The sequence below is a fragment of the Phalacrocorax carbo genome, chromosome 8 (assembly GCF_963921805.1).
Source record: "Phalacrocorax carbo chromosome 8, bPhaCar2.1, whole genome shotgun sequence".
Lineage (NCBI taxonomy): Eukaryota > Metazoa > Chordata > Aves > Suliformes > Phalacrocoracidae > Phalacrocorax > Phalacrocorax carbo.
Genome location: NC_087520.1, coordinates 43567377 through 43706794, shown reverse-complemented (window position 1 = coordinate 43706794; position 139418 = coordinate 43567377). Strand labels below are relative to the sequence as shown.

The 139418-nt window shown below is 49.3% G+C and overlaps 4 protein-coding genes and 1 non-coding gene across 14 annotated transcripts in view; 4 read left to right on the top strand and 1 right to left on the bottom strand.

Annotated features, from left to right (window-relative positions):
• ZCCHC14 (zinc finger CCHC-type containing 14) overlaps window positions 1–44651 on the top strand; it is a 53539-nt gene extending 8888 nt beyond the window's left edge. Inside the window, exons 2-13 of one of the 2 annotated variants that reach the window (XM_064459722.1) lie at window positions 5508–5631; window positions 29134–29207; window positions 31956–32027; window positions 32229–32338; window positions 34260–34354; window positions 34441–34495; window positions 35964–36237; window positions 37604–37695; window positions 39175–39302; window positions 39700–39840; window positions 39930–41399; window positions 42714–44651. In XM_064459722.1, the coding sequence (XP_064315792.1) occupies window positions 5508–5631; window positions 29134–29207; window positions 31956–32027; window positions 32229–32338; window positions 34260–34354; window positions 34441–34495; window positions 35964–36237; window positions 37604–37695; window positions 39175–39302; window positions 39700–39840; window positions 39930–41399; window positions 42714–42769 (2691 nt within the window). In that variant the 3' untranslated portion in view covers window positions 42770–44651. The remainder of the gene's footprint in view (window positions 1–5507; window positions 5632–29133; window positions 29208–31955; window positions 32028–32228; window positions 32339–34259; window positions 34355–34440; window positions 34496–35963; window positions 36238–37603; window positions 37696–39174; window positions 39303–39699; window positions 39841–39929; window positions 41400–42713) is intronic. The other variant, XM_064459724.1, reaches the window with a different exon arrangement.
• A 3047-nt stretch (window positions 44652–47698) lies between these two features.
• MAP1LC3B (microtubule associated protein 1 light chain 3 beta) lies at window positions 47699–57275 on the bottom strand. Its single transcript, XM_064459725.1, has 4 exons — window positions 57118–57275; window positions 54216–54271; window positions 51636–51742; window positions 47699–49601 (listed from the first exon to the last, which is right to left on the bottom strand). Exons 1-4 carry the CDS (start codon window positions 57155–57157, stop codon window positions 49427–49429), a joined length of 378 nt encoding a protein of 125 aa, XP_064315795.1. The 5' UTR covers window positions 57158–57275; the 3' UTR covers window positions 47699–49426.
• Window positions 57276–65612: 8337 nt separating this feature from the next.
• On the top strand, window positions 65613–65685 carry TRNAM-CAU (transfer RNA methionine (anticodon CAU)). Its single transcript has one exon. It is a non-coding gene; the product is annotated as a tRNA-Met (tRNA).
• A 297-nt stretch (window positions 65686–65982) lies between these two features.
• On the top strand, window positions 65983–94300 carry FBXO31 (F-box protein 31). 3 transcript variants are annotated; one of them, XM_064459721.1, is made up of 11 exons: window positions 71901–72033; window positions 72295–72661; window positions 74414–74485; window positions 76933–77019; window positions 81354–81430; window positions 82800–82967; window positions 83692–83766; window positions 85381–85490; window positions 86219–86372; window positions 87005–87369; window positions 88542–94300. In XM_064459721.1, the coding sequence occupies exons 4-11, from the start codon at window positions 76965–76967 to the stop codon at window positions 88762–88764; spliced, it is 1227 nt and encodes a 408-aa protein (XP_064315791.1). In that variant the 5' UTR covers window positions 71901–72033; window positions 72295–72661; window positions 74414–74485; window positions 76933–76964; the 3' UTR covers window positions 88765–94300. The 3 variants fall into 3 exon arrangements, with proteins under 3 accessions (XP_064315789.1, XP_064315790.1, XP_064315791.1); XM_064459719.1 differs by lacking the exons at window positions 71901–72033; window positions 72295–72661 and adding an exon at window positions 65983–66409; XM_064459720.1 differs by lacking the exons at window positions 71901–72033; window positions 72295–72661; window positions 76933–77019 and adding an exon at window positions 65983–66409.
• A 7785-nt stretch (window positions 94301–102085) lies between these two features.
• KIAA0513 (KIAA0513 ortholog) lies at window positions 102086–132208 on the top strand. 7 transcript variants are annotated; one of them, XM_064459712.1, is made up of 13 exons: window positions 102086–102248; window positions 120639–121121; window positions 121918–122017; window positions 122475–122548; window positions 122688–122758; window positions 123284–123491; window positions 123900–123940; window positions 124483–124561; window positions 124880–124957; window positions 126698–126727; window positions 129307–129387; window positions 129702–129796; window positions 129907–132208. In XM_064459712.1, the coding sequence occupies exons 2-13, from the start codon at window positions 120784–120786 to the stop codon at window positions 129954–129956; spliced, it is 1245 nt and encodes a 414-aa protein (XP_064315782.1). In that variant the 5' UTR covers window positions 102086–102248; window positions 120639–120783; the 3' UTR covers window positions 129957–132208. The 7 variants fall into 7 exon arrangements, with proteins under 7 accessions (XP_064315782.1, XP_064315786.1, XP_064315784.1 ...); XM_064459716.1 differs by lacking the exon at window positions 102086–102248 and adding an exon at window positions 104046–104213; XM_064459714.1 differs by lacking the exon at window positions 102086–102248 and adding an exon at window positions 104226–104424.
• Window positions 132209–139418: the final 7210 nt, after the last annotated feature.

Sequence of the window (139418 nt, the reverse complement as noted above, 5' to 3'; positions counted from 1 at the left end):
CTTCCAGTAGGAGAACAGTCAGGTATTTGCATATATAAGTAAATGCAGAACTGGTGCCTGAGGCTATGGTTTCACAAGCAGCTGGGCAGATTAATGGCTTCTTGCTACTAAGAGGAAGATGTTTGCTCGGTCTTGCTCCTCCTGGTTTTTGTAGTCTCAGAAGATTTGGAGTTTCAGGTCCTTGCATTGGTTGCTCTTTGTTCAGTAGCCAAAGTCTGAGCCAGAAACATCTCATGCAATGGTAGACTGACATCTGAGTGTTAGCAATGCAGGTTTTTTTTTTCAAATTGTTTGGGAACCAGAGTTAATGTCGCTGCGTTGGGAAATAGCAGCTTATCTGCCTAAGCGTGCAAGGGCTGTATCCTTGCCATCAAGCCTCTGCTAGAGCATTTTTGCAAACAGGATTGCACTGTGTTAAAGACCTTGGTGTTAACCTCAAAATAAGCTGCTGTTAATGCTCTCTAATATGAAACTGGCAGGAGTGAATGGAGTTGACTGGGTTTTTTTCTCCTGCCCAGACTTCAGTACTCTGGTTCCTGAGTACAACCTTGCATGTTATCTGCATCAGCCTCATGGTGCAGGTCGTGAAGGTCAGTTTACGATTATGAAAAACCTCTTTTAATGGCGACTTCCAAAGCAAATAGTGGCAGGAGCATTTATCTATGGGCCTTGCCCAGGATATCGCTGGCAGCTTTTGAAAAAACTGAACATGATGTGAAAAAGTTTTTCCCTGCGTGATCAGTGAGAGAAAGTGTTCATGTGGCTTTTAGCTGCAGCCCTAGTATCTCACTTGACTCATTGCTTTTATATTTTCTTCACATTTCCTGTGTAACACATGCCCTAAATTTCATACCTAACGAGGAATAGAAATCTGTATTTTATTCCCTCGGATCATTGTTTCCTTAAATTATAAGCCATGTTACACTTTAGGTAGTAAGCTATGTTGATTTGTTAGTATTGGCTCCACTTCAAACTAAGTCAGCAAATACTTCGCTATTAAACCATGAATTTTCTGCGTTCTGTTTAGTTATTTTTAAAAGGAACATATAATTGCTGTCTTGGTAAAATTCTTACCACATTAAGTTTGACTTCTATCAGTCCTGTTATTTATATGAAAGACTTTGCCATATTAAATGTTAGGCACTGTCCTTGGGGAGCAAAGCTGAGAGTTACTGAATCTGGCTGCACAGATTTACGGTTTTCCATATTGTCTTCCACCATCTTGGATAGCAGCAGAGCCACTTCAGGGAGCAATTGCTGAAAGAGAAACACCACATGCTCCCATTTTTTTCTTTCTGTGTGCTTTTTGTTGGATCAAGGGTTCTGGAGAGCCTTCTAGAAGTTTTTTCAGTGTCCCAAGATCATCTACGCCTGCTAGTACATATCTGATGCTGAGAAGAAAATCACTGCACTCTGCTGAGAAAAATGTTATTGTTTGCTGGCAGGTGATAAGGGAAAAATGTGATAATGGCTAAAATTCTAGCAATGCCTTCTGATACCGTGATACATTTGTCCTTGACCTCTGAGTCAAAGCAATTGTTTCTCTTTCTGGTTAACTCCTGGGTGTGGAGGGCTTCAGGGTGGCATTCTGTGATCCTTCTGTCTGGCCCTTGTTGGGAAGGATGTGCTCTTCAGTAGCTGATACCAGTTTTGATACTGTCTTTATTACTATGGAGAATGAGGCACAGAAGAGTTCAGGCTGAGCCTCAGTTATTCATTAAGTAGTGATGAATTTTCTGTATTATTTTCAGTTATGGGTACTAATTTAGCTTGAAATTCAAGAGACAAGCTAGGTTTTCATCTGGAAAATCAGAAGCACATCTGTGAGCAAGATGCTTTGCTACAGAGGGACTGGATGCAACATTATAGAATCATAGAATCGTTAAGGTTGGAAAAGACCTCTAGGGTCATCAAGTCCAACTGTCAGCCCAACACTACCAGGCTTCCTAAACCATGTCCCCAAGTGCCACATCTGCACAGTGTTTGAACCCCCCCAGGGACGGTGACTCCCCCACCTCTCTGGGCAGCCTGTGCCAGGGCCTGACCACTCTGGCAGTGAGGACATTTCTCCTTATATCCCATCCAAACCTCCCCTGATGCAGCTTGAGGCCATTTCCTCTCGTCCCATCACTAGTGACTTGGGAGGAGAGACCAACCTCCGCCCCCTCACTAAAGCACCTTTCAGGTAGTTGTAGAGAGGGTTGAGTAAAAATAATTTAAGAATCTCTTCTGCGCCCATTTGAGTGGTGATCTTCTAGAGTCATTGAATATGCCTACAGGCCACTGATGTGAAAACAATTTATGAATAATCTAATGAAACTTCGATAGGTGTAACAGAAGGCTTTCCTTCTCCCTGGCCCTCTACAAAATGCTGTGCATTAGGCATAGTGAAGAATATTCCTATTGCTTTAATTCTCTGTCATTGCTGTTGTATTTGATTTGTCTTCATGGACTGTTTCTGCTGATGTTCTCAAATAATTTAAGTCAAAAAACCCAAAGTTCAACTGTCTGATGCTGTGTCTTCTGAGACCTTGAATGATTTGTGAATTTTTCTGCATTTCTAACACGTCACTCCTGTGGTTTGTTATGATATATGACCTGAACGTTTCTGGTTTCCATGATGCCAGCTTATCCACCTTCACTATGGACCGTTGCTGCTTCAGAAAACAAGCCTTTAACAGTTCTTGAACAGCAGGTGCTTTTTCTTTAATGGCATCTTGCCTTTCTTCAGAGATGTTACAGATCCTTAAAGGTCCAAAGCAATTTGCTTACCACTTCTCAGGCTCTTTATCTCTCTGGAATGCCTTGTTCTTTATTCAGAATATAGTGACTACTTATTAGTAGTTGGTTGTGCTGAGCCTAAACAGAGGCTTGCAGTAGTGTTCAGACATGGTGAACATTCCTCCCAGAATTCACCTGACACTGAGTTTCTACAGCTGAATTTGGACAAGTCCTTCCTGGGCATCTACTTTTAAGCTTTTGCGAGTGTTCTTTCTAAACCCTCCCAGGACAGTATCTTCTGCAGCTCATAGCTGATGGGTTATTGTTTATCTGTGTTTTCCTTGGCCTCAAAAAAAAAGAAAAAAAAAAAGCTGTTACTATTTTGGAAATAAAACTTTGATTTGCAAAACATTTTTCATTATTTTACTTTTCCTAAACAAATCCAAACCTTTGCAATATTGGTATGTTTAAGTTGGTGGAAAAAATTATTTAAAATTTGGAATGAAAGCTTTAAGCAGTCAGATTCACTGGTTATAACACCATTCAGCTCACTAACAAAGTGCTCCATTTGGAACTAATCAGAGCTTTGTGATTTTTCTAGGCCAATTTGAAACTGCTTTGCTTTGATGTGCGACTGAATCAGATAGCATATGAGCTCAGTCAGCCAAGACATATGGGCTAAATTAATCTTTACCAAGTATATAAAAATTAAATCTTTATGGAAAGAATTGGAGGTTATGGATAAACAAAATGCAAATTTTAAACTGCACGCAATGCTTACTGTAAGGATAGTGGGGAGAAGGGAATACAAGAGAGGAGGCAATATATTGTAGCAAACTGCTTGTTTAGAGACTTCCCTGAAACCGTGTGGCTGTGTTCTTACTCAGTTCCAAGTACCGTAAGTGCTTATATTTGCAGATTGTTCTGAATATGTAGAACCTAGTTATTTAGGATAACATAGTCTAGCCTGAATCTGATTTTCTAGCTTGCTCTGTTACTGAGTTGCTCTCCTGAAATCTCCCATTGCCAAGAGGATGGTGGTGTCATTGCTCAGTCCGCTGGAACTTCCTCTCCGCAGCAATCCGCTGGAGGGAGAGTTTAATGAGCTCCAGGAGAGAGGCAGTGTGAGATAAGCTTTGGTAAAGACTGACTTTGGCAAGGAGATTTAAACTATTCCCCAGCCTCCCCCCAAGCTTCACGTTTAATGGCTAGTCATTCTAATGTGAAAGCTTGATATTAAGTCTTCGTTATTGGTGGAAAGCTGTGCTGACGAAGCACACAAGTAAACTTTATTTTTGGTCAAAAAGTAGACTAACGGTGCTGAAAAGGAAAGCAGGTGCTTGTAATCCTGCTTTTTCTGACACTCGTTGGTCTTCCTGGATTGATTTCTTTGCACATGTAAGCTTTTTTATGGATGTCAAGTATACCAAGTCTTTCGCTTGTGCCTTAAACTGCATATAAATCTGTAAATGTCAGTCTTAAAATGGAGCTTACAATAGGAAATCGTATATAGGTCGGCATGTGCTGCTTTTGACTTGCATTGTGTGTTCCAACAGATGTCAAGATGTAAGACTCATGGTAGGGTGAGCAAAGTATTGTTTTAAGTGTAAATTGTCCTAACTCATGGCAGTCTCTCAAGTAATCAGGATCTGAGTGAGCCTTTTTCCTTATGGGCACCTGCAGTTGCTGGTGTTAGTTACGGTGAATAAAGGATAGCTTCTTTTGTTATGTTGAGATTCACATTTTCTCCTGTGATTTGTGAAAGGCCAAAATCCGTGTTAAGTTCTAATTACAACTCCCCGTACCAGGATTTGAGGTGCATTCAAAATGTGGCAATTGAAATTCAGGTTATGCATTAGTTAGTGTGAGTGCTTTTGTTACTCTTAACTACCTCTTTAAAGCACACTTTCCTCTTAAATATCTTTAAACCCTAGTGTGCAGTACTGCTAATGTAACTGTTCATCCACTTCTGCTTCTCATTACCTGGAAAACAAGAGTAATTACCTTGCTTATGAGGCAGGCGCTGAACGTTGTATTACAAGTAATAGATGTTTTTGTGTTGCTGCATAATTGTGAATGTTCTTGTGGACAGCAGTTGAAGTGGGCAATGTTCAGTTCTGCTTTTTCTAATGACTTGTTTGACTCTGTAGTTCTAAGTAACGGTGAAAATATGTTTTCTTATGCTAAATGCAGTTTAGAAGGTATGTATTAGCCCATGAAGTCGGTTTTGATGATGCAGCCTTCTGCCTCGGCATCTTTAGTGTGCATTTCTTCATTGAAATGTGTTCATGATAGCAGGTTTTTAAATGGCAAAGACAAGAAAATTAGTTTTGCGAATTAGAAATTCATTCCATGTAATCTGTGTGGAAATACTTTGAAGCGCCTTGAGTCTGCATCCGTGTAGATAGGTGACATACAAATGGTATTTTCCAAGAGCCCTTTTCCCCTAGTTTTCTTGTTGAAAAGTTAAGAACTGCGGTGTGGAGAGGTTAAGGGTCTTGCAATGTCTCTACAATTGACTGCTGTGTGACTATTGTTTAAAAAAGAATTATACTTTAAGTAGCTTTATTAGATTAGCCAAGATAATCTAGATTTGTGAATAGCTGCTGACTAAAACAACTTCCCTGAACTGTTACTTGTGGAATATCAATAGTAATGCCCCTTGGTTTTAAAAGAAGCAAACATCTAACTGTCAACAAGGGGGTTCTGCTCACTCCGGAGGAAGGTGTGATATTTGTGCATTCCCTCAGTTTATTTTATTGGATTTTTGTGTTTTTTCTTTCCAGGTCAATCCAAGGTCAGAGACCCCCATCAACAGTGTCAGTAACAGTTTGGAAAATGTACTACATACATCAACACATTCCATTGAGGAGTCATTACCCAAGAGGCCTTCGGGGAAACACTCCAAAGGTGTGTCCTTCTCTGCATGTGTACTTCCAATGGGGGAACAAACTCATATCTCCTGATGGCGATTAGCATTATTTTAATTGCGATTGGAGACTGGAATCTTGCTTTATTACTTCTGGGTTTGTTTGAGCAAAGGAAGTCCTAGAAGGGTTTTCGTAGGAAGTGTTAGCACATCAGTGAAAAATGGTCGGCGAGAGACAAGTATGCTTATTCTGTTGGGAAATAAGTAAGAAAGTTCCTTATGAGTTGAAATACCAGCTTAGCTCTCATGAAGTATTATATTCCCGAAGAGTGACTATCTCTGACACTCCACCTCTCTTCCTTGCAGTAGCAGGTTATTTCTTGGATGAAGCATATGGTGGCGAGTGGTGCCTTACTGGGGAGAAGGCATTTCAAACAGCAGTTAGGCTTCCACTTCCGCCTTTCTCTTGGTTCCCAAGCATGTGTAAGTGAGAAACTGAGGGAAGAAGAGTGGAAGACAGGAGAGGGAGCTCACATTTCTCAGCACAAGTGTGCACCCTGAATGTTGTTACAAAATAAGTCTTACTTTTGTAATGCTATGTCACATGCTGTCCTAGCTAAAAACTGGGCTTAGCAAATTTGAATTAATAAATACATTCCATTTCCACACTTCAGGCTATGATTACAAGTATTAAAATGTCTAGGTTAAAATGTGACTAACAGTATTTTTGTTTGACACACACAAAAAGCACTGTTAAGTGAGGAAAGTCCTTGAACTATGAGCTGCTGTTTGTGTAGAACAGCTTTTATGAACTCTTTGTGGTATTAATAAAAATAGCTCTGTATGGCAGAACTAATGCAGGGGAAATATACCATCACATTAGCAGCACTAGTGTATTGCCTTCAAATGTCATTAAAAATATTGTCATGGACCACATAAATGACTATTTTTTTTTATTTGGAATTGGTCTCCAGAGTTCTGTTTCCTTTTCTGCCACTGGCTTGCTGCGTAACCTTGCAAATATAGTTCAATACCATGCAAATGGCGATCAGGAATTTCAAAACACCTCTTTGCTCAGAGGAATGACACAGGTTGGAAAGGGTTAAATGTCCCAAGGAAAGGTTCTTGCTTGCCTCCGCCAGACCTCCTTTTCTGTGACATGCTCAACTATAATTCCAGTAGCTGTAAGTAGCAATAATTTTTTTTACAGCAGAATAGTGCTGTAAGTAGCTATTTCTCCAGCTGTAAAAGCTATCAGGGTAGAAGAAAATGCAACACTAAGCAGAAGCATGGCTAGGTTTGTGGCTTTCATCTGATTAAAAATAGGACAGGGTTCAACGCTGTTTTCACTTTGTGATTGCTATTCCAGTACCATATATGCCAAGATTAGTCATGGTACACTGTGAAAATTAATTAGGTTTTCCTCTGATCTGTTTTTCCTCTTCTAAAATACCTGCTTAGTTTTCAGAGAATTTAGCTTTTTCATTTATAGATTGCCTTCGTGATAGTTGGGAAAAGGGGTTGTGGAACAAATACAGTTTCCTCACTGATACTCTGCTTTCTGGTTCACCAGCAGCAAAGGTTGTATTGAGTTCTCCTTGGCACATGATAATCTGTCTGGTCAGGAGTTCTGCCTCTTAAGGTTGGAGTACAAGTGAAGATTATTTGCCAGCCTGGAGCCACCATTGCTCGCTTACAGATTTCTAATTCTCATAGCAAATGGAGACATCTCTTAATTTAGCAGCACCCGCTAACTTTTTAACGTAGAGCACATGAAATTCAGTCATCAGAGTATGGGATGGACAGGTTGTCTGACTGGTTGTGTAATTCTTGTGTTGGTATTTTCTAGTGAGCCCACAAAGTTGCAGTATCCGTTGTGCTTAGTTGGATTAGAGACAGTTTGTATTAATCTGGTGAATGGTTTTAATCCCGATTTGTAGAAGTGTCAGTAATGTGACATACTCTGTATATAGTTGAACAGTGAATGGGTCTGTAGTAGGCTTGGACCTGAAAGCTATCAGTGGCTGTATTTTCCCTAATCCACACTTTGCTTTTAGCATAAAATATTTCAAGTTACTATATGGGAGAGAGGTAAGAGGTGAGTATATTGCTGAATACTCTTTAACAGGCTGTGGTGGAAGTCTGTATGCACTTGTGTTTGCATTAGGTGGTTAGCTGGAAACATCCATGCATCTTCGTGTAGAGGCTTGTCAAATATATAACTTCTGAACAATTTCGCCATCCTATCTTCATGGAATATTGCTGCCTTGGGAAATGAATTTATAAAACAACTGTCAGTCTGAAGTCCATAAACCTCTCCTCGTATCTCAGAGGCGTAGCTAACCGTGGGAGCACTGTTGGGCATTGGGGTACTGGATCTGTGCTGTAATGCCCAAGTTCTTGGGAGTGGTGACCAGCTGGGGGCAAAGCAATATTTTGATGTGCCTATCAATGTTTAGCAAAAGTCACCAATTCCTTTACGCTGGTCCTTCGGTCTCAGCTAAAGCCCCTTCTCCCTTCTGCACGTATCAGTGCTATAAAGCAGGGTCAACCAGGGGGACATTTCTGCAGAGTAAAGAGTTGTGACACTAGGAAGGAAGGTCCTGTATCTGTTGACGTAAGCATGATAGGTATCTGTGCTTTATCTGGACTTTTCGTCTGTAAAATAAAGTTCAAAGATTTGGCCTACGCAAGTTTAGAAAAAATGCAGATGGGTACTGATGTAAAGGATGTGGACCTCTTTGGAAGTCCAATAGCTGTAACATGCAGTATGAACTGCTTTTTGCTCATATTTTTTGATCGGTGATTTGGGATTGTTCAAACCTGTTTTCACAGATGTGGGTTATTTTAACTGGGGGTAACTTCAGGAAGTGGAGACTTTCCGTGTTCTCAGGGACTGGCTATTGTTGTGCTTGTAAGCTTCAGGCAGGCTTTTTTACAGGTTTTAAAATATTGACACATCTCACTGGTCAAGGAGAACAGAGGCAAATACAGATAGATTCTTGTGTTACATGTGATTGAAATTCCAGGAGGGGTGTGTTGCTAGATCTTTCTGTCTCTCTTCCACTGTTTCTAGAACGTAGTCAGGTTTTAACTGCAGTCTTAACACTGATTCGAACAAAACAATCACATTCCAATGAAGCTTGGGCAATTTTTGCATACTGGGAGAGCTTAGTGCCACCCTGTCTTCCTTGTGTTCCCCTGGGCGCTTTTCTGCAATATGACAAGAATTGAACTAGTGCAAATATAGCTGCAGAAGGTGTCAGTGTCAGAAATGTTGATTCCAGTTTCAAAGATGAGATTTCATGCTTCCAAATGCTTGCCTGGTTAGGCACGTACTTTAGCAGCAGTGCAGCTGTGTAGTGATGCCCCTCCTCTGAGCGGGTTTGTGTTTCCCAGCATAATGCCAACGAAGTCCGCAAACTTACTTGGAGGGATTCTGATAAAGGCGCTGGTTCTCTTAAATTTAGGATTCTACCGTACATTTTCTGGGGAGCCACCTCAGAACCTTTCAGTCACCCAGTCAGGAACTCAGCACCACGCAGCCACTCGCTCACTCCCCCCACCCCAGTGGGACAGGGGAGAGAATCGGAAGAGCAAAAGCAAGAAAACTCATGGGTTGAGATAAGAGCAGTTTAAGAATTAAAATAAAATAGTAATAGCAATAATGGTAAGAATAACAATAATGATGGCAATAAAAAGGAAAATAATGAGAGAAATTAAGCCCAGAAAAAGAGGGAGGGGAAAAAAACCCCACAAGTGATGCAACTGCTCATCACCTGCTGACCGACGCCGCCGGTCCTTGAGCCGTGATCGCTGCATCCCCCAGCCAGCTCCCCCCAGTTAGTATACTGGGCATGATGTCATATGATGTGGAATATCCCTTTGGCCAATTTGGACCAGCTCTCTCGGCTGTGCCCCCTCCCCTTCTGGCTTCTTGTGCACACAGTAGAGCATGGGAAGCCAGAAAAGTCCTTGACTAGTATAAGCACTACCCAGCAACCACTAAAACATCAGTGTGTTATTAACATTATTTTCATACTAAATCCAAAACACAGCACTATGCCAGCTACAGTGAAGAAAAATTAACTGTATCCCAGCTAAAACCATTACATGGTTAAAGGTCACTGGTTAAAAAGAGTATATTCATTAGCAACTTTTGTTTTGCTGGTAGCTAAGGGAAATTCAGTTGTTATCCCAAAGTCCAGAAGGAGCTATCTGACCTATGGGAAGTCCCATTCACAGAGCTCATTTGTAACAAGCCTATGGATGTAGAGTTGTTCCCACCTTGTGTGGCAATTCCCGAAAGAGAGTAGTCATGGTTATCAAAGCTGAATGAAAAATTCAGCTTGTTTTGTATTATTTTGTAGGAATTTCCTGTACACCAGAGATGTTATTAACTACTCTTACTGTAAGGTTCTAGGCAGAACGATTTGGCCATTAGGTGGATAGCACTCTAGGCAAGTACTACTCTGTGCATGTGACATATTTTAGCAATGTGTTAAACATGGTCAGCGACCGCAGCATATTTTCCAAAAGCACAGTGGAATAAAGTACATTAGACCAGATGTTGAAGTGCAGAACAAAAGAATCTTTATTATAAAGGCAATGTAAGTTGCAGAACATTACAGTATGAGGACTGTGCAGTCTTTGTACTGTAATTTCTCATAATACTGAGTAAAATTTTGATTTGTCACAGCCACTTCTTTTATATTTCTGCAGTGGAAGTTCTGTGTTGGTATTTATAAGATGTTCCTTACTGCTATGAGGCTTTGCAGGTGTCACTCACCACTGTTCCCCTCCATAAAGCAGTCTGGAAGATGGTTTCCTCGACTGAACAAGTCTCATTTTCTGCGAAGCGACAAAAATTCCCCTATTCTTGTGTTTCCTGTGTATTTATCTTGCCTTTCCGCTGTTGCCACACAAAACCTCAAAATTGTCTGCAAGCCAGTCTGGTTTTAAATGAAGCAACTGTTGAAATATGATCCTTATATAGTGAAGCTGAATCACAATTCCTGCAACACATGCGTCTAATGATAGGCACAAACTGCATTCTGTGGACAGAGGAGTAAAGCTTTTAGATCTCAGATGGGTACAGTAGGCTTTATTCTACAATCTGTACTCCATTTAGCGCTCTTGCTGAGCACAGTAAAACTTCTTGCTTAATTGAAGGTACTCTCTTAGTTCCCATACAGGGTCCTGCAAAGCCTTGACAGTGGCCCAGGCTAGAATAAATACAAGGAATAGCACAACTTACTGGACAAAAGGAGGTGCAGTCTGTGGACATGAGAAAAACAAACTTTAGAGAGAATGCATCTCAGTAATTTATTGATTTAATTTTGGATTAATATTATGGTGCAAAATATATCCTTGTTTGCAGTGATTCTGGTGACCTCAGGATGTGAATTGCAGGTAGGTTAAGGTGATTGTTATGTGCAGCAAGATTTGGTATCTAAATTGTTTCATTACAGTAGTCAGCAGGTGTGTGTGGTGTAAGCTATCCAGAACTTCTAACCACTATTTTTGCTACCCAGTTTTTTTTCCCTGGCAAAATGTATTTCTGTGGTCTTGCACCTTTTTTGTGTCCCGCTTCCTTGATTCATTCTTCTTCCACAAGAAACTAGACTGCAGGAGCTCTTAGTTAATGGCAATCAACAGTCTCTTCCTCCTGAAACATTTGACACCAGTTGTTCAGCCTATTGAAGCAGGGAAAAAATACAAGGCGAGGGAAAAAAAGCTCTGAAATCCTTTTGGTTCAGAGTCCAGACGTTATAGTGCCTTGTTCTGCACCAGTTGTATAGCTGGATTATTCTATTTTTAAGTAAATACATCATCTCCAACAATATTGGGTCAACTACTGTTAGGGTAGGGCTTAAAGAAATATTTAGGCTATGATAATCCTTCAGGAAAAATCTCCCTTTACCAACTGTATATAATTTTTCAGCTGTTTCTATATGTCTGTGTTCATTTTGTTTCTGAAGTAGAATTCTGCTTCTAAACTTCAGCAGCGTAGGTTGGTAAGATCACACACGAGGCGTAGCATTCCCGACTTACTGTCTCTAATATACTAGTTGTTTTATTAGTATCAAGCATTTAGAGTTAATTCTAGCAATCAAATCCAAGGATTAGTGTACTTAAAGTTTTCATATTGCATATTTTCCCCTGTGCTAGAAGATTATTGCATGTTAGGAAATATCTTGAAGCCTGCATGTTGCATAAACTGTGCAGTTTGAACTTGAGTAGGTGGAGTTCAATTAAGGTTGGAGGTTTAATATTGCAATAAAGACAACACTCATGAGTTTTTCTTTTAAATCAGAAACATTGTGTTTTATCTCAAGTTTTTACTGATGGTGTGGTTTTACTCTGCTTATGTAGGCAGGCATGGAAGGCCATTTTATGTCCCCAAAGCCAGAGGTCAGGTGGGGTAGCTCAGCCTTGGGCTGTGTCAGAGGTGGGAGTAGAGTTCCACACTCCTGGGGCTGCACTTGGACTCTGGCAAATTTATGTTGTTAACTGTTAATAAGTTAACTCTTGTACTGTCTAGAGGTCAGAGTTAGTATTTCTTTGTCACCCTCGTTTCTTCCCTTTCCACATAACAAGACATGTTAGGAGCGATCTGGGATTGCTATCACAGACAGAAAGGGAGGGGAGAGCAGCATAGGAACTTTTCTAACTGAATGAAAAGTAGGCTTCTGATCTGCCTACTCATGCAATAATGGTCATGACCTTTTTGTGCAAATACTTAAAGGTGCTTCTTACTCCAGTTTGTAATTCATGGCCTGGATTCCTTCGGGAGGGCAGCCCTTTGTGGTGCACAGGCACTTTACATTAAGACTAAAAGGTCTGCCGCTTGGCCAAGAGCTGCAGCGAGTTGGCTTTGATGGAAACTCATGCTGTATATATTTACCCATGGCTCTTCCTTGAGTTCGTATGACAGGAGACTCTCTAACGCAAATTTCCTGTAAGCAGTTTTAATTGTGTATACACCATATGCCTTGTTCACATATTCACCTAAAATAATGCTGTTATCAAGTATATACCTAAGGGCATGATCTTGAATCTGCTGAGTGGTTCTTTTTCTTCAGTCTTGTTTGGGCTTCTTGCTGGTCTTTCCTCAGTAAAGGTGATGCAATCACTCTGCTCGGGCAGCTCTGTCAGTCCCTATCTTATTAACTGTTGAGTCTGTTGATTAAATTAATTGAAATTTGAGGGAGGTATTTGGAGTTTTTATTTACAGTAGAGTCTGGATAGAAGAGACTCATTCATGCTTCCAGAGAGGAGAGGCAAGAACAGTTCAGCCCTTATCCTGTTTTGTCTGCCCAGCCGTGCATTGTGTTTGTTTTTTCTGGACTAGAGGCAATGTGTGCTGATCATTGCCCAGTTGGCAGCTCAAAAGCCCTGCGCGCATCGCTGTAGGGGATGCGAGACTGAACTGGCGTCCTGCAGAAGTAAATGGGTGTGCAAGAGAGGCAGGTGTCTTGCAATCATAAGTGTGCCTGGGGAAGGAAGGTAGCTAGTTACAGGTGCACATTTAGAGAATATGTGGAAAACGTGGGAAAATTTAAGGTAGATGTGATAGATCTGGAAAGTAGCGTTGTTGTAGGTCTGTCGTGGGGGGTATGGGGCTGGAGACTCCACAGAAGAGAGGAGACATACAGCATGGGTCCATGGGGAAAAAGGCTTCCTTTTGCTCCTTACTAATTAATCTTGCTTTTATTCTTACGTTATATAAAGATGTGTTCTGAATTTGTGTACTGGGCAATATAATGTTCTTATTAAACATTGGAAAATGACGAGCTTTCTGTTAAAGTAAGGTTTGACAATGAAAGACTTGATTTTGAGTACTCTGAAGCCTGTTCTGTTTGGTTTTAGTGGGAGTTGGATGATACTTCTGTTTACAATGAATTAGAACAAAGCTAGTCTGAAAAATACAAATTCTAAGCATAGTGTGTTGGTAAATTCAGCTGTGCCAGGAGTTGACCTCACTGTAATGCATTCCTCAGGCAGATTCCTGATCTTGGATAATGTCAATATCTAATGTGAGACAATTCTTATTTAATGCTATTTGCCTTTGTCCATGGCTCTTCAGAAGGGCAGGAGGCAACAACACTTAGCCATGTGCACTTCTAGGACTCCCTCGCATTGACAGTTCATGACTGAATTCCTGGAGGGCCCTGCTATGGCACATTAGTTGTTAATGCAGGTGAAATTAATAGCCGTTACCTCAACAGCTATGGAACCAATAGTGTGACCTTCTGTCAGTGATGGAAACAACATAAGGAATGTGGGCTTTTAAATAAAATGGCGTTAAATGAGCAAAACCCGTTTTTCCCAAACCTTTAGGTAATGGCTTAATGCAGCGCATCTTCTTAAAAGATGTAGCAGAGCAAAATGAGTTGTGAAAACTTTACCTGGTGTATGCCTTGGTGGAACTACTGCTTAAACCTGCGCTTGTACTGAAAAGCCTTTCTAAAGGCAGGCGGTGGAGGGAGAGGACATTTGAAATTCAAAAGCTTATAGAAAGATAGAAAACATGTCATGGAGGACTTAGAGAGGAAAAAATGAAGGTGAACATTAACTGCTGATTCTGGTCTCCTGGCAATTCCTGCTGCAACCTGATGGCAAATAGTTCACTAGGAGCAGACATTTCTGTGTCTGCTCCTTGAAGATTAAGGGATGTGTGAAATGTTCAGAAATGCTCAGCTGTTCATTGCATCTCTTTAGAACTTAACACCCTTTAACATCTGGAAGTGTCTGTTTTGAAATAACCCTTTTTGCTGCCATGTTAAACAGAGGGATACAAGAACTTAAAATAAACGGTTTGCTTATCCTACCTAGTCTTACATTTCCTCTAAACTAAATTGAATGGGGGAAAAAAGATCACTTGAAAAAAGAAAATAGGAGTGATTCACCTGTATTCCTAGAAAACCATAATGTCCTTGCCCATTTTTTTTACATACTGTCACAAGTGTACTTACAACTAAACGGTCATTTTCTTGTGTATGGCATGCTTAAGAAGCTTTTCTAGCTAGTTAGTTGCTAGCTGGTAGATGTTCTTCCCCCTCCTTTATCAGTTTATTGTTTAATCCCCTATTTTCCAAAGCACATTTTTTATTTTCATATACCTTTACATTTAGATTACTTTCTTCTCCGAACAGTGGCTCCCTGAGGGCAATAGGCCTAAAGTACAATAATTTTATCCATAGGTAGCTGGAGTTTTTACAGGCAGTTGCATATACAGTTAGAAATATTGTCATAATGAAAATTCATGAGAACTTCAAGTAAATCTTGGGTTTCTTGCTTGACTTTTGATGTCAGCATTAGGATTCTCATGCTGGGGCTTTTCTCTACAGATGTGGGAGGTGGGTAATTTGTGAAAGAATCAGACTATGGTAGGGAAAAGATACCAGATATTGTAGGACTTGAGATAACATTAGGGAAACTGGTGATATTGGGGAATGAAAACAATAAATCCTGGTTTCAAGTAGGGCAGTAAGTCACAGGAGGAGAAGCGTTATCCTTAGTGCTGAGCACTGCCATGACATGTTGGTCTGGCTTGAAAATGAGGAGGTGGGTGGAGAGGAAAGATGAGAACATGTCACAGAAAAAAGTTGTTTACTTTGCCAGCAATTTTCTTTGCTGCTTCTACTACTAGAGCAAATATTTCTTTACTCTGCTTCCCTTCTTTCTAATCTGGAAGTGACCTTATTTAGTAAATGACAGCACTTTATTTCCGTGGAAGTGATCATGATTTCTCACATTCAGTATCTGGCACAAGGGAACAGATGGACTGCAAAGCAGAAACAACGAATGTAATAATACGCTAGTGAGAGACCTTTTGCAAATGGTAGCTCACAAGTCTGACTGCAGGATCTGTGCAGTTCGAGGCAGGGAAACTGGTCGTGTTTTTTACAGTGTTCTGCTGCACTTTGACTGCCAGCTGATGCCAGCCTCGAGTCACAGTTCAGAAGGCAGTGGGTGATTTTATTTCATTTTTGGACTGCAGAATCAAAGTCAGAAGGAATCGGTGCCTCATGTCCTTGGAGGATCACTGTGCAAGAGTTATAGATTCTTGTATTCTAGATATGGCTTTGCCTGGGATTTACTGTAGTCTTGTTTATATATCCATCAAGCTAGGGTAGTTCTTGCTTCGCATCAGGGCTGGCTTAATGTTTGTATAGCTGTCTGAGGGAAAAAACCCTCACGTTTATGGCAAAATGCTTGGGATTTTTCTAACTGATGGCCAGAAAGACTCTTTGGACACTCTTTGTAGACAGAAGTGAGTTCCTCCCCTTTCTTTTGCTTAAATAGTTAGATGTTATTTCTTAAATTATATGTGCCTTCACTAACTTACACCTCGTTCTGCTAATAAGCAAACGAGAAAATGGTGCTTTTAACATTGGGTTCATCATAAATAGGATCAAAATGAAGAATGAATGAAGCTGAGAACAGTCAAAGCAGTGAAATTCTGTGTATTGATTCAATTTGATTTGGAGTTGTTTAAAGGAAGTTGGGTTCTTCTGTTTAATGCAGGCTTAATGTAGTTTTCATAAACTGCATCTGTTGAAAAATGCCTGAGCAGAGCCGGATATTGAGATGTGGATTATGAGATCTGACAGCTGTATGGGTAATGAAAGCATCTAGAGTTGTTCATGGGTTGATGCTAAGAAGTAAGTTGAGAATTAAAAATCTCATTTGGGGATTGCAGATAGTGGAAGTGGGGGGAAGTTGAAGGGGTCATACTGCCCAAACCTGCGTATAGGCAGGTATCTCGCGCTTTCTTTAAGCGTTTGATGGTAGTGCTGTCAGACGCGTTCCTGCAATAGAGGAACTGTGGCTCTGATCCGTATGGTGTATCTGGTACTGTGTGCCACACAAGTAGAGGATGAGACAAATAGTCAGCTTTAGCATTGCTGAGGCGCTTTGTCAGATTTCATTTCTAATTGCATTTTCTCTTGCTCTTTTATGCTGGAAAGCCATAGGCTGTAATTATGCAAAACAATGGTTTTGATTAAAGAAAATCTTATTTCTCAGGTGCCTGGAAACACTAAGCTAAAAGGTTAATATTTGATTTGCATTCTGACTTGTTCTTTCATCTCCCTGGAAAAAAAGGCAGTGGACTTGCTGCATTACTTCACTGCCTGGAGTGGATGCGTTTCATCAGCGTATGGTGCGGCTGCTATTTTTAACGGTAACTCAAAGGGGTAGCCCTGCTATAATTACATCATTAATATACGCAGCTGAAAGGAAATGGCATAAAACACAACAGTACCTTAGAAGATTATCTCTGTTGTGTTTTCCACTTCTGTGGATGAATTATTCAATGCGCATCTTCCAAGCAGAGATACAGTTGGACCATCATATTTGCAAAGCATTCAGACCTTATTTTTCTTGTAAACAGCCCTTTGGAAGAGTGCAGTAAGTGAACTTTGTCCGCAAAACCAGTAGGTGTGAAATAGGTATTAATGGCTTGGGGATCTCAAAGCTTGTGTTCCTTCCTGTTCCTGTTGTTAAATAGTTCAGGGATTTGCTAGATATCCCACTACTGCAGAAGTGTTTTGCTTCATTCTGTACTGCATACTGAAGAATCCAGTGGCAAGTGTGGAGAGAGTCAAAGCTTCAAGGCTTTGAGGTTTTTAGTGGATGGGGTTTGGGTTTTGTTTCTGTTCTTTTCACTCGAGTTCCTGGGCGCTCTCACTGCCTTGGCAAATACTGGTAAAATCTACTTTAGTCTTCTCTTCCCTTTTGTATTTGCTTCATAGATGTGTTACAGAAACAGTTGTCTTGTAGTTGTACAGTATCTCAAAATAAGCTTAAATGCTGGATTAGAACTTTTTTGTCTCTTTGAATTACTGGTCAAATCTTGTCTGGGATCCAGAATGAAGGAACAATGACTTACACAAAGTATGAAAGGGAACAAGAATATTAAAGCCTGAGACCAGAGACCTGAAAATGTACGAGGACATAACTGCCAACAAAAGGAGAACCTCACAGAAATGGCTGTGCAGAGGGATATTTGTTTCTCACTGAACTAAGCACTTGAATGCATTTGTGGCTCTTGGCAAGACTGTATGTACTCAAGATTTTGCCTATTCTAGATTAGTCCCTTAGTCTGGTGTTTTTACATAGTATGCTAACAGAATATTTTTTCACTGTTAACAAGGCTTTCATGCTATAATTCTTTAGGGGAAAAAAATTGAAGTGATATAAAATTACTTTGTCCTTGCTGCTCATGCTTGCTTGTTATTGCAGCCTTAGTCATGAGTTTCAAGATGCTGATACTGCTCTCAAAAATGCAGAAAACAGCACGTGCTTATTTACATGAGCATTAAACTATGCTGGTCTGGAGAAGCTGTCTTTCAAGTCGGACTAGCTGCATGCGTTCGTGTGCCTTTGAGTTTGAAATGCACATTTCTGCTGTATTTTTGCTTCAGAGTTGGAAACTCTTAACTCTCTTAGGTAGCTGAAGAAATCCTTCGGCCAAGGTTGGAGCAGCCGGCCATCTGATCTCAGCGCTCTGGTGTTTTATCACCAGATTGCCCTTCAAGCCAGGGCATGCTGGCTGAGCAGCTGCTGCCTTATAATCTCACTGACGGGTCCTTCTATGCCGATATATGGTTACATGCTGCAGCCCACAATCTGTACTTGTGCTGTGGAAAAAAGTATAAACATGTTTATATAATATGTATAATTAATATATGTAACGTTCTGGTCCTGACTTGGTGGCTTTTAAGCTTAAAGTGTTGCTGGGCAAATCTTCATTGGATGCAACTGTGATTGATTACAACTGTAATTGGTTTTATGCAGTGGGGACTGGGTCTTTTTAAGAATAACAGTGGATTATAATTGTCTGAGTGGAACCTAGAAGGCTTAAATGAGTAAAATATTGTGTGATGAAGGAAAGCTAATGGGTAGTAGGCAACCTTAACTCAGTTCCCATTTTCCTCATCCCTCAAAAGGAGGCTTGTTGTTAGTTCAAACTGCACTCAAAGGTGGCATCTTGCATTATTTTACTGGTGGGTCTGTGTGTTGGTGTGAGACTCGATTTGTCCATCTGTATTTAGGACATTGCTCAAAACTTCAAAGCAAATGCCAGCTCAGATTCCCAGCTGTGGTGACTACCTGATGTGTCATGCTTTCCCCATCTGGTTTCCTTTCAGGGTGCATCGGCGAGGCTTGTGTTCCCTATCTAAGCTCAGGGTAAGCGTCTGTTCCATGCAGACACTTCAGAGGCTTCAGCTGCATTGCGTTTGTTTCCTCCGGTGATGTTTGGGATTTAGTGAAGCCTGGGGTTTGGTACACTTTAGCACAAAACCTGTGGTTAGGGAAGGGGCCTACACTACCAAGAGTGTTTTCCATGGCAAACTGACTTTGCATTTTTAGTTTTGTAGGCAAATACAGCATTCGGATTAGAACTAATCATCTGGCTCGCCTTGGGTTTGCGGGGGTTCAGTGAGTTATGTGCCAGAGAAAATCCTTTCTAGGGAAGCATAAGACTCATCTAGGATGAGCTAACCTTCCCTTAAAAATAGGATACAAAGCCAAGATTTTGTTTAAAAGTGATCTAAGAACAGTAAATAAAATAATCACTTGATCAGATAAAACTAGATTAAATATACAACTGCATGTTACTTATCCAGTAAGTAAAAGTATTTATATACAAAGTTGAACATCCGTCTTGATGGCAGAGATATTTTTACTAGCCTGGGCTGCGTAATTAGATATGGGCAGCCTGCTTATTTTAATTGCCTGTACAAGAATGTATGTTAGTGGTTACTGAAGCTGCCTTCAAACCGAGCGTTTGGGCTTACAGTCACTTTTTTGCAGAAGTACTTCTCAAAATGAGCTGCGCGTTCCTCCAAGAAGTCTACTGTTGTTAAATAGAAGAAGGAAGATGAGTCATTGGGCCGGATTTCTAAGCAAATGAAGTACACAGCTGCATTTGTAACTTAGATATGCTTTTCTCAGTTAATATCGAAAGAAAATACTTTATTAGCTGCAGTTACGTGTAGCATTAGCCAGCTTGGGGAATCAGGCAGTAAATATATTTTACAACTTAAATTCCAAAGTCCTTTAAAAAACAAGCAGCCCCCGGCCCCCAAGCAGCCAAACCTGAGCACATGCTTAATCTCAAGCACTGTGATTAGTGTCTCTGAATTTGTTGTAGGATACCTTTAAGCCTTCAGTGTTGAGAGTGTTTACCTAAAATCATGCTTGAAAATGCCACAGTGTTTCTGTGGTATTAAAAACATAGTTAAGGATTCCTTTTCAGCTGTGTTGTGCCTGACATTACAAAGAGCTACATCTTCGCTTGATTAGAGCTACTTGAATTAAGGAGTTTTACCTGTTGCTCAGTTGTCCCTAACTAATGTCAAACCCTTGCAGCCTTTCTTGGCACTGTATCATAGGTCTCTTTCTGCCCAGAGCATTATTATATATATTTCAACAGCATATCCTTGGTGAGTATATGTTTCAAGGCACAGCACCTGTTTAGTGACATGTGTTGGTGCTCAGATTTAGTAAGGCGGTGGAGCTGTTACACAAATATGTCCAATACAGCAGCCCTTTCGGGATAATTTATTCCGTAAAAGCTTTTTCTGGCATTAGAAAAGAAAAAATGCAGCTTGTAAGGCAGTTGTCTGTTCAGTGGCAATGGCAGGCAGTTCAGCAGCAGTAATGCAGGAGTTAGTACTCTTGGCCTGAAGTATTTGGTAAGAAAAACCTTCAAATTAGCGTTTGAAGCTGTATCTTGATTTTTTTGAAAGCAGCTGACTGATTCTTCTGGGTTTTACATCTTCCTGTCCAGATGGGAGTCTTCTCCAGCCTTCAGTGCAGACAGCTTTTTGTTTTATTTAAGCTTTTGAATCCAGTGAAGTTGCGAAACCATTCTTTAGGTTGATTGGATTTGTGGTCTGCTGAAGTGCTGACAGTATCATTCAGTATTACTCAAAACAGTGTATGCATTCAATTAAAATCTTGAAAGCTAAGATATACAGATATTTTTTTAATATCTGCCTTTTTTTAGAGAAACATAAAAAGGTCACTTAGTTGGCAAGTTAAATAAGCCAAACTGAGGAAATAGCAGGAACATGAAAACTACTAGTTTGGGGGTGAGCGATATAATCCCAGTGTATTATTGCTTCTTTTATGCTGCCAGAAGTAAGCTAATATTCTTGATTTTTAAAAACAAAAAAGCAGTGTAATTATTTCCAATGGAATATTGCAGTTCATAGTCTTCAGTCTTGCTTTTAAAGTAGCATTAACTTGTCACTTAAGCTCATGTTGTAAGTATGTGTTGGGTTTGATCTTAAATATTCTCTAAATTGGAAGAACCCTTATTTCTTAAAGAAAAATGGCAGTTCTGACAGCGTTTCTCCCACTAATGTTGCTGCTAACAGAAATTTTATGTCCATGAAGCTTTAATTTCCAGTGTCTTCCTGTGTGTTTTTGTAGAGGCAGCAGCCAGCCAGAACGCTTTCTTGCTAACTAGTAAAACTGTTCTGTTTGGTTATGAGTTTTTTCCTAGCGGTAGCTTCCTTTTTAAGCAAACACCATGGAAAAGCTGCTGTCTGCTCTTCTACTTTGCATCTGAAGAGTCACTAGCAGAAAAACCAGACAGTGGGCCCTATTATGAGGCTGAACTGGGTCCGAACAAGTCTTTAAACTGAGTTCTGTTTTCTCCCTTTTCTCGCCACAAAATCAGCTCTCTTATGAAAAGACCAACTTAGCATTGACTTTTTAAGGAACCACAAACTTAATCTTGAAGTAAAGGCCAGAAAGTAGAAATGCAGGGAGCAGCAGCGATGTGATGTGCTCAGTAACCGCTGGCCAGTAGTTCTTGGGTCGTGGACTATGACAGACCCTGCTTCACCAGCTTCAGTTGGCAGGGATGGGGAAAAGTAGAGGCCCCTTTTCTGCTAAATTTTCCCTCCTTTGTTTTTCTAAATGAAAGGCGTGATGGTAATTAGTCCTGTCTCCTGAATTTGTGTTAGCCAGGCAGAATTAGTTCCTGCAGGATACTTGGTTTAAAGAATTTGCGAATCAGAAAGTGACTGCTCCATTTGGAGTCTCAAGTGAATGTGTGACTTCTTTTCAAGAGTGTTTCAATGATTTTTTCATTGCTGTGGCCATTGCTAAGTTTCAAAGATACTGTAAATGCAGTAGTCTTCTCCCTGGAACACAGTTTTTGATTTCCTTGATGGGTCAGGCTTCGTGGAATATTTGAAGACCTTGTGCAGGAAGAAAAAGCAAAGATCTTACTGTGTTTTCATACCAACCAAAATTTCTTCTGCCCTCTTTTGGAGGGGGGATGTAAGTTCTACATAACTTTGGTTCAGTTTAAATGTTTCTTAGCAAGCAGCAGCTTTACTTGCATAAGGGTTTGGGATCACGTTAAGTGTTTCAATTACACCTTCACATGTTTTCTCAATCCATAACCACTGTATTATGTGAAAACAGGTTAAGATAATAAGTTACTCTGCTGTGCCTGGAGAGCTCTGAGAATGAGATGCCATTTTTCTTCACTACTAATATAATAATGAAAGGTCATTCTTACCTGACAAAATGTAGTGAACTGTAGAAAGAATCACTCCATCCTTTCCCATATTTGACTTTTTCTAGAAGGAGTAGAATAAGTGGTTTCGAAAGTGATGTTACTTCCTTACATGTCTTCCCTCACTTTTAAGGAAATACTCTGAACAGTTCTTGATGCTCTCGAGTGGAAGCAATTTTTCCATCTGGCATAGCTATAGATAGACAAGCTGGTAGCTGCGCTATGTGGGTTTGTCACTTAAACTTACCTCTTACACTTTAATCGCTTGATACTCTTGCATATTAAGACTATTATATGACCTGCCTTTTCATGTTCTTTCACTCCCCAGAAGCACGGTTTCTGCTAAGTACGAACATTACATACCACCGAGCATCTCTTGTTATTCCATTATTTGGACCCTGGCCCATCAATATTTTGATGCAGATTGGATATCTCTTACCTAAAAGGAATAGTTTGAGTTAATGTGTCGTGAAACAGTCCAAGGTGTGTGTATTGGGTGTTGAATAGAGCAGTGTTCAAGCTGAATGGTTTCAGTGTCATCTTCTTCGTAGTATTTAGTGATTCAGAGGCTATTAGGGCCAAGTTCATGTAAGCTTTTTACGAAGTGAGGCCCTGGGGACGCTCTTCCACTGAAACCTGCCTCTGAAGAACAGATCAACAGTGCCGGTTCTTTTTTGGCTTTAATGACAAAGCTATTACAAGCTAATATTGTTGTGGTCTGATTTGTTGAAACGAATTGTAGTAAATAAACATGAGATTTACCTGATTTGAGATCCTGGGACTTAACATTAACATGAAGCTCTCAGCAACCTGAAAGATACTGATCAATACCCGAGTTATTTAGGTCTCAATTTGCACTGACTGCAGCTTGCTGTTAATCTTGCAGGCTCCGGCCAACCATTTCTGTATGTGCTTTGAAAAACTAATATTTGATTGTGCAAGTTTTCTTCAGGCCTCCAGTATTCCAGTTAATGAAAAAAATTAAGTTTTGAGGCGTATGAGGCTAGGGAAAAAAGTAACTTAGTTGATTAGAAAACTTGGTCTTGTATGTTTGTGGCAGAAGAGGATCAATGTATTTGTTGGTAAGAAGAGTATCTCTTAGGGTTTTTTTTAAATCCTCCATCATAGCCTAGATAAAAAGCTTTAAAGAGATCAGAAACGTGGAAGCAGGAAGCTTGCTGAAAAACAGGCAAAGAACCCTCCTAAGCCGATACTTTATAAGCAGTTTCTTAGCTTCAGTTCACTTGATCCATTAATCTTTTTGTTTAAAAAAACCAAAGACCAAACCTGGTAATTTCATGTGCTTTGTTGCCATAAATATGCTTTGAAACTAGCAAATAAACTTTTTCCTGTTTTTTTTTCCTCACTTTTGCCTGTATGTTTGGGAATGTAAATACTGGTGGGTTTGAGGGTTGAGCGGGGAGGCGGTGGGGTTTTGTGCAGTCACTTGGGATTACCTTCTGATGTCTAATGGGCAACAGTAATTGAGTAATGCTGCTTTTGAAGTATTAAAAAAAAAACAAACAACAAAAAACAAGAGGAGATGGCATGTGAAAGTCTTGGTGTTGCATTTTTTGGTTACCACTTCTGTGTAAACAAGGATGTGGAAAGTATTTTATTAGTTCCTTTTTGTTAGGTAGACCTTTTCTGCAAAAAGTCAGTTGCTGTATTTGTGCCCAAGTGCTTATTTCCATGAAGGTACAACTTCATAAATGAAAATTAGTAAGTCTTTAAATCCAGAAGCATCAATTTATAGAGGAGGCCCAAGTACATAATCGTAACACAAACTAAAGAATTTTACTTGCGTTTTTTCCCCTGCTTAAAAATAATTTGTAGCGTTTCTGGTTTGTTTTTTTTTTTGCCAAGTACCATGTCACAGGAGCTGCACAGGTTCAACCCAGTCTCATGACACTCACATTTTGCCACCTGAATGCTGGAGAACAGGGTTTCTGTGCTACAGGCCATGTAAACTGAACCTACAGGCAGTGATTTAATGAAAAGGAGAATGACTAGCTAGCTGTGGAGTAGAAATTACACTTTCAGCCTGGGTGGTAAATTCTTCCTGGTCGTTTCAATGTCATTCACTTTAACCCAGTTGCTCGGCTCTCGTGATGTGCTCCTGGCTTGCAGTCTTGTCTGTAGTTTTATCTAGTTTTGTGCGAAAAAACACCCCACCCTCTAGATGCTCATGCATGTTTTCTTTTGGTAAAGAGAATTGCTAAAAAAAAAAAGGTGCTGTGTAAAGCTATTTGTGAAATTTAAAGGTAAAACATACTGGTACAGATTATACTGATGTGCACAGTACAACTGGTTAAAGACGGAATGGGTGTTTGATTTAATTACAGAGTTCTGGTGTTAGTGCTCAAGTATTAGATATCATGAAAAAGGGCTAGCCTTCAACCAACGCTTGTGATTGTCTTGAAATTTTTACCTTTTTGGGAGGAACACAAATTCTGTGTGGCTTGAGGCATTGATCTCTGTAGTCCTTTTACTGGTGAACAGTGACTTGATCCAGAAGTTGAAAAAAGGGAGTTAAACCCCACCACAACCTACAGTGGGATATTATGGTGGCTTCCAAAAATGTCTTTACTGCTCTTGCCCACATCCACTGCATGTTTTACCCTGACCTTGACTGGCCAGGAGTGGTTAATCCTAAAGTGTTTGAATTGGTCTTTCACTTCATGTAGCTGCTGACATTTTAGGAGGAGGAGAAGGTCCAGGATCCTGCTCTTTCAGAGGGAGAGGCTGGGCAATGGCTGGCATCAAGAAAGCCAGAGGGTATAATAACTGGTCGTGAGAAGAGGGAAGGAGTTGACTGCGCCTTCAGAGAAACCTTCACTGATCAGATGACAAATGCACTAATATCAGCCAAATGGGTAAGAATCCCAGGCTGGAGTAGGAAAACACGACTGAATAAAGTGTCTTCAAAGTCACTGGCTCTGTTTTACCTGGGTGTTTTGGAACAGTGCAGGGGCGGAAGCACTATTTGGAAAGGAGAAGAGATGACTTGGAAATCACCCGTCAGAGGAACTGACTGCCTCTGCTGCAGTATTTCAGACGTAAGCTTCCATACTTGATACAATTCTGTGTACAATTGAAAACTACATGAAGAATGTGGCAAATAATTTTTTATTACTTTAAGAAATTTGATTACAGACAATCTCTGCAAGTGAATAAAGATGTGTTTGTGCTTTATGTTGCTCTTTCAAAGTAGAGTTCAGCAAAAGACAAAGGTTCAGCTACTTAAATCTGATTCCTAGTAACTACGTGTGCATGCTTAGGGCTGTGTGGTGATGCCCCAGTACTCTGCCCTTTTCTGAATGGTGCCACAGGACACTTGTAACGCGGGGGTGCCACAGCCTTGATGGGAGCCTCTCCTACAGCACTGAAGTTCCACAAACCTCCTCCATATTTCTGTACACCGTTCACATGTCAATTGTGATCTCATCCTGCTGTTTCACTTACCTGCCTTAATTTCCCAGATAATTATGGATAAATCTCCACAATGCAAAGCCTTCTGTGCCTCTGCCAGTGCAGCTTAGCCTGGCAGCGAGGGAGGCATGTACACGTACACATACAAGCACTTCTCTTGGATCTGGGAGAGGGGAGCAGACGGAAGGGTACATCTCTGAGGTCTTGTATCATGGCTAATGCCCTGCTAAGCTGCTGTGCTCCCTTCCTGTCCCGTGCACAACAACAAAGCCTAATGTGGAGAGCAGAGCTTGGACTGCTTGTGGATGAGTTCCCATTGATTAGTTCCAGACCTAAAGTTCAGATTTAAGGTCGTGCAAATATACTTGCTCTGGCTATCTTCTGAATTAGAAACGTTAACTTTTTTCTTTTTATCCCCTGGGTTGGGAAGCTTGAGTTTTGCTGAATTCAGCATCCTGAAAAGACACAGTATCATGTGTCCTTAATTTCGTACAAAGTTTTTTCTGGTTGTGGAATTGTTGATAGCAATATTGGGTAGAGGCAGCTCTTTGAGCAATTTCCCATGTGCTTGAGAGTAAATACAGTAAAAAAAAAATAAATTCTTGTTTTTACTTTACAATTTGTTAGACAGCACATTTAATATCCACTCACTCCTGCCTGGTAGGTGGCACGTTTTTCTTCCTGAATTTTGTATGATTGCTCTGAATAGAGTAAAGCTTCGTAAGTTTAGGAAGGCTATTTTAATAAAATCAACCACAAGCTAAATAACACAAAGAGTATGTGAGAGACCACATAACAAAAACATACAACTTGATGAATTAAACAAGAACTCTAGAATTTTTTTGGCAGATGGTATTTTTCACAGTATTGGGAGAAAGTTACTGGAGCACTTTGTATGACATTAGAAGTGTCCCAGCCAGTTGTCCCTAGAAGCATATTGCTGCTGCATGAACTATATTTTATGCTCTAGATCAGACCTAATCTTACAAGGTTCGGTTCAGGATCACTGCAGAAATACCTACCTAAGGGTTCACTTTGCTAATTGCAGTCGTTTTCCAGAGGATAATATAATCTGCTGCAGTGAATTTAACTGGACACATTCAGACCAGCACTTTAGCATGAAAAGGTCACGTAACTGTCAGCACAACAAAATCTACGAGGTGAGTTAAAGTTTGTTATTAACACATAGTAAAACAGAAATAGCTTTATTTTATACTGATAGTAATCCTATTTTGCTTGACTTACTGTGGAGGAAGAAAGAATAGATGGAAGAGGTGGTATCTGAATACTGTAGAAATGCCCATGATAACAGTTTTGGTAAAGCGACACTGGATTTGCTATCGATGACAAATGTTAAGTAACACTTGCTATGTCTTTCTGGCTTCCTTTGTCCTACTCCAAAACCAGACGCTGCAGCAGTTGACGCGAGGCTTTCTACAAGTTATTTGCACATTCCTCAGCTGTTTCACCAGCAGTGTGGTGACACCCCCTCTCAATATCCCCTCTGCAAGTTCTTTCCGATTATAATTCTGAAGTACATGCAATTCTGATCAATATTCAGTGTATTTTAACTGTGATCACAGTTAAGGGTGCCCTCAATTCCCTTAAATAAGCGTACCAAGGTAGATTTTTCTTCAAATGGCAAGAAAACCTCTGAACCATGTGCATATTTAAATCTTCATGCCACTACATACTGTCTAGATAGTTCATCAATTATTTGGCACACAGAAGATTTATTCCCGTGGTGCTCAGCATGCAATGTGACAGCGCGGTAGTACTGTAAAATCATTTCAGAAGCATGAGAGGAATCCAGTGAAAACTTTAAGCGGAGCAAGTCTCTACAAAAAGCATAATATGCAGGAGAAAGTAGTAAGTGATGAACTGACATTATTCATAAACTCAGGGATTTATGTTATTGTAACTAGGAATTACAGGGAGAAGGAATGGTTGAGATGATTGTAAAAGGGATGTTAATTCTGTAATTTAAAGACAGGCACAAATCGCAGAATCCCAGAATCCCATGTGGGAAGGGACCTCAGGGATCATCTAGCCCAACCTTTCTGGGAAGAGCCCAGCCTAGACACGATGGCCCAGCACCCTGTCCAGGCGACTCCTGAAGGTGCCCAACGTGGCCGAGCCAACCCCTTCCCTGGGGAGATGATTCCAGTGGTGACTGTCCTCACTGTGAAAAATGTCCCTCTGGTGTCCAATCGGAATCTCCCCAAGATATATCTGTAGATCTATTTAAAACTTGCCAGCTCTAAAAATTTTGACTGCAAATAACTAAGGCTCAAAGAGGAGATCTTTAAAGCAGCCAAGACCTAGGTTGTAACACTTTTTGAATGAGGGCACAACAAAAATTGTTCAGTCTCCACGGTGAAGACTTCAGGTCACGATTGTTTCCAGGTCGAGGCAAATCAAGCTGCAGACTGGCGATAGGGTGGCTTTGGCTGAAGTCCCACCGTGGGGAACAGCGATCAAACAGGTTGCCTGTTGTGATGTTGTTGCTGTGACGTTTGCGCTGCAACTGTGGTCGTGCAGTTACATTACAAGGAAAATATGTGATAAATACACATTTGAGTCTTACAGGTAATGTAGCATATAAATAGTCTTGAAAACAGGTAAACATCTGGTAAATAGTGATTCCCCAGAAACAAAATGGCAGGGCTCTGGGTTTTGCTCGTTAGGACCGCTAAGTGAAACACAATATACACAGCACGCATCCCTTCACGCACCTGTCACTCGGAGGTGAAATTCTAGTGACTTCTAGTATAATTGCTTTTGAATTTTTAAGCTAATGTAAATTGGCTTTTTGTGTGAAAAAAATCTGTGCGTGTATCCCTATGTGTGCAGTCAAAAGGCAGGAGAAATTTGCAAGAGAAATAGAAAGTCAGTAAAATAATCTTAAATTTTAGCATGGTGGAATTTCTGATCTGTGCGTATTGGGGAGTGAGAGTCTCCAAGAATTTAGCATATCAAATATGGGACGCCTGAGATCATGTAGAGATGGAAGCCGTGACCTGTACTGTTGTTCAACCCTTTCCACAGTAAGATCCTGGTTTTGCTTACAACTTACTCCAATTGCAGTAATTGAGGCTGAAATTTTCCATGAAACACTAAACTCCTTGCAAAACCAGCCCCTGAAAACATGGAGACTTTTGCCCATGTTTGTTTCTCTGTGTGCCAGTTTCCCTCAGAGGGATGGTACTTGCCTATGATGTTAGTAACATAGATCCACGCACGTTTGCGTAGCAGTCTGTTATTACGCCGATTAGTGCCGTGATAAGGCCATGAGGAAATAAAAAACTTGGCGTTTAATCTGTTGTTTGGGTGCTGTTTGAAACGAAGCCTTGCTGAGGCTAGAATGGAAAGCATCACGGAGCAGCGGTATCGACCTTCCTATCTGCCGAGCGAGGCAAGCCTGAGCTGTGCACCCGTGGCACTGCCGCGGGTCGCCCGATGCTCTCCGAGCAGGTCCCAGCACTACCAAAGAGCCAGCCCTTTTGCATGCATTTAAGATTATCTTCCTCATTCTTCTTATCTCTTTGTTTTTTCATAGTGAGTGTTGAAAAAGTGGAGCTAAAGGGACTGACACACAAGAAGAATGAAAGAAATGTTGAATATTCCTTTGAGGTAAGTTTCTGTGATTGGGTTTTTTGTTCCCACTATGAAAGAAGGGAGGATAATGCTTAAGGAGGAGTTAAATTTTCAAACCTTATTTTTAGATCCCAGAAACCAGTCTAGCGGAGCTCGTTGGGGATAGATGCTAGTCATATTTTATAATCAGTGATTTGGAAGTAGTTGTAAATTGTTGTTGATGACTATTTGGGGATGAGGCAGAGTGGGACACAGGCAAAGTAACAATACTCTAATGCAGCAGGTTGTGGCAAAATATACGTTTAGGGGAAAACTATCATGCTGTGCTTACAGAATGGGTATCTGTGTGCAGGGATGGAAGAATTTAAATCTTCATCTGGGCAAAGAGAATGTAGACTCCTGGGTCAGTGCTGCACGTACGGGAGAAGGGGTAGGATGGTCATTTATCTTCGTGCTCGGTATTGAAGGGAGTGTGAGGCTGTGACATAGGGTTCAGGTGTTACTGGCTTTCAAAGGGCTGTTGAATACAGAACATAGCTATGGAAATGATTCAAGGCTTGAGGAAAATGCCATGTAGTGAGAGAGTTAAAGAACTTGACTGAAAGATGACTTGGGTATCATATAAAAGCGTTTTCAAAGGGAAGAAAATATTTTATGGTAAAAGGGACGTTAATCTAGCAGAAAAAGGCACGACGGGAACCGTTGTCTGCAAATTGGAGCCAGACTAATTCAAAGTGGAAGTGAGAATAGTTTCTCTGGAATGAGAGTGGTTAGCCACAAGCTGCTAGGAGAAGTGGCTTCCTCCTCCCTGTTTTTACACAGCTTTTGGAGGTTCGGTCATTGCTTACAATTTCTGTGGAGGGATGACTTCATTCTGTGAAACGTTGTGCTAATAGCAGAGACTGGATTCTGGGTGCTGGCGCGAAAGAATGACAAACTGCTGTTCTCCCATCTAGTTGGAACAACGTCTTCCAAAATTCAGAATGCAGAGCCCAGAAAATGTCTTTGCTTTGCTTAATGAGGCAACAGAGCCAAACCGTTGGTGAGAAAAGGAGAACCCAAAGGAAAATGGACAGTAGAATTTCAATTTTCTACAACTTTAAAAAAAAAGGTGCTCCTTCAAACTACCACCCAAGACAGAGCATCAGTTCAGCATTTTCTTGTGACGTTGACAGCATTAACCTCTGCATGACTTGATTCATGGATAATGTTCTGAATTTTCTAAATCCCATGATTGTTCCAAATGTCATTAATAATAGAAAGGACTTTTTCAAGGGGTTTTGAAAATCTTTGTGAAGCATGCAGTTGTCTAGGCTCCAGTTACATATTACTATCTTGTGGAATATCTTTTTCTATAAATACCTGAAATTACTTTTACCAGTATTTCACTTGACAGCTTGTAAGCTGAAAGAACAGTACATAGCGTAGCTGAGCTAATAAATTGCTGTTTGCTGGGTTAGAAACCCAACTATTAAATGTTTTGTTTAGTAGCTTGGGAATAGAAGGTCAATAGATGGAGCAGTTTAGTGTTTTCAGCATTGCTTGGCAATGCTATTGTTCCTGCATTTACAGTTCACATTATTGTTTTATAAGTATTGAAATTTATAACAAGTTAGCAAAACATAAGCTGTAACAAATGCCGGGTTATTACAAAATTAGAAAGAAGTAGTTTGTCCTGTATTTTCTGAAATGTCTCATTAATTTAAAGACGTATTAGTTTATCACAAACTTCAAAAAAAAAAACAAAACAAAAACCCCACAGGATTTGTAAAACCAGAAACTGCTTAAGTTTTCTTTCTTCTTCCCTCCCCCCCTTTACTTTTTGTGTAACAGCTCTGCAGAGAGGAAATTCCTCCATTATGTAATATATTTTGAAATACTCTCCTCTCACCAGTCTCTTTGGCAGCATTCTGATGGCTGGAAAAACTTTGTGTATGTTTTCAGTTGTCATTGAAACTAGTGTCATGTGAGAAGATGGCCTCCTGATTCTTAAACGCACAAACCCAGCTTCTTCCCCTATAGAACTGCTGAAGGTCCATATGGCTTCCAAACGCTTTTAATAGATACCTTAAGTCTGCGGGGACTTGTCATTGGCCAGTCTCACACTGATATTCTTCGTGCCGAGAAATCCTGACTTTTGGCTCAGTTAAACTAATCATCCAACAACCAATAAATGCCTCTGTATCTAAGAATGTAATGACTTCATGCAGAAAGCGTATGGGAAGAGATACTGAACTATTTCCTTTTTCTAGGGCGTATACAAGATGGTGTCTAAAGAGCGTAGCTAGAGCAGTCACTGCAGCTTTCACTTCTAAGGTTTTGCCTTTTTTTTTTGCAGTTGGGGTGATTTGCTGCCGTCTTCAGCTTTGTGTGGCATATGGAGTCGATTAATCATAAATAGGCACTGTTGTGCTGTGGCGAGTTGTTTGTATTGTACATCGGATTCTACAAACCAGCTGTTTCCTTTAACAATAATAAGGAAAAATTTCCATTACCTAGTAGTCTGTTCCTTAATACTGGACGTGTACAGCGGCTGCGTCAACTATGAAGTGCTTTTTTAAGCATTCAGAATAGTTAAGTATAATAACAGTGAGGACTGGGCAGCGAGGGGGGACCGAATAATAGTTACTTGTGCACAAAAAAAGTTTTTCCTTCTTGATGTCACACCTTAAAAGCTTTCTTGCAGGCTCTGGGGGACACTTGATACCTACTATTGATCTTTTTGGAACCAAACTGAAATCCCTGACTACTAGTTACTAAACTGAATGCTTTTTACTTCTTAAGGTCCTGTGGTCTGATTCTTCAGTGACGTCGGTAACCAAATCTTCCACTGAAGTGACTGAATTTATTTCAAAGGTAAAGGCGATATGCAAATAGCTTGAAAACGGAGAGATGTTTTGTCCCTCTATGTAATTTTGTTCAGTGACACTTTTCAAAATGTACTGGGATAATACACAGATGGAATTTCATAAAATGTTTGACTTACAAATTGCTGTGCCTTGAATCTCATATGAGTAACGAGTCTTCATTTCACTTGTTTGTAATATCTGCCTCTAGCTATCTCAGCTGTATCCTGAAGAAAACTTGGAGAAATTCATTCCTTGCCTAGCTGGTCCAGATTCATTTTACCTAGAACGGAACCACATGGACCTGGAATCGGACCTTAGGTATGCTCGGTTTTTTTGTTGTGGTTTTTTTTTTTTTTCAATCTGGACGCTTGGCTTTTTTCACCAAGTGGAAGAAAGAAACAGGCAAAAAAACATTATATTAATATTCTAAATTACTTTCAAGAGCGAGCTGGATCCGAAGCAGTATTTCATGATGTTCTACTAATTCCAGTGCATAAGAATTTTTCAGGAATTCTTGCTTCAGAAATACATATGGTAATAATATTCTGTATTAAGCTTCCTGGAGAAATTGTATTTCCTCATTCCTTGTTGAAAACAAATAGTGGATCATTGGCTTTGCAGAAGCTTGGTTTGGGCTCAAAAAAATAGCCAAAACTGCTTTTAAAAAAACTCCCAAAACTCAGGAAGAAACAGTTGCCTGAAAAGTCATCCTTCTGAATTGAGGGATGGGTTGTGGGGATTTTTTTCCCCCCAACCCTTTCGCAGAGTTTTTTATTATCTCAGTTGTTTTAGGTTGTTGTGGTGTTTATTTTACTTTAATTTAAAAAAATGTAGGTAGGTATTATAGCCATTAAGTTTTTGGAAGCCATTAACAGCTGAAAATGTTTTGAAGCCTTCGATAGTACCTGCTGACGTTATCACAGATCACCTGGCCATTATCTAATCTAAACCACAATTTTAAAAATCATCATCTGTGGCAGGTCGCATCAGTTCTTTCTTCCTAAATACTGAAGTAGTTTTGCTTGGGAAATTGGAGGGACTGAAAGGATTTTCAGCTACTACTGCCTTTATCTATGCGAAGTATTAAATGACATTTTAAAATAGTAATTAACTTCTACTAGAGCTTCTGCTAAGCATCTTTTCCCTAAGTCAGGGCGGACTTTTGTCCACCGTTGGCAGAGCCACAGTGGGTATTGTTTTTCCATAGCCTGAGCCAGCAGGTGCATGCCTCAATTATTTTTCACAGCAAACAGCGTTAACACTTCAAACGGTCCCTTCTGTGCTTTGAGGATCACAGCCGATTGATGCGAATTAGGTGGGGTAAGAGCGAACGCATGGCGCTGCCGTCGCTGTTTAGCAACAGTCGCTACAAATCTGGGTTAATAGAACAGCAATCTGCGTTTACACAGCAACGGTTGTATCTTTGGAGCAGAGGAAGAAGCTGGCTTGTTATGTTAAGTGCTACATGTCTGAAAAATTCAGAAATGAACTGTGATTTTTTTCAAGGTGGAAAGCAGGCTGGAGTGTGTGTGTATAGTTGGATTGTTTTTTACTCAAAAGGTTTTTTTAAAAAAAAAAACAAGTACAAAGATACAGTCAAAAATGCTCTTTCTTTATCAACTTTTTATACCTTTTCAAAGCTATAGAAGATTTGGCAAAAGGCAGTCCGGTTTGCGTAACAACAAGAAGTCTAGTCATGTTGATAGAATACGCTTCATACACTGCAAAGTTTTAGGAGATTGCCTTTTTTCTCCCCAAGAGGCACAGCGATCCCAGGGAAAATGTGACATAAGTTTTACAGCCTTTTTCCCTGCGCTGCCAGACTCTGCATCTGCTGTTTATCTCGAAGAGGAGAAAATTAAATAAGCTATATCTATATTTTATGGTCGTCAGATTCATGAATTTGAAAGGAAATTTTCAAGTTTATATTTGAACGTTATCTGCTTTACAAGCGTTCAGCGTTCCCAAACTAAGCATCTTTACTGAAACACTCATCAGTGAACGCAACACAATGGTAAGGTGTTTAAGGAGTATTAAGGATAACAATATCCATGCGTTTCAAGCCTATTTTGCACTGGATTTGCATGGTGTTATTAATTTGAAAGGGTTTTTATGTTTTTGCTTGAAAATTTCAAATGTAATTTCAAAATTTCCTGCGCAGTCTGCAATCAGATTGCAAAGGCAGCTGCAAATCAAACGTAACGGAACTGAGGGGGGCTGTTTGCTTTTGAACATGCAGGTATTTGGCACCGTTACCTTCCCATGTGGTGAAAAATGACCACGTTAGGAAGTTCTTCAGCACTTCATCTCCTTCACAGCAACTTCAGAGTTCAAGTAAGTTTACTAAAAAATCATTCTTAAACTTTATTTACTGATGTACGTTTCATAAACTGATGTAACTTCTGTTCCCTGTTTTTTAGATCCCGGCAACCCCTCCCTTTACAAAGTAGGAACTACGCTGGGAACATCTGGAAGGTAAAATATTTCTCTTGTTTACGTTTGTTCTGGTTAGTTGTACAACCCCATTACGTAGGTAATCATGTGTCTCCTCTTGGGGATTTATTGACGTCTACGCTTCCATATGCATCTGTAGAAGATTTTAAGAAATTCTAGCCTTAGCGTGTGGTCTGCCCAAAACAGGCAAACGGTGAGAATATTGGTGTAAGGCAGTAGCATTCCTAGCGTTGGCATTTGTTTGTTCCTTAAATGCCTTAAGAAAATGTGCCTTGTCATAACAACTGCAAGAGCTCAGTGTGGGTAATAGCCTGAAGAGAAGTTTTGCAGTGAGTTGATGGCAAAGAGAGCAAAACTTAGGTACCAGGCAATCTGCAAGTCAAAATATAACATGGTATAATACTGGAAATGGAGGATAGAATTCAACTTTGGCTTCAAAATTAAAGCATATAAAATGTAGTTACCATTGGACCAGTCTTTCTAGGGTTGTGACAGAATCTCCGTCGTTGGCGGCTGTGAAATCAGCAGTGGCTCTCTGGTCCTAAGAAATGCGTATGTTCAGGGGAGAATTTAGGGAAACCTTTTGACCAGCGTTACGTGGGAGGTGAGATCAGACAACTGCAGTGTTCCTGCTGGCACTAAAACCTAGGCACGCCCGTTCTAAGCAGCGTTTCTCAAAACGTTTGAAGCTGTAACTACTATCTGGCATCAACGCTTCAATGTTGAGCCGCGGTGGTGGATGATTTCTTTGTGATCCGCTGCTTACTGCGCGAGTCGTAATGATCTCAGTCACATACTTAAAGGAATTAATCCAAGTTGTAGGCACAGATCTGGTCATCGCTCGTATAAGTCTTTGTGGGCAAAGGGAGACTAGAGCATCCATGAAAGGTTTTTTTCTCTCTGCAGCATATTTGCGTGTTCCCTTGTACAGCAGGGGTTTTCCTTTCAGAGGGAGGAAGGAAATGTCGTCTAAGAGAGGTAGAAGTCAGCCTTGGGGAAAAGAAGGCAAGAAACTCTTGCCTTCTGTTAGGATTTAGCAACCTCGGAGCTCATTCTCTGAACAGGCAATTTTCATTTACTCTAACAAGACCCTCCAAGGAGCCAATATTGTGGGTTATTTTGCCACTTCGATATGTAAAAAAAAAAAATTCCACGGGGTTAATTTGGGCTTCTTTTTGATAATGCAAAGCGGAACCACGGCCATTCTCTCTAAACCTTTTTTAAATCACAGAGAAGTAGTAGAACATACATTGTCGGTGATTCTAGGAGTCCTCTGCTTAAGCTGAAGATAAGGCTCGCTATTTGCCATAAACGGCACCGTCTGTATTGCGCTATTGAACAGCACAGGTACAAATCTCTAACTTGGATCAAACAGCACAGGTTTTACCAGAAATCCTGGAAAGTGGTAGGCTTGTATGGCCGTAGGAGCTGAGCTCTGGGTGGCAGATATTCTCAGTGTGCTAAATCGAATTACATTGCTATTTTGCAGACCTATATGTGGAGTGGCTGGCATTCAGTCTTCTCAGAATCATGTTCAGCACTCGGCTGCTGCTCCCGTTGCACTACCCCACTGTTCCCATGCAGGAGGCACTGGCTCATCGCTGGCCTATCGCACCCAGATGGACACCTCTTCTTCACCCATGTTAATGTCTTCCAGTCCACAGACCCCTCAGACACAGGAGCAAAACGGGATCTTAGACTGGCTCAGGAAACTGCGGTTGCACAAATACTATCCTGTCTTCAAACAGCTCACGATGGAGAAGGTAGGGCAGCGGATTAAGAAAAGGGAGCCAGCTTTTAAATTATCCCTGTGTTTTCTAGTGCGGAGAGAGAGGCTGCAAACATCTGCACTGAGACTTGCAGAAGTTACTGGCAAATGCTGCGAAGGTTTGCGCTCTCTTGAAGCAGTAATGTTTTGATGAAAACCTTCTTTCTGGTTTTGATCTGTGTTGCGTCCGGGCTGTTCAACAGCTGCCGCCTGTTCCAGCGTTCTTCACCGAATGCTTGAATGCCGTCCTAAGGGCTCTGCTTTGGCTCCCTGTTCATCCCTTTGATGTGCAGTAGATAACTAAAACTTGTTGATTTTTTAAAAAATTTCTGCTTCTTGATTGATTTTTCTCCCAAAATCTTTGGTTATCCTTACTTTTAAAAAATAAATTCAGAGAGACTGCTGACATGAACGTTAGCGTGCACACGGACCTGCAAGTGAATGTGAGGGTTTTGTTTTCTGCAAAAAATTCTTGCGGAAAAATAATCCCTTATGTATTTGCATAGTAAGAGTCACCAATGATACTGATGTGTGCTGGATTTTATCTAAATAGAATACTTTTACAGCATTTACCCAGCTCCATCTGTAAAATTCGTGTCCTCTTACTGTCTTTGAGCCTTGCACGCCCTCCAGTGGACTAAGAACTTAGGTTGAGCCAGGTCTAAATGAGGATGGCTTTGTGCTGGCTGTAGCATGTTGTGTGTATTTAATTAGAATCTGTTACCAGAGTAGTCTGATTTTATTTTCTTTATGTGAAGGGAAACATACGGTGTTCTTTTCTTTAATAAAGCAGCAAAACTGTGCATAGTCTAGTGTGTTTTAAGAAAAAAAAGTATTATTATGCATACTTTGGCTTTAATTCTCATAACATTATGTTATGAACGTATCTTTTACTTTCATATTCTATGTCTATATTTTATTATCAAATTTAATTTTGGAGTATAGTTTCCAGTTAAACTGATGAGGGGACTGCCATTGAGTTCTGTGTCAAATGGCACAACTAGGAAAACTGGAGTGATTTTTTTTAAGAGAACTAGATCCTTAAACTCATTTGTAGCACAAAGTTCTATTTTAATATGTACACGGATTACTTCAGCTTTATTGTGAATGAATAGTTAATATAAGCACACACCTAATTAAATTTAATCTATGGATGTTCTTTCTTTCATTCCAGTCCCCCACGCTTCTATTCTACGCTGATTCTATAATCTAAAACTGGAGTAGAGAGTTTTCCTTAAATTAACATATGTTTAAAAAAAAAAAAGGCTTTAAAGTTGCCTTTCAGAATGGATCTTTCCTGAAAATGTAAATAAGAATATTTCAGGCTGTAAAACTAAGCACACATTTTTTTTCTTTACAAGTTTCTGAGTCTTACTGAGGAAGATCTGAATAAGTTTGAATCCCTCACCATGGGAGCAAAGAAGAAGCTCAAGACCCAGCTAGAGTTGGAGAAGTAAGTGCTGGGGAAAAACCGTCATTTTAAGGTCATAAGGTATTTATTGTGAGTTTTACAACGGTCTTTGCTTTCCAGACCATAAACCTCTCAGGATTCCCATCTGTGAGTGTGGATAATGCTTATCTCCCTTCCTCTTCAGTTGTCGGTTCCTTTGAAAAGCTCTTGAAACGGAGGTTTATTAGATCATGTTTAGTACTTACTGGTTTATTGTTGCCTGTTAGGGCTGTGATAAAGATAACTGCGTGCAAAGGATTTGTGAACTCTGTTTTAAAGGGATATGGCGACCCAGTCGTAACGTAAATGCCCGTCTTCACCTGTCACGTCGACAGCTCTTCAAAGGAGGGGGGCATTTTTTAAAATCATTTACAAAAGATATGTACTTTTCCCGAGGGCTTTTAAAAAACTTGTATAATAGATATCATAAAGCAGGTGTGCAAAGCCCGTTTAGATGTTGGGCTTACCCCCACCTGAGATTGATGGGGTAGGAGGGAATCGGGCAAGCCAGGCACTGAGCTGTAGGGTTTGCAAGCTCAGGTGATGCACACAGAAAGCCAGGATGCCCAGCAGGACGGCTTCTTCGTAAGACCCGACAATTTTTGTTGGCTTCCAGTCAGTGTGGATGGAGCACAGCTACTTGGAGAGCCTCCTCGGTGTCCTGCGGTGACCCACGCCAGCTGTGGCAGCTGCGGCCGCTCAGGCCCCTGCTGACTGCCGGAGCTGGCGTGCGAGGTTGCCAGATGACGCCCGTACAACGTCTGGACTTCTAACATTGTATGGGGACAAACCACTGACAGTCAGGGCTGTTGCAGGTAACCCTGGTCTCAGGAAGATCACAGCTTTATGTGGTGAAGGTGATACAAAGAAGGCCAGCGCTCTGTGCAATATTAATAGCCCTCTGGGGAAACCGATGCAACAGATTGTCCTATTTTTTTTGTCTCTCTACTTAGAGAGAAATGTTTATTCCAAAGCTACTGCAGTTACTTAAAAAGCAATTAAAAAAATCCAAATCCACGCCCATTTATCAAAGCTCCTTGACAGTGTTTTTCATCAGTCTTAGTTTTCCCAGAGTGTGTTTAGAAAATGAACACTTTGGACTGCATTTGGCTTTTCTTTGGCTTTGGGGTGCCTGGCTAGGTTTGGGACGCGCTTACGTAATGTGTGATAGAATTTAGTCACCGTCTGATGTTTTCACCTTGTACAAATAAGAGCATTAGTATTGTAATCAGGTGGCAAATAGTCCAAATGTAACTGCTGGCAAGAAGCTATGGTCGAGATTGATGTCATTTCCAAATGTTTCCATTTGAAATTAGCATAATATTTTACTGGATGATTACTCATCCTGCCTGAAACAAAACTCAAGGTGGATGAAAGTGGAATTAGTGGGTTTTGTCTGCCTCAGGTTCATTCAGAAATTGATTTATCTATTGTGCTTTAGCCAGTTTTTGTTTCTTCATCCCTTTCTCCATCACCCTATAGAGAGAAATCAGAGAAGCGGTGCCTAAACCCCACAACACCCTCTTCAGTTACCAGCAGCGGTGTGGCAAGGGTTCCCCCTACTACGCACGTAGGGCCCATCCAGAGTATTCGTGGCAACCATGCTGCAGGTAAGAAAGAGGAGCAGAGGACACTGCTGTGCTCTTGGGGCTGAATATGCCCTTGCACAAGAGCAAGCTCCTTCTTACACTGCTTTTTCAACAACCTGTCATAAGCTTTATCTTCCAAAATGCCATCGGCTTAATAGGGAGCCACCAAAATGTCCGGTTCCTGTGTACATGGAGTGCAATAAAAAATAGCTGCCCCTGTACGGTTGCTGTGCCAATGGTTAGCCGCACTAGTCAGCCACCCTTACGCATCCTGCTGCTTAGCTGATGCCTATCTGTAAATCTTGAGCATGGCCGTATGTTAGATGGTGTCGTGAAACAGTTGTAATTAGGACCTGTCAAGTAGGTGTTGCCCCTCCTGCTCGCGTTCCCTGATTGCTCGCGCACCCTGTATCCGCAGAGCTGCGAGTGGATGTGGATCAGCCGGCCCACCCGCTGCCCCGGGAGGGCAGCTCTTCCGAGTACTCCAGCTCTTCTTCCAGCCCCATGGGGATCCAGACACGGGAAGAGAGCTCAGACAGCGCCGAGGAGAACGAGAGACGTAAGCAGAAACGACCATAGAGGGTGCCTGTGTGCCGCCTGGCTTTGTCTAGTATTTATATGTATTTATAGATGTTTTCTGTCCCATAGGTTTAGAGATTCACTTAGACGGTTCAGAAAAGGAGAAGCCAGTGATGTTACTGAATCATTTCACTTCGAGCTCTGCCAGACCCACGGCTCAGGTCTTACCAGTGCAAAACGATGCAGGCTCCAATCCGTCCGGCCACCACGCTCTGCCGATGCAAATGATGTCAGCGGCCTCTACTCACATCACCCCCATCCGGATGCTAAATTCGGTGCATAAATCAGACCGTGGCAATGCAGACATGAAGTTACTTTCATCGTCTATGCATTCGCTTTTATCTTTAGAAGAAAGAAATAAAGTTTCTCCTGGTCCTAGGGGCAGCATAAAAATGGAGAAGAGCTTTGGAAACACGGTGGTGGATGTAATGTCTGCGTCTTCTCCCCACCAGCCCTTACAAGTGCTGTCGGGGGCTGCTGAGAACAGCTCGCCCACATCTACTATTAACTTTGGTCCTCGAACCAAAGTTGTACATGCTTCGGCTCTGGACAGAGTGATAAAAACAGCTCAGCAGCCAGGATTAATAGTAGAAACTAGTACTGCTGCCACCGTAACATCCAGCACGGTCTTCCACGTGGCTCGTCCGCCCATCAAACTCCTGGTGTCTTCGTCTCTTCCTACTGATTCTGCCATTGCCGGACAGACTTCCTGCTCCAGTAATATGCAAATAACGGTGTCCCCTGCAATAATAAATCCTCGGACTGCTCTGTACACAGCCAACACCAAAGTTGCCTTTTCCGCAATGAGCAGCGTGCCAGTGGCGCCAATGCAAGGCAGCTTCTGCGCAAACAGTAACGCAGCCTCCTCCAGCAGCCACCCCTCCACGTCGTTTGCGACCATGGCGAATTTGCCCAGCTGCCCCGCACCCAGCTCCAGCCCCACGCTCTCATCTGTTGCCGAGAACAACTTCTACAGCAGCAGCAGCAGCAGCAGTAGCAGCAGCAGCAGCAGCAGCGGATCCGCAGGGAGCATCCCGGTACCAAACCAGAACCATCACCACCACCACCACCAGCAGCAGCAGCCGCAGCCGCCCGGGTGCATGGTGTGCAGCTCCTGCGGGTGTAGCGGGAACTGTGGCTCGAGTGGTATGACCGTCAGCTACGCCAACTATTTCCAACACCCGTTTTCAGGACCTTCAATGTTTACTTTTCCATTTCTGCCCTTCAGCCCTTTGTGTAGTAACGGCTACATCAACACGCAGCAGTACAACAGCAGCACGACTTTCCCGGTGGTCCACACCGCCTACAACAGCGGTATCGCACCGGACTCCGTAATGACTGGGCAGTCGACGTTTGCCGTACCGCCAATGCAGAACTTTATGGCAGGGACAGCGGGGGTGTATCAGGCACAGGGAATGATGGGAAACAGCAATGGTTCGAGTCACAAAAAAAATGGGAATCTCTCCTGTTACAACTGTGGGGCCAGTGGTCACAGAGCTCAGGACTGCAAACAGCCTCCCATGGATTTCAATCGACAAGGTAAAAGCCGGCGGAGGGGCTGACGCGGGACGTGGCTTACACGGAGCGTCGCGTTTAGCCGAGGGGGAACGGCCGCGTACCCCGAGGGCGGAGGGAGGCGATCCAAGGGCCGCCTCTTCATTCCTGACTTGCATTAAAAAAAAAAAGCTCACCCTCTTCTTGGAAGGCGGTGGGTTTGAGCTGTGTCTACAAAAGTTGAAACTTATTTTTGTGGAGACCCAAGGCGAGGGCAGGGCCCAAGTAAGGCCCTGGGTCGGACCCAGGTGCTCTGCGGGGGGTGCGTTGGGTTCTGGGAAGGGGAGAACCACGCACGGAGGGAGGGAGGGAGCTACTGCGGACAGATTGCAGAAGAATTGTTGTTGCTGCTTACCCCTTGTCATCAGGGTCATCTTTTGTAATTGCAAGTTCCCCAGGAAGTTTAAAACTGAACATCTCTCTTCCCCCTTTCCCTTCCTACCCAAAATAATAACGTAAATGACGAACTGCTGTTCAATCGCTCTCGGAGGTCCCATGTTTGCCGCTATACTTACTTTGCAGGGCCTGTTGCTTACTCGGTTACAGCACAGGCTTCTCCAGGAGAGAGCTGAAATCCTTATTTCCAGGCAGGGGAAATAGCTACAAGAGAAAGATTACTTTACCGAGAGCGCTTTCGAGTCCTGTTTTTCTTTTTTCTTTCGATTGCCATATTGTGTCGAGATAATTTGCACAGGCTTAAAAAAATTAAAGTCAAACTTTTGCCTGGAGCGAGGAGCGCTGAGGTCTTGTATTCTGCATTGGGTCTTGTCTGTGGTGTCTGTCTGGTTTTGTAGGGCGCAGACGAGGTCTTAAGTGTTTGACCACTCTAAATTGACAAGCGCCTGGTTTTGAGGCAGCAATTTACAGCAGTGCTAAAATGTAACTAATTAGTGGGGGGTTTGTGGCTAATTTTTTTGATAGTGGGGAAGAAGTGAGGCTGCCCTGTCAGTCCTAATCCGGAGAACTTCAGGAATATCGCCTGCTGTCTCTTTAAGCTGAATTTCATTTCATTTAATTAAATTTGCACGTAAACTCTCCCAAACGAATTTTTGCCGGCCCTAAAACTACATCGAAGCCGGTCACTTCTACTGCGTAAAGCTATGCTTTGATTTTCATTTCCGCCAGCTGCAGACACCCTTGTCAGCCTCTTCTGCAGCTTCTCGGCGGCGCGGCAAGCTGGCGGGACGCTGTAACGCTGCGTTAGGTGTCTAAAAAGCAGCAGGATTTTTTTTGGAAAGGTCTGAGATGTGATGAATGCGAGAAGGTTGGTGCTTAATTCTTCTGTTTCCTCTCCCCCAGGTACGTTTAGGCTGAAGTACGCTCCTCCCTCTGAAAGTCTTGACTCCACAGACTGATATTTTATCATCTGGCAAGAAAATACTGTAAGCCATGGAGGTATAAGGAGATTGAAATACAAAACTGAGACGTCCAGTTGCTGTTAAGCTTAATGTATTTTTTAATCCAAAGGTGCTTTACTTTATTAGATTAGGTAGAAAATCTAGCTTAGGGGGTGCATCAAACCCATTTTTGATTGCCAAATTCAAGCTTGGATCTTGTTGGAACTTCTGACCGCGTGTCGTAGGACCGATGCGGACTGGATGGACAGTGGAGCTGGCCAGCTGCGTTCTCTCTTGCAATTACAACATCCATTGTACTTTTTTTGCTGGAGAATGTTGCCGTATGTGGACTTTCCTAAGGTGAAACATCTTAACTACAGGGCAGCTACGTTCTGAAGTGGAGGCTGAAGGTAGGAGCGGCCGTTCGCCAGAAGGACTTTGGCACCCCTGGGCTAGGTAAAACGTCTACTTTTTTTCAAAAGTGATCAGGCACTAATCTCTGGGATTTTTAAGGATTGCACTACAGAAGAATGTAAAACTCTTCAAGCTTTCTGCACTTTGAGCAGACAGTGTCACTCTGAGACCAGTGCAAGAGGCAAAGAAGTTCCAATTTTTAAAAATTGGCACCAGCAGGCTATGTGACTTAACTACACAATAAAAATCTGAAGTAAGTCTCTCCTTTCCCTTCCAAAAGAACACACACGGCAGTTTCGGTTCCTTCTGGAAACAAACTTGTGCTTCATTGTCTCACTTATTACTAGATAGTGCTGGGTTCCCAGCAGCAGAATAAACTTAGTTTCCAAGGGTCCAAGTCCCAGAGACTCCAGAGTCATAAAGGCTTCAAGGATATTTTCTTGTAATACACAAAACAACCTTTACGTCCTGTTACTGTATATAGGTCTCTTTCACAGAAACCTTATTATTCTGCTTTTGTAAATGAATTTTAAACCATCCTGAAAAAAAAAAACAAACCACAACTCTGGCAGCAGAGTTTGTAAACTTTTGCTTTACTTTATATATAAAAAAAACAAAACAAAAAAACAAAAACAAGAAACCTTTGACTCCTACCCCAAGGCTTTTGCTACAGGATTCAGAAGTGGTAGAAGTCAAACATGTAAAAGGTAGTAAACTTCATTATTATCAAGACTTTGAAGGATTTATTGTCAGCCTCCTTCGTTGCAATAGATTGTAGATGACTAGCTTTGGTGTTAACTACTTAGCGTACATAATTTGTGGGTGACAAATCTAAATTAGGACTTGAGAGGAAGCCAAACAAACCTTGAACTGCTCATTTGAAACAGTTTGGTCCTGTCTGGTTGAAAGAAGATACTAATCCTCATGGCTCACCCGAGGAATCTGACAGCATTACATGGGTGAGGCCTTCTCTAAAATGTCTGACATAGAGGTATATTTGCATACTGTAATTTGGAAGACACCTTTAAAGTCTGAAGCCTTGTTTACACTTGGAGGTATTTCTTACACCAATTTAAACCACACCAGGATGGATCGTATTTGTAGTGGCGCGGCTGACTTTCGCTCGGAAGGGAGGGAAGCCCTATCCGAGGAGGAGGTTTTGAAGCGGAGCAGAGCCGCCCCGAGGAGGTCGGGCCTTAGCAATGCAACGTCAGTGAGAGGGGGGAACGCAGTAGCTTGACAGTCGAGACCTTCCTGGACCGCGTTGGTAGGAAAGAAACGCTCTGGGCCGTCCTTCAGTCCCGCTTTCTCAGCGGGCGGTCGCCAGCCTGGCTGGGGAGGCACGCAGGATACGGGAGCATCACCGGAGAGGCGCGGTAACGTGAGATGGCCAGAAACCAAACTCAGCCCGGGTAGCAACCTGCAGCTCGTAGTGGATTTGGCTTCGTGGAAACCAAAATCTAAATTTGCGTAATGTTTGGGGTTTTTTTAAAAAAAAAAAAAAAAAGAATTTTTATTCCTATGCAATGAAAAAAAATGACCAGATTTGTGTATTCTCAGCCCCGCTCGCGCGCCCCGCGGTGCGGCGCACACTGAAACGCTTGCGTTCGCTCTGCCTGCGTTGGAGGAGGTTACCTGTGTCCTAAGGAACAACTGTCAGACCTACAACACTAAAGCGGTGAAAACTGACAATGCAATTTACTTTGCCTTAATGAGCTCGAGACAATGGTAGGAACAATCTGTCATCACGCTGAAGGAAACGTGCAGTTTTCGGTGACGATGTTTACTATTTACAGCTTTGAGGGTCTCTCCAGTGGCCTGGAACATGTGCTGAAAGCCAAACCTTAACGTTTAGTTTTTTTCCACTTTTTTAAAACAGTATTTTAAAACTGAATGGTATTTAAATAAACTGTATTTCAACACACATGCAAGTGTTAAAAACCCTCTCAAAACAGGAAAAATCAACAGCAAAAACAGTATCTGTGCCGGTTGTGTTTTGGTGTAGTGCCCGCGGCTGGGCGCCCAGTCTTGTCTAAAATTCATCACAGAGTCGAAACCGGTAACAAAAGGACTGTAAACCTGAACTTCTGTCCGGCAAACTGTTTCCTTCCTTTCTTCAGAGCTTGCTTTGGGATTGTTTCCTTTGTGTAAAGTTAAGGCTGATGTTTCTTAAAGCGGTTTCTGTGTATTTTTAGGTAACGTTTTTAAATGGTGAAGTCTGGTTTTAGAGTTAGTTCCAATTCAGAAGTCTTGAGTACCTTAAAGCAACTCAAGTCTAAGAGAGAAATGCTCGAGCCAGCAGCAATTGCAGAGCCTTGCCCTAAATCAGAGCGAGCTGCGGCTTCAGATCTGCTAGTGAACGCTGTCCACTCTGTACCAAGAACAACCAAAGTTGGTAAGTCCCAACAGAGCACTTTAGTTCCGTAAAATAATCCTTAATCTGTTTTTAAAAGGCACAAACCCACCTTTTTCCACCCCCATCACCCCCAAAAAAGGAAGGCAGCTTGTTTTAAAATAGTTGTTCCAGCTTCACCGGCTGAAAGAACCAGTTCTTAAAACCTATTTTTATACATTGAAAGATGGAGATTTCCAAGAACGCTATTTATTCCTATCTTTGTCCTAAAAGTATCAGAAGAATTAGCCCTCAAAATGGATCTCACGGCGGAATAGAAAGGATTTTTAAATGAGAGACGGAAGGGAATCCCAAGTCCTCTCCCTGCAGGGGCATGGAGGAGTTAGCGACGAGTCTCCCCTCGGGGGAGCGAGCGACGTGCGGTGCAGTTTCGGACGCGTTTTCCAGTTGGGAGCGTTGGTGATGGACGCACTCGAAACAGGATGGGATTTCCAGCGAGCTCCTCCTCGCACCGGCCGTCTGCACCTCAAGCGTTAATAAATGGGCCAGGCTCGATGCTCAGCAGCAGGAGGGCGAAGAGGGAAGCCTTGTTTTAGCGAGCGAGGTGTTGATCAGAGCGTTGCACAATACTTCTCCTTTAAAATAACACGTCTTGCTCCACTTTCTTGTGAAATTTTTTCATGCCATGGTCATTAAATCTTGGCAAATTAAGCGCCAGGCTTCTGAAAGCAAAGATTTAACACTAGTCCTTTCCCGTTACCCCAGATTCTGTTTCATGTTCTCTCTCGCTGGCAAGCTTCAGGGCGAAGGTACTCAGAAACTAACGGCGGTCTGCGGTATTCGGCAGAGCGACACTCCTCCCCAAAACAGAAATGCCATCGTCGGGGAACCCCTGCCTCCGGGCTAGCTGCCTGCGTATCGGCGGCCACGGGCACTCGGAGCGGTGGGTTCGGGGTAGCGTAGGACACCCGCTGAAGGATGGATGTGGGCAAATCTGGACAGAAATCCATGAAACGGAGCTCTCGCAAGAGTCGGGCGAACACTTCTGGTGGTCGTGGCCGCGGTAGCCCGGCCCGCCGCCGTCTCTTGCGATAAACCCTTGGAACTACCCGTTTGCTCTCTGAAATTTTTCTTACATAAGCAAGAAACGTGTCGGTACTGAAGCAGAAAGCAAATCCTGTGTGTTTTCAAGTGCAGATTAACAGCTTCTCTTGGACATAACTTTTCCGCTAGGAATGAAGGAAACTCCTGCTCCCATTTGAGCCATTTCTTTTACTTCGGTCAATTCTAGTATTACGAATTGTGCATGTAACTTTATAAATATTTTAAATAGTTTTGTAAATATTTAATATTCAGCTAATTTGATTTTGAATTGTAAATGTCAAGTATTCTGGTATTGGGATTTTTATGTTTTATTATACTTTGTTAAAAGTAAAATTGTACATTTTTAGAATGTTTTTATCGAGTAAATTTAATGTATGGAAAATAAAGACTTAAACAGAACTTCTTTTTTTTTTTTTTTTTATTTAAAGGGGCTTCATCTGTTTGGGGGCTTCTCCAGCTTGGCTGATTCCAGGGGCTTTTTTAAATTCCCGTTATTACTCTTACTGTCTCTCCACCCCCAGACATCTGCTCGCGCATCGCAGATCTACGACAGCGCTTGCGAGGGCTCCGAAAGGGCTGGCGCTTGCCCTTCGTTACCGAGAGCCGGGCTCCAGCTGCCAACGCACGCCCGAAGCGGGCTTCGCAGGGCAGGCGGCGCCGGGGGGGAGGCTGAGCGGGGAAAGCTCCGCGCCCTGCTCCGCAGGACCGCCTGCGGGCTCCGCTCCGCCAGCTCGGCTCAGCCCTCGCGCGGGGCACGTCTGCAGCGGGTTCTGAAGCTGCGAGGGCGGGTGAGCGCGATTTGGGAACCCACCCGCGGGCAGGCGCGCCCCGGGTGGGCCCGGCTCCAGAGCAGAACCCTTTAACAGGGTGATTCCACCCGAAATCCCTCCTGGAGGGCGGCAGCTCCCGCTCCGAGCTGGGAACGCCGAGCCACAGGTTCCCGTAGAAGTCGCTGTCAGCAGGACCTTGTTCGCCTCCTTGAGCGTCCTGAGGCAGGTGGAACGGACCTCTCTGTGCCCTGCCTTATAGAGATTCGACTTTAAAAAGCTGCCTAGAAATAACCACGCAAGCCATAATTAAGTTGGGATGTAATCCATCCATATCAGCACTGTATTAATTTTAAAAAAGCAACATTTGTACAGGAATATCAGTCAATCACGTCGTAATTACAAGTCTGGTTGTCAGTTATGAGTTAAACAATTTCTTACACGAACAAAACTAAACATAGAACAAGCTGCATTTAAAAGTTTACGTTGGAGTAAAAACACAAAGAACAATAAAAAAAAATCAGAAGTAAGCGTTGTGAACGAGATGCATGCAAAGAGGTGTAGGTGGGTACAAATTGTACACCTTTTTTGAGCTAGAGTGCCAAGACGCAGTAGTATTGCTTCTTTCCCCCCCCCCCCCGTTATAGTAAGTTTAGCTTCCAGTAACAGATGTAGTTAGTTCACAGACACATAATATACAAGAGTAATCTCATCCTGCTACACGTCACTTGACAACAACTCTAGAGGAAAAAAAATAACAGGTCCTATGAGATTGCTTTCCTCTGCACAGGCTGCCTCCCTGCTCAGGCCAGTACTGACACCGAGATTTTCCAAACCCCGCGCAAAGTGGCAGGAGCCTTCAGCGATGGAATTGAGAAAAGGAAACAAAAAAGTAATACAATTTGTTCGCCAACTCGCGACAGCAACTCCTGGCCGTGAGCTGCTCCCGCCAGCGGTTCCCCCTGACCGCCCCCGCCTCGGTGGCAACAGGCAAAACGAGCGACAGACTGGTCGGGCGGCGTGGGTCGGCAATTCCTGCGGCACGTCCCAGTCCCAGCCGGAACGGAGGCGCATAAAACAAAAGCCGTTTGCCTCGGAGGGCTTCAACCTACCCGCCGTGCCGAGCGGACGGAGACGGCGAGGACAGGAGGGAGGGATCCTCCCAGCGGGCTCTCTGCCGGGTGAGGGAGCGGCAAACCTCCGGGCGAGGGAGGGGTGACCTTCTGGAAGCGAGCTCATATGAACAACAGTGTTTCACTGAACACACAGGGATTGGAAAGTCGTAACAGACTGGAGTTTATTTCAGTGTCGCCTGTCCAGGTGTGCATTTTACAGTTAAACACTTCCTAAATCTACAATAAAGCTGTGGTGTTTGGTATGAGTTTGTTTTTTTTTAATTATTATTTTTTATTTTTTATTTTTCCAGAAACTGGCACCACTCCTAAGTTTGCGGTGCCATAAAAACAAAAAAACGGACACACAAAAAAAAAAAGAGTTGTCCTCCCCCGGCTCAGCCCAAGCGCGTGCCTTAACTCACCGCAGCTCATCGGGCTGCAGAAGACAAAGCTTCGCTTTGGAACATTAAAACGTATTTGCTCTCATGAAAAGCCTTCCCATTCGAAAAAAAAAAAAAAAAGAAATAATCTTTAAGGAATCATAGGGAGGTTTTTCCAGAAAACTGTCACACGAAACCCTTTAGCTCCTCCCTGGTGCCTGTTTGTTCATTAATAAGTCAATCGGGTTTCCCTTTGTTCGCAATCGTCACGTGCACAATTGGGTTCCATTCATAAAGTCCAGAAAGGTAAATGTGCCTGTGTGGAATATTACAGCAGGTTTCAAAGCTGGAGGTGCTCGTCTGTACTGTTTAATAGTCACAAACAAGGCAAGGTAAGATGAGACACCTGCTAAAGCAAGACTACGCTAAGGTACTGAGAGCGGAGGTGACATCCGTTTCTTTCCCTGGGGTGTGTGTGGGGAAGAGTGGGGGTGATGGCCAAGGGTAAACCGAAATCCTAGGCTAGAAGCCGCTTGCGCGTCTTAGGCAGAAGATTGCACTCCGAAAGTCTCCTGAGAGGCGTACACCATGTACAGGAACCCATCCTCGTCCTTCTCGCTCTCGTACACCTCGGAAATGGGCGTGGAAACGCTCACCATGCTGTGTCCGTTCACCAGGAGGAAGAACGCCTGGTTGGAGTTGAGCTGCAGGCGTCGCCTGTTGGGGGGAGCGGAGGGAGGAGGGAGTTTCACTGGGGTGACCGTGTGTTTCCACTCGCGCTAACAAAGGCTTTAGGACAGAGGGCACAACCAAGGCCTCCCCCGCCGACAGCAGGAGGCTGTCCCCACCCGAAGCAGCCCCGCCACTGGAGAAGGCATTTGCTTCCCACCTCAAAGCTGTATTAATTTCACTTACTAAGTCCCATCAAATACACCGACAGAAGCCCCGATTTCGCTGGAAAAGCCACGCTCCAGAAGGGCATTAACCTGGAGCGAAAAGGAGGAGGTGCTCCCTGCCAGGACGGTGCCTGCACACCCAGCAAACGCGCGGCTCACGGCTTAGCTCACCGGCATCTCACTGGGAACGCAAACTCGGGCTGACCCTGAGGGATCCGAGTGAAGACAGGGAGGGAGGACGGGCAGAGCTTCTGTGAGAAGGCCCTGGACCTTTTAAACTCGCTCTGTCACCAGCTCTGTAACCTCTGGAGCACCTCACCCTGTCTTCTCCACCTCCCAGGAGAAGCATCGCGGGAGGGCAGAGCGCGACAGGCTTCACAAGACTGCGCGGCGCAGTGAACACCCAGCTTCGGGGTTTCCCTTGGATCGTTCACTCCGGTTGGGGAGAAATAGGTATTTCTGCTAAACTGCCTGCTGGAAAGCAGGTCTGCAGAGAGGAGCTCTCCTACTGCTTCACAAAGAGGAACTTGGATGCGTGAAGGTGCAATCAAAGAAAGAACAGATGAGAAGAGCTCCCTGCCGCTTCTGCTGGCTGCTGAGGGGCAGCAGCGGCTGGAAACAAGGATTTATTTAGCTGCCCAGCCACAGCTCTGGAAAAGGACCCTCCCAAGACCAAGCTCTGATCGCTCCCGAGACAGCAGGCTGGGAGAAGGCAGCGGCTCTCTGAGGGCTGGGAAGGACAGGCTTTGCTATGCACAAGAGGAGCTGGCTGAGGACCAAGTCCAGCTGGTACCAAGTCACCTATTAACAACGAAGCCAAAGGAAAAAAGGTGGGGAAAATCCTGCAGCTGGCTGTTAACCTTTTTGCCCAGGGCCTTTAATGTTCATGAGAAATTCTGGAAGACTTGAGCAATCTGGTTCCTGCTTCCAAAACCCTATCTCACTTTCTTACTCATGTAAGAGCTGGGATTTGCTTGCGATAGAGTTTTTGTACAAGCCTCGGAGGCAGGGGACTGTTTGGACACGTGGGACAACTCTCAGTTATTACAGCCTGTGGCCTCCAAGAACCAGCTTCCTGCTATACCGCGACCAACAAAACGCCAACTCTGGTTTGCTACTAACTTCCACGTTTACTGCTTGAGAACTCTTACTAATCAAATATTCCTTCTTGACATTAAGCCAGGAGGAACGCACTTTCAGCAGAACTTCTGACCAATTTTAGGCCGCACGACTTCCCCTCCGTGGCTACTTCCCCTTTGCCTTTTCTTCTACACAAAGCTCCAAGCACCAGAGCGGAGCGCTACTCAAGCCACAGTCTGCGCGAAACAGCTGGGAGAAGATGACACTGGTCAGAGCGTGGGTTTTTCAGGCCTCAACACTGTCACTGAGGGAAACCTCATTTCACCATCAAAGGATGCGACAGCTCAGAGCTCTGGCTATGAGCCCAAGCTCCCCCTGCAGCGGGTGGGAAGAGGCAGGCACTCCGGAGAGGGACTCCCAGGCAGAACACCAAGAAGGCATCCTAAAATAGGCAAGCAGGAAGCGCTGGGACCCTGGGCCAGATGCACCCACGTTAGACAGGCATTCACGGCCCCAGACTCCCTCCTACCCCCCTGGGAACCAGTTATTTCTCTCGAAAACAGACTAACAGCTCAGCTCTTTTCCAAGTTTTTTTGCAGCAAAGCCAAAGGAAGAGCACCTTCTCAGGAATCTGTCCTAGCGATGATACCAAGCGCTCGTTAGATTAACTCTCCATTTAAAGAGCTCTCAGATGCATAGGCCAGGTGGGGAATTAACAAAGGATCATAGTCTGAGGTTGATGCAGCTCACACTGAAATCTTACACAGCATACTACCTGATGATTTTGATTAGCTCACTCATGTTGACATGATCTGGCACCAGGAACTTGGTCTTATCCAAAACTGGAAGCTGCTTCTCTCCCTTGTACCTTTCAATGATGACCTAAAAAGAAGCACAAAAAGAAAGGAGCGGAAGGTGTGAAAGGCAGGAGCGGTGCCTGGTGCCCTTACCTCCCCCTTCCACGTTACACACAGCAAAGTACAAGCGTTTTTGCTAAACTCCATTTCCCTTCATCTGTGAACGCAGTATCTCGAAATGGAAAAGGAACAATTATATTTATCTTCTCCTGCCCCTCTGGTTCTGTTTGCAGGAGCCACTGCATGAAGAGGTGAAAAACAGGGATTTAACAGCAAACGTCCGTGGCTTCAGTGCAGTTTTAGAAAAATTTGTTACCTGGAATCACTTAATCTAGCACCGAACTACCCAGCAACAAGGAAACCCAAGGAAAGATAAAGCCCGCTTCCCTCTAACACATTGCAGTGGCTGACTGGGGGCTTGGGCTGCTACAAAGTCTGCAAACTGAACCAGTTTTCACTAGAATTTCTCCAGTTTCAGGCCATCTCTTTCTAAGAACTACAGCTCCAGATCAGTACGCTCTTCCATTCACCTTCCATGGTTACTCTAATGCATGAAAGAAGGCTACTTTGGGGTATAAAGCCTCAAAGGAGAGAAATTCTTCCTCCTTAATTGCAAGACAGCACGCTTAGGAACCAGTAATTCTGTCAAGATTGTTATGTAGTAACTACTCGATTCATGAGGAAATTGCAGATTTGCCAATATAAGGAGCACCCTGCCCAGCAACTGTATATAGTTCCTGCTTTTCAGAAATGATCTCAGAATTTGTGCGCTCCCGTTTCCACAGCCATGTGGGCTTTGTCAGTTTTGCATCAACGGTAGCTACGTGACACCATCCACTTGGATCATTTCCACACTCACGGGGTCTGGCTGTGTTGATATTCAGAAGTTGCACAGGTGAAGAGATATTGAGCCAATTTAATTATATTAGAGAAATACTTCCTTACACCCATTTAAAGAAATGCTGGCTCATTCTGGAAAAAAAAAAAACCAACACCATTTTTTAAAAGGTAGACCATAACCAATAGATAATATTTCCAACAGCAAACTGAAGGATGTTGGCAGCACGGGAGGGATTTACCATCTAGCGTGACATTGCCATCTTATCTCATCCAGAACTGCTAATGATAATAACGAGGCAATGACTCAAGCTAGGGCATGGACAGGCAACCGCAGCAAGCCTCCAGGGATCCCAGCAGGCCTCTGCCCGAGTTGTGAGTTTGCATCTTTGGCAAATTGCTTAGGTACCTCTCAATTTTTGCTAGTAATAAGGCCGCGGCTGACTTCAAATGAGAGCTTTGCTATAAATCAATGGTTTTCCATCTGTGGTCACAGACTTGGGGACTACAGCTAAGTGATCTGCGAAAGGTGGGTGAAAAAACAATCTTCTGTCAGGACACAGATTTGTTAGGAAAGGGCCTTTTGCGAAAGCTGCACATTCCAGGAAAGTCAGAAAATCTCTGCTATAAAATATTACTTCCTCCCATATCCAACATCACAGGCAAACAGCAGCAGCAGCTTCGAGGCGATGTACGTTAAAGCTAAAGGGAAACTGAAAACCTTTCGGTTTCTATTTGACGTGGAGGCAACAACTCCTTCTGTTAATGAACTTGCACTGGAACTGCAGAGAGCTTGTTCACAGAAGAATTTCCACTCAGCTCTCGTGACTGCAAACCAAAGGCCAAGGCGCCCGATTAAGTTCTCTCTTCTGTCCCCCAAAATCTCCTGACGCTTCCCCTGTTCCACCAAATGGCCATAAGGACGGCTGCACTTATTGCTTACTGCGGGGACGGACATCGCACAAAAGCCCACCAGCTGCGAAAAACTCATCAGCAATAGCTCATGATCCGTGCCTTTTGCTTCCTAGGATCCTTTGTTTTGCACTTGTAACCTTGGGGATGCCATAAATAAAAGAAAATAAAAACTCAGGCAGCATTTAGAGCTGACCAGCTAAAGAAGAGCGGCAAGGTGAGGGCTGATCCCCTCTCTGAGGTGGCCCAGCACTAGGTGGAGGGGGTTTGAGAGCCAAGCAGCATATCTGGAGACCTCAAGCAAAGGCCTGTTTCCTGGAAGGCAGGCGTTTCTGGCATTTGCAGCACAAATTGGTGACAAAAGCCGTGTCTGCCTCTACGTTACTGTGTATTCTTCTTGGTTAGCCTTTGCAGCCTCTTCTTTTCGAGAAGAAAAACACGGAGATGAGAAGAGCTGAACACTCAGGAGAATCTCAGAGCTCAGCCGGGGCATGGTTCTCTTTCAAGTTACAACACGCAACTTCAGTACACAGGAAACGCCGTTTCCTCCAGTCCCCAGCTAGCACCTTGCTCTAGCACACTGACTGCCAGTTGCTCGTTTGAGAATGTTTCTGAAATCCAGACTTAATGATGCCAAACGGCCAACTATTAATTTGGTCTCATCAGGACAGCTCTTTTACAGGTTTCTAACTACTAAAAGGAACATGAGACTGGAAATTGAAGTGAAAAATGAAAAGAACCAGACTTACCGGTATTTTAGTCGGATGCTGATCTCGAATCAGTCGGACATCTTCCACTCTCTGCTCTGCAAGAGATTAAAAACAAGTCTTTTCAAGCATCCACACTGAATGCTGTTATTACTTTATTTCTCCACCGCTGGAGGGAGGGACTGCATCTTAGTAAAAGCCACAAAAGCAAATCCAAGTAGTTTTCAAATGGGACAGCACTGTCACAAGTAAAACCTCTCCTTTGACAGATGGTACTTTGCTCTTTAAGCCAAGGTGACAAGTACTGCCTGCACACTGCCTGGGACTCCTAGAAAGTGTTAAAGGAGATGGACCCCCCCACCCCCATTTTCTACCCACTGAAGCAGATATTTAAACTCATAAAATTATGGCATCAAATTACACCACCCAAGTCAATGACTAAATATCCTGTACTATTTCTGCGAGATCCCAGAAGAGGAAGTTGTCAACAATTACTTGAGACCTAAGACTAGCCGAAGCCTGGCAGCATCAGCTTACGCCGTGCGTTCTAGCGTTACCGAATTACAGTTTTCTATTTTGATTACGCCGCACCCATTGTTGCGGAAGCTGTTGGTAGGTTCTCGTCTACCTAGACAGTTCAGTGCTCTCTGTGCCAGTTTTCAGGATAAAGTTCACCTCTCCTCAGACCTAAATATTAATAGCACAGATATTATAAACCAGGCTAAAGTACAAGCCTGAGCCAAAGTAAACAGACAGGGTTGCTTTTAGAGGCACTTGCATCTGCTTATACCCTGCCTACTTTCAGATTCGGTGAACTTGATTTTAACCTCTCCAGCTCTTTTCAGCGGGCCACGGCTTTCCAGGCCACGTCCATCTTATAAACACCTCTCAGAGAGAAGATTTACTGTTGCATCACAGCTTTACGAACACCTATCTAGGGAGAGGGGCTGCTTACGGGAGAGGAAGAGCTTAGACCAGCACCCGCCCGCCCAGCTCCTTGCTGGTGTGCTAATGCGCAGGACACGCTGCCTGCCCCGTCACTCAGCAATAACATCACTCAGCTCTCCATTAGCCCATACTAAGTCTGTGTGCATGAAATACATCCATGAGCCTTTTTACTCGCCCAGTAAGGAAATGCAACTCACGTGAATCACGGTTTTAAGCTGGAGGTGAATCAGGCAGAACTAAGGCAAGGAGTATGCAAAGCCTTCACCTGACTGCGAGAGCGAGAACCCGAAAGCCATCCTGCTTCACATCGCACGGCACAAGCTGCGCTCTTACAGACCAGCATTAACACTTCAAGGGCAGAGATTACCAGCTAATTAAAATACTTTTTAAGATTAACCAGAAACACAAGAGATATGGGGAGTGGATGAGACCAGCCATCAACCTAGCAAGCACAGAGAAGTATAACTTTTCGACTGAGACAGGTTTGTTCACGGCAGCATTATTCAGCAGAACTCCCTGGAGTAGAAGGAACATAAACCGGACAAATTATTGAGATTATTGTACATGGTGTGTTCAAAATCAGGCTTCAGTCAGCTACAGATAAACACTGTTCTCTGACGACATTAGTTGCAGTGGCAACTGCTTGGCTGCCATCCTAGCTGAACTTAATACCTGCAACAGAGGCTGCCGACAGGCGATGGGGTCAAAAACAGTTTTGGAAGACTCGAAGAAAAGAGGCAGCTTAGGCACAGACTCTGTTAGATCAAAATTCTGCCCGCTTCAATGCGGAGAAGAGCTTATGTCTAACGGAACAGCAAAGGCATGGGTGGGCACAGCAGAAAGCTCTCTTAAGCAGCTTGACTCGAACCCAAAGGCAGAAGGAAAAGAAAATCTGGATCAATTACTTCCACCAATTCCATTTTACGTACGGGATTTTATAGTTCACGCAGAAATAGGTTACGCTGCCAGTTGTTGTTACCCTCGGAGCATTTCAGCCTACCTCACCGACACACACGAACAGATACTGAGCTCTCTGATTGCTTTGGTCCCATCCTAAGCACTGAAAGAGGTGTTGGCACCGCTCTATCAAGGCTGTTCCTTCTAGAAAGAGGCTAATCTCATTTCCCCAGCCATCATTACACAGCTCTTTTCGATGCCTTGCTAGTTTCCAATAACTAAACGGAGTCGGGAGGCAAACATCCCAGCCCACTCGCAACTCCCCGAGCAGAGAATTCCTCACGCCGTGCCAAGTACCAAACTGCAAGTGGAGCTTAATTCTCCTGTCAATAGCGCGGACGAAGGTGGACGCTGAGCAGACACGTCGGGAGGGACGGGCAGGCCCAGCTCCTGGCACACGACGCAAAGGGATGTTTCCAGGCTCCTGGGAATTTTGCGGTCGATAATGGACGATGCGGAGAGGCCATCTCCCCACCCCGAGCCCCTCTCCCAAGGCAGCGCGGAGCTCACCTCGGCGCCGCGCTCCCACCCACCTCCACACCTCGCTCACCGCCCCCGGGACACCCAAAAAAGACCCCTGACCCAAACTTCCAGGCTCTCGCCCCTCAACGCAGACCCTCGCCGGGGCGGAACAAGCCCCACGGCCGTGTCCGCAGCGGACGCCGGGCCGGGGTCTGTTTCCATTTCAGCCCCGAGCAGGCGGCGATTCCCTTGGGGCCCCGGCAGCCGGGGACCCCCGCGCAGCCCTCGGCGGAGCGGCACGGCCACGCCGGTGACCTGGGGAGGGCCGCCGGGCCCGCTCCGCCCGCGGACACCCGCTGTCAGCGGGAGCCGGCCCCGGCCCGGGGGTCCCCGCGGCTCCTCAGGAGATCAGCCCGCTCCCCGCTCCGCCGATTCCCGCCCCTCCGCCGCCCCGCAGCGAGCGCAGCCCCCGCCGGCCGCCCCCGCGGCCCGCCCGCCGAGCGACGCGGCCCGGAGGGAGCCGGGGGGAGCCCTGTCAGCGACCCCTCCCCGCTGCCTCCCTCCCCGGGGAGCTCACCGAAGGTGCGGCGCTGCTTGAAGCTCTTCTCCGAGGGCATGGCGGCGGCGGCTCGGCCTGAGGCCCGGCGGCGGCTCTGCGCGGCGGAGGCGGACGACTCCGAGTGCCGGCGCCCGCCCCCCGCCGCCACCACCGGCGGCTCCGCCGTCAGCTGACGCCGCGCGTCACGGCGGGGCGGGGCGAGCACGGCCGCGGCGACGCCGACATCTTGAGTGTGGCGGGGCGGACCGGCCGCCGCCCCCGGCTGGCTGCAGTACCCCGGCGCTCGTCCCGCGGGGCACGCGGTCATGGCCGCCTCAGTGCCCTGCCAGTGTCCACCCTCAGCCACACACGGCCATGGCCGCCTCAGTGCCCTGCCAGTGTACCCACTTAGTGACACACAGCCATGGCCGCCTCAGTGCCCTGCCAGTGTACCCACTTAGTGACACACAGCCATGGCCGCCTCAGTGCCCTGCCAGTGTCCACCCTCAGCCACACACGGCCATGGCCGCCTCAGTGCCCTGCCAGTGTCCACCCTCAGCCACACACGGCCATGGCCGCCTCAGTGCCCTGCCAGTGTCCACCCTCAGCCACACATGGCCATGGCCGCCTCAGTGCCCTGACATGCTCCTCCTCAGCCGCACATGGCCATGGCCGCCTCAGAGTGCCCTGCCATGTCCCCCCTCAGCAACATACAGCCGTGGCTGCCTAAAAGCGCTGTGCCAGTGTCCGCCCTCGGCATCACACGGCCATGGCCGCCTCAGAGTGCCCTGCCATGTTACCCCTCAGCAACACGCAGCCGTGGCACCTCAAAATGGCCCACCATGTCCCCCACTCAACAACATGTGCTCTTAAGCGACTTTGCCTCGATGCAGAGGTGCAAATTTAGTGATTTGCCTTCAGTTTGACTTCAGCTTGCCTTCGGCACACATAGACATGACTATGAGGAGGCCGTGGCAAAGTTTGCATTCGGGGAACAAAATTTTAGGGGCAGGTGTTCCAATTCACTTTGAAGCTCACCACTCGGGCTCGTGCAGTTTGTCAGGAATTGATTAGATCGCAAACAATTTCAGTCGCAAGCCAAGTTTGTGCTTGCGTTCATCCTGCAGATACCGCGTCGCGATTAAAAATGCCCAACTGTTTTCTCCTTTAGCAGCTTTCTGACACAAGCTGTTGGCTGTAGACTTTCAGCTGCCTTCCTTTCTTTTCCTCTCACATATGTTCCCAGCACCGTGTTTTGAAATATAAGAACAATTTTGCAGCAATAGGGCTACACAATCTCGCTGTACAGTCCAACTCCTGCGGCTGAAGGGACAGGGAGTTGCAGCCAGCAGTGTCCTTATGAGTACAGGGAGAAGGACCATTTTCTAACCAGCTTCGAGATTATCAGGGGTTGTGCATTTTTTGAAGGTGGAACAATGCATTGAAGTTAGAGTGATGCTGCCTTCACACACTGGAATGAGGTTTTGTTACCTAATTTTGTGATTCAGGGTCATACAGTTCCAGTGGCTGTATAATTATAATATGAGACCATTAAAGGTGTGACTAATCAAGGGAAGAGAAACAGCCCTAAGGTCTGTGAATGCTTTATCCGTCACATCACTGTCCAGGGACAGCTGGTGAGACATAGTGGGTGATAAAAGGCTGACAATACAGCTGAAACTAGCAATCCCAGATTTCTGTTTTAACATAATTCCTTCTTATTTAAATTAATGCCTTAAAAAAAAAAACATTTTCTGGGCTAAGGAAATGCCGCCATCCTCTTGGAATTGTATTTCAGGGGCCGCCACAAGCTGCGTGGCCACAGACAGGAGGACAAGCCCCGGTGAAAACAAGTAGCATTGCTTTTGGGGTGCGCAGGTGAGTCCCAGTGGCAGGGCCGACAATGCCGAGCGCTGCATGTCGTGCGTTTTTCATCCATGCTACCAACTGTTAGCAGGGCTGCAGCTCAGGCTGAAAGCATCCATATGGTGCTTAGGAAGAGCCACAGTCAGAGTATCTGCTGACAGGCTGGGCTATCACGTTCTGCTCATGAATAATCTGCAGAGACTGTGAGAAGGAAAACTTAGATCCACACCGAGACTTGCTTGACCTTTCCCTCCTCATCTCAGCCTTTGCCTATGTCTGCGTGTCGACAGCACAGACAGTTGGCAAGTCTGGATTTGAGAAAGGTGTTAGGCGCAGTTGGAGTGACAGCATGGACATAGGCTTTGGGACCAGCTCTGCCTAAGCGCGATTCTCCATCCCTAGTGAGAAAATGCTGCTTTTGAAAATGCGTTTCCTTCAAAATTAGCGACTGCATTGGAACAGAGCCTTTTAAAAATCTAGCCTGCAGAGCATTTTCATTCTAGTCTTAGAACACTTTACAAAGCATTCAGTCAGGAGAAGAGAAGACGTAACTGAAAGGAGACATTATATCATCTTCAAAAATGCAAAAGGTTGCTGCAGAGCAGGAGGGAATTAGCTCTTTGCATGCAGTGAGTCTAGGACAAGAAATAATGAGCTTACATCTTGAAAAAGGCAATAGAAATTAGACATTGGGTTAAGGGTAAGAATATTTGAGGACGGCAACAAATTGCCTAGGAAAGCAGAATAGTCACCGTCAGATATTTGTATTGAACACGGAATTAGTAAAACATCTGTTCTGAACGGTCTAGGGAGACTTGTTCTTATCTCGGGGAGAAGGATGGGGTAAATAATCCCTTACAATACCCGTCAGCCCTAATTTTTCATGAAGCAAAAGAGAGGTGAGTTGCCCAAACTTACAAAGCAGGTTATAGCACAGGCTGGGTTTGGATTCCAGCTCAGATCCTGTGTCTGCACCCTATAAACTAAGTCTTAAGTCTAAAGAAAAGCCAGGCTTTCCCAACTGTTATATCTTCCAGAAGGTTGGAGGGTTTTTTTTGTTAAAAAGCCAGTATGAAGGGTGACTCCAAACCCCAGCTGATATTTACAGCATTTCCCTGGGGAAAAAATCCCACTCTTCATGTTTTTTTCCATATGAGCTGCCTCACAACAAAGCGAGTGCATTTCACAATCAAAATTATAAACCATCCTCTCATTTCTCTGGTACAACAGTACTGAAAAGGCTTTTTACAGTGAATAGACGAAGCTATTCCTCTGCAGTGCTACACCCTTGCTGGAAGAAAGCACTTTAGTGTCTGGGGCTATTAGCTCAGCAGCTGTCAGCAGTATTAAATTCACCAGAAACACGGAGAGAAAATCCCCATAAAATAAGAGGAAGGGCACTGTGCTGAGAGTAACTTGCATTTAAACCTGAATCGAAATACCTTCCCTCAGTTAATTTCTCATGAATTGTTCTTATTGATCTAGTGCAGCTAAAGATCAATGTGGCCCTTGATTTTTTTAATGCAGTGTGCAGTCATTGCTCAGCTGCTATTGGAGATTTTCAGGTAGACTCAGGTTGTCGTGAATGTTTGCCGTAACTTAAAATAACTCTTCTGAGAAGTTTTAGTCTTAACTTTGCCTTAAGGTGGTGACTGCCCTATGGACAAAGTCCCAAACTTCAAATTTCTCTGCGGAAGTCACCTTCCAAGTTAGGAGAACTCTAGGGAGAAGCGATGAGAATGAAAAGATATCTCTCTTTCATGGGGATGTAAAAGTGTAATTGGAGAAAACTGAAACTAAAAAAAAAACCCAGTCACAGAACATTTTCCCTGGGTGGGTTTTCTCTGAGGTCTAACAACAGCTGAGCCTGTCCCTCAGTGGGAACGCTAACACTGTCTCCTCTACCTGACCACCTATTTCACAAGACTTTTGGAATACAACACTTCCGAGATTATTAGATGCTTTTCTGCAGGGTAAATCCAAGATAACACACGGGCGTATGCGATGCCATCACAAAAACATAATTTTCTTAGAATGTTGGGCTATGAACTCATTGCAGTCCCCCTGCAAGGGGTATTGCCCAAGACATCATTGCCACGTACCATAACCCCAACATCAGTCACTGCTGCTGTTCCAGCAAATGTTTATTGGCTTCAGGATCAAGTTTGCAATGGGAGCCACTGGTTTCACAAGGAAACACAGTAAATGAGTTGGTGTAAGCAACGATAACTGATGTTTGTGTACTTCCTTTCACGCAAAAAGATCCATAACCTCTTGGCAAGCAGTAACGACAGTGTGAATGGGGAGGCATAGCAGGGAAATTGTGGAATAACACAGCATGCAACAAATTCTGCCACTGATTTTTAATACTCCTAGGATTTAAGCAACTCCACACATATTCAAATATTAACCAAGTACTACGTAGCCTGTGGCTTCAGTAAACACCCTCCTTATTTACATCGTGAGGAACCAGGGCATGCAGAGGTTCAGTGAGCTGCCTGCGATTGCACAACCATTGCTCAGCAGCCAAACCAGTAATAGCATCTCCGACACCTGACTGCCTGTCCCGTGATCTGTCCTGGGCCGGATAATGCTTCTGTGAACTGAGCTGCCGGAGGTGTTGAGCACAATGAAATTGCTCAGGCTGGACCGTGGCCAAAGCAGAAAGAACAACAACTGCTTCTTGTAGGAGTGCTGTAAAGTCTTTGGTGACCCCAAACACTCATGACCGCAGCTGATCATAACTAATACCTCAGTGCAAGGACAGTATGTTGAAGAAAGACCATACCTTCTTTCATAAAGAGAGGGCACTGAGCTCAGCTCTAAAGCAGAAGGATGCAAAACGCTTCCTGAGTCATCTTCAGCATTTTCTGCAGTGCTCTGGATTTTTCCCTGAAGAGCCTGGTCTGTCCACTGATCACTTTATCCTGCAAAATCTGGTGAGATCAACGTCCAGACAGAAAGCAATAAGGTGGGAAATGCTAAAATCTGGATGAGAAGAGCTATTTTCCAGCTTAAAATAGGAAGAAAAGAATATCTGAGATGTAAATCACAAAACCCAAAGCAAAAATCTTTCGTCTTTCCATTGAAATATTCTCTCTTTGAAGTGTCCTGCCTGCAACGATGCTTATCACCAAGCAGAAACTGCACTGCAGGCTTATGCCAAAAAAACATGCTGCAAATACTTTGTGTGGCAAACAGGGCTTGCAAAGAAGGTTTGTTCATCTGTCTCGGCCTGTCTTGCCATACTTTTCTGTCCCTCTTGCCAAATGGAAAATAAATAATTCTCTCCTAGCTGTTCAGGTTATAATTGGCTGGGTATGCCATCAGCTGGCTCGTCCCCGCTCAGAGGCTGGGAAGGCGTAAACACTTCCAGGATTACAGAAAATGAGGACACTAACTTTGGGACAAATCCAAAGCCCTTTAGAGTGAGCGTGAAGACTAATTGACTATAGCGAGAGCTGCAACAGCTCCTTAATTGCTGAAGGGAAATAAAAGAATAAAATTTCCCCTTTTGGTACATCCTTTTTCAAGAGTCCTGTGGTAACGGCTGCAAGCTGCCTGCCTGAAACAGCAGGACTGGAAAGCTCTGGGCTATTATTGTGGTGATGTTTACGAAGAAAGGTGCTCAGACATTTGGTAGCGCCGCAGAGGGTAGGAGATGATGATAACGCACTTTTACTGTTCTCCTTATCGTCACAAATGAAGCCGCTCGATTCAGATAATGGATTCAGTGACACAGAGGAGAAAGTGCCTGTTTTGCAGCCTGATGACAGGGTGGTAAACGCTGGAGTTGTAAGTTCCATTTAGTTATAAGCACCCCGTTCTGCACCAGCTCGCTGCCTTCTGGGCCCCAAGGACCTTCGCTGTGCCCGGCCTCCAAGCTCTCTGCTTGTAAATATTGCGTGATGCTCTGCGAGAACAGCACCTTTTCTGTCTGGGTCTTGAGACCCGGAGTGGAGACAGTGACTGTTTCTCCTCTCTAATACAATGAGAGGCTGGGACTCCCCCACTCTGCTCTGTGGGGAAGGGACACGCGGTCACCCCCAGCACTGAGAGCCCACAAGGCTTGAATTGCCTCTGACTTCGCTGGGCTTTGCTCCCTGCCAGGGGACACCAGTGCATCGTGGAGGTGGGCACTGCCTTTCAGGCGGACAGACTTTTCCCCTTCTCCCTCTTCATCTATAAAAATAGAAAATACCAAAGAGGGAGAAGCATGTGTGTGCTGTAGACTGCCGAGTTTCTGCTCGAGGCAATGTCACCAAGGACATCTTTTGTTTCATTCACACGAAAATCCTTGCCATCAGTACTTCTTCTGTCCTCTCCATGAATCCATCCATTCCTAAACAAACAGACGTGACAAGGTCTTCGAGAGCTGTGTCAGAAACTTTGAGTGCCAGCTGAGCGTAACGTAACGTGGGGGGGGGGAAAAACCATGTGATTCAGTACAGGTGGAAAACAGCTACAGACATATTTCCAAACAGTTGATGCTTGGTTTAGGTGACTCATTGTCCATGTGCCTTGTTTTAGACGCTCGGAGCAGCTTTTCTTAATTTAATCAGAATCGTAGGCACTAAACTCATCCGTCACTGAAGCCCTAATGATTAACACACTATTAAAAATGACATCCCCGTGCTGCACGTGTTGGAGGGAGGAATGCAGCGGTTCAGGCTGTAAGAAGCCGTGCATTTGCTCATCCTGTGGTTACAGCAATTTTGTTCATACCACAAACCTTGTGGCCTGGACTCATCATCTGATCGTTCCGAATACATGGCCAGTGGATCCTTGGAAATCAGGGTCTTATCCCAGTGGCAACAGAAGCTGCCCATTAGACCCTCGGCAGAATCCTTGGGCTGTCCAATGCAACCCAGTCATCTCTTCGTGTCCGGTGGGACTGATGTCCAAAGGTCTGTTCCTCCTTCGTCTTCTGCCACTTGTTCCTCTGAAGGTGAACAGCCTCCCTACAGTGGTTCCTGTGGGCAAGGTTTGGAGATTTTTCTGGGACTGGTACTATTTAATATCTTCTTCAGTGACACAGACAGTGGGACTGTGTCTACCCTCAGCAAGTTTGCAGATGACACCAAGCTGAGTGGTGCAGGTGACACACCAGAAGGACGGGATGTCATCCAGAGAGACCTGGACAAGCTGGAGGCGTGGGCCTGGGAGAACCTCGTGAGGTTCAACAAGGCCAAGTACAAGGTCCTGCACCTGGGCCGGGGCAACCCCCGGTATCCATACAGGCTGGGGGATGGGGGGATGGAGAGCAGCCCTGCGGAGAAGGACTCGGGGGTGCTGGTGGATGAAAGGCTGGACATGAGCCGGTGATGTGCGCTCACAGCCCAGACACCCACCCGTGCCTGGGGCTGCACCCCCAGCAGCGCGGGCAGCAGGGCGAGGGAGGGGGTGCTGCCCCCCTGCCCCTCTCTGTGAGACCCCCCCCGCAGCGCCGCCTCCAGCTCGGGGCTCCTCAGCACGGGACAGACACGGGGCTGCTGGAGCGGGGCCAGGGGGGGCACAGAAATGCTCCGAGGGCTGGAGCCCCTCTGCTGCGAGGCCGGGCTGGGAGAGCTGGGGTTGTTCAGCCTGGGGAGGAGAAGGCTGCGGGGAGACCTTATTGCGGCCTCCCAGTGCTTAAAGGGGGGCTGTGGGAAGGGTGGGGGTGACCTCTTTAGCAAGGCCTGTTGTGACAGGACAAGGGGTAATGGTTTGAAGCTAATGGAGGATAGATTTAGACTGGATATAAGGAAAAAATGTTTTTACACTGAGGGTGGTGAAACCCTGGCCCAGGTTGCCCATGGTGGTCAATGCCCCAGCCCTGGAAACGTTCAAGGCCGGGCTGGTCGGGGCTCTGAGCAACCTGGTCTAGTTGAAGATGTCCCTGCTCACTGCAGGGGGTTGGACTAGATGGGCTCTAAAGGTCCCTTCCAACACAAACCATTCTATGATTCTATGAGTTAAATGTCTATTTTCCTGTCTTCTTCCAGTTTAGGTATCCGTAGCTTGATTGTCATGGTGACCGCTGCTTTGAGACCCTCACTGGGGGTGAGGCCGCTCGATTAGGATTCAGGGCAGTGCTGCTGCCGGCATCGCAGGGGACCCTCTTCTGCTGAGCCCTTCAGTGGATGACGTTCATTTCACAGCTGAAATCCCAGCCAAACAGCGACTCTTCACAGCAGAGAGGAAAATAAGGTTGCCTTTAATTTTTGTAATTAGGTGGAAACAACTTTATTTCATTATGAGTGCGTTGTCGACGCAGCCCTGGCAGTCTGTGCCTGGCCAGTGGAGCTGGATGAGGACATTGAGGAACCCTGAAGAGCTCTTTCAGGAATGTTTTGCAGAACACAATGGGAAAGAGGAGACATTTGCCAAAAAAAAAAAAACGAACCACAAAACCCCAAAGCCAAGGTCTCTCTTGCAGAACAGCACAGGAAAGAGGAGCCATTTGCGAGAAATGTCAGGCCTGTCTTGTGGAAAAGCATGGGAAACGGATGAATTTGGAGGGGGAAAAAAAAACCCAAAACAGGTGTCTTCTGCAGAAGAGGAGTCATTTGCAAAGCAGCGGGGTTCCCCGGTAACGGGCAGTAGCAGGGTGCGAGCACCGGCGAGGCCCCGCGGCGGCGGCAGGAGGGAGGCAGGAGAGCGCCGCGCGGGAGCTGGCTGTCCGAGGAGCCTCGTTAGCGCAGTAGGTAGCGCGTCAGTCTCATAATCTGAAGGTCGTGAGTTCGATCCTCACACGGGGCAATAGTGGTTTCCTCCTTTTTCTCCTCCCAGGGAAGAGGGACATATTCCCCCCCATTTTTTTTTAACAGAATTGCGGCACCGGGGCGGCACCGGGGCGGTACCGGGGCGGCGGAGGGTGGCCCGGCAGCCCGTCACCGGTCCCGGGCGGCCCGCCACCGGCCGCCCCGGCAGGCGCTCGGTCCCCCACCGCGCTAGGGGGCGAGCCGTCGCGGCGCTGAGGGCTGTGGCCGGGAGGGAAGGCGGGGATAACGGCCGCGGCACGCCCGTTGCCTACCGGGGCGTGGCGAGGCGGCGAGGGCGGCGGCAGCGCGCACCGCCCCGCCGGGCAGAGCGGCCGCGGCCATGGCGGTGTGTGCCCGGCTCTGCGGGGTGGGCCCGGCCCGCGGCTGCCGCCGGCGGGGGGCGGCGCGGGAGCAGCGGCGAGGCGGTGCCGGCGACAGCGAGCCCGACACCGACACCGACCCCGAGGAGGCGGGCGGCGGGGCCGCCGCGGAGGACGAGGAAGCGGCGGAGCGCATCGAAGGCGGCCGGCCCGCGCCGCACCCCGCCGGGGCCGGCCCGGCCGGGCGGGCCCCGCTCTCGCTCCTGGAGCTGCCCCCGGAGCTCCTGGTGCAGATCTTCGGCTCCCTGCCCGGTACCGACCTGCCCAGCCTGGCCCGCGTCTGCACCACCTTCCGCCGCATCCTCCGCACCGACACGATCTGGCGGCGGCGCTGCCGCGAAGGTACCGCCCGCCCCGGGGCGGGGGGCCGGGGGCGCCCGGAGAGGGTGGCCCCGGGAGTGCGGGTTGGGGGTCCCGGAGGGTGCAGAGAGGGGTGGCCCCGGAGGTGCGGGTTGGGGGTCCCGGAGGGTGCAGAGAGGGGTGGCCCCGGGGGTGCGGGTTGGGGGTCCCGGAGGATGCAGAGAGGGGTGGCCCCGGGGGTGCGGGTTGGGGGTCCCGGAGGGTGCAGAGAGGGGTGGCCCCGGGGGTGCGGGTTGGGGGTCCCGGAGGGTGCAGAGAGGGGTGGCCCCGGGGGTGCGGGTTGGGGGTCCCGGAGGATGCAGAGAGGGGTGGCCCCGGAGGTGCGGGTTGGGGGTCCCGGAGGGTGCAGAGAGGGGTGGCCCCGGGGGTGCGGGTTGGGGGTCCCGGAGGGTGCAGAGAGGGGATGACCCCGGGGATGCGGGTTGGGGGTCCCGGAGGGTGCAGAGAGGGGATGACCCCGGGGGTGCGGGTTGGGGGTCCCGGAGGTTGCAGAGAGGGGATGACCCCGGGAGCGCAGGGTGGGGGTCCCGGAGGGTGCAGAGAGGGCGTGAGACTGGGGGTGCAGGGTGGGGGGTTCCTGGAGGGTGCAGAGGGGAGGTGAGGGTGGGGGTCCTGGAGGAGGTGGCCGCGGGGGTCCCAGAGGGTGCAGGAGGACCCGGAGGGTATCGGGAGGTGATGGGGTGTGGAGCGGGGGTCCCTAAAGGGATGCAAAAAGGTGCGTGAGGTCTGGGGGTGCGGTGCATGCAGGGCTGCGTGTGTGGAGGGTGGAGGAGAGCGCAGATCCCGGGGCCTTTGGGGTGCAGTCCCGGCTTGGTGGCACTTGCTGCAAGAGGGGTGATGGGTGAGCAGCTGGAGCGAAGGGTATCACGCTGGGGTTGTTCCCCGGCTGGGGATGGGCCCAGGCCCTGGCAGGTGGTGCCTCCATGTAGGGTGTCCTTGGTGAATCCTGAGGATGGAGGATTTCAGGCAGTGAGGAAAGGGAATGATCAGCCCCAGCAGAATGGGGTTGAACTGGGGAAGAAAGGAGTCCTTGGGTCTGCAGGTGGGGGTCCTGGAGCCATGGGGGCACCGCAGGTAGAGCGGGAGCAGGGGGCCCGCCGGGGTCTGTGGGCAGATGAAGGAGGGCAGGGCTGGCTAAGGTCATCGTTCCTGTCCCCTCCGGGAAGTACAGTGTTGGGTTCGGAGGGGTTCCTGGTTTGCACGTGCGTTCCCTGGGGAGTGCCTGTTGCAAGGATGCTGCGCTGCAGTAACGCAAAGGCTTGGGGGTATTTTTTTTTCAGTAGTGCCTCAGTTCTGCGCTGCTGTGACCCTGCTCTCTTAGGTTGCGATTCTTAGTCTTTGCTCCTCATCCTTTTCCTCACATCAGTGTGGTTCTGTGTCCCCTGTTTGTTAATCCAGCGGCTGTCCCGCCCTCCGAGGGCTGTCTGGCTGTGCTCATCATCTCCCTTCCTAGTGGGATCCTGCCAGGTGCATCTGCTGCCAGCACATGAAGTCATGTATATTTTGTGGTTGTTGTTTGTTTTCTGTTTTTAATACCAGTGAGGGCATCGGGATGAAGAGTTTAGGTATGTCGGAGTGGCTGCCCGCCATAGGCAGTGGGGTCTGATCAGATACATTAAACCTTGCAAGAATGAGCTCCTGCCTTATGAGCGCTGTCCAAGAACCCTTGGACAGTACAAAGGCTGGACCTAGAAAACGTGTACCAAAGCATTCTTATTTCTCAGTTCAGCGTGGGATGATCCCCTTGTCCCAGTAATGTAATGTTGTTTTTTGGAGGCAGGCTAATAAAATGGCGTTTGTTCTTTCCTTATACTCCTCTACTGACATAGAGCCCTCATGGATCTCTGTCCATTTCATTAATGGTTTGCAAAGCTTCTCTGGTTAATTATTTTGATAAGTTATGATCCTGACAAAATGTTTCTATAGAAATGTATATAATTTGTAAATATAGGCTAGATTGTCTTGTAAAGGAACCACTAAATTAGGCCTGATGGGCAATTAAACTTATTTAGTAAATTCACGACTGCCCCATGGCTTTTCTTGCCAGTGGATAAAGCCATTTTTAAAAGCTTAGTTGAAATGTAAAGAAACAGTGGGCTTTGTATGGCGAAGCTAAACTGGACAGGAAGGGAGAGTATTAAGACTAGATTCCTGTCTCAAGGCCCTTAGCTAGCTACAGGGTGCGAGGTGCATCAAAACAAATTTTTCTTCTCTTTTTGCACACTGTTCCTTGTGTTTCCCCACCGTACCCGTTCCAGCCTCTGTCAGAGTGTGCTGGTGGACTGCTGGTGCGATTGAGGTAGATCTTGTACCAAAGGCACGGCGTGCAAGCTGTGCTGATCAGATAAGGGTCGGGTTCTTGGTGGAAAAAACTTACTCGGTCTGTGAAACTTAGTGCAGTCTTTTAACTAGTCATGGTTCTCCAAGCGGTTCCAAATCTGGTCGTCTTGCTCTGTTCACAGTTTTTGCATTGCTCTGCACAGCCTGTAAGTAACTACTGTTGTGGTAGTACTGTGAGTTTGAGTGTTTGTACACGTGGGTATAAAATCGGTCACCATTTGATGGAGTTTGCATACTTTGCGGTTAATTCTCTGCATATATTTCAGCGATACGTTGCATGTGCTCAGCTACTGAGTGTGTTCAAATGTGAGCGTGCGACTGTGTGATGAGCGCAACTACCTGAGGACGTATATGGACATCAGGTATTAGTATATGAATACATGTATAAAATTAAGAATATCCTGTACTGTGTTTCTGTACATTGGTGACTGTGTGATAGTCAAACATAAAATGTAATTACTTTTTGTGATCTCTTTCAAAAACAAGGCGCTTCCCAGCTGAGGATGGTTCTTAAGTGTGTGCTTGTACCTGCCTGAGTTTAAGTGTGGCATAGTAAGGAGTCTTGTGAAGCTGCAAGTCCTAGAAACAGAGCCGAGAGCATGTGTGCCTCTCCTAGCATACTCCTTGTACTGATATCTTATTCACTCTGAAGCCTACCGATGTCGTTCCAGAGCTGAGCTCTTTGAGGAAGTAACTGGTAGACTTCAACTCTGTCGGTTGCATATGCAACACTACTTGTGTTCTCAGTAATGTGCAACAGTAAAGAGACAAGAAAGGCAATGCTTTGTTTTAGCTGTTTATTCCCTTCGTCTTGGACAGGAGCAGTGCTGAATGTAAGCAAAAGCCTGGCCGTTGCCCAAGTCAGCTGGGGCCCTCAGTCCGTTGAGCATTGGTATCTTGCTCTTGTGCTGTTGTGGGCCAACTCAGCTGCAGACCCGTCTCGAGAACATGTTGTGATTAATGCGAGCGTCCAGAGGACTTGCCTTCCTGAAAGCGGAGTGGCTTTTGCTGGTGATTGTGAACTGGGAGTGTGCTGGGATTAACCAGAACTAGTTGTGTAACGCTGGCATGGCTGTTAGGGCTGTTGTCCTTTTATCATTGCAACTGTTTGGGGTAAACAATGTCTCTGAATTGCTTCTTTGGCAAGAAGAGGGTTGCAGTCACTTTTGTGTTTTCTATAAATAGGAGATTGCTGATCTCTGCAGTGGGAGCAGAATTAAAGCGTGTTTCACCCTGGCTGGTGGCCTGACCTACCTTGATTAACACCTGATAGTCCATTTTAAATGGTAACCACTTTCATCTTAAAATAAAACCGCACAAGCGCAGCAGAACACCTGGAAACAGACCAGTAATTCAGTATAACCAGATCCAGAGCTCGGATGAAAAGGCTTTTGTTTGTGAAAACAACCTCCAGCAGCTTTTGGGCCTGCTGAGAAATGTCAGCCCAGGTATCAAAGACACTAACCCACAGCAAGTTGTACAGAAAGAGGTGCCTGTGGAGAAGAGTGGGAGATTGGGTTTGTACACTCAGTGAGGGGACTGTTGCACGGAGTTCAGGCCTTACAAGACTCTGGAGAATCCACGCAGGAGTTTGATGTACAACTGCTCCCGCAACCGGAACAATTTCTTGTAGTGCCGCACCCTAGTAAATGCGAAGGTGGTTTTAACAAGTCACAAGGCTCTGATCTCCCTTTATGAGAGGTTAAAGCATTGGATAGCGTGTTTCTTTGGTGAACCATCATGGGCTTTTCTTCATCTCTGACCACATTCCTTGGCTTCTAGATTACAGCTTGGTGATGGTTTGCTGTTCCTCGCTGCTAACAGCAGGTGCTCACTAGCCGTAGCCATCCTTCAGAGGGTCTTCTTGAGATCTGTTGTAAGCTGTAGATCTGAAGCTACCCATCTTTTGCTGTAGGGTTTCTGCAACGCTTCAATTTGTCGCAGATCAAATCTCCTTTTGCTCAGCTCCTTATTCGCAGCTGCAAAATATCTCGGCGGTAACTACAAGCCTTCTCCGGGGAGAAATGTTTGGGAAAGTATTTGGTGTATTTTAATCTGATAGTTCAGCCTTTGGAAACAAGAAGCTGGTTCCAAACATGTCCACCTGGTATTTTGGAGATGCTAGCCTGAGAATCTCCCATTTTTGTGGTCTTTGGAATAATCCAGTAAGTCTCTATGCTTTCTGTTCTGTGTGTAGCCTTGTAAACACACATTTATCCAGGAATAATTGGAGGCCTTGATTAGTCAGGGCACAGTGGAAGCTTAGCAAGGGTAAGCGTGTCAAGCTTTACCAGACATCCTCGTATCCTCTGAGCTGTGGATGTCCGCGTACAGTGCTTGCACCTGCTTGCTGGCATTGCCATGCTGAGATAGAAAAAGCAATAATTTGGTCTTTGGTGCGATTACAGGGGCTCTTCCCTACCTGAGTTTAAAGAACTTTGTTTTGTTTTAAACTTGTGTAGGCTGCACGGAGGGAGGTGTGTGACACGGCGTCTTGTACCAAGGCGAAGGGAACGTGAGGCTTAGAAGAGGATATGGTGAGAGCAGGCCAGGGTGTAAATTACACTTGCAAAAGTATTAGTGCAGTTCATAATAAATGGAGACTGCCTTCCCAAGTCCTTTACGTTCCAGTGCATGTGACCATGGAAACAGCACCGTGTCACTGTGTGTTTGGTACATCTTTCAAGCACTTCTTATAAACCTAATCAAACAGGCCTTTCAGCTGGTCAGGTAAGAACTTTAAACCCAATTTCCATCCTTGCTTTTGAAGCAGGATTAAGTAGCCATTTTCTAACCGTATAAATTTCATGTGTGAATCTCTGTGACTATTAACTCCTTAAAATACTTTACTCGGTGAGCTGTTGCGCTGAGATATGTTTCCTTAAAATAGACTTAATTGCACTGAAGTGGAATTTCCCAGGAAGCTTGAGCCCGTCAAAGCTTTCTTGGAAAAAGCTTTCTATTCTCTGTAAAGAAACCCTTATCGGTTTTATTTTTCTGTAACTATCTTGAAGCTCTAATTACTGTTAATTTTACATCCCTCTTGTCTTCTGGGTTAAGAAGAGATGGCCAGCTTTCTTGCTTACGCTATTTGGAGTTTTTTGTAGGCACCGTGAGCCGAGAGACTGATGTTTTTTTTCCCATCCAGCGGCCATCATGATGTTAACAGCTCATGGGTCAGAAGAGCTTAAGTGCTGCACTTACCCAGAGTTAAGCCATCACTCTGGGATTTTGACTCTTTGTAGTCGTCTGCCGAACAAAACAGGGTAAGGGCTAGTTATCATAAAATGAGATGAGTGTTAAAGCACACTAAAATGAGATTTTTCTTCTTGATAATACATTCTTATAAGCCTTGGATGGCTAATGTCAAATAGCATGTAGCAATATCTAAATTCCAAATTTTTTGTCTTTTTGTTTTCTTTTAAAGGAGCTTGCTATTTCTTGGGAGAACTTTGAATCTTTCCAGGAAAGATTTGAACTACCAAAGTTAGGAAATGCACCTTTAGTAGTGGTTTTGCTTTTGTCAGATTTCGCTGCAGGTTATCGAGCCCTTGCATGAAACTGCGATAGAGCTTTAACATCAGATCACTTCCCACCACACCCTGGTTTTCCAGGATACCTGCTGGTAGTGGCTCTGTCGTGGCACTGCGCTGAGACTGCGCCCAAAGTGATTTACAGATCTACTAGGGAAAATGCTGCGCAAAAAATCAGCGCCTTCTGGAGGAAGAGAGAACGTCACTGTGCTAGTACCGCTGTTAGAGAGCAACACGGAGCAGGATCCTCTGCATGTCTCCTCCCTTTCTGATGCAGTATAAATACCTTCAATGACACTGAATTTAATCTAGCTGCAAAGCCTGCTGCGCAAAGCGTGCATCTTACTGATTCTGTGGCCAGGTGAGGATTTGTTTATATGGAAGGAGCTGGCTGTTTCCAAACAGCAGGCTATGACCACACTGTTTCTGTCATCGTATAAAGGTCTCTAACTTTCTGATCAGCTGAGGAAACATACTGTTCCCTCCGTCCCTTTAATGTAATTACCAAATACATACCCACTTGTGTACATGTGCAGACCGGCGGTTGAAAGCCGTGAGAAGTCAGTCTGGAGGGATAGACAGGGGGTGACCTGCGGGGTGGGTCTGAATTTCCAGCCTCCGGCAGAGCTCTGGTTTCGCGAATCTGCAGAGCGGCTGTGTCGGGGCAGCTGGCTGTAGCCCAGCGCTAAACAGCTTGTTTGTGCTGGGCTGGATGTAGCCTCCTGCAGGCTCGTCTGCCTGCTCTCTGGCTGATTGTGCTTCCTCATCCCGCCTTGTGTTTGATAATGCTTAGAGCTTCCTCTGGCTTTTGCTGCAGAAGTCAGAAGGGACGTTGCCGCCGACCTCTGCATCTTCTAGTGAAGGGCAACGTGTTTGTACCTTCTGCCCACTCTTACCTGTATCGAACTTGCCGCTTACCCGAAGCGATGTAATGCAGGACCTGTATTCCCCGTAGGCGGGCTGACAGGAAGCTTTATCATTGTGTACGTGTACCACAAGTGTATTTATAGACAGGAGGAGGCTGCATTCATTCAGGGAAGCTTCTGTTTTTCTCATAGATGAGAAATGAGTTCTCAGTTTGCAGCAGGTTACCAGCATTAGGCAGGGGTATTTGGCAGCCACAGTAGATGGTTAATTCAAGGAAGCTCAACCAAGGAGTAAGTTTCGCATTTAATGGCTTGATGAGGGTCTAAAGAGATATGCTTTTGCATCAAGTATCTGGCAGGTGTTCGGCATTGCGAAGGAAAGCTGGCGTTTGATCTGTGGTATAGATGTCTTTGATGTCAAGGAAGGTAGTTTTCCTTACTGAGATCTAACGGGGCCACTGCAGCAGGGTGGTTTTGGTTGCTGATGATTTTTTGGGATCTCCCTCCTCTCATTTCCTCCCTCTGGTCTTCTAAGGCTTTCTTGCACTGAGATGTTAGTACTTGCTTTTATGTTTTTTAAGTTTCTTAGAAGTTTGGCATTGACTTCCTGAAAATGAAATGAGAGAATCTCATTTTCTGCTTCAAAGCTGCCTTGAAGATCTCTGGTTTGCTTTGTTTTCAGGGTGTTCTGTAAGCAATCAAAGGCGTTTGAGCGTAGAACAGACCCATCTCAATCTGATCTGCTTTCAAGTGTAACCATACTTGTACATGCTGATGCCTGTTTTTATGTCTCCATTTCATTCTTTTTAAAGTCTGTGACCTTTTCCTTAAGATCCTAATAAGCAGTTTTCCCTGTTGGATGCCTCAGTGGGAGTAGATAATTACTACACACAATCATGATTTGATCTAAACGGGCATACAGTCCCAGCTGGAATGAGTACATCTTCCACATTTCACGCTCTTTCTGGTCTAGGTGTAAGCATCTGTAACTTTGCTGTGTTTGTATGTTCCTTATGGTGTGTTTGTTGCAGGCATTGCTTGTAAAATATGTTAGGTTCCCAAACTGCAATATAATTACATCTAGTTTTCTGTTTCTCTTCAAAGCAGCAGTAAGATTCTTGGACTAATGTGGCAGCTTCCAAGAATGCACCTAATAAGATTTCATTTTGCTCAGACAGCAGATACCAAGATCATGGGTAGCAAACACCTTTGTGCCAGAGCTGACGTTATTATTTGTGTCATTGCAGAATATGGCGTCTGTGAAAACTTGCGGAAATTGGAGATCACGGGAGTGTCCTGTCAAGACGTTTATGCCAAACGTAAGTGATGAAGCTCATAAAGATCTGTGTGTCCTTGCTCAGTACCAGTTTTGAAAGCATATACACGTTGAATATTTATTAAACTTCGACAGTATAATTTACTTGGACTTACTTTCTAATGGCAGGGGTTTAAACTGTGAAGTTGCCATTTTTGGGGTTTTATTTAATACTAAGCAGATGTGAAGAATTGGGATGTAGGAAAAGAGCACGTACTTTAAATTTATAATGAAGGGTTTTTCATCCTTCCCTGTTTTGCCATTTTTAGATCTTGCTAAGGAATGAACTGATATTTTTCATAGCTGGAGGCTTCCTGTGCCCCAGTGTAGCTGAGTTTCTGTCTCAGTGAAAGGATGCCGTTTTATGTGCCAATAGCAGGAAAGTGCTGTAGGTAAAGGGATGAGCGTTCCTCTGGGTTGCTTCTGTAGGAGGAGAGCCTGGCAGGGCTGGGCCTCTGCTGAGGTGTTGGTGTGTTTTAGGAACATCTGTGGGAGTGGGACCCCAGCTCCTTAGACCCAGCATGCCTTCTGCAAGGTAGATGCGCACCTCCTCTCTTAGGGCGGGGAGGAGGCGGGGGGCATCATCAGAGGAGGGAAACCAAGGTAGGCTGAGGCCTGGATCCATGGTGAGGCTGTCTCCCTGTCACCAGATCTTGCCCTTTGCAGTCAGAAGCTGAACTGGTTGCTCAGGGAGCCTCACGAAGCCCCCCAAGAGCTCCCGTACCAGCACTGCCAGGCTGTGTGGTCTTGGATCCCCACCACAGATTTTGTAAGGGAGTTGCCTGTGGTCTGTAGGATAAAGAACAAGATTTAACCTGCAGCACATGAACTATGGCTTCTGGCTGCTCAAATAAGGTCCTGCTTTATGAAACAAAAGCTGTAAATGACCCAAGTTACGGTCACGAGAGGTCTGTGTAGGCTTTGCAGATCCAAAATCTGGCTCAGCTCCTACATGTACTGTATTTGATGAGCTCAAGCATTGATCTTAATGCTGGAAAAAAGAACAGGTAGAACGGTTTTAATCCCATCTGTAATAGGCTTGCTGAGCACCCACGGGCAAATTATTTCATCACCTAGTGTCCCTCTGTACCTATTTATACACTGAGACCGGAACTGTTTAATTTTCCTAGGTGGGAGGGTTGAGAGATGCTGAGCCAGCACTTAAATGCCCACAGAGAAGTCTTGTTAGTGCTTGAGGCCTCCCTTCCTTCCCGTTCAATCCGGTATCTCTGTATGACACTGGTGTGGCAGCAGGCATACAGCACATACCATATCAGATCTTAATTCTGCATTGCCAGTCCTAAATGGCAGAACATGTCTTCATGACCTGTAGACTTTTTCATTCCTATAGTTCCATGGTTCAGGTATATTAAAGAGATGGTTAGTGCTTTTTTTAATAGACAAGTTATATGTAAAAATGGCCTTACTGGCTCTGCACAATGGTCTCTCTCTAGCCCAGTCCTGTATCTCCCAGCCATGGCTGTGAGTCACCCAGGGAAGACCAAGAAGAGGGCAAGCCTATTTAATACTTTCCTAAGTACTCTCCCAGCTTCTGGCTGTTTTCAGGTTGGGGGATTTCCAGTCTTACGCAGTTTGTTGGTTTAATAGCCCTCAACAGAATCTGCCTTACACAGATGTTTCCAGTCTTCCTCTGCACCAAAGTAGTTTCTGAGTCCATAGTATCCATTAGCAAAGAGTGGCACTTGGCGTGTGAGAACCACCTCTGTGACAGACTTTATTGTATTTGGGAGTAAAGGCTGTCCATATCCATTCGGCAATCCTAACTAGCAATGGTTACTCTGAAGTCAGAATGCTTGGCAGCTGTTTTCTGGCTTTCAGGGATGCACCATCTTAGCTCTCCTGCTCAGATTCAGCCGTTTGCCCTGTTACAAACACTTAGTGGAACAGTTTCCTAGTGGTGTGACCCTGTTTTCTCTACTGTCCTATAAACTTCTTTAATTGCAGAAGAGTTAATTTGGGGCTGCTGGCAGGACTCACATGCACTTTTCTGTCTACTGAGTGGGATTCTGTAAGAAGTAGAGTGGGAAATGGGGAACTGAGCCTAAGTGCTAGAAAATGTAACTAATCCAAGGCCTGGGCTACCATCTTTGTAGCTACTTGGCCTACATGGTCTTACGGAGACAGTGGTGCTCGTTACAGTCATGCTGCAGAGTTTGAGGGGGACCCTGCTTCCACTTGGAATTCACCAGATGCCATTTGTAGATATTGTCTGTGGGAATCTTGAACACGCCGAGTTCTGTGTGAGTTAATCCTGCCAACCGAGTATACCTGAGCCTGGGGCTGATGGAAACAAACGGTGCACCACAACTGGGAGTACAGTCAAAAGCGAGCTTGACTCTCCTGCGTGGCTGGTCCAGATTCATCGTACTGTTACGTGCTGGTTACAGTGGAGCAGAGTTTGCTGGTACTTACCCTGCTGTGTCTGTTCAGGTATAAACCCACGAGTGAAGTCGGGGCGTTTTATGAAAATCCTTCCCGACTACGAGCACATGGAGTACAGAGATGTTTACACCTGCCGTACGTACCTCCTGCTGGCTGATGCTTCCTGCACTAAGCACACACAAGATGCTGCATGGAGTGTGACGTTGCTTGAAGCAATTTTTTTTGGGGTGGACCTTGGGACAGTACGGAGGGTGCTGGTTAGTCAGTTCTTTCTGTTGTACGTTAGTGGAGCGTTCTGACAGTGATGGCGGGAGTAGGGCAGGCAGTGAGGTATGTTGGTCTGCTTTTGAAGTGCTTTGAGTTAGAAAATTGTCCTGACTGGGTGCAAAAGGAGGGTCTCTGTTCACAGTAGGGGAGCACTCACTCTGTTCATCATGGATTGCTTCTCTCTTAGAAGGAAGTACTCAGGTACCCTGGTGAGGGCTTCCATAAGCAAGTTCAAATAAGCTGTGGACTGGAAAAAAGCTTTGTCTTGATCCAGATGAGCTGCATTTAGTTCCACAGCCCTTCCCAGTGAAAAATGCTGAGGGGTCCCATACTAATTCCCTCCCTGCCCAGTGTATCCTTTTAACCACCATCTCCCTCTCTCGGAAGCATTCTGCTCATGCTTCAGAGACTGTGATTTGCCTTTCTCAGTCCAGAAGCTGCTCTGGGTAAACAGTTCTTTCCCTCCTGATGTTGTGTTGAGGGAAGAACAGTAAAACGTTGGAGTAAAACGCTCACTGTTCTGCAGGTGGGGAAATACTGATTAGTTTACGTTGATTAAGGAAGCCAGTACTGCTTGGTGCTTGGAGGGCGTGTTGAGCTGTCTCTAATGCTTCTTTGGGTCTGCATAGTTCTGCAGGCTCAAGTTCCTAACTCACTGGTGCTTGGGAATGTAGTTTTTTGCACATGTTAATGAGTGGAGTGGATGCTGCAGACTTACCTGTGCTAAAGAAAGCAGTCAAGCATGGATGAGGGATTCCTTTGTTGATTGTTACCTGGGTGTTTGCTCCAAACGTACCATTTGTGGTGGCTCTGAAATGGCATTTTGTGCTGTTCCCTCAGTTGTTAATTCTTTAGCTGCAGTCCCAAACTTGTGATGTCTCATGCCCCTTTTCTCTAGGGGTGTGTTGTATTACTTAGGGAGCAGCCAGTGTGGTTTAATATGCGATTGCCCATTTCCCTCTTTTCCCCCTCCTGTGTATTAAGACCGTGTTGCCAGGATTTACCATGTGAGTGCTCCCTAATTCATATTCATGCAGCGTTAGCCAGGTCAGCTCAGATCGCTTTCCCCAGGGTTTTAAGTGAGCCTGGCTGACACTTAGCTCTTTCCACTAGCAGGTCAGTTATCACCAGCTGGAGGGCAGTAACTGCTTACATTGTTCCAACTCATTTTGCTTCTAGATATCTTGCTGCATCCTGAGAGTCCAAGAGAGTTGTAGTGGATTAGGTCTTTTCCAGTCCAAGTGAGCTACCTCTGCTTATAGGCTGCAGATTTCACTGAAAGCTCCCACGTTAGGCTTTTTGCATTTCTCTGCCTGTGCTGCCCAAGCTGGACACAGGTAATAAAACGAGATTTAGTTAAAACAGTAACATCTGAAAGCATCTGCTCTCCTCCTGTTTTAACAACCTGTTCTGGGGTTGTAACTTGTCTGTTCACACCTATGGTGTCTGTGGTGTGCCAGCGCTGTGATGCTTGCTTGAATCGCGGTGATCTGCGCAGTGTCCTGGGTCTAACTCTAACAAAGAGCACAGGCGTTACACCTTTCCCAGGCAGCTTTCTGTTGATGGGAGCTCGGGCACGCACTGCTTTGCCTGGCCCATCCCCAGCTGGATTTGGGCTGCTTTCCCATCTGAAGAGCGTGCAGGGCTACTTATGGCAGCATCGGCATTATCCAGGCTGAGTGGGAGTTGTACTGAAGTGTCCGGTGGATGTATTTTTGCTCCGTTTGGCAGGATTTGGGCTCAGAAATTTGGGTAGGCAAGAAGCTTCTTCCGGATTGAGAAAAACAGGCAGCATGCATAGCAAAGGAAAACCTTGGAGAAAGACCCAAGTGCTGTTTTCTTTCGAGGAACAGGGAGGAAAATGACTATCAGATCCATCCTGTCTCCCGCCAGGGAGAGCCAGAGCTGGAATTCATCAGATTCTTCCTGGAATGAATGTAGCTGCTGGCTCGTTGGAGCCCAGAGACGCCCCAAGCCTGAAAATGGAGCTGTGCTTTTGCTTTGAGACTTGTTTGGGCCTTTGGCCAAGTACCAGCATTTTCCCTAGTAACTTCCTTTCCTGAAAGAACAGGAGGAGGAGGAGGCCACAGCACCCTGAGCAAGTGAGGGAGACGGCGTGTCCCTTAAGGTGTCCCTGCTGTGGGCGTTGGTGTGTAGGGGGGGTGAGGCTGGGTAAAGTGCTGCTCGCATTGCTGCCTGTATCCCGTCAGCTCATCTGGAGAATTCTGTGGTGCCAAACAGCTGGCTTTTCAAAAAAAGTAAAAAAAAAAAGAAGAGCTGCCCACAGTAGTGGTGCAAGCTAAGCACAGAAGCTGCTCTCCAGTGGGTAGGATTCTTCTGGAGGTGAATGGGATTTTTTTGCCTCCTTCCCCCCTTTGCAGCCCCAGTTTTCTGGGTGGTCGGGGCAGATGGTGAAGCAGGCTCTGTCTGTGACTCAGCCACGTTTCCCAAACTCAGCTCCTGGTGACCCGAGCTGTGGCTGGAGCCGGCTGTTTACTCAAAGGGAGCACACAAACTGCCCTCGACGGGCATGTGCCTTGGAGTGGAAGGGCTTGCCTTGTCAAGCAGATACTTTTGGTGCTATTGGAAAGTCCATCGATTTCAGAGCTGTAGCTACAAGCGCTTCTGATAGGAGCTGGGGGAGGAGGAACATCCTCATCACTCTTGGATAGCTTAGCACCAAGTTTTCTGTCCTAAAAATATATATATATAAAAAGCTGGGTTTTATCAGCTCCATGCCAGACAGGGTAGAAGGCAGATTGTGGTGGGTGGAGCGGCTTATGCACATACCATTTATTAATATGTAATTACTAAACTGAGACGAGAAGACTGGGAATGTGGTTTGCTTGCTTGCTGTAGAGCTGTTTGTGCTGCAGTCGGTTCACTTGGGTGAAATCAGGCCATCAATCTTAAATTGTTTACTGCACAGGAAAAAGGCTCCTCCAGGCCAGTTGGCAGCAGCTCTGGACAACCCTCCCCGCTGTCCTAAACCTCTGTGGAAGTTCTCTGCTTTGGTGTAATGAAAACACTCCTATAGTTCTTGCTATCTTAAGCAGTTAATGAAACAAAGCTGTTGTAACAGCTGCACTGAAATACAGTTCTTCCTATAAATTGATGCAAAGCAAAACCCATTATTCAAGCCAGTCCTGTGGCCTTCTGACGTGGCCACGAACGTCATCGTAAGGCAAGTGTAGTATCTTCTTGCCATCTTAGAAATAATCTCCATCCTCTTCTTCCCACCCAAAATGCCAGCTTTTGTGTAATGTCTTCATGTGAAGGTAATTACTGGTCACTTCAGGAAATTGTGTGGACAGAATTCATGGCTGAACATGTGAGGACTGGAGGCAAGTAGCATCTCAAACCTCCTCTCTTGAGGAAAGCTTAGTTAAGATCGTTCTGTAATGGGCATTTTCTCCTGCTTGCTGAAAATATTCCTCCTTGTCTTTCAATTTCGCTGGGATTGAAAGTGCACCCAGCTCTGAGTGGAGAAATGGGGAAGCCTCACCTGCTGCAGTAGGCTTTGAGAGGGACTTGGAAGCAGCTTTTAGGCACTGCTGAAACGTAGCAGCTTACTTAGAATTTTTAAGGCTGTTACTGACCCGGTAACATCACCAGATCTCCTGAACTGGCATGGTCTGTGCGCTTTGCCCGTGCTCTCTCAGTGGCTGTTTTTAAGGATGCTTAGCTCTGGAGACAAGTTTGTCTCTACAGGGTGGGGAAATTCTTTGAAAATATTCACATTTCCCTTACTGCTTTTGTGCCCTTCATTATTTTCTGTTGCTTTGCGGTCTGAGGCATCAGGTGTGTTTTTGGTAACTGGAGATGGCAGATACTTTACTTGTTTTTAGCTCTGGGTATATCATGTGATTTGCATTAACGGGACCATGTCGCAAAAGTTTTCTGAGAATTCCTGGAGAGGTGTCTGGTTCTGTAAAAGTCCTGGAAACTAACTCCTGCCCCTGCACTGGGCCAGGAGCAGGGCTACAGAGAAAAAACATAAATTTGTGTGAACTGGTGGGAGGCCTCAGTTCAGAACTGCCTGGCTGTGGTTGGGTGTAACCGGTTTTCCTTAGGAAAGGCAGTTGTGGGTGGTATTGGCCAGTGTTGTGCGCAGTCTGGTAGCAGTCTTCCTTTTATTTTATTTCCCCAAATCCCAATTCCTTAGCTTGATGTGCTCACTTCAGTGTCTCACTGTTCCCTAGTGCTGCACCGATACCGACACATCCTGGGATTATGGCAGCCGGACATCGGGCCCTATGGGGGACTGCTGAACGTGGTGGTGAGTGAGCACCTCATTCTGGGGGCTGTGGTGTCGAGGACTGATGAGTCTTTTGTATACCGCTTTCTAGACCTGGTTGCCATCTCCGTGCTATTGAGAAGTCCCAACAGTCATCCCTCAAGCAAGTGACTGAGACCCAGAGGCTGCTTCTTGGATCTTTAAATCATCGCCGCCTTTCTCCAGACAGTCTTTTTGTTTTTCAGCTGTGCTCCAAACAGCCGCAGAAGCACGCAGAAAACACGAGCAGTGGGAAAGGCTTGATTTAGAGTTTAATGCTGATATTCCAGTGGCTGGCACAGGAGTCCATTCCTTGTGCATCGAGTACAGCAAAGGCTTCAGCATTGGCCCATCGCTTACTGCACATTCTTGGCCTGCAGCTGAACATTTTGCAGAGGGTTTTGTGCTTGTGTTCGTGCACCTCTCCCTCCTGTAGTTTGCTGTGCTTTTCACCAGCCATGTCTAAGACTAATGCATCAGATGTAGCAATATTGGTGCATGACTGGTGCAAGACCCGTGGAGCCTGGCAGCTCTTGTGCTGCTGGGGAGAGCAGTTGATGAACAACACTTGACTCTGCGCTGGTGAGAGCTGGGCCAGAAGTTTGCCTGAAGCCCTTGCTCTTTGCACCGAGGGTCAATAGCTGACAGGTTGAAGCATAACAAATCATGAGGCCTTTGAGTTTTGTAAGATTCTGTTCCATGAACTGGTATAAGAGTGCATCCAAGTGCACCAATACTTAGATGATATTGTGACCTTATAAAGACAAGTGTGCCTCTGTGGTGCTGCTCTGCTTTTGTCTCAGATCTCTCTGCTTAGAAAATATCCTTTCTCTGGAATTGCAGGGCTTGAGGGGAAGGATTCTGTTAGGCATGCAGGAAGAGGGCTGGCACTTGTACCTCTCAGCAGAGGAGATTGTTGCTTCCTGTGCTGTCTGTGAGTAATAGAGCCAAATAATTCCTTGTCCAAAAGGCGTGGATAATCATGAGAAGCAGAATTCGTCTATTCGAGTATCTGCCAGCATGAGCCCTCAAACCAATTAGAGTTTGTCTAGCTGTGTGGTCTCTTCAGTGCGGTCTCTCCCTCTGGATCCTGCGCACCAAGCACCCGTCACAAAGTCGTTTGCAGTAATAAAGGCCTGATTGTTTTCCAGTGGTGCAGAAAGCCTCGTAAAGAAACCCTCTCCCTCTTCACCAAGGGTGTGCTGTGAGTGCATGTGGTCTGGTTTAATGGCTGGAAAGCAGTTTGGAAATGCAGCAAGCTGTTCTGCAGCTCCTGTTCTGTTGCGGAATAGGCCCTGGAGTTGTTTGCTGCAAACTCAACAGAAAGCATGCAAGGCTGATCTTGTATTCTTTGTCTCCCGTCCCCCTGCAGGTAGACGGTTTGTTCATCATCGGGTGGATGTACTTGCCACCTCATGACCCTCACGTTGATGATCCCATGAGATTCAAACCTCTCTTCAGGATTCATCTCATGGAGAGGAAATGTGCAACGGTTGAGTGTATGTATGGTCATAAGGGACCTCATAACGGCCACATCCAGGTGAGCTCTAGCTCTTTCAACATCTGTCCTAAGTGCAGTGTGTGTGTGTGTGTGTGTGTGTGTGTGTGCGCGCGCGCATGAACATTGGCTCTGGAAGTGATTTCAGAAAAAAACTGTATGAGAATTTTATTTAAGGGATGTTGCTTTCACCACCTTGTTGTATGTGTGGATGCCAGCTTTACGCTCATTATGTGTCTGACAAGTTGTGTGGGCTTTTCCGTGCTCTGAATTTGTTTGCTGGCAATAGTACAGCAAGGCTGTTATACTGTCTTCCGTTGGGCTGGAACAGGGTGGGAGGGTGAGAGCACCAGTACATGTACAGGCTGGGGGAAAATGGCCTCGTGCAGCTGGTGGATGTGTCCAAGCAGACACAGACTTGTTCTCTTTTACAGCTCTTTAAGGTGAGACCTTGGGAGGGTGATGTAGCATCCGTTCAGTATATTGGGTGCTTTGAAACGCTTCCTGAGAGGTTGTTTCCTTTTTCTTTGGAGAAGGAAGCTCAAATATAGAAGCGACTTAGATCCAGTATCTTTCATTAGAATGCACTGGGGTTTTATTCCTCTGTTCCATAGCTGATGCACTCGGGGTCACTTTATGATTTCTCTGTTGTAGCAAATTCAGTAACACTTGTGTAAAGCATTTACTCTAAGCTGCTTGTTACATCTTCCTAAGCGTCTCTAAACAGGTCTGTAACCTGTTAAATTCTTCTCTGTGGTAACTACAGATTGTAAAGAAGGACGAGTTCTCCACGAAATGCAACCAGACAGATCACCATCGGATGTCAGGTGGAAGGCAAGAGGTAAGAGTGCTTTGCCAAGAGTCTGCGTTAAGGCTGCTTGTATGTCCTTGGGCTGGTTAGGGCTGGGATACAGTTAATTTTCTTCCTAATAGCTAGCATGGGGCTGTGGTTTGGATTTGTGCTGGAAACAGCGTTGATAACCCAGGGATGTTTTCACTCCTGCTGAGCAGGGCTTGCACAGAGCCAAGGCCTTTCCTTCCCCTCACCCTACCCCACCAGCGAGGGGCTGGGGGGGCACAAGGGGTTGGGAGGGGACATGGCCGGGACAGTGACCCCCACTGATGACCCCAGGGATGTCCCACACCATGTGGCATCAGGCTCAGCACATAGAGCTGGGGGAAGGAGGAAGGGGGAGATACTCAAATTTAGGCTGTTTGTCTTCCCAAGTCACCGTTAGTCGTGATGGAGCCCTGCTTTCCTGGAGACGGCTGAACACCCGCCTGCCCACGGGAAGGAGGGAAGGAATTCCTTGTTTTGCTTTGCTTGCGTGTGCGCAGCTTTTGCTTTACTCATTAAACTGTCTTTATCTCAGCTCATGAGCTTTTTCACTTTTACTCTTCCAATTCTCTCCCCCGTCCCACCAGGGGGGAGTGAGCGAGTGGCTGCGTTGGTGCTTGGTTGCTGCCTGGGGCTAAACCACGACACTGTGTCAGTTATATCCAGTAAGGCAGATTCCTGACTCAAACTACATGTTTTAAGGTGCAGGTATAAATGTCGGGATGAGAAGCCTCAGCTAATACCTGTTCCAGGTAGTGATGTTTGCTGCCAGCTAGTTAAACGTGACAAATGTGATACTTCAGTTGCTTCAAACAAATGCTTTAAAATGTCTGTCTACTGATGGGAAACAGCTGGGTGAAAGGTTTAGTTAAGTGTTTTCTGGTTCTGTAGCAGATGAGAAATGCTTTAATACTTTCAAAGCACTGCGTTAAGTGTGCGTGGCATTATGGTAATTGGAGGATCTGGCTTTAGAAGATAAAGAAAGCAGGTTTGGAATATCACTTGGTGGGCTGCAATCTTAGTGTAAGCTGTTATCACGCTAACTCGTGGTAGGGTATTAACTTGTCAGAGCTGTGTAGAGGTACTTGAGGAGATGTTTTCAAAGCACTCTTTGGATTTAGATGCATCGGTATTAAATCAGCAGGATTTAACCTAAATCTTCAGTGCCTTTCAAAAGCATGTTTAACATGCCACGATAGGACACAGGAGTCAGCTTATGGGCACACAAATGAGTTACTGCAAGGTAAGTCAGGATGTAAAGTAGTAGCAGATCAGCTACTTTGCAGTAACGGGTGATGCTTATGGTTTTATTCTGAGGAGGCATATTGGTTCTACCTGTGATTTATTTGAAGGGAAGCATGTTTGTTGTGTGGAGTCTGGCAAGCACAGGGCAGTTACCGTTATCACTACTTGTTAAGCGTATTTCCAGGCCAGCTCTGTAGCAACACGGGCTTGTTCCCAAATCCAGCCATGATCCTTTGCCTTTGGCAGAGATTATGCCCACTCTGTGGCTCTGCTGGTGGATCGTGCTGACGAGGTGAAGTCATGTTGTGGTACATCACTGTCGCAAAGGGAATGCTTTTATCTTCCCCCTTTTGGCTTCTTCCTGTGCTGCAGGAATTCCGGACGTGGCTAAGGGAAGAATGGGGTCGGACTCTGGAAGACATCTTCCATGAACACATGCAAGAGCTCATCTTGATGAAGTTCATCTACACCAGCCAATACGAGTAAGGGCACCAGCTCTTTCTAGGTATTGAGGCTGTGGCAACTTCAGGAGCACAGTGGCTTATTTGTTCCAAAGATGGGGTGCTTGCAATGGGCTTTAACAGCCAGAGGAACGTTGTGTCTCTGCAGGCCTGTGCAAAAATACGGTGAAGTACGGTGCTTTCCCGTTTTACAGAGGGATGAGGTGTAATGACAGCGGTAATAACAAGGTTCCAAGTTCTATACAATAGCTGTGCACAGTAAGGTGGCTTTGAGTCATTTAACTGTCTTTAATTTGAAGACAGAGCAAATACCCGTGATCCCAAGGAGCTATCTGCTTATTATCCATATTAGTAAGCAGTATCCTTTGTAGTGGGCTAGGCAGAAATCAGAGAACGTGGGGGGGGGGGGTTTAACCATCACTGCTGACTTCTAATAGCAGGCACCTCGCTGTAGCAGATGGTTAAATATGCTTCACTCTTAGGTTCTCCAGAAATCCCAGGGAGTGAGGAGATTTATTGTGACCTTGCTGCAGGAGCCTCCTGGTGTGCTAATAAGGACTGGTAGAGAGAACTGAAGGGAGGGAGTGCTCGCATAGATCTAAAGCGAAATGTTAAGCTTGTTGGTATTGCTGAAAACACAGATCCCGCCTGTCCCTTGATGACAGCTGCCTGGAGGAGCAGACTGCAAACATGTTCTTTGTGTTGAGGAATTCTCTCTTAACCTCTCTAACCTTTTGGTTTTTGCACAGCAACTGCTTGACATACCGACGCATCTACCTCCCTCCTAGCAGCCCTGACGACCTCATAAAGCCAGGTCTCTTCAAGGGAACATATGGGAGCCACGGGCTGGAGATCGTCATGCTGAGTTTTCATGGAAAGAAAGCGAAGGGGACTAAAATCACCGTGAGTGTATTTTCTTTTCTCTCAGATGCTTGTCAAGGTATTTTCGATGCCATGGATCTCTGTCTGGGCGGTGGTCAGTTGTTGCCACCCCAAACCCTGTTCTTCCTGGGGATTGGTGGCATTGGGTGAATCTTAACACGTGCAGAGTAACTAGAACCTGCTCTGCAAAGTTTCTCGTGACGCCACCTGGCTCCCCCGCCTTTTCTCTCCCTTCCAGCTGCTTTCTGTGAGCAGCTGGTAGCAGGTCACTGGAGATCACTCGCACGTGTCTGAGGAGCGGGTACCAAACGTTGGCAGCTCTTCACTGAAGGCAGGCTAGCGAGCTCCTTCCTCTTTGCAGGGAGGGATTCTGACAAAATGGAGTTGCAGCTTTGGCTTTCTTTCACCCTTGCAAGTACAGCCTGGCTCGTAGCTTTTGCTTTAAAGTTCTGTTTCTGGGTGGGGGAAGGCAGAGGTGATGTAGACAGCCCGGGGACAGTGAAAAAGGTCTGAGGGTGGGGGAATGTTGCCAACTTGGTGATTGTAGAATAGGGTGAACTATGTAGAAGTCAGATGATGGATGTGGGGAGGATACAGGTCTGAACTCTGTAGCACCCTGCCTCTGCAGCCGTGCTGTTGCTTCCTGTCGCTAGGGAGATCCCAACATCCCAGCTGGGCAGCAGACTGTGGAGATCGACCTGGCGCATCCTCTCCAGCTGCCCGACATCGAGAACCTTCGCGATTTCAGTGAGCTCTCTCGCATCGTCCTGGAGGTCCAGGAGCAGGTGCGTCGGGAGGAGCAGGAGCGGGAACACTGGCAGGAGGAAGAGGACCGCTCCCAGCAGGCTGCCTCCCAGCCTGCAGCAAAGCCCCTGGAAGGAGAAGGTGCTGAGGGGGAAGAGACTGCAGCTGGGGCGGAGGGGACAACCCAGGACAAGGCACCAGCTTCCCAGCCCTTCGTGCTGCCCATGGGAGTCATATCAAGGAATGAAGATTATCCCCGGACCTGCCGAATCTGGTAACGGGGACTAGTGGTTTTATAGCCTAGTCGTGCCAGTCACTTTGAAACAGAAGCAGCGGGAGTCTGAGGCGTATCCTGTATTTGCCCTTTTATCTCCCAGCCCCTTGTGCTCAGATTTGCTGCTGCTGCCCTATCTCCCATGCTCTTGTTTGCTCCCTCTCTTTCTTACCTCACTGTCATCTGCCACCCTGCTTCCTTGTAAGATTTTATCCTCTTAATTCTAAGGCTAGCACCTCTCCTGTATTCCACACACCCCTTTTTTTTCTATGTTTTGTTTCCCAGAGCTGCCCAGCTAGTATGTTTGGAGATCTGTTCAAGCTGCTTCCTATTTCTGCATGTGTCATTTGTGTTCCTTGGCTGTGGGAACGCGGTGCTCTCTCGCACCCCTCCCTGGCCTCTGGTGCCTTGGGGCAAGCTCTGGAAGGTGCTGAGCACCCTAAGCTGTAGGTGCAAATATGCAGAGAGCCTTGTTGAATGGGACCTGGAGTCAGCGAGCAGCATACTAAATGAAGTGTGGAAAAAGAGCCCAAAAGCTGACGCTTAGGCAGGTGACCTTCAGCCAAACATCTGTGCTCATGGAAAAACCTACCAATAGCTGGTTAATCCCAGAAGGCCCCTGCTGTCACAACTGAGTTGTGTTTGAATAAAACCCTGCTCCACCTGCTGCTTGCTTGGAGGTTAGGCTGACCTTTAGTCCTCCCCAGCTCCGGTTAGATTTTTCTTTTTTTAGATTTTTATTTCTTTCCCTTCCCCCTGGGTTTTGTCGCAAGGTTTGCCTCTCTGGTCACCCTCTCCACGTGCCTTTCCTTTTCTGTGAGGATTGTCCAGGCCTGGGTTGATCCTTGAGTTGCAGAAGTAAATCTCAGATGGATTAATGGGCTGAACTACAGAAAAATTCAGCCTTGGTGTGCAGGTGCTAATTAGAAGAGCCAAAAGCAGCAACCTTCAAATAGCAACGGAGTGTTTCTTTTCTTAAAGTGGTACCACACAACACACTGTTGATAAGAACTGAGTGTAAAACTCCCTGTTCTGTAGCACCTGGCTGTGTTTCACAATGGCTTGATCATTCCTTTGTGTTTGGTTTTGGTTTTTTTTTTTAATTTTTATGACACATTGGGTAATTACGACTGTCCTCCCATCTTTTTTTTGCTGTTCTTCTCTTCTTGCAGTTTTTATGGGACGGGGCTTATTGCTGGCCACGGCTTCACCAGCCCCGAGCGAACACCAGGCGTTTTTGTTCTCTTTGATGACGATCGCTTTGGATTCATCTGGCTGGAGCTGAAGTCCTTCAGTCTCTACAGCCGGATCAAGGTCTCCTTCCAGAATGCCGAAGCGCCTTCCCGTGAGGCTTTTGATGAAATGCTGAAGAACATTCAGTCGCTGGCTACTTGATGGGTGATTGGTGATGGACAGGGCTAGGGGTTGCAAAGGCTGCTGCGCTCCTCAGCCAGGGCTGGGATGGGGATTCCTTGCTCTCGGTACCTCTGAATAAAAGCATGCACTTTTAATAAAGCCTTTTTACCCCAAAATGTACACATCCCAGTTAAAATATCCGTGACTGCCCTTTCCTCCCTGCCACCCCCCCACTGCTCCCTAGCAGTCCTCATTACCCAGTCTGTAACATAGCTTTGTATAGCCGAAGGGATCCTGCAGAGGAGGAAACAGACCTTTCTTATTTCAAAAAGAATGTATTGGAACAAAAATAACTCAAGGTCAGAGCTGGATCAGAAGAACATCTAATTGACTGGATGGACACAAGCCCTCTGCTCCGACCATTAGCAGTCTCCTGTGGAAAGAGCTCTTCTTCTAGGGAAGGGGACTCATTTAAGCCTTTGCTGCTCTCTAGGCTGATCTGCCCTCCTGGGAGACTTACTTTGCCCTCCAGAAAACCTGCGTGGTCTGCTGTAGACTGGCTGGCTGCTTAATGATAAATTGCGTCAGCCGTGACAAAGCACGTCCTCCTCTCCAGAAACCTTTCTCTGGGTGCAGCGTTGTCAGAGAGGCTGGTGTGATACCTGCATCCTTGGCTCAGTAACTGGAGTGGGTGGTTTCCTTTTGAGAAATTCCCTCAGCTTGGCAGCAAGGGGGGGATTCCCACTGCAAATGACAGCATGCATAGCGTTGTCCTGGCTTCTGGAGCTTAGTGGATGTGCTGTCCCTGGGGCTCCAGGTCTGAGTGTCTTCCTGAGCACAGAGGAGAGGACTCTTCTTTCTTGTAGGAACTGGGTACAGAACTGGAAATGAGTGTAAACTGCAGAAGCTGGTGCATTCAGAACTGGTTTTGTACCTGAAAGGTTCACCTCAGATCTTTTAAACTGGGCCTGAAATGTAAAGGAAGGGAAAAAAAGAAAACTGAAGTAAACCCAAATGCAGCCTACTGCGTCCTGTGATGGGCAGCAGAAGGTGCCGTGTGCTGCTGGTACTGATGTGACCCCAGTTACGTGTTGTTCTTGTATCAGGTTGCCCTACGCAGTCTGAAGGAGCGACGAGGGGTTCTCTTAACATTGCTGTGGCTTGTTCTGGCGCCTTTTGTGGTTGGTGCTGCCAGGTGGGTGCTGCTGCTCCACTCACAGGACCCTTCTGTTCCCTTTCTAGTTGCACTTGTTTCATCCCAGATGATCGCCGCTTCCACAGAAAGCTCCTGGGCTTAATTTCTTTCCATGTTACCGATGTTCGGCAGATTTGAGCTCTGCTGGGAAGTGTGGGCTGCGGGTGAGGAAGCAGATTCCCCATAGACTGTCCCATGCAGGAAAATCCTGGCCAGTGCTAATCTACAGACCGTGAGTTGTGCAATAAATCATCAGCATTTGCATCAGCGTGTATTATTAATCCCGTGTAGGAAGAGATGATCGGCACCCTTGTGTGGAGGGAAGAGAGCCGTATGTAAGGAAGCTCTTGATTACAGGCAAAATAGATCCTTCGTTGCGGTTGCTCTCTGGCTGTGACGATAAACTCCAGGTTTCTTCTCTTCCCCCTGCCAGTATCTAACAAAACTCTGCCTTTACGTCTTCTTCAGGTTTTGGTTTGTAAATGTGTGTGTACATGTGTTGTGCTGGGAGGATTCGGCCCCCTTCTATGGAGTAGTTTCAGTCACTGCCTGGTTTCAATGACTCCGAGCAGCTTTTATTCTCGCTCTCACGAGGGCTTTTTGCCATTTCTGGCTCTTGAGCTTTCCCTCAAGCTGCGTGAGAACCGAGTCTCCAGCAGAGGCTTTGAGCAGAAGGTCACGTCACTCACAGGATTAATTCCTCTCTCTTTGGATATAGTTTTACAAACCTCTGGGAATTTGAAGGTGATTTTTTCCCTTTGTTTCCTACTGCTCTGTCAGTAGCGGAAAACCTGCCGCAGTGTTAGAGGTGAGGGTCTGAAGTGCTATTACCGTTCTAGTGAATAAGCTATAAAAAGCAGGTTGTTTCTGAGCAGCCTGTTAGGGGCGTTCTGTCGGCATCGGCAGAGGGAGGAGTTGCCTTGGATCTCACCCCATCGCGCAGGGCCGGGAGAGGGAACGGGTGGCAGGTCTCTGAGCCTCGGTGTGCGGGCAGGGAGGTGAGCTGAAGCTAAAATCGGGCATCTCAGCCTTTTGCTGCAGCTGCTGAGCCGTGTGCGGGAGAGCACCCGCTTAATCTTGCAGGCGGAGGTTTCCAGCTTGGTGGTGCAGATTTCTGGGATACCTAAAGACATTAGGAGTCTCTTTGGCATCTGGGTGGCCAGTTTATCTTGGAGCCTGCTGTTAGGCTGGTGCAGCCGGTATGTTGGCTGCTTTGTATTCTCCTTAACAGCCTAAAGGGATGAGAGAGGTCCCCTTGCGCAGCTGTTTCAGTCGCTTGTCCTTAAAACCAGCTCTGCTTCAGCCGCAAATGGATCCAGAGTTCTGATTGTGGATTCCTCCTTCTTTTGGTGTCCCCACTCACCCCAAAAAACAAAAATCCTGAAGTTTTACGTAACTGACTTAATAGTTTTGGGTTTTTTTAAGTAAGATTAAAAATCCAGACTGTACTGAATGCACTACGAGCGCCTGGCCTGAGACCCGAGTCACTGTCTCATAAGTAGAGCCGCTGGCTCTGCAGCCAGTCTCCTCCCTGTAACCTGCTGTGTTGGGCTGGCTCAGTGTGTAAAGGCGGTGGAGTTATGTTCCGCTTAAAATGCTTTTAGTAGTTGTTACGTGCAGCTTAAATTCCCCTTGATACCAGGAGTCTGCTGGGGAGTGCAAACCCATGGCTAGCAGATGGCCGGAGTGTTTTGCTCGGTGCTGAATACAGGTGTGCTTTGTCACTTGGGAGAGGACCTGTTGGTTGGCTGTTGGTACAGGTGGTGCATCTGCTGTTCTCCAGACGGTTGTTCTGCTTGTAGCTTGTCCCTTCTGAACCTTTTCAGTGGCAGTGTTAAGGGTCTCCCTTCTGAGGGCGAGACCTGCTTGGCTGGCTGGAGAGAAGGGCTTTGCAGGGGCTCGATGCCCTGCCGGAGCTTTGCACGGCTCAGCTTTGTCCCTGTAGCAGCATCTCTTTATTTATAGCGTACCTGATTGGCCTCAAAATGTCAGAATGTGCTAGTCCTGATTAAAGGCAAAACCGCTGATAAAACATGGCTTTATTCTGTCTAGAGCAAAGGCAATGAAAGTAGCAAATTTTGTACTAATACTCCTCCTCTGCCTTCTCTTCTCACCTTCTGCTCCTCAAAGCCTGGCAGGCTTTTGTGGCATTTCAGAAGAAAATTCCCTCTGATTTGGCTTCGGGTGAGGAAAGCTGTCAAGACGGCGAATTTGGAGAGACTGGCATAAATGCTCTGGGTGCTCCTGTGCCTTTGCTGGTTCCTTTGTGCGTGGCTACGTCAGTGGTTTCAGAGAAATGCAGAATAACACGATGAGGGGTTATAATTCACAGCTCTGAAAGCTTTGGGAGAGGGGAACGAACGAGAGGAGTGCAGCCAGACTTAATGGGAGGCAGTCTGGATCCGAGCATCGCCCGTGGCCGAGGGGGATGCGACCGCAGCCCCGCTCCTGCCTTCCCTCATGGTACCTGTGGGAAGCAGCGCTAGCGGAACCGTATTTTGCTGTCCTTGTTCCTGTTTGGTTTGGGCTGTACCACCCCCTTGTGCAGTATGTCTCGGTGCGTGCCCTGCTTGTTTCCTGAACCCTAGTTGTCCAGCTTGTTGGGATATTTCTGTGAGCTGTTGACAGGGATAACGCGTGGCGGTGCCTTGCAGATGGTGATAAATTTCTGGTGCCGACGTGCCCTCGTCCTGTTCGCTCTGTAGAAAATCTTGGGGACAACTGGCTTTATTTCTTGATCCCAGATGGGTGGAAAGTGCTGGGGAAGATGGAAAACAACTTGTCAGGGGTAGGAATACTCTCTTGGCAGAAGCCTCGTGGAATAAACAAAGCACTTGCAATGAGGCTGCAGAGCAGCATTGCCCCAACAGCCACAGCCAGACCTAGGGCTTAATTCTAGCTCAGGAACAATAAGCAAGTGACTGGCTTATGTGCTCGGGCTGTGTTGTGCTCCTAGATCACGCTTTCTGTGTTGTCAAAACACATGGGTTTGGCCAGCTGGAAAACAGAAGCATCAAAGATCTTCATCCAGCCAGTTTGTTTGCCTTGGGCCTGATTTCATAGCTATAAATACGCTGTGATCAGGCGTTGTGGTTGTGGGAGACTCACTGCAGTCCGCATGGACTTGTCAGGGTTTTTTCTTCCTCCTCAATAAAAAAAAGGGACGGGATTCCTTGCAACTTTTGGCTGTCAGCTTACCTCTGGAGTGAGCAGAGCGGCACTGCCGCGGCTGCTCTGGCATGGGACAAGAGGTCGGGTGGCAATGTTTTAGGAAGCTTGTACTGGGGGAGGAAGCAAATTCATGTGCAAGCTTGCTTGGAGGTGTAAGCTACCAGGAAAAAACCAAAATGCAGCTGGCTCAATGTTTACTTTCAAACCAGGATGGCTTTTTATTGCTTTGTATTAATTTAAAACTAGCGGAACTTAACGGGAGTGTTGGGTGTTGTGTGGAAATGGGTTGTATAATCTCAACTTGCTAGTTTAGGAAGTGATAATGTATTAACTCTGTCTTGTAGCCGGTTGCTCACCCGGCCAATAATCTTCTGTTGTGTTCAGCTGCCGAAGGATTGCGTGCTGGCCTTTGCGCCGCAGGCCAGCCAGCATAACCTACCAGCTGGACGGTGAAATACTTGAGATGTGTGATCAGGCGGTGGAGTGGAAGATGAGTTACCAAACTGTGAGTGCCGCTGACTTTTTTTTTTCTGTGTGTGCTAAATCAAAATGTACGATTCTGGGTTTTGTTTGGATTGCAGTCTTTTTAATTTTTGAGGAAAAGAGCACTCGGATCGGTTGTGTTCATTAGCTTAATTAAAGCAACCTGCACTTTTTTGCATCGATTAATACTCCTACTTCCCCTAAGCAGGTGTACCCTGTTTCTGTGTGTATTTTGCACTCACCACTTTAACATGATACCGATGGATTCATCTGGGCATCTCCTGTAGGCTTTGAGTGTCAGTAAGTCTCTCTAAAGTACCCCGTGGTACTTATTAAAAACAAAGGTGAAACACCAGATCCCTGCTTCATACAGAGGGTTGGTGCCGAGGGAAGAGGTGAGCTTTTCATTCTAAAATGCCATTTGACATCAAACACCTCTGTTTCATGCCACAAACATCCACGTGGAACGTGATAACGGCAGTTTAAACGACTCGCCTGCCCGGTCTGCTCCCCTGTCTGAGGGATGGGGCTTTGCTTGTCCTTTTATTTGTGGGTTTGAGAGGAACAGGCTGTATAAAAGCCAAAAGTGACATCGCAGCACTTGGCCTACTTCATCCCAGGTAGCAGAAAGCTGAGCAAAATGTGTGTTACTTTTACACCTGATCATTGTTACCCAAGGAGCCTTTTCCAGTTTCAAATAATAAAAAGGAAAGTTTTGTGAACCTACTTCTGTTTGCTTCTTTTTTTTTTTTTTTTTTCTCTTCCAAAGGAAAGCAGTGGGTGAATTCCACCCGCCTGACATGCAGCCGCCTGTCTTCCACGGTGTGATAAGAATCAATTTTCCCTTGTTTGGGTACTCGGTGAGCAGATAAACCGATTTCCTGAAGATGCGAGGCACACACCCCCACACCTCATGCTGCGAAACCCCAGCTCTTCCCTCGTCCCTGTTTTCTCTTCTTCCCCCCGCGTCTGCCGCGCGCAGCTCCTGCCCCCGGGGTGCCTGCGGTCCCCGGCCCCCTCCCGCAGCAGATGCTGGGGCCGGCAGAGCCCTGACGATGTCTTTCTGCCCTCCCAGCCACAGCTTCCTCCTCCTGAAAGGACCCGTGTGGTAACCCTGATTTTGTTTTTAATCTGAAAGTAATCAGCTGGCACAAAACTAACATGAGGGATGAGGAGGGGGAGGCAGCGTGATGGTGCAAGCCCCCTTCTTTATGGAATCAGGCTAAGAGTCGTTGTGTTTCTTACTCCTTTTTTCACGGTTTCCCTGCCCCGCTTCAAATTCACACCCACCTCAGGTCTGAACCGCGTTCGCCGCTTTTCCAAAAGAGTGATTCCATTGAAAGGGGAGAACTGGTGGCGCGAGCGCGGCTGCCACCGAGGAGCCGTTCGTCCGCGGTGCAGCAGGTCTCGTGTCCGGTCGCGTGCCAGGAGGTGCCGCCGAGTCCCCGCGTTGGGGCGAAGGGCCCGAGTCCCGCGTCGCTGGAGTGGATGTCGTGCTTCCAGTTATGCAGCCCGACTCTGCCGGTGAATTTCTTGGCGGATGATTATTCCTGAGAACAAACCTTGGCCATGGAGCGCTAAACTACCAGAGTTCACAAATGAACTTTTAATCTGGAAGTGGCCCTGCTTTAAGGCCGGAGTTAATCAAGGCCAGAGTGCCCTGTTACAGCTCCTCGAGCGCAGCCCCCTGTGAACTTGTGACCGCTTCCACTCTCCCCTTTTTTTTAACCACCCATGCCTTCCCCTAATCCCATGTGTTAATTTTCTGGTGCTAAAGGCACATCTGACCCTGCTCCTTTACGAGTTCTGTATACGATCTACTGCCACTCAAGCCTTAGCAAGGGAAAATAGTAAAACATGTCTAATAAGCATAGAGTAACTCCTACCATATGTTTGGCCTTCGAGGAGTACAAATGTAGTTTCTCAAGTGGCAGCATTTCTGAATGCCGATGACATGTACCTCCCAAATGTTGGATTGCAACCCTCCTTCTCCTTCCAAAGAAACGCGGAGATGTGAAGGTTCGGTGCTGGGCAGCTGAACACCTCCTGGAGAGGAGCAGGGCAGCGCGGGGCTAAGCCTCACTCGCCTCCTTCGCCGCGGCCCCTGGCCGGGGAGCGAGGAGGTACCTGGGACCTGGCAGAGACGTTCCCCGGCAGGTGGGTTCCTCCTCCCAGCTCGGCGATGGATGAACTGCTTTTTCTATCTGCTAGGGGTAAAGTCCCAAGCGTCACGGCCAGTTACGGGCTGTTAACTGTGGAACAGGCAGAGGGTTGTCCCCGTTAGCTTAGAAACTGGGGTGATTTTCTTTCTTCCCTCTGTGGGAAGATGGTGGCTGCGAACAGGCGCATCCCACGCTGGCTTGGGGACAGTGTTTGCAGCTGGGTCTTAATCTCCTCTCAGGGCTGCGTCTCTGCTCCAGCAAAGAGGCGGCTGCTGCTGTTTGTGGTGATGCGGCTTCTTTCTGCTTGGCTTGTTTCTAAAAACCACAAGGTTTTGGTGCCTTAACAAAGAGCCAGAGGTCTCTTGGTTCCAGCCAGGAAGGAACGTGGGTCTCCCTTCTTAATTCTGCAAGTATGTGCCTGGAAATGAGTTCCCTGCGTGGGCCCAACTCCTGCCCTGGGGTAAGGATGGGGTGTGGAAGCAACACCAGGTTTTGCCATTCCCCCTCTCTGCAGCACATCTGCCTTCCCGCCTAATGCTTGTTTTGTTTTTGGCTGTTGGGAGACGCGTGTTGCTGGGCAGGTCTGGAGCCTCGTGCCGACTGACCGTCCTGGCGAGCCAAAAGGAGTTTGGGCCAGGTGTTGTGTAAGCTTATCCAGAGCATCAGCACCCTTGAGCTGTGTGAAACACCATCTCGTGCTCTGTCTTGGCCCTGATCTCCCTGCTCCCTGGGGACGGGCTGGAACAGAGGCTTTAGTCAGTGCTGCTTGGGAGGGTTGGAGTTTTTCACTGTTCTCTGCTTATCAGCCATCTGTTTTACCCTGAGCTCTTTCCCTCGTGTGAAAGCAGAGCATCATCTGCCTACCCTCCTGGTGCAGGAGGGGATGGAGGGGGATGGACCCCCACAGTCACCCCCAGGGGCTGCATTAGAGGCTGGGAGGCCCCGTGTTGAGTCCAGGGCAGGAGGGAGGACCCTTACCCACCTCACCCCTTGGTCCGAGGGCTGCTGTTTCCCAGTTTCCAAGCCTTTGGAGGCACCCAAATGAGGGGAATGCTCGGCTTCCCAAGCTTGGGTCTGCCCTCTCCTCTCCGCATCTCTCCCTGGCGCACAGGCTGGGAGGAGGATGAGCAATTCGGTGCGTGCTTTGCTCACCCTGCTTCCCACCGGGGCTTTGCTGCTTCCTCCTCTTCCCGGTGCAAAAGGTTAATTAGTGGCAAGCTCTACATGGCTAATTAAAGACTCAGGAGCTCTTTCTGTGGTTCCTTGGACTTGTCAGCCTTTTGCTCGCGCGCTGCCCTCCCCGCTGACGCGTTCTTGCTGTAATTAACGCGTGTGCCGGACCTGCGTGGGCCCCTCTGCGGCTGCCTCCCCCACGCGCCTGGCTGCGCCTGCGGGACCAGGGAGTTGATGCCACGCCGTCCCTTTTAGCCTTTCCCTTGGGAGCAGTCACCCCCTCCGGGGCGAGGGGCCCCCGGGGGCCGCGGGCAGCCGGTGCTGTGGCGCGTCGCGACCGCCAGGGGGCGCGCGGAGACCGGGCACGGACACCCGTGGGCTCGGGGCCCCCGCGGGCACGGACTCGTGGGGACACGCACCGCGGCACCTGCGGGACTGGGGACCCCAGGGGCACCCCGGGGACCGGGTGGCAGCACCCCCAGGAGCCAGGCACCCACAGGACCTGGGCACCCCAGGGGACTGAGCACCCCAGGGGACAGGGTGGCAGCACCCCTGGGAGCTGGGCAACCCAGGGGACCAGGTGGCAGCACCCCCAGAGCCAGGCACCCACAGGACCTGGGAACCCCAGGGGACTGAGCACCCCAGGAGACCGGGTGGCAGCACCCCTGGGAGCTGGGCAACCCAGGGGACCAGGTGGCAGCACCCCCAGAGCCAGGCACCCACAGGACCTGGGCACCCCAGGGGACTGAGCACCCCAGGAGACCGGGTGGCAGCACCCCTGGGAGCTGGGCAACCCAGGGACCAGGTGGCAGCACCCCTGGAGCCAGGCACCCATGAGACCTGGGCACCCCAGGGGACTGAGCATCCCAGGGGACCAGGTGGCAGCACCCCTGGAGCCAGGCACCCATGAGACCTGGGCACCCGAGGAGACTGGGTGGCAGCACCCCTAGGAGCTGGGCACCCCAGGAGACTGGGTGGCAGCACCCCCAGGAGCCAGGCACCCACAGGACCTGGGCACCCCAGGGGACTGAGCACCCCAGGAGACCGGGTGGCAGCACCCCTGGGAGCTGGGCAACCCAGGGGACCAGGTGCCAGCACCCCCAGAGCCAGGCACCCACAGGACCTGGGCACACCACAGGACTGAACACCCCAGGGGACAGGGTGGCAGCACCCCTAAGAGCTGGGCAACCCAGGAGACAGGGACCCAGGCACCCATGGGACATGGACACGCAGGGTACTGAGCACCCCAGGGGACCGGGTGGCACCACCCCCAGGAGCCGGCACCCAAAGGACCTGAGCATCCCAGGAGACTGGATGGCAGCAACCCTAGGAGCTGGGCAACCCAGGAGACCGGGTGGCAGCACCCCCGGAGCCAGGCACCCGCACGACCTGAGCACCCCAGGGGACTGGGTGGCAGCACCCCTGGGAGCCAGGCACCCCCAGGATGCTCCACTGCTGCCCTCTGTTTCTGCAGCGGCCTGCTGATGGGCAGCCTTATGTGCCCTCGCTGCGGCAGTGTCGCAGCATGTGGGTGCTAGCAGGGGGACCCCGGCACGTGGGTTGGCCAGCAGCCACGCCTGGAGCGTGCCTGGCCCAGGGAGCTGTGGGGACGGTGGTTTTTCCCACCAAAAACGACTGGGAAGGGCTGAGCCAGGTAACGAAGCGCTGACCTCTGCGGGAACACAGCACGAGGTGAAGCAAAGCACTGCTGCGAAGGGCAGCAAGGGTGATGGGGGTCTCCAGCCATCAGTTCCCTGTGAATTATTCAATAAGCAGCTGGTTAGCCGACCTGATGCACTTCCTTCCCTGCTTCCTGCTCCCTCACCATGCGCTCTGTCTGGTTGTCTGTCAGTCCAGGCTGTTGGTGGCCCCGGCACACCCCCAGCACAGGCAGGGTCCAGGCTGGGGGGACAACGCTTATCCCTGTTGGGGCTGGGCCTCCCATCGGGGCTGGTGGGTTGCGCTGGGGTCAGCCTGGGAGAAGGGCGAGCTGGTGCATCTTTCCTGTCACCCACCCATCTCCAACCTGGTCCCATGCGAACCAGGTCCCATCAGCTATCTTTTCCGCTCCGGTACCCGGGAGACAACCCAAACCCATCTCAGTGACCCTGAACGTTTCGTGCCACCCCTGAGCCAGGGAGGCTGCAACTGCTGTAAATTTATATTTAAATTCACTCCCCTCCCTCTCCCTTTCAGCCTTCATGTCTCACCTCTATTTGCAGTGTTTTTCTCGGTGACTGGCTTCTCCCTGAGGCTTTTTCTCACCTTCTCATCCCTCGCCTCACCTCCAGGAACCCAAATTAGTCACGGGCTGGGGCAGGTCTTGCAGCTCACCTTGGTTGGTGCGGTCACTGCTCTTCCCAGGGAGTCTTGTTTGACCCCGTATCCCTCAATCCTCGTCACCATAATACCCAAGACACAGAGCGAGTGTCCTTTTTGCAGTGACCTTGTTACCTGCTCCAGTGCATTTATCCCACCCTTGCTCCCAGCATATTAGGGGGTGATTTGCAGCCAAGTGCCTGATGTCCCGTAATCCCGGCTGGAGGAGGCGAGCTCTGTTATCTGTCACTGTATCAGCAGTGCTAGCGCTGCCTGGCTCAGCCCCCTGCGTGTTGCTGCTAATTAAAAACAAATGAGGAGGGGACGGCTGGCAAGTGATGCGCTAGATGGCTGCGACTGATCCGCTCCATTTAGGAGTTCTGTGAGTTGCTCGAATAAATAATGTGGAAATTTAATTTTCTGCCGCTCTGGAAGGGAGAGATCTTGGATATTATTTGTGTTCCTTTCTGAGCATCTTGCTTGCTGCTTTAGGTGCTCTAAGTGGGAAAACTGCCCTCGCTGGGACCCTTCCCAAAGGCTCCCGTGCTGATAACGCATTTGTTTCATCCACATCTTGGCTCGTGCTGGTTCGTTAGGGAGAAGGTGCCAAATTGGCCCTGTACCGCGCGGTGCCTGACATGAGGGCAGCTGGAGGCAATCACCAGCCGGGGGGAGCCTTCTCTTCTCCAAAACAAGCAGATTCGGCAGCGATGGGGGAAAAAATGCGGCTCAGAGCCGGCAGCCAGCTGGGAGCCAGGCGGCAGAGGCTGTACCCCAGCCCTTGCCACGCTGTACGTACAATTCCCATCTCCCTCTTTGTTTTCTCTAATTGCACAGCGAGGCCTCCCGGGCACAGCCTGTTTCTTACCCCACGCTGGTACAAAGCCCTGCGGAATGGGGCTGGGACGTGCTGACCCGGGAATGGGGAATACGACCTTGGAAGAAGGATCTAACCGGTTTGGGCTTCTCCGGGGAGCGATGCTCGGCCGCTCAGCGAGCCGTGCCTGCGATGGTAACTCTCCTCTCGAGTGCTTTGCCCCAGAGGGGTGTGTAAGTGCCGCTCCGAGGGGAGCGCTGACCACGGAGCAGGGCGGGATGGGGTCACCCCCAGCGCCGCCAGGGGCATCCCCAAGTCCCCCGGGGTGGATGGAGGCATTGGGGCGGCACCGCAAACAGCCAGAGCAGGGTCCCCACTGGGGTCCCAGAAGATTTAACGCTTATTCTTTAAGCCTCTTGTGTGGGATATCAGCTTCTCCCGCTGGGCCCAGGTGCGAGTTCTCTGCCAATCCCATTCTGCAACCATTTCCTTGCCTGCAGCTGGGCTGTTTCACACAGGAGAGGGCTCAGGGCAGCAAGGTGGAATTACAGCATTACAGACAAAGCTTAATATAATCTTCCCTGCATGAACGGTGTTGCAGGGGGAAGACGTGGAGAATGTTCTGCAGAGTGGGCTTCAAATGAGGCAAGCTGCAGTTCAGGATGTACACTGAATTGCTTCATCACCGCTCCTAATGGCTTAACCAACAAAATCCATATTCATAAATCAAAACAGGAGTGTGAGCGACCTCTGTTCAGCTCTGCTGCCGAGCTGTGGTGCATTCAGAAATAAGGGCAGACTATATATTGCAGGCGGCAGCTCTGTATATATCTTCTGCAGCTGCCACGACTTGGCCTTCGTATTTACTGAGCCCAAGGAGAGACGATACGATCAAATCTGTCTGTTGGCGTCTGAAGGATTAGCTGAGTCAACCAGGAAAAAGCTGAGCTAATTTATCATGCTATTTTCAGTACTGAAATTCATCCTGGACGTAATTTCACCCTCAATTACAGATCCCACAGTTCTACAGAACGTAATTATCAAAAATGTTCCTTTTCAATGTATTTAGTGTTTGGATTTGGGCATTGCAGCGGCGTGGTGGCAGCTCTGCAACCAAGGCTAACTGATGAGATCTGGAAAGCAGAACCAGCGGAGAGATAAAATGAATGTATCTGTTCTCTCTGGCCAAGGAAAACGTGGCGCAGGGAGGAGAGCATCACAGATGTGTTGGCAGAAGGACCTGGCGGTCTCTTGCCCACCATGCAGGGCTGTCGCCAGCACCGGGTCAGATCAGCTGCGGCTTTTTCTACTCCCCCTGAGGACAGAGAATCCACCATTTTCCACCCTGAACCCCCTAAAGTATCATTGCAAAGTCCAGCACGAAGTCTGGCTCTGCTCTTTTGCAGCCACCCTTCAGGTATCCTCCCCTCTGAGCCAGACAAGCATCCCTGGGACGCCAACGCCAGCCCCAAGCCCTCTGGTAGCCCTGGCCGGACCCTCCCCAGCATCAAAACACCCCCCAGCCGGTGCCCGCTTTCCCCGGACAGCCTCCCCAGCAGCACGCCGAGGGCACGGCAGCCTCCCTGCCGCAGCCAGCCCAGGCTCGCGGCGTTCCCCCGGCCCGATGCCCTTTGGCATCTGCAGGCAGATGCATTTCAGCCCCCCTGATTGAACTCCCTCTGCAAATCTGGGTTGTCGGTGGCGATGCTGTGCAGGGCCTGCTGTGGGCTGATGTGTTGGGTCTCCGCCAGGTTGATCTGCGAGGAAATAAGTCATTTCAAGGGAAAAAAAAAACCAAACAAACAACAAGCAAAAACCCCAAACTAAGACGAACTGCGAGGAACCTGCAGCTTTAATATAAACTATCTCTGTTTTACTGAAAGTTTAGCCTTTTGCTGGTTGAGTTTGGCAGCCGTGGAGGAAACGGGCTTTGCAGGGATCCCTCGGGGCTGCGGGGCTGGCTGGTTTCCCAGCCCAGTGAGGGTGAAGGCAGCAGCTCCGTGTGACGGAGGGGCCAAAAATAGAAACTTTACCGTGAGCGGAGAGGAATAATACTTTTCCTGAAGCCCTGCAATAGCCTTGAGGCTGCTAACGTGGTGATAAGCTGTTGTTTGCCTGTGCTCTGGAGCAAGCGTGTTTTATCTCTTCTTTGTTCCAGCCCTGGAGAAAAAGCCCAGCGATTTTGCTGCCGTGGGACCACCAGGTCTGTATTTTATTATTTCTTTGTTCAGCAGCTCCTGGAGACCTGACTTGAATTGCGTAGCGTGGCACGGCTGACGGCCTGGCTGTGCTCTTGGACTAAAAGCCAGAAGCAGAAGGTGCAGGGGAGCTCTGCAGCTTTTGGAGGGGGGACGAGCTGAGCAGATCTGGTGCCTTAATTAGTGGTGGGTTTGGGGTTTGGGGAGTCATGGGTGCCAATGCCCAGCCGGGCAGCTCACCCCAGAGCCACGTCGAGGGGCGCGGGCAGCCTTTTTGTGGCGCTGGGAGGAGGAAACGTTTGTAGCCGCTTGTGCAAACAAGAGGCCCGGAGGAGGAAACACCACAAGCCGGGCTGGGGAAAATCCCAACCTCCTTCTGCAAAGCCCGGGGCTCGAGGAAAGCATTAAATCCCAGATAAAACTGGGATTACCCCGGCCCTCTCCTGTCCTTCCCCAAAACTCGTGCTTTCGGGTGAGGTGATGCCGCTGTCTCGTGCAGGAGCACAGCGACGCCAGGCAGTTCTAGTGCTGCAGAGTTTGGTTTGTAGGAGAAAACCTGACTCACACCCTCCAAAAAAGACTGGAGTTGAATGTTGCCTAATTAGCTATTTTATCAGCAAGCAGCTCCAGGTGATAATGCCTATAACAGTTTAGCGGCCGACTGCCTCTTGCAGCACCAAGGCTGCGCAGGTTTAGATGATTTTTTTTCCCCCCTTTATACAAGTCTCTGTAAATCCCCTCCTTTGCCTTCCATCTGCCCTGAAGCGCAGCCGATAAAACCAGAGACTTTTCCCAGCTTCAGCCCATCTCCGGGAAGGAGGATGATATTAAACTTGAAACAAATTACATTGTGTATTCAAGTGAGGATGCTCGAATGCATTTTCTTCTCCTAATGACGGAGGCAGTGGGAATTGCAGCACCATTAATTTCTCCTTTTGCCTCCTGTGAGTTGTCAGCGGCTCTCCCCTCGCCTAGTAACTACCGCATCCAATGGGTCGGATGCTCTGCTGTGGCCCTGGCACCTTTTGTGCAGGCCCAGTGCACACAGCAAGGCTGAAAAATTACTGGAGAAGCCCGGGAAATGCCGTGGGGCGAAGCCAGGAGCCACGGGAGATGGCAGGGATGCAGCGTTTGCAGGGAGCTCCGGAGGAGCCAGCCTGGCCCCAGCATCCAGGGCTGCTGCTTCCCGTGGTGTTTCCTTCTGTTTTGTGCCTTTTGAACCTTTCGGGGTTTCATGCTGTTGGTGGAGGGCAGGGAGATGGGGCAGCTGCTGGGCTTTAAAGCGTTTCCAGCCTGGAGGAAGATCAGCTGTGCTGCCAGCTCTTGGGATGGGAAACCGCTGCTTGGAGGACAATAAAGGTTATTAAATGTCAGGGAGAAATAAAGCTGCCTTTTCTTTCGCCTTTTTTTTTTCCCCACTGGCTGAACTTATTTGCAGGCGCTTTGTCCTGCGGCCAGAGCGGTGGGAGATGGGCACCGGGGCACGGGAGCAGCTGCCTCAGGGCATCCCACCGACTCTGGATTTGGGATGGGGTGTTGCTCCTCAAGCGCTTGGGGGTCCTGCCCACGGGTCAGGGACCTGCAGACCCAGCCTTATGCAAGGGCAGGATGAAATGGGTGTATTCCCGGCCTCTCAGGGGGTTGCATGGGTTTGGGGTCACGCTCAGGGCTGCGGGATGCATGCAGCCACCTCCGCTGCCGGCTGCCAAGGTTGCTCCAGCCCTTTGCCAAGCGCAGGGGTGTCGGTGACGGCACGGGAGGCGGTGACGCTGGCTTCGCTGGCCTCCGCCACACCTCCCAGCCCTGTGCCCTCGTGGCTCCGGCAGCGTGAGCAGCAACAGGTCTTTCCAGTGCCACCCCGGCACTGCCCGGGGCTGCGCTTCGGCATGCAGCCCCTCTGGGAGCTCCCATCGCGGCTCTTGGGGCACATCGGCAGCAGGGCGGCAGCCGGGGAGAGGGAAGAGCACTGGGTGCGTCACTGGCTTGCCTTCTGTTTTTGACAGTCGTAGCTTTAATTAATCATTGTGCACCGGTAAATGCTTGCAGAGCTGTCCCTGTAAGGCCAGGCTGTGCCCGCCCCGGGACTGAGCTCGCCGGGGTGCGCGGGGCATCGCCTTCTGCCGGACGCTTCTCGCCCGCTGGAAGGGGCAGCCCCAGGGAGCCAGCGCCCACGGCTTGAAGGTAAAAAGTAAATCGGTGCTGGGGTAAATTGGGGCTCCCCAGGGAGCGTGATGGGGTCAGAGCAGCCCCTCGGAGGGTGGGCGTCCACCTGTGACGTGGCTAATTCCACCTGGCAAAGCCACTGGAGTCTGCTGGGAGAAAATATCGGGGGCCGGCCTGCGCTCCACGCAGCAAGGAGGTGTGGAATGGAGAAAGTTGGCAAATTTTATGTAGTTTGGAAATCGGGCATTTTTTGGACAGTGAGCGGGGTGAGCCCTAGGATCAACGGCCAGTGATCAAAGTGCAGCTTCCGTGAGATCCCAAATCACGGCATCTTCCCTGCTCCCCCTCGGAGGCTCTTCCGCAGCACCGCTACAACACTTTCCCCTGTATTTTTACCTCTGCTGCGCCGCTGCCTCACTCTCCATTTTAACAGATGGCTGGAGTGACAATTACTGCCTCAAAAGACTATATTTATAAATTCCTTGTTGGGCTGTTATCCGGCATGTGATAGAGCTTTACACAAACAGAGAGCCGAGAGTCACTGCTGGCTGTTGTAACTGGGAAGGAAATTATATCGCACAAAGCACTTTAGGGGAGCATAGTGGGCTTTGCCAGGGAAGCAGCTTTGGTGGGTGCGTGCAATATGAGTTTAGTTTGTGTAGATTTGGTGCATGTTAAGAAATAGTCACCTGGGGGTGACTGGCACTGGCTGGATCGCATCCCACCCCATCCCACCCACCCCACCCCATCCCATCCCATCCCCTCCCCATCCCCATCCCACACCATCCATCCCACACCATCTCCTCCCCTCCCATCCCATCCCACCCCCATCCCATAGGAAGGAGCATGTAACGTCACGGAGGTCTGCAGGACCGTGAGGCAAAGCTGTCTTTCATGGCTCATGGAGTTAATTTAATTGCTTTTCTCCTTTTCCTGGTTATCGTGCTCATGAATTTGGAAGCTCTTAATGTAAAACAATTAGGGACATGGTTCCCTGGGGGAGGAGCAATTTCCTGTCTGGAAATGCAACGGGTCTTTCGTCCTCCCTGTCCCTGCCCGCTCGCTGCTGGGCACCGTGTGCTGCCGATCGGGAAGGCTGATGGTGATGCCCGACGTGCCAGGCTGCGCATCGAGGGTTGCAGAGGATGCTGGCCGTGTTAAAGTTAAATCAGCCGACCCTTGGGAAAGATGACTGGGAGAGCAGGGAGGTCTGTGGGGAGGTTACACCCAGGCACGGTGCTCAGGAGAGGAGGGGAGAGGTTGCCAGCTCAGGAATCCACATCTTTGCAAGGATTTGGAAATAAAAGCAGAAAAATAGCATTCGGTCCTCTGCCAGCATGTCGTGCCCTGAGCATCCGCGGTGCTGGGCTTGAGTCACCCGCACCATCTTTCCAGTGACCTTCCCTTTGGTGCTGTAGCCACCAGCACCTCCTGAGCATCTGCTGCACTCGTGCGTGCGGTGGTGATGGAGCACCACGCTCTGCCTGGGTAGGATGGCATGGCTGGAGGTGATACTTAACCGTGGCTTGTCACCCCTTCTAGCAACCGAGCCAGAAAAGGGAAAGGGGACATAAAACATGAGAGCTGTGCTGGGCAAGGGCTGTAGGTATTAGCAAGAGGCATGTTTTGGGGAGGCTGATGGAGATGCCGAGGGGTTTTGCCCAGCGTCGAGCTGCAGTGCTGGGCTGCCCACACTGCCTTTCCCTGGGAAATCCGGCAGTTTGCACAAACTGAGGCGTATCCCGCCATGCCAAGGCCCCTTCTGCTGCTTTGGGAGCCGCCCCGCCATGCTGGCGAGGTCCCTGCTGCCGCCCCAGCCCCGTGACGCCCTGAGAGCAGAAAGCTGAGCTGTCGCTCGCTGACGCAACCTTTGCACTCCCAGCAGTCCCGCGCTTGCTCCTCGCCCATCCCAGCTGCCTCGCATGGGCAGGAGGGATCAAAACCATCTTCATTTCTCCCAGCTCTGCCACTGCCAGCACTCCGTGGGTGGTTGGCCGTGCACCTACAGGCTGGCTTACCAGGAAGGAGAGGGCGAAGAGCAGCTCTCAGGGGATTTATTAAAATTGCAGGTGCGGCAGGAGCCCTTCCCTGGGGCCATCTCGCCATGCAGCCAGCAACGGTGCGTATGCAACGCCCACGCGGGCCCCAGCTATTTCTGTGTTAAGCGTTCGATGGAGCCAAACACGATTCAGGCGTATTTGCAGGGAAAGCACGAGGAGAGGAGCCCCGCTCCTGTTGCTCGAGCTCGTGTCAGCCTGGCCATCTGCATCTCCGCGGGAAGGCAATATAAATAGGTTCGGCTGCTTTCCTTTTCCATAGCATAACTTTCCGGCACTCTGCAGATTACAGGGTGGCTGAGAGTAATTATAACACCCTCGTCCTAACTTGTCGACGCCCGCTTCCCTCGCTGAGCTCTTCAAACGCACGTGCTGTGGCAGATGTTTGCTAAGCGAGAGGACCCCGGGGAGACACGGGGAGGCTTTTTCCTCCCTAAAGAAGTCAGCATCGAGGATGTGCGTGTCTTTGACAGCCTTTGGCAAGCTCTGCTTTGCTCGGTGGAGAGGTAAGCAGCAGTCGGCAGTGCAGGTGTGTCCCCCTGTGGGATCCAGCCGCGGGGTGGCCCCGGGGAGGGCAGAGCATCACCTGAACTGCGCCGTGGTGGGGGGCGTGTGTTCTGGCATCTTCTGCTCTGCGTGAATAATGCACCAAATTGCTGTGTTTTCGGGCTTGTTTCATAACCTGGATCTCAGCTGTGATTTGCCGGGGCGTGCTGGAGGTCAGTGCAGGGCTTGTCCCCTCTAGCTCCTCCGCTGTGCCTGGCTAAGGTGGAGAAAACCCCGTGTTTTAAACCACAGAAATACCCGGCAAAGGAGAAGCTGCTCGCCAGCGCCTGGCTGCATTCAGCTGCGATCGGCTCCGTTACAGCCGGCGCAGGGGAGATGGTTCCCCATGCCCGGACCGGTGGTGTGCCACGCATGGGATGTGCCAGCGGGGTGCGAAGCTGGGAGCACAGGTGGCTCCTCATCCTTAGACACTTCCATAAGTGAGGAGAAGGAAGCTCTGGTGATCTCCGCATCAGAGATTCAACCAGGAATAAGGAAACGTGAGGATTTTCCCAACTGTTGTGCAAAAAGGGGCGTTCAGGACGGGAGGGTCCAGCTTAATGCCATAAACCAGATTGGATTAGGACGGATTTGCAGAGGGCCAGTCTGGAAGAGCGGCTTATTTAGGTTTTTAGCAGCCGTGTCACAACCGTATGCGGTGTTGCAACATGCTGTTGCGTTGTATGTTTATGCTGGGGTGTTGGGTTTGAAGGGCTCAGTGAACAGCCAGGGGCTCCTGGGCTGGGTGCAGGGGAGACGGTGCGGGACGGCCACGGTGCGGGGTGGTCTGGGCTGTGAGAGGGCATGGGAGGACAGGGCTAGGTATGCACCAGGGACCCGACATCTTCCTTGTCTTGTCAGTCTGAACCAAATCCCTCGGCCCATGAGATCGTGGAGGGTCAGTATCCTTTGGGGCTTGGATGTTTTCATACCATTGTGGGTCTTTTTAACGCAGATTAATTTCTTGTGCAAGTGACTGTGGTGTTGAAGTGTCTTGTTGCCCCTGTCCCACCCCAGCGTGCTTTTGCGGTGCGCTGGGTGTGCTCGTGGGCCCAGACTGCAGCCGCAGACACGTCCAGCTGCAGCAGAGGAGCTGCCCCTCTTTTTGGGGGTACAACTCACACCACGGGGTCAGCCTCGCCCTATGGAGTTTGCATGCAGGACCTGGGCTTTGGGGCTTTTGTCAGAGCATTTATCTCGGTTTTCCCTGCTCTTGCTCTGCCCCCATTCCTTACAAAGTGATTTTGCATCACATCCTTCTGTCTTTGAAACCCTGGCTCCTTTCCGGAGCTGTCAGCACCTTCCCCTGTGCCTCATGCCCAGCCCTGCTCTCCTGGGCTGCTTTTTGCTCAAGGGCGTGAAGCAAAAAATTGCTCAATACTTCAGTAACTTCCACAAAAGAGGTGTTTCTCCTTGTAGCCGCTGAGTAGGTGGGGACGTCACCCTCTTCTCAGCACGGATTCCTCCTCTCTGCCTCCCTCCTGGTGCCAGAGAGCTGTCCCTGGCAGATGTGAGCTTGGCTGTCTTGCAGCACCCGCCTACTGCTGGAGTCGTGCTGTGTTGTGATCAGGAAAGGAAAATAGGCCACTTATCGTGTGTGACAGACACAGCCACCCCCGAAGCCTTTATCTGCAAAAAGGGGAATGGAGTGATGAATACCTACGTCAATCTGGGGGCAGAGCTGCAGCTGGGGCCCCAGCACCGGTGGGTCTGTGGGTGCCCACGGGGCTCCCTGCAAATGCACCGAGGAGGGAGATGGGTGCTGGAGGGTGGGTGTGGGGTGCGGAGGGCGACAGGGCTTGGCTGGGGATGGAGCTGGGGAGCAGGGTCCCTCCAATTCGCCGAGTAGCTGCTGTCCCAGAAGGGTGTTTTTGCGGGGGGCACCACCGTGGAGAGGTTTCCACAAGCTGGTTGGAATGTCTCAACCCTCTCATAGAGGTGCAGGTGGGTTAATAACCCAACCTGAACCTTGGTGGAGACGGGCTGCCCTGGTCCTTGGCCACTTCCAGCCGAGGCAGCGTGCCACGGCAGAGTCATGGGGTGGATGCTCTCCAAGCGCCCTGGCAAGCAGCCCGGGGCCTCTCCTTTCCTCGTTAAGGTGAATCATTCCTGGGGAGGTTTGTGAGTTACCGAAGCAGGTGGAGCAGGTACAAAACTGCCCGTCTCCCGTCCCGGTGCCGGAGGCTGGGTTTGGTTCGGCGCCAGGAACGTGCGTGCCGACACATCTCTGGGGTTTCCGTCTCCCCGTGCTCCGGTGCAAACCCACGGTCAACAACGGAAGAAACAGATAAAAAAACAGGACCTACAAGTCATGCTTTAAAGATCCGACGTCCACGTGAAAACCCAACCAGCAAGAGCTGGCAAGGGGAAGGCAGTAAAACCCTCACCATCATCGTATATAAAAATTGGGTATCTTGGATGTGTTTTCACATGTCACTTGCAATTTCTGAAGTCTGACTTAATTATAATAATCACCCTCAGCAGACAGTGAATTAGTAATGCTCTTGGATTTCTGCTGAGCTCAAACTTTGTGTCACAAACATGTTGTTTCCTCCGTGGGCTGCCGCTGGTGCGTGTGGGGGGCCAGGCAGCATCCCCTCCCCACCGGGACGGGTCAGACATTGAGCAGTTTCATGCTAATTGGCACCATCCGAGCTCTCCCTACGAGGATGCTCTGTGGCAGGAGTGACTCACCCATCTCTCTCCTGTGTGGCTCAAAAGGACTGAAAAGCCACGCGGAGGCTTTTGACTGTCTTCCAAGGGTGCCCTTGTGCATCAGCATCTGGGTTTGGCCAGGGTCTGCCGGGGATGCTGCAATCCCCTCAGCACCAGGCCCAGCAGTATTTCCCTGCGTTCATACGATGTGCTGCTCGTGGGCTGTCCCTCCACAGCATCTCTTGGAAGGTGGGGAAGATGCTGATGTTACAGCCAAGCCTGGTTTTTGCTCCCTGTGGGTAGAAGAGCAGGACTGGCTGTTGCTGCTGGTCCTCCAGGGCACGCTGGGTTGGCTCCCTGCCCCTGGGGGATGCTCTGATAGAGCAGTATCAGAGAAGGGGCTCTGCTCTGGGTCGGGTGATGCTGGAGCAGGAAGGATAAGTAGGACAGGAGATGCCATGGTGACACGGGGGGTTTCCAGCCTCCCCTCGCTGTCACAGGGTGCGTGTCACTGCCTGGGCAGTGCTGCAGGGCTGGGGGGGCTGTTGCTCCCCCAAAGCACCTCCCTTCGGAGAGATCCCATTGGGTTAACGCGGGCAGTGGCTGGCCAAGTGACAGGGTCCTTTTGGGAGGGCTGAGATGCCCTGGCAGAGGCAGAGGGCCTCTACACCATCATTTGCTTCTCTTTGTATCAGAGACTCCCTGCCGTGAGCACCCCAAAATTGCCACCCGGGCACGTAACACCCCCTCTGGGACATCCCTCCCAGAGGTCTTGCCCCCGAGTGCCGCCCTCGTCCCAGCGCATGCTGTGCCGGCTGCTTGCACCCGGTTTCTCCTCCCCACTGGGCTTTTCTCCTTCAGTTGTTTGGTTTTTTTCCCTGGAGTGGCTCATCTTGGGAGGAGCAGAGCAGGTAACTCACAGTCCTCAGGGGTCTGAGTGATGGGGAGGCTTAAAAACAAGCTAAAGGTGACGGAAAGGGCTGGAGAATTCCCCTTTGGTGGGGATCCCCGTAATCTTAATTAATATTTCAAATGTCTGTGTGCGCAGGGGGTTGGACAGGCTGTTTTGGGGGGGTGATGACCCCCTCCCCAGTAAGGCAAGCCCTCTTGCAGGGGCTGCACGCTTACCCTGCACTGCAGGAAAGGGGCCGGCGTGGCTCTCAGGAGACATCGGCGCTCGTCCGGCCGTGAAAACCGTGGCGAAATTACACAATGAGCTTTTTCCTTCCCCTTCCTCCGAGCCGGCGCTGCAGCCAGCCGAGCTCTGCGCGCAGCTGTGCGTGCCTGCGTGGGCACCCGGGGGGGGACGCGATGCGCCTGGGCTCCGGAGGGAGGGATCGCATCGTCCCCGTGTTGCCCGCCTTGGCTGCTCCCCGGCGTGCCGGCCACGCTGGACCCAGCCTCGCTGGATGCCGCTGACCCGCCGGCGAGCGAAGGTGCGCCGAGGCTCCTGGGTGCAGGTAAAAAGCAAGGGGAGGGAGGGCAGCAAGCGGGGGACGCCAGCTCCGCTTTGACCCCGCGCGAGGACAGGCCTCGGCACGGCAGTATGGTCCCCCCTGCTGAGGTTTAATCCGTCCTCTTTCCCCATCTCATGCTGGGACGTGATAACCAGCTTTCTCGTGGCCCAGCCGCCGAGGCATCGCCATCCTCTCTTTAAACCTAGCCTGGCGATTGGATGCGTTCATCCTCCCCGGGTAGGATGGAGGGTCCCCGGGTGCCCCACGGGTCCCTGGGCTCCATCAGCAGAAGGCTTCGGCTGCGCTGCTCTGCCGGCTGCATCTTTAACCGTGAAGCCAGTAGCGGAGGCTGGAGGCATCGTCTCCCGTGGGAGTGGGGGGCTGAGTGTGTTCAGGGCAGGGGAAACCCTCCTGTGCCTTTCAGGGTCATTTCCAAAACACAGCCCATCCCCTGGGGTTCCTGGGTGAAATTTTGCCAGGTGAAAATGGGAATTACTGAATAAATAGCTCCATTTTGGGGCTCCCTGGGGATGCGTGTGCGTGGCGGGGGGGTGAAAGCTGGGCCGCTGGCGAACATTAAAGGAGAAGCCGCTGCTCAGCACAAAAGCCAGGCTTACGCAGCACAGGTCTATTCAAGAGACGTTTAATTCTCTTCTAAAGTCCAGGCGAACGGGGAGCTGCCATCTGGTGTCTGATGGCAGCAGGAAGAAAGGGCTTTTTGCAAAGCGGGGGCAAGTTGGGAGCTTGCTGGGTTTCAGATTGTCTTGAAACGGCTCCTTTATTAAGGCTGAGCGAGCTGGCTTTGTAAAGTGACCCGCGTGGGTTAGTGCTAGCTTTGAGAAGGGGAAGGGCCCTGCCTGTGGCTGCCTGACCCAGCAGGCAGCAGAACCCCGCAGAGCAATGCTGGAGCCAGGAGAAAAGCCACAGCTGGGGAGGAGACCCAGGGGACAAATGGTGTTCACATCACCTGCCAAAAATCCTGCATCAGGGGCTGCCAGGGGATGGGACCCCAGCCGCAGGCTCTCACCCCACTCTCTGGCTCTCCCTGTCTTAGCGCAGTGCTGGGTGCTGATTCTGGCATGCACCGAGTTTGTGCGGTCTCTGCTCTGCCCGTGCGAGCACAGCTGAGCGCAGGTCTCAGCTCACAGCCTCCCTGGTGGTCAGGGAATTATTTTTATTAAGTTTCAGGGCTGTAACTTCCCCACCTGTGAAGTGGCTGGGCAGTGCCTGCAGTCGGGGTAGCACAGCTGTGCCTTGGCGAGGACGCAGCTTAAGCCCTGATAAAAAGGGGAGCGTGTCCTTGCTGCCAGTGCAGGGATCAGAGCAATTCTGCAGCAGGGCTGAGCAAACGCAGTGTGGGGCAGTTTCAGCTTCCCTAAGTCCCAGGGCTCATTTAAGCAAAGAGGTTTGTGCATTTAAATGTTCGTGGGGCACTTTGGGAGGAGGGGTAGGTGAGGTACCTCTGGATTTAGGGTGGTTTCAGGGATCTGGCACTCAGGTCTGTGTCCTTCAGCCATGACCCTGCTGCTGGGGTGTTCACACTGTGGGAGAGACGCTGGGAACAAGACTGACCAGTTCCTCTGGAGGAAACAGCCTGTTCCCTTACGGCACAGGGAGTTTTCCTTGGCAGAAACAAAGCTTTGCCCACGGTGCCTTTGCAGAGCAGTGCTGGGCTGGCTCAGCGCCCGATGAGGCCCTTCTCACCGGTGCAGAGGTGCTTTGTCAGGATGGACCCACGGGTGGGTTGGAGGTGGGCAGCTGCACGGTGTCCCCGGGGCGTGCGGGTACCCGGAGCTGCTGCAGCAGCCGCCGCGCAAGCAGGGTGTCTGCGTGGGACCCCACGGTCCGGCTGCACGGTGGGCGATTACAGGGATCTGGATGTGCTCTTGCGGGGGGTGGGTGAGAGGAGCGTGGGTCTCCGTGGCAGGCTGCAGCGTGGAAAAGTGCCAGCTCTGAGAAATGGCATTTTTGCCCTGTCCCTCCAAGCAGCGATGACTCCCTGTGTCCCCCCTGTGATGTGGCTGTGTCCTCTCCAGGGCAGGAGAGTCAGTGGGAGGAGGTCGAAATGCACCATCCCCCTTCCTGCAGGTTAGGGAGGACATGTCCCCTGACACGGCTGGGAAACGGAGACGTGGGATGTGTTTAAACCACCTTTGCTGCAGAGCAAGGCCAAGCCCTGCCATGGCCAGGGCCGGATCTGCCTACGTGCTGCGGGAGCATCTTTCTCACCCCGGCACGGCTCCTCTGGCTCTGGGCAGCAGTGGGGACGAATGTAGCCCTTGGCGTGGCATGGATGCACTGCTGGAGATCTCGGCGAGGCTCGCGGCTGTGTTGGTGCATGGTGGCCGAAGGAGCAGAGCCATCCCCTCTGGGCTGCCAAGCTGAGTCCTGCAAGAATATTTAATTGTCTTTTCCCCCTCCCTGGAGCAGCATCTCTAGTAGGGGATACAAGTGGGCTGAATGTCCCCAGGGGCTTTCGGAGCCCTTGCACTATGCGTCCAGGTGCCATCCCAGCACCCAGGGAGCGGAGGGATGGACTCTTGTAGCTGCGAGAAGACAGCCAGAGGTTTCTTTGTTTTAATTACAGTCTTTAATCGTGCCTGTCAGCTCCAGGCTGGAGCACCATCTCCATGTAGGACGCAGATGCGAGTGTGGGTTCGAGCGCTGCCATTATGCAGGATGCCGCCCACGGCCTGAGCTGATAATGAGGATTAGCTGAGTTTGTCATCCAGCTCTGGGGACATGGGGCTCGCTGTGGGCCAAGCCCCATGGCCAGGGAGTGAGGAGAGCTGGGACACGGACTAGCTGAATCCTGCTCCCTGCTGGGATTTCCATCACAGCAAACTGGAATTGGATGCTGCTTCCCAGGCATGAATTGCTGAGGTCCTGCAGCATACCCGACCTCAGCAGGATGTCCTGAACTCCATGCAGTTTTTAAGGATGCTGGGAGAAAGCATCCCAGCCTGAAATCCCGGGAAAATGCGGGCTTGCCTGGCAGGAGGTACCAGGACACCTCGTGGCACGGGGACACAGGCTGCCAGCATGGTGAGAGCTGCTGTGGGGGTCCAGGCGGCTGCTGGGTTTGGGTGGGATGACGGGGTCTGTGGTGCTGGTGGGAGGGGGATTTTTGGGTTTAGTGGCACTCACCTCGCAGGGTAATAGCAGTCCTCAGAGTGGAGCCAAGGCTCTTGCCTGGGGGAGAGCATCATGCCCTCGGTGCGTTGCTTGCACCGGTGCTGGCAGCAGCACATGAGCAAGGAGGGTCCCAAAGGCTGTGCTCGAAGCCAGGCTGTGTCGTGTCCTTTATCATCGCTGGTTTCTGGTCTCAGTCCTGTGGGTGCCAGTTCAGCATCACTCAGTGAGGCTTTGGGGGTGATCATTTTTTTTCCCAGTGTGTCATTTCCCCAGGCTTTGCGAGGAGAAGGAATTCAACTGCAAACTTAGACTGGGCGGTCCTGTCCCCTGGAAAGGATGTGCTGGGACCAGGGTGAGATGAGGATGGCAAAGCTGCGACATTCCTCTGAAACAGGACAGAAAAAGTCCGCCCTCATCCCCAGCTCCACTGCTTTCCATCCCAGGTCCTCACTACTCCCTCCATCTCCTGGCACCAGGTTTAAACACCCCATGGGTCCCTTCTGGGCTTACACACACCTGTCTCAGGGCAGAACCTTGAGACACCTCCCGTCCCTCCCTGCCTAATTCCTTGGGGTGATGACCTGCCGGCAGCCCTGGGGCTCAGAGCTGGACAAACCAACTTGGTTTTGTTCATCCCTGGCGCCGGCAGCATCGTTACCCCAGGGTACCTGGGCATGGTGGGTCGCACGCCACCCACAGTTCTTGCAGTGCCCATGTGCTGGGACGTCAGCAGGCTTTTCCCCCTTCTCAGGTAGCTGAGATGTCACGGGGCTGATGCAGGTGGAGGAAGCAGCAAAACTGGGCAGTTCCCTGATTATGATGGGCCAGAAATGCTGGATTCAAAGGCAGATCATAGATGAAAGCTGCTTGCACTTGTATATGCATCTATAGGCGCAGCATTCAGAGCTACCTCAGCATTTCTTTTTAGTAAGAACAGGCATTTTCCAAACTTTCAGGGCACCACAAATTTCCTGTGGCATCTGCAGGATGCTGGGCAGTAGGGATGACAAGTGCAACTACCCGGTGGGCGAATGGCTGCTTGTCAGGCAGGGAGAGGTGAAAGGAAAACAGCCCAGGCCAGGAGATGTCATGAGATTTTAGTCATTTTAAAATTGATATCCCTGCCTCAGGATATCTCCTGCCACCTGAACATCCTCTGATGTGGCACTCGGAGCTGCCTGTCAGTCTGTGCAGGGCTCCAGCCAACTCTTTAGGGGTTGCTGCTATTCCTGGGATGGTGTCTCCAGTAGGAAGATGTGGATTTGTTGTATGCCAGCTGCCCATGGGGAATACAGATGTGCTGGAAGATGCTTGCAAGAAAGGCCATAGTCAGCTACATGCTACATTGTCTGGCTGGTTGAGCTTCATGGTTAAAGGCAGCCCAAGAACTCCAGGAGTTGAAAGATGTTGAAGCTTGTGGTGTTGCAGTCAGGCTCCTGAACAGCCCAAAAGCCCCTTTTTACTCCAGAGCCCTCGTTCGCTCTCAAACTCAACCCAGCGGTGGCAAGCCAGGAGCAGGATCCCCTGGGCTGTGCCTGAGCGGTGGTGGGACGTACAGCCGGGATGATCTCCACGTGCGGATGGAGCCGAGAGCTCAGGCTGCAGGATCTGGGGCTCTTGGTTTGTATTTTGGCTATTTCTTTCCCAGGTTTGTTCCGCTGGAACAATGACTGGGTTGTGGAGTGGGTACAGGGCTTGTTTTGTTTTTTTTTTTAAAGTTCTTCTGGGCTCTGTGCTGAGAACCCAACAACCTTGGAGGCTGTGGAGATGCTTGGGAAGCCTGGGCACCCACAGCAGCTGCCAGCACCACGGAACACTTCTTGTGGCCTTTGTTCAAGGTCAGGGCTATATCATGAGCTGGTCAGCAAGCGGTTAAACCCTTTCTGGCCCACTGCGAGCAGAATGCACTTACTGATGCTGCCTGCAGCCCTGGCTAGGTTTCTGCTGAGCCTGCAATGCTCCTTACACCCAACGTGAGTGCTGGGGTCTTGCTCAGCCTGCACCCCAACTCCTCTCTCCCAGAGGGTCATGGGGTGTGTGTACCTGAAGAAAGGCATGAGGGATGTAGGAGAAAACGCGGGTCAGTGTGTTTTAGAGCAGTTGTTCGGGCAGTGGAGTGTGCTGAGAGCTGCGTGCGAGCTCCTACAAACCGCTACGAGCAGAGCAGCCCCTGGCCCGCTGCCTGGAGGGGACGGGGTGGGCAGAGGCTGGCTGGGCAGTGATGGCATCTGCCAGCTGTGCACATCTGGCAGGGAGCCTGGGGATGCCTCTCTGTCCCTCCTGGGCAAAAAAGGGGCCACTGTTGCCCCAGCACAACCCTATTTTCTTCCTGGTGATGTCTGGAGAAGTATATCCTCCTGGATGCGGCTGTCTCTTTGCCGTGCTGCTGGTGTGCTGATGCTGGGTTTCTGGGGCAGGACAGACCTGCCCAGAGCCAGAGCTGATGTCTGAGCGATGCATCTTCATTTATATTTGTTTTCTAGAGCTGGACCTCCCTGATCTTGGCTATGTCTTGCTCCTATGCTGTGTGTTGCTTGAGGCAGCTTCTGCAAAGCTCTACTCTCGGCCGTGCACAGGATGGGTGGCAGCCCAAGGGCAGGCTGTGGGTGGGAAGGGGCTGACCAGCAGCTCTGGGATGGGCTGTGCCCCCCAGTTTGCAAAGTACCAGTGCAGAAATGCTGTCGTCTCCAAGTTGCTTAGTGGGAGCAGTTCTGGCTTGGATGGATACTTATAAGGATTCCTCTGAAGTAGAGGAATTTCTGCAGTTTCTTTACAGGCTGCACATGAAAGGGGACATCTGGGGCTGCCACATGCCAAGGAATGCCCAGCTCATAGGTTACTTGCACGAAGTCTTTTGCTCGGGACATTTTTGGGTGTCACACCCATACAGTGGCTGTTACCTGGGCAGGAGGATTTGTTGTCCCCACCAATTCCCTTCCATTAAGTGTAGAACTGAGAATTAGTCTCAAAAAGCTCTGACAGATCAATTTGCAGACCTACCTTCTGCTTCCAGGCATGCTCCTGAACGCGGTGCATGGGGCAAAAGCCGAGGTACAGCTCAGGGAGGGAGGCACATGCTGCAAAGCAGGGCTGTGTGAAGGTCCGTTGCGTGCATCCTGGCCTGCCTCCTGTTAAAATACAGGGGGGGTGGTCAGAAACGAGATTGCACTGCCAGCGTTGTGAGGAGGCAGCTCTGAGCCCAAACCTGCAGGTGCTGGAGGGACTGGTGGAGGAGGACCCGGCTCCATCCCTGCAAAAAGGGACTTTGAAGCTGCCTTGGGAGTGGGAAGGTCTGGGGGCGGATGGATGAAGCGCAGAGTCGTCCGTGCAGCTGGAGGGGCTGGTTTGGAGGGGATTGTGCTGCCCGGGGGGACTGAGCCGGGCTGCGGCTAGCTGGCTCCCCGTGGGCACGCTGCCAGTCCCTCCTGTGCCGCAGCCTCTCGCCTGCTCCTCTCTGCCCATCGGCCGATGCTCTCGGCGGCTTGCTGACTGCAGCAGCGTCCTCGCAGCTCTCCCAGGACCCGGGTTTAGGTGTGTGTGTGGGGTTCGGTGTGAGGGAGGGTGGGAGAGCAGGGTGCCAGCGGAGGGGGAAGGTGACTGCTTGGTGTTGGGTGCATGTGGGTGCATGAGTTTCTGCCCTAGGCAGTCTCCCCTGCGCAACCCCTTTCTATCCCTGCCATCTCTTAGCCCTGGAGACTCGGGTGACGGGCTTTTCCCAGCCAGGGTGATGAGCTGTCTGATGCTCAGGGAGAGTGCAGTGGTGTGGCTCCCTCTCTGTCCTGTGGGTCCCAGCACCTCCAGCACCCCACTGACCCAAAGGGGCCCTGGGGAGGAGGAGGGCACTGCTGGGAGAGCTGCTCCTCCTGCAGTCGAAGGCTTATTTTCCCAACCCCAGAGCTGGGACAGCATGCTCGTCTTGGTGAGACACTTAAAGAAAGCTGGCGTTCTTTTTGCTTTGGGGGTGGTTGCCTGTGCCGTGGGATCAGTTTCCTTGAAGGCAGCTGGGCTGCGGCAAGCGCTGCTGTGGTGCTTCTCCGGGGTTGCCACTGCTTCACCCGTGCTGCTGGCCCTGCTCCTGTGCCGTGCTGCCTTGCCCCTCGCTGGCCCCACGCCTGGCCGCTGCAGCATGGCTGCTCCTACCAGGCTCGCTTCTCAGAAGGCATCTCTTGCCATCTGCTGGGGCAGAAACATGCTTGCTGAGGACATGAGTGATTCTCTGATGAAGAGGCAGCTTCAGGGCAGCCCCTTCTTTGCCCCTTTTGCAGCTGCTGGGTACCACCCGGGATGTGCGTGCACCAGAGCATCGCGGTCCATCGCCGGCCTGTGCTCCCCACGCTCTCTGGAGAGCAGAGCTGCCTATGGCTGCTGTACCTGCTTTCCAGTGCCTTTGCAATCTGGGTTGGACACCAAAACTAATTAATCTAATCACAGCCCAGAGTGCTACATCCACCTCCCATTACAGTTTCCTTTGACTCGATCCTTTACATTCCCAGTTTAACCAAGTTGGTGCACTGGGGTGCTCCACCCTGGAGACGGTCCCATTTCCAAATGGGGTCAGACAGACCTGTGAGGAGAGAGGAGGATGCTTCTCTGGGGCTGATGTGGGAAGTCTCCAGCATTTTTGCCAGCTGCTGGCTCACACTGGCCCAGTTTGTCCATTGGGCTGTGAGATGTCACATCCTAAATGTGGCATATGGAGCTTGGGCTAAAACTATCTCTTTTCTGGCCTAAAGGATGAAAACACCACTTGAATGGTGCAGAAAGCACACAAGTACTGCATGGGTTTGCTTAATCACGTGGCTGATGGAGAACAGCCACCTCTGTCTGCCTGGTGTGCCTGTGTCCTGTCCCTCTCTGCTGCTGATGGGATCATAGAATGCCCTGAGCTGGGAGAGACCCACAAGGCTCACTGAGCCCAGCCCCCGTCCCTGCACAGGACACCCCAAATTCACACCGTGTCTCTGAGGGCCCTGTCCAAGGGCTTCTGGAATATCACCAGGCTGGTGCCGTGATGCCTCCCTGGGGAGCCTGTTCCAGGGCTCCACCACCCTCGGGGGGAAGGACCTTCCCCTAATGCCCAGCCTAACCCTCCCCTGGCACATCTCCCTGCCGTTCCCTCGGGCCTGGCCTTGGTCACCAGAGAGCAGAGACCAGCCCTGCCCCTCCTCCTGCCCTCGGGAGGGGGCTGCAGAGCGCCATGAGGCTGCCCTCGGCCCCCTCTGCTCCAGCTGAACAACCCAAGGGACTCCAGCCGCTCCTCGTACGGTTTCCCCTCTAAACCCTTCCCCAGCTCCGTGCCCTCCTCGGGACACTCTCCAGTACCTTTATACCCTCCATGTCCTGTGGCACCCAACGCTGCCCACAGCGCTCGAGGGGAGGCCGCCCCAGTGCGGGGCAGAGCGGGACAATCCCCCCCTCGCCCGGCTGCGATGCAGGGCTCGGTGCCCCCCAGGGCACGGCTGGCCCCCTGGGCTGCCAGGGCACGCTGGTGGCTCGTGTTCAGCCTGCCACAGACCAGAGCCCCCAGGTCCCCGCAGAGCTGCTCCCCAGCCCCTCGTGCCCCCATCTGTCTGTACAGCCGGGGCTGACGCGCCCCAGGGGCAACACCCGGCACTTGCCCTTGTTAAGCTCCATACGGTTGGTGACTCCCAGCTCTCCGGCCTGTCCAGGTCCCTCTGCAGGGCCTCTCGCCCTCGAGAGTGTCAGCAGCATCCCAATTTTGTGTCATCAGCAAACCTAATTAGTATCCCTTCCATTCCTGCATCCAAGTCACTTATGAAGACACTAAAGAGTACCGGCCCCAAGACGGATCCCTGGCCACCAGCCTGATGTAACCCCATTTACTGTGACCCTTTGAGCCCAACCCACCAGCCCATTGCTCACCCGCTGCGTTACGTGTTTATCCAGCTGTGTGCTGGGCATTTTGTCCAGGAGGATACTGTGAGAGACAGTATCGAAAGTTTTACTGAAATCCAGAGAGATTACATCAACTGGCCTCCCTTGGCCAGCTAGGTGGGTGGCCTTGTCATAGAAAGAAATTAAGTTCGTTAGGCAGGACTTTCCCCTCATGAACCTGTGCTGGCTGGGACCAACGACTGCGTTGCCTTTCAGGTATTTTTCGATAACTCCCAGAATAATCTCCATAGTTTCGCCAGGCACAGAAGTGAGACTGACGGGCCTGTAGTTACCAGGTTCATCCCTGTTGCCCTTCTTGAAGATCTTGTTTGCCAGCTTACAGTCAACCGGGACCTTTCTAGACTCCCAACATCCTATTGGGATCCTGTAGATATTGTAGGTGGTAGCCTGAGGTGACCTCACCCAAGGTCCATGGCGGCAGTTCCCAGGGTGCCCTCCTCACTCTTGTCCTCCCCCTGTCTTTCAGATGTCCTGCAGTAACCTGGCACCCCGCAGAAGGACCTGCCTGCCTTAGCCAGCCCATTGTCCCAGGCATTCTTCTGGCGATGGCCTCATTGTCCCAGTGAGCAGCAGAAGGACAAGGACAAGGACTGAGTCCCCCCAGGAGAGCCATGGAGGCCCCCTTGGACGTGCCCGTAGGGAACCTCATTGATTTTGATGCTGAAACACCCACCTGCATCCCCTCGGAGCCCTCCCCTCCCGCTGCTCCCAGCGGCAACGGGCGCCTGGGGGATGAGGGGGACGCAGCTGGGGAGGAGAGCGATGCCACCGAGTCAGCGGACAGCGAGAACGACATGGGTGACTCTCCCAGGCTCTGGGGTGGCTACCACCGCTCCTCCTCCAACGAGTCCTTCTCCTCCAGCCAGAGCACCGAGTCGGCCCGGGACGAGGCGACGGCCGAGCGCCGGGAGTTCATGCGGCACTACGTGGAGAAGATCTTCACCGGGGGGTGAGCGAGCGGGGCCGGCCAGCGCCGCCGAGCCTGCTGCCAGGGGACATCCTGCGGGATGCGATCTGGCTGCTTTCCCACTCCGGGAGCATCGGTTTGTGTCCTTCCCCGTGCTTGGCTAACGCAGCTTGTTGCTCTCCACCATAACACAGCATCGGAGCTAAGGGGGGGATGCGGGGTCTGACTTGCACCCCTCTCTTGGGCATGCTCCAGCTCATCTTTCACCCCCAGCTTCCCTCCCGTCTTCTTTCTCCCCTTTCCTATGCTGGGGTCTTGCCATGGCGGGGGTCCCCAGCTCCTCTCCCCTGCTGGGCACCTCTGCTGCTGCCTGTACAAATGTCAGCAGCTTGTGCATGCCCTGGGACTCCACGGCAGCCCCCGGCTTCCCCCCCAGCTCTGCATCCCCCCCAGCTCCCATCGCTGTGGTCTCCATAACGCCGCGGCTCAGCGTGCCAAGCAGGATTGAGCAAACTGAGCATGACGAGCAGCAACAGGGCTTGTTTTTGCTCTGGGGCAGAGTGCCTGTCTCTGGAGCTCAGCTTCTGCTTGGGCTGTCTTTGGCTCTTCCCTTCTCCCTCTCCCTTTGGTTTCCCCCCTGCCAGGAAGGAACAAAAGAGCAGTGTGAGCTGGAGGATGACAACATGGATGCTTCCTTCCCCTCTTCCTCTGCCTTCCTCCCGGCATTGCAGCACCAGGACGCTCCTGCCAAGAGGGATGACGTGGGGGCTGGCTGGATAGGGGATGCCAGCCACATCCTCAACTTTAATAGTTTTTTTTTTCTTTTTCCCCATTTCAGAGAGGATTTGGACCAAGAAGAGAAGGCCAGGTTTGGTGAGCTCTGCAGCGGCGAGGATGGGAAGGGCAGGGAGTGGTTTGCGAGATATGTGAGCGCCCAGGTAAGGAGAGGGATGGGCAAAGGAGCAGTGATCCTGTACCAGGGCTTTGCAGCAGCCTGGGCTGGAGGCTTAGGCCATGGGAATTTAGCAATGACCCTAAGCAATATCTTTGGAGGGCAGGAACTCGGGGAAAGGGAGGAACTTTAGGACAGGGAGATACAGAAGTGGATAAATGCATCTTGAGGCAGTTAAACATGTGCTTGTTGCAATGTGGGAGAAAAGTCATCTGTTTTATTTAAAATGAAATCCCATCAGCACTCAGAAACATCCTATTCCCTAGAAAAACAATTCAGAGGGGCAAACCGCCGTCTCCAAGAGGGAGGCCTGACCGCCTGTGCTCTCTGCCCACCGCCCTGCGGCAGGGGGTCCCGCGGGGGGGAACTGGGGTTGCCCTTGCTGCTTGCAGCAGGCAGGTGCCCCGCAGGGCTGTGCTAAACCCTGGCCTTTGTGCCTGCAGCGCTGCAACTCCAAGTGCGTCTCGGAGCAGACCTTCTACCGCCTGATGCAGTCATTCGCCCTCGTGCTGTTTGAGTAAGTTGTGGGGGTTTGGGGCTTCGTTGCAATCACCCAAAGCCCCTGAGATCAGAGTCACGGCTTGAGGGGAAGCAGCCATGAGGCTGCTTGGGTTGCCACCGCTGGGTGCCTTCACTGAATCCTCCCTCCGTGTCAGGTGTCACCAGATGGATGACTTCAGCCCTGCCAAGAACCTCATGACCATGTGTTTCACCTACTACTACGTGGGTAAGAGGTGCCTGCACCCATGGGCTTTGCTTGTGCTGGAGACTGGTGGTGAAGTGTGCCCTGTGCATGGGAAGGGTGATGGAGGGTACCCAAGCTTACGTTGGCCAACTCCAATATTGAGCAGAAAAGAGCCTCCATGGCCCACAAGCTATGCAAACCTGCCGGAGACCCTCGCTGAGGTGGTACCTCATGCTCATGCTGGTTTGTCATTGCTTCTAGCCGGGGATGTTTGTATGTGGTGATCCCCAGATGTTCCCCAACCTTGGAGATGTGAAACCCTCAGCGCAGAAGCACCTTGGCTCATTGCTTGGTGTGTGGTGCTCACTTCTCCATGGGGAGGCTGGATATTCTATCCAAAATGGGGGGAGAATAAAGACCTACAGGAATTGGGATGGGACCGTGTCTGGGTCGTTTCTGTCTCGCTCCTGGTCTCCACAGTGTATCTTGTAGCTGGGAGCAGGTCCCCAGTAGCTGGCAGCACCCAGGACCATGGGGCTAGCTGAGCTTCTGCCATGTTGCCCACAGGCAAGACCCACGCGCTGCCCTTGGAGGCCAAGGAGAAGCCCATGGGCAGCATCGACTCGTACCTGAAGTCGGCAAACAGCTGGCTGGCGGAGAAGAAGGACATCGCAGAGCGGCTGCTGAAAAACACGTCAGCCAAGACAGAGAATGTTAAAGGCTTCTTCGGGGGCCTGGAGACCAAACTGAAGGGTCCTACCACCAAAAAGAATGAGTGGGTACCCCTCCATTGGGTGGGCAGGTGGCTGTAACATGACCAAGCCAGAAAACTCCTGGGTGTAAGGCCAGTATGAACCAGGGGTTATCACGGCCATGGGAAGACGGTCTCTAGCCTGATCCCAATGACTTCGGTCATTGGGCGTCTCATGGTCTGGGAGTCCCGTGTCCCTTGGGCATGGAGATATGTGGTTCCAGGAGATGGTGCTCTTGATTTGTGGTCTTCTGCATCATCTCTGTACTGGGTCCAACTGGGATGGACATCACAGTCTCTCGGCCACCTTTCTGGCCCTGGGGACAGTGGGTCTTTCAAATGAAGGTGCTCCCCCCACCATGGGGGGCTTTGCTGCATGGGCTGTCAGGGGGACAGGCTTTTCGGGACCTGACGCTAATTTCTGTGCCACAGCGAAGGTGAGGACAAACCAAAGGAGAAGCTGAAGAAGACGGGTGAGTGGAGCCAGCATTGCTGAATTAGGCATGGTCAAGGCATCTCTGGGGAAGGAGTGAGGACTGCGAGTGGTATGAGATGCCTGGCATTCTCAGAGGTGTGGGGTGGGGAGAAGGGCAAGAGGGACTGGTGCTGTCTCCTCTGAGCTCCTAAAGAAGTGCTCCAAAAGAGCTTCACAGCCCCTTGCTTTGGAGCAATCTCAGCCCTTGTCCCATATTGTGGCATCTTGTCCTCAGTGGCACCAGGTTGCAGAGGTTTGGGCATCCACCACCCCTGTGCCTTCGTGCTGCTCCAGTTGCCACCCTGGTAGCCACATGTGCTACCGAACCAGAGGTCCAGTTGCTCAAGCATCCTCCTGGGACATCCAAAACTCCTCTTCATGTTGCTGGGGATGTGTTGGGGATGATTATTTGGTTTGCAGACTTTGCCCTCACGGCTGCTTGGATGCCGAGCTTTGGGGGATGGGGGGGCACAAAGTCTGTGCGTGGGTGGGAAGGTGGGAGTCATCCAGGCCTCGGCATGTAACTGTGTGTCCCCACAGTTTCTGTGCAGAGCCCAGAGGAGGAGAAGAAAGGGGAGAAGATCTACCTGTACATGCACCTCAAGCAGCAGCCGATCTGGTAAAGCCTGCCTGGGGCGAGCTGGCTCCTGCCAGGCATTGGCCTCCCCAGTGGGAGGGATTTGTCCTTGCCCACACATTCCCCAGAATTTCATGAGTGCTTTTAAGCTGCTGCTGCCCCTAAAAAGACCTGACCGTGGTTTTTGCACAGCCCTTGTGCTAACAAGAGTGTGTTTGCAGACACACAAGGAGCTGGTCCACAAATGGTCCAAATCTGCCCGATTTGCTTAGCCCACTCTGGAATCATCGCTTTGGCCCTGGAAGGGGTCTGGGGGAGATGGGGGGTGGCTGTCCCCAACATCTCCCTCCCTCCCTGCAGGCACAACCTGCGGTTTTGGAATGCTGCCTTCTTCGACGCCGTGCACTGTGAGCGAAGGAAGAGGTCCCCCACCACCAGGTAGGACATGTCCCCGTGGGAAGAGGAGACGCCGTGTCCCCTCCAGCCCCTGGCATTCCCCTCTGCTGCTAACAGCCCTAAGCATTTCTGATCATGGGGAAACGCTCTGCTTTCCACCCCTGATTGCAAAACTGCCGGGGCCACGGGGCTCCGGGCTGGGCAGGAGAGCAAGGGAAATAATCCCTTTCCTCGGCCAGGCAGACGCGCATCTTCTTAAGGATTTGGGAGCAGGAAGGCGATGTGCATCCTCTTAGGGATTTGGAAGCATGAAGGTTCTCCTGCTTGTTTTGTGTTGTTTTTGCAAGTCCCAGAAGTGTGTCCAGAAAACCCAGCCAGGATTCAGGCTGTTGATGCTTACTTTGCAAGCAGATCTGGGAAAAAGTGCTTGGTGCAGCTCTTCGGGGAGGTGCAGCGGATGGGGAGGGGATGCCCTGGGACTGGCTGTCCCCGGGAGGGCTGTGGAAGTGCTGCAGTGCAGTGTGGGGACCGACCCCAGGCAGCCAGCAAGGATGAGAGCTGGAGACAGCAGTGTGGTCAGCCCCGAGGGCTGGGAGGATCAGGATAAACCCTGCAAAGGGAAGGGGCTGCTTGTTTCGGAGGGTGGCTCTGTGCAGGGAGAATCTGGGTGCTCAGGCATGGGGACACCATGGGATGCAAGGGTGGGAGAAACGCTCGCCAGGCTCATGCCCATCTCCTGCTTCCTCATGGACCTGCCGCAAGGGCTCAAGCAATTCACTCCTCTCTTGACCGCAGTTTCACCCCTCCAAAGCCAGACCGTCCCGCTGCGTGCCTGTGCTTTGAGGCCTTGAGTTCTTGGGGTGAGAGTTGTTGAGCTTGGAGCATTTGAACAGCCCCTTTTCTGAGCAGCGATGGCAATTCTTGAAGCAACCAGCCCTTCTGCATCCTCCCCAAACCCGAGCTAATCCAAGGCAGCCCTGGCTCACACTGCGGGATGCTCTGCCAGGCTCAGAGCACCGATCAATCTCTGCTTTCCCCTTTATTGCTTTTCTTTTTTTCCAAGAAAGCCACTGAAAGAACCTATTGAACAGTAATGTAACCATAACTGCATTTGCTTTGATTAAGCCCCAAATTAGCAGCAGCAAATGTCTCACAAGGACATATGCCACCGGCAGCTGCTCTGCTCCAAGTGCCTTTCTCAATTAATCTGATGGCTGAGTCTGCCTCCGCTGCAGAAACGAAGGAGCTTCGGGAGCTGCAGCCTGGAATACTCCGAGTATCTCAGGGGGGTTGGAAGGTGGTGGTGACCCCCCCGCCAATCCTCTGGAGAGGATAATGGAAGCCACTGGGTGAACGGGGATGCTGCTTGCTGGACTGAGGATTAGAAACCCTGGCAGGAGGAGTTGGTTGGTGAGGGCTGCCATCCCAAGGGCTGGGTTTGAAACGCCAGGGATAGTACTTGACCGTGGCAGGCGTCTGCAGGGTCTGTGGTGATGGGTTTGTGATGGTGACCATCTCTGTGGGGTGGCCAGGACGTTGCTGGGGTGGCCGGGCTGCGTCCTCCCAGGGCTGCAGTGAGAGCTGGGGAGGTTTTTTCTCCTCTTGGTGGGGAGGGCAGGGATGGGGGAAGGAATCAGAACTAAACTCCTCTTTTTCTCTCTTTCCTCTCTGCCTCTAACGACCTTCTTCCATCTCTTCTTCTCTCCTTTCCCCTCCATCCCTCTGTCTTGCATGATCTTTCACGCACCACTTTTGTCGGCCCCGTTTCTGCTGCCACTCCAGAGGGGACGCTGGGGAGGAAGAGGAGAAGAGGTGTGTCTGTCCCCGTACTTCGGTGCATTAGTGTCCAGAGGCCGACGCTCACTTCAGGTCCAAATCCTGCCCTGGGGAGGGGGATAACGTGTTTCAGGGGGGCTCTCAAAGGCCGTTCTCCACCACAAAGGAATGGCCATCGGAGGTTTGACTTCATGTGCATCACCACCTCAAAAGGGCCAGAAAGGTTGAGATTGGTTCTGCTTTAATGCGGCTTTTTAAAAAGAAACCTGACCGGTTTCAAGCTGTGATATTTTACTGTGGGAATCAGGTACCCAGCTGCTGGGGAAGCCAAGGGCTTGTACAGGGAACGGCTCCCCAGGCAGGGTTTGGACATGAACTGAGTCTCTTCGTGGAGAAAGCATCCCCCTCTCCTGTCCTTCCCGCTTGCTCCTGGCTTCTGCTGCCGCGTAGATGTGCCGAGGATCCTTTGCCAGCTGGAAAAGCTGGTCCTTCTATTTTTTTTTTAAACGCACTCTTGTGCTGCCATCCCTAGATAAAAAGAAAAATGCAAACAGGGCTGCATGTCGCGATGGCGAGCGCATCTTCCGGGCCGCAAAGCTCAAAAGCAGCCGCATCCATCCATGCTCCCAGCTGGAATTGGGGAGCAGGGAGAGTCATTGCCCTGTTGCCGGAGCGTGGGATATTCGATCTTGGAGCAAATCACTTGAAGTGATGGCACCAGCAAGAGGATGAGGGCTCTTTGAAGCTTGGCAGTAAATCTTCCACGTGGCTAAGGCATGCACCGACAGCTAGATAACTTAAATATTGCTCAGACAGAGCATTGCTCAGGTTAGCTGTGCGGGGTGAAATGCTGCTGCTGAAAGATGAGTGATGCCAAGCGGCCAAAGCCACGTCTCACCAGCATGGTTCTCGCCACTGCCCTGCCACGGCGAGGCTTTCCTGGGTACCCTGAAATACAGGCAAGGTGTTAGCACAGCCCGTGGGGTTACGCACCCCTGCGCCTGCCCCGCCGTGCCGCTATAAAGATCAAAGTGTTTGAGTAATGCCACATGTGGGCTTTCCCCCTTCCCAGGTATGTTACTCCTGACTAACAAGCCAGAAGCACAGCAAATTTTTCTTGGGCACTTTGATATATTTTTTTCCTCCCCTTCCTCCCTCAAAAACATAAAAAGGCAGGAAAAAAATAGTTACAAATATGCTTCTTCTGTAAGTGGGCCAGTGAGTCCTGTGAAGCTTTGCTTCCAGATTTCAAAGCCCCTTAATTTGATTCTTTTTTCTTTTTAACCTCCAGGTTTGGATGTGGTTTTTATTTGCCATCGTAAGATTTACCTGGGAGAAATTACACCTTTTTTTTTTAAAAAAAAATCCCTTTAAACATATATAAGTTTCCAGAGCCCTATAAATATAGCAGCTACCCCTGGAGACCAAAGGCTCAGCCCAGCAGCTTTCTCACGCCCGGTCTGGGCTGACTTGCGTGAGAACAGGCTCCCCTTTGTGGGGTTGGCCTGACTGAGCACTCATCCTTTTCCAGTTTGAGCAACACGAAGGTGCACTGGGGCTGAGCTAACATGACTGAATTTACTGCAAGACACCCTTCTTCCCAGTGCTGTTTTCACCCGACACAGCTCATCTGATCCCACTCGGCGTGCCGGCGAGCTACCACGAGCTGCAAGCCTGCGGTCGCTCCTGGTGTTCTCTTCCTTCTCCTCCATAGAGCTATTCTTCTTCTACCTATCCCTGTTTTTCCTTGCTTTTCCTGCTCTTATCCTTGGCTGTAACCTCACCTGACTTCTCAGAAGGGGGCTGGCTTCACCCTGGAGCTGTAGTTTCCCTGGCGTGCATGCACTGAGCCCCCCCGCCACCACCTGAGCGTTGCACCACCATAGTGATATTTCCATGACACAGGCTTTATTCCCAAAGACCTGCAAATGGGACACCTGGATGGAGACTCCTGCCACTGCCTAGACTTGGTTGCAAACATCTAGAGCTTAAAAACCCTTCCTTTAAGGCAATGCTGCGGTTGCATTTGCCAGGGAGCCAGAGTGGAGCCAAAGCATCCTCCGGGCAGTGCTGTGATTCCAGACTTCAGCCCCCGAGTGGGGCCGTGGGGAGGGGTATGGGAGCCCCCCCATGCTGTCGGAGGGGGGAGGTATGTTTGGGGAGCAGCTTCCTAGGGCCTTGGGGAGTTGAAGCCCCGCTGCAGATGGGGAGAGGTGCCTGGTAGGTGGGGGCTTCAGCAGAGCCCTGCTGGGACAGCCATCCCCAAGAGCTGAAACCCCCCTGCTTCTCGCTTGTCCCCCCTGCTGAAATGATGGCATCAAAGGTGAGAGACACGAGCTCTGTGCTGGAGAGGCCAATGCTATTTCCTAGCTCTTAATCAGGGCCTTCAGGAGAAAACTAAGGTTGAAGAAGACTTTTTCCTGGGGGGGTCTCTTGCTTTTCCCCGGAGCAAGAGATCTGTGGATGGATGCAGGTGTGCGAGCTCATCCAGCACCGCTGGCAGGTGCTCGGTGGCCTCCTGTCCTCGGGCACCGTGGTGGCCCCGGGGAGCGGGGAGGGATGCACACAGGGGATCCCGGGGTGACGGTGGTGCCAGACGGGTTTGTGCCTTGCAGGGAGAAGTGGTGCCACATGACGCAGGAGGAGCGTGATGACAGCCTCCGCTTCAATGAGAACATCACCTTCGGGCAGCTGGGGTGAGCAGGGCTCGGGGACCATCCCTCCTGCAGCCGGGCTCCCTGGTGTCTCCTCGCCAGCTGTGGGTGGGACACCTTACAGATGTTCTGGGGACATCTGTTATGGTGCAGAGGATGCTTGACGCTTCTTCCCAGGACCTGCTCCTGTCCCTTACATTGCAAATCTGGGCACTGCAGGGACCTAGCACGGTCTCCCACAGCCAAGCATCATCCCAGCACCTGCTACAAGGGGCTGCAGAGAGGAAGAGGAAGGTGGGGAGAAGAAAGAGCAGCCTGGCCCTTCCCTCACTAAGAGCATCTCTGTCCTTCCTCAGCACCTTCATTCACAACATGCTGGCGTTCGGCCTGAACAAGAAGCTCTGCAGCGACTTCCTGAAGAAGCAGGCGACCATCGGCAATTTGGATGAAGGTAGGGGTGACACTGGGGGATGCGCACCCGCTTTGTGGGGTCCCGGAGGGATGGAGCCCGTCTGCCTGGCTTCTGCACCCTCCCAGCACCCTTTTCTCTCTCCTCCACAGAGCAATACAAGCTGCTCAGCGACCACATCAAGCAGATGGCCACCGAATAACCGCCTGGCTGGCACGGCGGCGGAGAGACGGTGGCCAGAGTGGGTGGGGAGGGGAGAGAAACCCAACTCTGGGGCTACCTGAAGCCGAAGCTGGGCTACCTAAAAAAAAATCAAACACACAAGCTGCAATAAAACCTGCATGATCCAAACTTTAGAGCTGCACCAGGACAGCTGGTAGAAATAGAAGCCAAACAGTCCCCCTCCTTCCCTCGCCAGACCCTCCCAGATCTATTTTCGGAGTAGACAGTCCCAAAAGTGTATTTTGTTAGTTAAAAAAAAAAAAAAAAAGACAAAACCAAAATAACAAAAAACAAAGAGAAAAGCAAAAAGAGAGTGACTGCTGCATCCCCCCGTGTGTCTATGGGAGCTGGACCGCCGTGTCTCCAGCCCTGCCGTGAAACACTGCCTGTCGTCTCCGGTGTTTCACAACACAACGGCAGCGAGTGCAGCGCTGCCAAATGCGTTTGCTGCTTGATGCCCTTCCGAGGCTGCCGTGGATGGTGGTAAATCCGGAGGAATCCAAGGCTGTGAGTGTCCTGCTGCCTTTCCCTGCTGGCATCTGCTTGGCGAGCACAACAGAGGCTGGATCTGGACCAGGGATACAGGAGGTGAGGGCAGGGGCCGCATCCAGCCGCCGGGGGAAGCCACTGTTGGGGGGGAGCAGCCGACTCTGCCTCTGGTTTGACCCATCTCCCTCCGTAGTGAGGCACCAGGCGTTCGTAGCAAGTGGGTTTGCTCTGGCAAGGCAGGAGCCAGCTGCTGAGGATGGCGATGCTTGGGATATGCAGCAGCCGACGGGAGGCTTGGGGTCAGTTTGGCAGTGGTGTATCCAGAGGTGTCACCGCTGCCTGGGGACATGGGCAGTGCAGGGGCTTGCTGGGAGCAGGGATGGAGCTGGCAAAGTGCTGCTGCCTTCCTTGGTATAAGGCTCCTTGGGAGGTGGGGGGAAATCCTTCCCTTGGGAAACCTTCCCTGCACTGCCTGTGTGGTTTTATACCTCTGGGCAGAGAGAAAACACAGTTTGCTCCACATCGTTAGCCTGGATCAGCAGGAAGAAAGCCATGGCCTTGGGTGGGACTGCTGGGAGAGGAGGCAGAGGAGCACCACCTGAAAGCAGCTTGGGAGGAGGCAGCAAAGCAGCTGCAGGGCAATTTCCCCCTGCACCCACTCCCTGCTGCATCGTCAGCATCGGGGCTGCTGTGGGCTTGTGGCCTTTCCTGAAGCCTCCTGGCTTCCTGCAGCAGCCATGGTATTGCATTAATCACCCTCCTACCCCAGGCTGCACCTCGCTGCCCTCTCCCTTGCCAGCCCCTTCGCTCCAGCTGATCATCAATCAAACCTGAAATAGCCCTGTCTTAAGTACAACTCCTGTTCCGCTCGAGTGATGGCAGCTACCTGGTATGCAGCGTATCTGGTTTTTCCCCACAGACCTTGCATGGCATTTGCGGAGAAGCTGGGGACATCCCTGCTCTGATGGGACCCGGTCGGCTCTGTCCATGGGGTCAGAAGACCCCAGCCCCTCCAGTCCAGCACTCGGTCTCACCCCAAAAACATTGTCCTGGAACACGAGTCCAGGTTTCAAGGGACCATCAGCCCGTTTTCCCCCGTGCTGTCAGCTCTATCCCTTAAGATAAATAGCATAGCAGCGGTTTTTCCATGTAGCTCTTAGTTTCTGGTGTCATTTCCTAGCATCAAAATGATGCTTTTTCCCTAAGCTGGGCTTCCCTTGCTGCCTGCATTTTGGAAGCTCTGGCTCCTGCCAGCACGGAGCTGGGACTCTGCTCTATGCCGGGTGTCGGAGGAAGGATCAGATCCAGCACTGGCTTTCCCTTGGCCATTCCCAAATCTGGGCAGAATTAGTGAAGAAAGGATTTTGTCAGGGCCAGGGGCTGCCAGAGGGGACTAACGTGCACTTTGTGACAAACACTTTTCGGCTGGAAAGGCTGTGCTGGAGCACAAGCATCAGGCAGCTCAGCACCGAGACCTGCATCCTGGCGTATCCCATCCCCGTGGCATCCCCACCTCTGTCCCCACTCGGGCCTTCCTGAAATCCTGCTTTGTTTCTTTATTATTATTTTTTTTCCAACATGTAAAAAAGTTCAGCAGTAAAATATATATTATTTGCATGTGTATTTTTCTAAAAAAAAACAATATTAAAATAAAATAAAAAATATCTGTAAACCCTTCCCAACTGGGACTGTGTGAAGGATGGGGTGAGAAAGAGAGATTGGAATAAATTGTCTTAAAAATTACTTTCTTGCTCAGCCGTTGTCATGTGTTTTAATCAGATAGATTTTCTCCACGCTGCCTGCTTGGCCTCGATGGTCCCTGGTGCCTTCCCCAGCCCAGCCCCCCACTGGCTTCTTCCTTTTGATGACCTACTTTTTTAATAGGGAAAAATTGATGCACCTTTTAAAGAAATGTTAGCGTTTGCCCCGGAGCCAACTAGGCACACGAAGGAGGTTTAATTTTTATTTTCTTTTCCCCTGTGCGCTCAATCTCTGCCAGCCGCTGTTGATCTGACGATGAAGCTGGGATCCTGCTCTGGCCTCGGGACATTTGATTTCGGTGTATTTAAGAATCAATTACTCAGTATTATCTCATTAAAAAAAGATGTTCCCTTAGATTAATGGGCTGGGAGTGTCATCCTCCACCCAGGCTTCAGAGACCGCATCCCCTTGGGTCTCCGTATGGCCAAGCTGAGCCTGTTCCCTGCCCTGCAGTGCTGGGTTCTCTCTCCATGGCCAGGAGCAGGGTTTCACGGCCACATTTCTCTTAGGAAGCAGCATGCCCTGCTCCTTCCATTTTTTTAACTACCTTCCTCGGAGCACTCCATAGATTCACCATTGGAGGAGGGAAAACGCATCAGCCCCACGGTCCGTGCTCAGATGTAAAAAAACCTGGGGTTTTACGTGGGAATGGGCTGACCAGCTACAGAGAATCAGAAGCCATGTGCCCTTGGACGGCTTTTGTTCCCTCTGTCCAATGAATTACTTATCACCTCACCTGATAAGCTTGTGTGTATAAGGAGGTGCTTATTCCTCAGGTATTTGCTCAGCGCCGGATGCCCTTTGCAGTGGGTGCACCCCCAGCACCTCCCGGCCGCTGATTTTGCAGGCTGGGTGCAGCCTGCACTTGCAGAATGGTGAGGAGAGGCTACATGCATAGCAAGAGGGAGTGAGATCCTTAACCCTGAGCTGGGACACATCCCTGAAGCACTAGGGAGCAGCAACCCTGTCCTGCTGCTGGGTGGGAGTCACTGAGCCCACGTAACGTGAGAGACAAGGGGCATTAAGGAGGTGAGGGGCAGCTGAGGGACTGCACCCTACTCAGGTGTGTCTTTGGCCGAGCTGAGACCAACCTCATTTTAAATCCCCAAGGGTGGGTTAAATCAGCTGTGATTTGGGTAACTGCAGGAGGAGATCCTGGCAGAGGTAAAAGCAGCACCAGAGGAGGAAGGTGCTGTACACCAAGGGCACAGCTTGTGTCCCCAGCCGTTTCTGTGGCATATTAATTACACCATTCATACAATGGCTTTAGGAAAGCCGATACAGTCCTCAGATGGCGACACCCACCCATTAAACCCAGGGGTTAGTGGTGGCTTGGTGGCCTCTGGCTCTGAGCTTTCAAGCCTGAGTGCAGCAAGTGGCTCTCAGCCTCCTCTCCCTCCCTCGAGGGATAAAAAGGACGTTTGCTTGCTGGGCTCTGGGGGTTTTATTGCATCTCTATTAAAGCTGTTAAAAATCTTTCCATTGTAGTAGTGTCTGGGAGTGATAACTATTCATAACAGAGGGGATTCAAGATGGGCTTGGTTGTAAAAACACCTCTAAGCTGGCTGGATTTATGGCTGTTAAATCATCCCTTTTCTCATCTGTCACAGCCTTTTCAGATGTTCATCACTGAACAACAGCTAAGTTGGGGCCATAATTTGTGCCGCAGCGTGTGGAGCAAGAGGGAGGAGAGTCCTCTCTGTCAGTAACTAGCTCATGATTTATGGGGACCGTCTCTTAATCTTTTTTTTTTTTTCTTGAGCAGGCGATGCTTTGACTCTTCCTAGCTGCTCTCATCCGCACGCTGCTGCCAGCTTGCTCGGCCAGCTGGAGCCAGGCAAGGGCTGGTGTATTTAAAGCCGTGCTGGAAAGTTTGACAGCAGCATTCAGGGAATTCAGGGCTGGCCCTCGCCCGCAGCGGGCTCCGCAATGCGGGGCTGCACCTCTCACCGTGCTCGGGCTCTGCTTTGGGACTGCATCTCCCCATCCTCCCCTTGCTTTGGGCTGAAACATGGGAAAATCCCTCCAGTGCCCACTGCAGCAGCCTGCAAAGGGCCTGGGTTGAGGCAGCGGTGAGTCAGGAGGTAGCAAGGTCGCCTCGTCTTGCAACAGCAGCATAAAACTTAATCAGCGCTTTGCAAGGCGATGCTGCCGGAGATGCTGCCGGAGCTGCCTGCTCTCCCTTTCCATCGCCACAGCGCTTCTCAAAACAGACGACGGCAAATCTTTTGGGGTTAAAACCTCCAGCTTTGCCCAGGTGCTGCAATCCTCGCTCAGCTGCAGAGTGACCGAAGGCCAAAGCGGAGCTGCCAAGCACCGGCTGCCCGCATCCCGCACGGGTGCTGGCAGCTGTTGCAACGCCAGCAAAGCTGGACCCCAAAACATCTGGCAGAGGCAGTTTTGCACCCCCCGCTCCTGCCAGGTGCGCCGGTAATCGGTTTCGTAGCCCCATCAAGTGTCTGCCAAGTGAACTGCATTGCTGGCTCCCAGCTTTCTGGCCCCCAGGTCAGGCAGCGCTTGGCCCAGTCTGGCGTACGGGTGTTTAAGCAAAAATATACGGCTGTTGGTGCCTTCAAAGCCAGGGTCTGCCCGGGAAAAAATTCCCGGTAGATGTGGCTCCATCTGCTCTCCTCGGTACCAGCCGTGTTGCCGCAGGGCGCGCGGGCAGCGGCGGGTAAATAGTGCAGGTGAGTGTGAAAAAGGCTGCTTGTGGGAGTAATTGGGGTAGGGACACATGCTACCCAAGGTGGGGGGGGTCTGGGGCCTGGGTTTTGCACAGAAGTCATGTGCCATGCTTAGCTGGCTGTAGGGTTCCCCTCTTTAGATTCTCTGATGTCTAAGATGGGGTGTCTCAGCCTTAGCTCAGTGCTTTAGGGCTCTCTCCACTAAATGCTGCTGAATTTCTTTGGAGTTGTAGGAGTGAGATCTGCTGAAATCTCCTTATTCCTCCCTCCAGACATGGACCTTCTCCAGGAGATGTTTCCTCTTGTCCTATGGTAAGTGTTAAGAAAACCCAGGGGACTCGTTGGTGTCCTTCCGCTGGAATGGGGGGATGTTTGGTGTTTAAACTCTGAACTTAGAGAGATAGATCCCACCACTAAAGCACTTGATTTTATCCTTCTCTGAATGATTTACAATTGAAGTTGGAAGATTCCCATGGAGAAACATGACTTTGATTGATTCCATTTTATTTTTTTCCCTTGCAGGAGCCTGAATTTCACAAATCTGTTTTACGGCAGCACAGGGATGCTGCTGGGAAGAGATGTGCTGTGGCTGCTCTTTCAGAAGGGCTCGAAGGCAAGGCTGAGTCACTGCGTGCACAGACAGAGCTGCAGATAGGGCCCTGGACAGTAACGAAACACATCTGTCCTTTGCGACCACATCCCAGATGTGAGTCACATCCTCTCAAGCTGCACTTTGAATCCTAGACACTGTGTTTGGCCAAGGTCACTGCAGCTTCTCAGCCAGCCAGGGAGGTGCCTGGTGGTGTTTTGGCTGAGTTATTCTCACCCCAGGACTGCTTTTTGTTTATTTATTTATTATTTTTCCACTGCTGGTTCCCCAAAGGGCATCGAGCTCAGCTGTGAGCAGCCTTTGCCATGGGCTCAGCCTAACTTGCCCCTCTGCAGGCAGAGCAGGATGTGCTGCTCTGTAGAGGCTGGATAAACTGGAAAATCCCAGTGCTTTCCTGCCAGCACGCCTTCTCTCCCAGCAGATCCCTCTGGAGCTGGTTGAGTACGATGCTTGAGGATGTCTTCTTGGTGGAGAGGACGCAGCGCTAACGCGGGACAAGCCCATAAGGCAGTTCCTCTCTTTCCCCCTCTGCCAGCAGCACGGCTGGCACAGCAAATCTGCGCCATGCACTGAGGGATTTGCTGTGCCGAGCATCGTCCCAGCGTGTGTGGGCTCTGCCAGGGCTCACTTGTGGGTCCACAGGAGACACCAAGCATAAGGAACAGCATCAGACGGCTGCCGAGCACTGGTGATACACGTCCTCTTTGGCAAAGCAGAGCATCAGCTACGGCACTGCTGCTCCTGATGCTATTTCTGACAGAGCTGCAAAAGCTGTTTGCAGGTTTATTCCAGCCCTGGGGCTTTTTCATGCATTGTGGCTTCCCGCAGACCCCAGGAAGAGGATGCATGCCTGGGGGGAGCAGGCTCCAGAGTCCCCACCAGCAAGAAATCCCAGCCCTGATCTTGGGAAACTCTTTCAAAGGCCCAAAGCAGCTGAGCACGTGTCCTAGCTGGGAATGCAAGCGGAGGCTGAAGGGTGATTTTCCTCTTACAAATAGGGTGGAGGCATGTGGGTTTTTTTCCCCTGCAGCATGCTGTGTTTATCCAGCAGCACACCATGCGGGTGGCCGATCTGCTCAGCTGCATCCCGAAGTTCCTGTTTTATGAGCCTTTCCTGCAGTTCCCTCATGAAACAGGACATTTTTAGCTGCAACCACAGGACAGAAACCCTGGGAGGGGCCAGGTGGGACGTGGGGCCTCTCATGTCACCTCTGCACAAGGGCACCTTCTCCAGCCTTGAGTAATTAATCGGAGACAAACACCTCCTCCTCCTCCCTGGGGATCGGGCATTCAGGGTGTGAGAAGCCCTACAAATAAGAAATCCAGGGATGTGGCACAAAAACAAAAAACTTGAGGTCCCCCGGGGATTACTATGGGCTGGCAGCCAGCAAAGCCGCTTCCTTGCCAAAGGGAGGCAAAACTGAGCAGTTTTCCTTGGCTGGCCTCTCCTGCCGCTGCGTGTGCTGCTTCCAGGCAGGGTGCTTCGACAGGGCAGGGGACAGGAGGGACAGGCAGGGCCAATGCTCAGTGCCCGCAGTCTCCAGGCTTTGCTGTCACTCAAACAGCGCTGGAAATGGGTCTGAAATTGCCTTTTTCCCATTGCAGCCCCACAGAGCGGTTGCTTTTGCCCAGGGGGTTTAGCATCCAGCTCCTCCTGGTCCCTGCGGGGCTCGCCAGTCCCTGCAGAGGGGATGCTTGGAGAGGAGCCGGTCGCTGAAGCAGGTGAGGAAAAGGATGCTCAAACATGCTTCACTGGGAGGCCAAGTTTCCCAAGATGGCACTGTGGTGTTTTTTTGTAAGCTGTCACTGCCAGCAGAAAAGGGGAAAAAAAGCTCCTGAATAACATGCCCTGCGCAGTTGCACCAGACGCAAATATTTGACGTGCTGAATAAATGAGCAGGAGGGAGACGTCAGGCTCTTGCACCGGGGAGCTCTGACTCATGTTCCCACAGCAAGCAGCACTTCAGGCACCTTCCCTGCAGGCAGCTGCCAAATGTCCCTGTCCCCGGAGCGTGGCACGTAGAGGCGAGCGTGCCCACGCCTCCGCTCGCAGCCGGGGATCCTCGCACAGCTCCAGGGCTGCAATTAATACCCCAGGGTGGGCTGGGGCAGCCTCAGGGGTGGTGGAGAGGCAGCAACAAGGTGGGGGGGTGGCTGGGAGGGTGCTCCTGGTTTAGCCCCCACCTCCCCTCTGTTTCCTAGGGATGCTGAGCTCTGATCCAGCAATCTCCCAGCCTTAGTCACACTTAGGATGCTCTTACTGAACGAACAGCTCGGAGATGCTGTAGCCACCTCGCTGTCTGCATGGTGGGCTTCCCCTCCTGGCTCTGACTCAGGTTTCGGGTGAAAATATTGGACAATTCCCTCCCTCCCGATATGCATTTTAAGCTTGTTCAAAAGCAGCAGTGTTTTTCTGGCCAGTTACTCATGGTTGCTCAGGTGGAAAGCTTGTTCGTGCAGCAAGAGCGAGCGTTTAAGCAGAGCACTGTGGTTTTTCTGCCTGCCCGATTGCAGCTGCAGGGGAAAGGCGGAAGATCTCTGCCGAGCTCTTGTTTCCCATCAGGGCAGCATTTGTGCGCGGTGGGAGACGACGACCTGCAATTCAATCTCCAGCACGAAAACCTCCGCTTCGGGTACAATACTGCCTGTGTCCTGCTGCAGACGAGCCATCCCAGGTGGCTGTGGCAGGGACAGGCTGTCCCAGCCTCGTGCTCACGCTGGTGGCACTGCCTGCCTGGAGGGACAGCTTGTGCCTCCGAGGACGGAAAGTATTTTGCGATGTGCTTTGGTTTTGCAGCGTGTGCGCGATTGTGGATTGCTCTCCCCCACCGACTGCGTCCTGAGGTTTGTGGGTATGAAAGTCCACATGTCTCTTTCTTCTCTTTAATTGCTCTAATTTGTCCGGCTTTTACCCGTGGTCGGCAGCAAGGCTTGGCTTTGAGCTCCCTCAGTGGATTTATTTTGGTTTCGATGCTGTGCAAAAAAAAAAAAAAAACCAAACCCCTTGTGTTGTGCCCTGTACGTGCATCCTGTGCACGGGTAATTTTGCTCGCTGGAGTAATTTGCTTGCCCCAAGTGGGACTTCTCTTGTGAATAAAGCTATGTGGGATCAGAGTCTAAAAACCACAGCCTGGGAAATTTATGCAGGAGGGAGGTTGTTCCTAGCAGGCAAACAGCGGGGCTGATTGCTGTTCTCATTGCAGGCGGAGGGCTGGGCTGGTGCTAATTAGCCCAGGATGGAGGGCAGAGTGTGATAGCTCACAAATTGCCTTGGAGCAGAGGTTGATGCCCTAGACACCGGGGTGGTGGGTGCCCGGGAGGGCTGGCAGTGCTTCCCTGCACTGGTGCTAGGCGTGGGGCGCTCCGTCGGGGCTCCTGCTCAGCTCCTGGCCGGGTCTTCCAGCATCCTGGAGCCTGTGATGCTTTTTCCTCTCTTGGGTAGGAAGGGGAGCACAGCTGCCTGGCTGTTATCAGTCTACTGGCAGCAAATCAGGGCGTCTCCCTTTGCACCGCATTCGGGATGGAGGGAGGGGGTAAAGACAAGGGTTTGAGCAAAAGGTGTAAGATCTGGAAATGGAATAGTTGAAGAAAACTCTCTCTGCTCAGAAGTGTCCGAAGTATCAAGGGCAGGAAAAAGCAAAGGCTGATGGTTTTGCCTGGGCTATGGGGAGAGCCCCCGAGCTGAGCAGAGGGCACAAAGCAGCATGGCCCTGGGGCAGGGACCGGGCTGTGGTGGGACATGTCCCCCAGTCCTGCTCCCACAGCCCCAAGCGCTGCCCCCCCCATCCCTGCAGGACTTCCCAGGAGCTGCTCCCATGGCCAGGCTCATCCTGCACCCTCCGTGGCAGCACCCGCCCCTGGGGACCCCGCCGACCCCTGGCACAGGGGAGCAGCATGA

Excerpts from the sequence above, each read along its gene's own strand:
- KIAA0513 (XM_064459712.1), top strand. The coding sequence starts at position 120,784 with ATGGAGGCCCCCTTGGACGTGCCCGTAGGGAACCTCATTGATTTTGAT. Across the intron at positions 122,759-123,283 it reads TTTCACCTACTACTACGTGG|GCAAGACCCACGCGCTGCCC; the intron begins GTAAGAGGTGCC and ends TGTTGCCCACAG. Across the intron at positions 129,388-129,701 it reads ATCACCTTCGGGCAGCTGGG|CACCTTCATTCACAACATGC; the intron begins GTGAGCAGGGCT and ends GTCCTTCCTCAG.
- MAP1LC3B (XM_064459725.1), bottom strand. The coding sequence starts at position 57,157 with ATGCCCTCGGAGAAGAGCTTCAAGCAGCGCCGCACCTTCG. Across the intron at positions 54,272-57,117 it reads CAAGCAGCGCCGCACCTTCG|AGCAGAGAGTGGAAGATGTC; the intron begins GTGAGCTCCCCG and ends AATCTCTTGCAG. Across the intron at positions 49,602-51,635 it reads GAGCTAATCAAAATCATCAG|GCGACGCCTGCAGCTCAACT; the intron begins GTAGTATGCTGT and ends TCCCCCCAACAG.
- FBXO31 (XM_064459719.1), top strand. The coding sequence starts at position 66,028 with ATGGCGGTGTGTGCCCGGCTCTGCGGGGTGGGCCCGGCCCGCGGCTGC. Across the intron at positions 83,767-85,380 it reads TGTCAGGTGGAAGGCAAGAG|GAATTCCGGACGTGGCTAAG; the intron begins GTAAGAGTGCTT and ends CCTGTGCTGCAG. Across the intron at positions 85,491-86,218 it reads ATCTACACCAGCCAATACGA|CAACTGCTTGACATACCGAC; the intron begins GTAAGGGCACCA and ends GTTTTTGCACAG.